We start from the raw sequence: 143841 nt of genomic DNA on the forward strand, positions 1-143841 counted from the left end.
ATGAGCCAAATAGCCGAGGAGACAGTTTTTTAGCTGCCTGTCATTCATACACTTTATACTGAAAGGATTTCAGGGGCAGATGCTCTTTTTCTGCATGGAGGGTGGGGGTTTCCAAAGGGGCACTATTCAGACCTGCATTCATGGCTTATGAGTCGTCGCCATGTGACAACTGCACATCATGCTGATGTGTTGAAGGGCTGATGTTGCACTTCCAGGTAGAAGAGCTCGTTGGCATTATTTTAGGCTCTCTGTCAATTGACTTTGTGACATGATGGGGGGGGGGAGTTCTTATTTTTAGAGTATTTACCTGCAACCTATTATGTGGGAATCTCAAGGTACTTTGCAACTAGGTCTGAAAATAGGCAAACACTGAAATGCAGCAGAATAAACAGGCCTACAGTAAAAAAATATCTTTCAAAGCCCATATTGGCTGGCAGCAGCATCCCCCCAAATCCATGATGGATAAACACTTTCCCCACATGGAGCAGAATTGCACCCATGTTGGCAAAGGCCTCCTTTCTAGAAGGGGGAGCAGAGGCTGCCCCCACCCACTGCTCTCTTCTCCCAGGCATCTGAAGAGACAAACAGCTCCCCTTCTCTACCTGGCTCCATCTCTCACCATGCCCAAGCAGTATGGCCAGGGGTCAGGGATGGGGGCAGTTGTCCAAACCAGCTGGAGAGACTCAAGGAGGCATTACAGCCTCAAAGCCCTTTCCCTACCTCTCAATCTGGACTTACCTGGCCTTGCCCCTGGCCGCCTTTAGCCAGATCAGCTGTGCTCGGAGCTGGGACAGACCCCTCTGGAGACTTAGAGGTAGAGGAAACAGCCTGGGTCCCCGCAAAGGTGATCACACTTTTCCTACTCCCAGACTGCAGGCTAGAGAATGTCGCTGCACGCTGGTGACCCGTTCCCTGGGTGGTGCACTGGGAAGAAGAAACCTCATCCAGTGATGGGAGGGAAGCACTTTGGCCAGTGCCATGGGGCCTTTCTTCGGAAAGCTGCTCGGGGACCTGCAATGGAGCACTGCCCAAGGAGGAGGAAATGTGGGAGGCCTGCTGGGAAGGCTGCTGGGACCCCAACTCTTCCTGGCTAAGGGAAGCAGCTCTTCCAGTGGTATCTCTGGGAACAGAGGGCATCAAAGTGAGCTGGCAATGAGAAGGCTCAGCCAGGTGGGAGCCGGAGGTCTCTGGGGTCGCACCCAGGGATTCGTTGGGCGAACTTTTCTTCTCCATTCTGTGGACACGAAGGCAAGTCTTCTGACCACTGTACCAGCTGGTTTCAAAGGCTATTTTTTATGAAAGCTTGAAAAACAAAGAAAACACAGTGTCAGATAGCAAGCATTTTGAAAACATAAAAATGAAAAGAAACAGAAGACGAAAAGCTTTCTTCTTTGTTGCAAAGTAATGCCCAAGAATAAGCCCAGAGTAGGTAGGCCTTTTTACTCCTGGGGAAATCACCGGCAATTTCATGCCAAATGCAGCAGAGGGAAGGGGCACAGGAGCTGCTATGAAACAGACGATCCTCAAATCACAGCTGTTTGATGCAGGGATGGAATCAATCCTTTTGCTTCAGTAAAAACCTCAAGGGTCGTAGGTTGTGCTTAAATGAAGTGGATGGTGTTACAAAGGATCTCAAAATGAAAGACCGTTTTTCGATTTGAAAACTGTTGAATGATCTTTACCTATCCTGGGAACAGTACATGAAGAACTACATGAAGATGATGTACAGATGGTATACAACACCAGTGCAGTTAGGGAAAATGTTCAAAACTAGTTCAAATATATGTTGGAAGTGTAAGGAAAAGGAGGGAATATTTTATCATATGTGGTGGGAGTGTAAGGTAATTAAAACATTTTGGGAAATGATATACAATGAATTGAAGAAAATACCCCATTTAACATTTGTTTAAAAACCCGAGGCATTTTTGTTGGGGATTGTAGGGAAAGATCTGCCAAAAAAGTTGAAAAACATCTTCATGTATGCGACAACGGCCGCGAGAGTTCTGGTTGCACAAGGATGGAAGACTGAAGAAACCCCAACTAAAGAATCATGACGAGAAAAGTTGATGGACTATGCAGAAGTGGCAAAATTGACATATAAGCTACAGGACAAGGATAACTGTGACTTTAAGGATGAATGGGAACCTTTTACAAAGTCTCTGAAGACGCAACAAAGTGAATTGGACTCCTTGGCAGGTTTTGAATAAACATCCACAATTTTTTTTTACTGATAATAATCAGCTCTACAGTTTGAGGATCTATACAACTTTGTAACATGCAGAAAACAGCAATATTAGAGAAATCAAAGACTGGAACTGAGGGAAGTTGGGAGGTGGAGTGGGGGGGTGGGTTCTGGGGGGGAGGGGGAAGGGGGAGGGAGGAAAAATGGGGGGGGACTAAGGATATGTTTTTGGATAATATGTCTTGTTATAACTTTGAATATATATATATTTTTAATATCCTGGGAACAGTACACCGCAGTGGTGGGCAGTTCCACAGACCCTCCTCCTCTGCTCAAAATGCATACAGACCCATCTTTGCGCGGGGAAGATCCAGACAAAAGGAGTCTGTTTTCAAAGTACCCGCGGAGGGGTTTCCATCCTCTTGCCTCCCCCGCCCCCCGATCACTGTTTCACTCCGGAAGGCGTCTCAGACCTGGGTGGAGCAGCCACAAATGACAGGCAAAGAGACAAGGTCCTGCCCAGATTCAGGCTTCCTCATGATCGTGTGGAATCTGTACACGTTTCTGTTGGCGCTTCCACTAGTGATTTATCTGTACAATATCGGACTTCATTTCAGCCAACCACATCCTTCCTCTTCCCCCGACAGCATACTAGAGTTCATACGGATTTCAAAGCATGCTTTGGGAACTTGTATGCTTAGCTTTAAACTCCACAAAATTAGCCTATGGCTAGGATGCTATTTATCAAAGTCTGTGTCCATTAAGATATGGTCAGATACAAGTATGCTTTCCCCCTTGTTATACAATTATTATTTTTAAAATTGCATTCAACCATTTACTATTTAAACAGCTTATACACCACTTGACTATAATCATCTCTGAAGTGACACACGAGAAATACATTGCAGAAAAAGTTAACACTGAAGACATCAGACTTCCGTTAGAAAGACCTGCTGGCATAAAAAAAGGATTTGGTAGGTGCTGGGTGCTCTGCCTGATGCTCTCAACTGACAAGATGTAGGTGTGGTTGAATCAAATGGGAACAGTGACCACAGTGCTATCAAATTCAACATACACAGTATGGAAGTGGACAATTGCTAAGGAAATCCAGAACAGTCACATTTGACTTCAAAAGAGGAGACTTCCTCAAAATGAGGGATTGGGTAAAAAGGCAGTTGAAGGGGGAAAGTCAAGGATGGTGAGCCCTTCTGTGCTCCAGAGGGCCTGGGTGGCCTCATTCCCCTCTTGTTCTGAGCACTGCAGAGGGAGGCAAACATGTCCTTCCTGGGGGCTGGTCCCTCCCCGCCCTGTTCCTGGAGGGCAGCAGGAGGAGGGGGCTGCTGCAGCTGCCTCCTTTGGGGGCATGGCTCACCTTGCCTGCTCCTGCCCTCCTCCAACACACACAACCTTACCTGCCTCAGCCATCCATGGGGGCTTGAGAGTGTGTGAGCAGACTTTGTCATGGGAGGAGGCAGGCCTTGCAGAGGAGGAATGCTGGGGGCAGGCATTCAAACTCAGCCCTGAAGCTCACTGGGTGACCCTGGGCCAGGCACTCACGCTCAGCCTAACCTACCTCAAAGGGTTGTTGTGAGGATAAAATGGGGGGGGAGAGAACTCTGCACACCAACTGGACCTCCTTGCAGGAAATGGGGGCTATAAATGTAATTGTGTTATTTGTACCCCACCCACCTCACTGGGTTTCCCCAGCCTCTCTGGGCGGCTTCCAACACATATTAAAACAACAAACATTCAAAGCCCCCCTATAAAGGGCTGCCTTCCAGAGGTTTGATAGTTGCTCATCTCCTTGTCACCTGTAGGGAGGGCGTTCCACAGAGAGGCTGCCACCACCGAGAAGGCCCTCCCTCTGCCTGGTTCCCTGCAACCTCGCTTCTCGCGGGGAGGGAACCACCAGAAGACCCTCGGAGGAGGACCTCCGGGCTGAAGGATGGGGGTGGAGATGCTCCTTCAGGTATACTGCGCTGAGCTTCCTGACCTAACATTTGCCTCGCTTAACATAATTAATTAGTAAGTGAAGTTTTCCTCTTCCATTCAAGCAGTACAGGAAGTAAGAACGTGCAAAAAGGAGTACTACTTCTAGAATTCCCAGCTCCTGACATAAAACAGCACAAAGGTTGCCTTTTCTTGACCATCAATCACCTGCGCAAAGTCCCTACACCACCCCCTATTGTGCTTCAATACAGCCCCATCGGTCAGGCCGGACACTGAGGTCCAGCGCTGAGGGCCTTCTGGTGGTTCCCTCATTGCGAGAAGCGAAGTTACAGGGAACCAGGCAGAGGGCTTCTCGGTAGTGGCGCCCGCCCTGTGGAATGCCCTCCCACCAGATGCCAAAGAAATAAACAAGTATACGACATTTAGAAGACACCTGAAGGCTGCCCTGTTTCGGCAAGCTTTTAATGACTGATGTTTTAATGTATTTTTAATCTTTTGCTGGAAGCCACCCAGAGTGGCTAGGGAAACCCAGCCAGATGGGCCGGGTAGAAATAATTAAAAAATATAATTATTAAATTATTATACGCGTTAGAAACAGAATTTGAAGGGGCAGTCTTTTCTGGCATTGCCAAATGAAGCTGCTGACCCATTTCTAAGTCCTAAAATCCACAATTTCTCTGAATGCCTGAAAAACCCAGTGGTGCAGGACCTCCTAGCATGCCATCTGCTGGGGAACATTTCCTAGCACTTGGCTGGGAGCTGCTGCAGCGCTATAGTCAGGAAAGGCTTTCTGTATATCGGTAAGTCCCAACAGTTGAATAGGAACCTTCAAAAACAATGTATGTATTTGTATCTCATATGTTTTAAGCTATTTCACATGTCCACCAAGCACGAGAAAATGTCCCTTCATCTTCTTGACATTTCCAACAAATATTTGGTATGTTTACATGTATTCTAAATAACTTCTCGGGAGTTAGATGCCAACAATACTGAAATATATATATATTTAAAAGTCTATTTTAAGTCATAACTCAATTATTATTTTAACTCTTTAGTCCACATATGTTACCACTATTCCAACGGTACAATATAACCAAAAAAAGAGAAAATCTTGCCCCTTTAATCATGCACTTTTTAATCTGTTCCTCTTCCATTTAGGATTTCAACAAAAGTTTGTACATTTTTGATATCACATGATGTGCACAATTGTATCTCAAAACCCGTCTTCCACTCTTCCATACCCCAAGTCTTCATTTCCAACTAGAATCTCTCAATCAATCAATCAATCATTTATTTGTATGTTGCCTTTCCAAATTTCAAACCATGTGCAAGGCAGCTTACAAAAAAATTAAAATATTACATAACTGCAAACATAACAAAACTAGTCGTAAACAATGAACAAAATATCAAAAAGTACACAACGAAATTGAAAAAAAATCCACTTAAATAATAAGATTCCATGGAAATCATATAATCCAAACTAAAGAGATAAAAAATTATCATCAGCAACAGCAACCCCCCCCCCCCCGGAAAAAGAACCCATAAACAACACCCCAACCCTCTTTTATTAAGTGTAAAAGAGAAACCCCTTGTTTAAATTTTACAATCTCCCCGTTTCCACTTTAAGAACTCTCAGTAGATTAACCATTTCTCTTTATCCGTCACCCTTTTGTCTATAAAAAGGGTCTTCTGGTGAAACAGAGCCTTTGTGTATAAACTAACTTTATATCTATTTTCAGATTCTTAATACGCCACACACGTCTAATACAGTGGTTCTCAAGGTGCGCATTTACTCTGACTTGATCTACCACAAATATCCAAGCCATCTAACCCTGAAATCCTAACCTTCTAATTCCAAGTCTCTTCTTTCTCAATATCCCCATTCCGTTAACCGCACCAAGCAACAAGCTGTAAAATGCAAGTTTAAAACGCAAGCTTTCCTTTGCATCTCGCAGAACTTTAAATGTAATTCGTGGTTTTTTCACCTGTCCTCCAAACTTCGGTCTTTTTGCCATCCTTTAAATGGGAAATCAGTAGTCGAGCCATACTTTTTGGTAAAATGTTCGTCTGGATCCCGGAAGTCCTACCTGAGAAGAACAATAGGAGTGTCCGCTAGCGCCAGCCACTTCTCCTTCTGCAAGCAGCGCCACCCGAATTCCCGCCTGGGATGAGCCGCTAAACTCAGCCGCCGGAGAACGACTGGGGCGGGCGGCAAGTGGGAGGGGGAAGTTGTGTGCTTCTGTCCCGTCAGAAAAGTGCTGGTCCTCCCCGGAGGCAGCCTGCTTGCAGAAAAGGGGGCTGGGCTGCCTCAAAGCCCGTCAAGGCCACAGGCTGCTAGCATGACTCATCCCGGCTTTATCATCTGAGGGGAAAGGGTGCGTGGTCTTAAATGCTGGCCTTGGCAACTTGGCTGAGCCATCTTGGGCCAGCTTAGCCTCCCTCACAGAAGGTTGTTCTGAAGATACACTCAGGAAAACACCCGAGGCATGAAGAAGAAGAACGAGGAGAGTCTGGAAAGGAGGGTGGGGAGCGCTCCCACCCCAGCCGCTCCAGGATGGGAAGTGCGTCCCAGGGGAAGCGGGATTCAGGCGGAGGAGGACGTCGGGTTGGGTGGGGGTTGCCAGGAGCAGCACAATGTCCTTCGAACCCCCGGCTTCCACTCTCCAGGCAGGCACCCAATGTGGCCAGCTGGCACTCCAGCCTTGGCGTGCAGATCCCGGGTTCAGCCCCAGATCTCTGGAGCGGAAAGGCTCTTGGGCGTGAATATGAAAGGCAGCATCTGTCAGAATAGGTCATACTGAGCCAGTACAGATGAACGTGACTATTGGTTCGCTTCCTCTGCTATCTGCCTTTTCGGGCACCTCAGAGGTGGCAGAGAGAGGCAGGGGAGAGACTCCGGCCTCTACAGAAGGCTGCACCCCTTTCCTCCATGTCCCCACCCCAACTCTTAGGACCAGAAGCAAGAGACAGCTTTGCTGAGCACGTGCCCCTTCCCAGGGAGATGCAACTCTGCACTACTGTTCCCTGAATTGCTTGCGAAGCCATACTCCAGGCTCCAGGCTCTTATTGTCACAGCCCTGCAGGATCAGACCAAGGCCCATCTAGTCCAGCTCTCAGCAGCCCAGCAGATGTCCAAGGGAAGCCCCAAGCAGACTCCAAATGCAGCCCCACTCTCCCCACTGGGGACACCCGCAACTGGTAAGCAGAGGTAGAGTGCCTCTGCGGCTGGAGGTGCAACATGGTCTAACCCTCCATGAATTTGACGAATCCTTTCTTAAAGCCATCCCCGTCAGTGCCTCTGGAAGGAGGAAATTTCAGTGTCACTAGGCACTCTGTGTCTGGCCTGAATCTGCCATCATTCCGCTTTCTTAAAGAGATCCAGGTTCTGATATTATGAGGAGGAAACATCGCTCTGCACCTTTCCCACATCATGCATACTTCTATGATGTCCCCACTTTCCCCCCCTCGCAAAGCCCCAAAGCCTCCTACATTGTAAGCCTTCCTTACAGGGGAATCATCAGAACCACCTGTGCTGCAGAGCTTCTGGCTGCAGGCGACTCATGGAGATTTGCATTGACTGCTGCAATGCACCCCTAATGATTCAGATTGTATCATTATAGTGTCATTGTGTTGATTTGTTATTGATATATTAAAGGGGCCTGGGACTTGCCTGTCCATTCCCAACAGCAAGGGCCCCTCGCCAGTTGGCTTGCTTCCTCTGAGGCCGCCTCAGCTCCTGGCAGCCCACACCCCCTGGCCAGCCCCAGAGGCACCATTCTCTGGGGGAGAACAGCTGGGCAAGCCTTGGGGAGGCAGAGATGGCATCCGAGGAGGGAGGGAAGGAAAGAGGGACAGAGGCCAGTGTCTCCCGCGGCACCCCGACCATCATTCAAGGCACCCCAGCTGCCACAGCACACTGCTTGAAAACCACTGCAGAACTGGGATGGGAAAGGTTTCTAGTCCAACTAACTGGTCTGGAGAAGAGGAAAGGCAGCCATGCTTGCTCCTTTGTCTTCTCCGAGGAGACTTCCAGCCTGACTTCTCATCTTGAGGCCCCAGCGAGAAGTGGGAAGAGGAGGAGGAGGAAGCATTCCCAGAAGAAGTGTGCTCCCCACCAGTAGGTGCTTCCACCCCCCACTCCTAAATCTGCTTCCAACAGATACTGGGGGGGGGGGCATCCTGCACCATCTGGTCAATTCCTGGTGTTAGGAGAATTAGAAGGTCTAAGATATAAACACATACATAAATACCGTAAGTAGTTCTCATCACAAAAGAATATGCAGGTAAACCCATGAACAGACAGGTAAACCCATCAACAGGTTTCCTGCCAGACAGGAGTCTGCTGTAGGCCGCCCCTTCTGTGATTTATGTATCGTTTTTCGCTGTATCGAATCGTATCCTTTTTGCTGTATCTTTCTCATTGACTTTAAGAATGGATCTGAATGTATTTTTCCTCAAAATGCTGTACTTTTTCTTGGTCAAATTTGAAGCTTTCCTTGTTGGGTCGAATTGCAGCTATAAAGATGAATGTATTGCCTAGAATGCTGTTTTTGTTTCAAACACTGCAAATTGTGGACAAGATGGATTGTTTCAAGAAGTGGCAGAAAGATATCTCTAGATTTGTCTGGCAGGGCAAGAAGCCCAGAATAAAATTTAAGATATTAACTGATGCAAAGGAAAGAGGTGGATTTGCCCTGCCAGACTTTAAACTTTACTATGAATCAGCAGCATTCTGCTGGTTGAAAGACTGGCTGCTTCTTGAGAACACAGACATTTTGGATTTAGAAGGTTTTAACAATGTTTTCGGGTGGCATGCATATTTGTGGTATGACAAGGTTAAAGCACATAAAGCATTTAAGAACCATATTGTCAGGAAAGCTTTGTTCAATGTTTGGATAAGATATAAGGATCTATTGGAAAACAAAACACCAAGGTGGCTGTCACCAATGGAAGCAAAAGCCCAGAAAAAGCTCAGTATGGAGGCCAAATGGCCGAAATATTGGGAAATTTTGGAACAAGAGGGAGATAGACTAAAACTGCAGAGTTTTGAGAAACTAAAAAACAAAGTGCGAGATTGGCTTCATTACTATCAGATAATGGAGGCATATCATTTGGACAAGAAAACTGGCTTCCAGGTGGAAAAATCAAAATTAGAAACAGAACTGTTAGAATCCAAAACTAAGATTTTGTCAAGGATGTATAACTTGCTGTTGAAATGGAATACTCAGGATGAAACGGTGAAATCTGCTATGATTAAATGGGCACAAGATGTTGGACATAACATTATGTTTGCTGACTGGGAACAGTTGTGGACCACAGGTATGAAATTTACAGCATGTAATGCCTTAAGAGATGTTGCCGGAAATATCCGAGGGCTCCCTTGGACAAAAAGTAAAGACACCAACCAGGATAACTTGGAGCAAAACAGCAGCCTGTAGGCTTGGCCTTTATTGAACTGTTGCAACAGGGTGTTCCCCTCACTTGCAAGAGAGAGGAAAGACCCAGAAAAATAGTGTGCAAGGTCTTATAAAAACTTTTTGAAATTCCCCTCCTCTAGGTCAAGCCCACCCCCAGAAACATCATGCATACATTACAGAAAGGAGGGGTTGAGGGAGGAGTTGGTGGTAACCTGAGTGTCTTGTCACCTGGCTGGTTCCTCCTTTCCCCCCTCCCCATGAGTCACTTCCAGGAGACAAAGGGGAGTTTGCAGTTTCCTGCCCCCTGAGGGAAGATCTGATCATTGTCCATTGTTTCAGTCCATGCTGAATCCACTCCCATATGCAAGTTCTTTGTGATCTTTATTGTCTTCTGTCTGGGATCATCAGGGTTGGCATAGCAACTGGGCAGGGCTCCTGTGGATGTGCTGAGACGGTGAAGGGATTATGGCTGACCAGGACCAAGGCACCCCCCTTTGATAGTTCTTGTCATATGGAGTAAAATAAAATGGAACAGTGCAAATCCGATGTATGGTTGATTTTCTATGAATTTATAACAGAAATGTGGCGAATGTAGTGTGTGAGGGTGTGTGTGTGTGTGAAGTTTGTACAAACAGAATGATTGGGGTGGGGGGGTTCCTGCTACAGAGAGAATATTATGAAAATGATATACAGGTGGTACATGACCCCAGTCAAGCTTGCAAAAATATATCACTTGCCCGATAATAAATGTTGGAAATGTAAAGAAAATGAAGGTACATTCTTTCACCTTTGGTGGACGTGCCCAAGAATCAAGGCTTTCTGGGAGATGATATATAATGAAATGAAAAAGGTATTTAAATATACCTTCCTGAAGAAACCAGAGGCCTTTCTTCTGGGCATTGTCGGCCAATTGGTGCCAAAGAAGGACAGAACTTTTTTTATGTACACTACAAGAGCAGCAAGAATACTTATTGCAAAGTATTGGAAGACACAAGATTTACCCACTTTGGAAGAATGGAAGATGAAGATGATGGACTATATGGGATTGGCAGAAATGACTGGCAGAATCCAGGACCAGGGAGAAGAGGCGGTGGAAGAAGATTGGAAGAAATTTAAAGACTATCTACAGAAATATTGCAAAATTAATGAATGTTAGAATGATGTTGGATAGAAATTAAGTGGTTTCCAGCTGTAATGCTTTAAGAATATGGAAGAAGGGTATGGTGTTGGATTGGAAATAAGTGGTATTAGTAACAAAGTTAATAAGAATATGCAAAAATGAATTGATAATGGATGAAAATACTGAGTTATAAAATGTCAAGATATAGAGATAAGATAAATGAAAGAGGGTAAGGATTTGCTGATTTGATTATTTAAATGGGAATACAAGAAGGGGAGGTGTGAGGAAGTCAAAGAAACAAGCAAATGAGTTTTAAATTATGAAAAAGAATTGTTTTTAATTTTTTGTATCTTTTTTGTGTGTGTTTATTCTTATTTTTTTCTTGTTTTTTTTATTATGTGTTTCTGCATATCTGTTTTTTGTAAAATCTTAATAAATATTTCTTTAAAAAAAATGCTGTACTTTTCTAAATGTATCCAAATGTATCCGCATGGGTTTTTGTATTTCCCCCCAATCTCATCGCCTAGAGAATGTTCCTTAAATGTAACAATCACTTGTTCCAAATGTATTTGATTCAAATGTATTTAAGGCCCCACTTTTCACATGGTGTCCTGTTGTGTGTTCGGAAAGTACTCTTTATTGTTTGATTTGGGTTAATGTCAGAATAAAAGCGAGTTCCTTCAAAATAACACATTCCTTTTTATCTTACCAATTTCTCATATTGTAAGAAGCGGAAGAAGAAACCATAGAGAGCATTCATATTTTCCTTCTGATCAATGAAGTCAAACGTTACAATTATCCATTTTAGAATGAGCACCTATAGGGAGAAGACAGATCTCAGTAAGCCAAAGCAAGGCCAAGACAACAAACCCCTTCTGGAATATGCTCAGCGTGTACAACATCTAGCTGAATCATCACCAGGATAACTAAGTCAGACTGGGGGAAATATCATTCTTCAGAACCAAGACATCATTACCATGCTTTCCAAGTTACCTGAAAGTCACTAGAACACTTGCGAGCACAGAGCCAAGACACAGCTGAAAGAAGAGAATCCTACAAACTTCGGGGTTTGTAGATGGTTGTAAAGGTTGCTGAAAGGTTTCTAGTTCACTAGTTGGAAACAGCTTCCAGGCTAGGCAGGACCAAGGTTGCTTTGTAACTGTTCCTGTCTGCCTGCTTGCCATCGTGCATATTTGTAAACCATTTCTGCCAAAATATATCCATCTGCAATAGTAGTTTCTGGAAGCAGACCCTGCAAGAGTGCACACTCCATGAAGTCCATTTGAAGAGTGTTACGGAATGGAGGGGGGGCATATGAACGAAGTCTTACTCCCGAGTAAGAGACGTAGAGCCCGAGGCGATGACCTCAAGGGAACCCTGCCACACTAGGACTCCCCTCGCCCCGTCACAACGTTGCACCAAGCACCGCACAAAAGTCCAAAACCCTGAGAAGAAAGCGCCATTTCTGACCCCGTATCCCGATGCTATACACGATCGATGTATTTGATGAATGAACAATGTATTTGCATGAGGATGCGCTCTAGCCAATCAGATGGCGTTGAATGTAGCCCTTCAGCCAATCGCAGCAATGCCATGGCTCTGCAGAGGCAGCTCAGCTCCAGCTGTTTTGCACGCTCCACTGAGCGCTGACAAGGTGATGACAGCTCCCGCTGCGAGAACAACGGACTGAGTCAATCGAAACCTCCTTACCCTGTTAATCCAATCAAAACTAGATGTTGTTCAGTCGTTTAGTCGTGTCCGACTCTGCGTGACCCCCTGGACCAGAGAAGAAGAAGAAGAAGAAGAAGAAGAAGAAGAAGAAGAAGAAGAAGAAGAAGAAGAAGAAGAGGAGGAGGAGGAGGAGGAGGAGGAGGAGGAGGAGGAGGAGTTTGGATTTCATATCCCGCCTTTCACTCCCCTTCAGGAGTCTCAAAGCGGCTAACAATCTCCTTTCCCTTCCTCCCCCACAACAAACACTCTGTGAGGTGAGTGGGGCTGAGAGACTACAAAGAAGTGTGACTGGCCCAAGGTCACCCAGCAGCTGCATGTGGAGGAGCGGAGACTCGAACCCGGGTCCCCAGATTACGTGACTACCGCTCTTAACCACTACACCACGCCAGGCCCTCCTGTCTTCCACTGCCTCCCGCACTTTGCTCAAACTCATGCTGGTAGCTTCGAGAACACTGTCCCACCATCTCGTCCTCTGCCGTCCCCTTCTCCTAGTGCCCCCCATCTTTCCCAACATCAGGGTCTTTTCCAGGGAGTCTTCTCTTCTCCTGAGGTGGCCAAAGTCTTGGAGCCTCAGCTTCAGTATCTGTCCTTCCAGTGAGCACTCAGGGCTGATTTCCTTCAGAATGGATAGGTGTGATCTTCTTGCAGTCCATGGGACTCTCAAGAGTCTCCTCCAGCAGCAGAATTCAAAAGCATCAATTCTTCGGCGAATGTGAGCGGTATTGGCTTAGGCATTGATTGGACCTGACTATATCTGACTCCTGCCCATTGTGCAGGAAGTCCCAGTAAGGGTAAGCCACCGGTAGGGAGAGCCCTGTCGATGCGAGCCAACTCAAGCTCCCCCTGGTGCTCCCGTCGGGGTCGTGTCAAGGCCTTAGTCCCCCAGCCGGGCTTCAGACTAGATCAACACCCCCGGATTCCTTTAACGGAATACCCTTAAGCATGGAGGGGCAGGTGATGGCCACACCTCCCCTCCCCCACACAAGGTCAAACAATGCCTAACCGCAACCCTAACTAAGTTGTGACGATTGCTACGAGGTAGGCGAAAACCAAGTGTCCAGTGCCAATTTGCCAAGTGGTAAAATTCCTACCAGGCCCCTCGGACAACCAAGGCGAACAACCAAAGTCCACAGCAAGGCCATTGCCTAACCTGCAAAATAGGGAGGGAGGGCGGGTGATTGAGGAAGCGAGCCAAAGAGGAAGTCCTCTGGGGGCTGGCTGGCCCGGCTCTGACGTGGCCGGGATCCCATAGGCAACGGGGGACAGAGTCCCCCGCCCCTGGTGGGGAGTGGGTGGCCACGTGGTCCACCACAACTCCTCCCCACCGGGAAGTGGAGCAGATTTCCCAAGACATATCCTGTATTTGCATGTTACCCCAACACATTCCCCCTATGTTAACCATGTATAACCCTCCCCTTTTCTGGTGGAGTGCTGATGTTTAGTGAACTGTCTGCTGGGATAAGATAGGAACTTTTAAAAGTCCTTGTCACCCTGTTCTCGGGGTTCAATTCCTCTCTGAACCTGTTGCGCGATAAACTTTGGTCTCCGCTATTTGCTCCGGTTGGTGGCTGGACTCCTTCTTTGTTCCGCAGGGACCCACGGGCTCTGAGCAGCCTCCCATCTGGATTTTTCCGTAACAACAGAAACTCGACTAACCCTCTTGAGAGAAGAAAGGTGGCTTTTGCTCCCGCTGCAATGTTGTAATCTAAATAAGCACATCTTCCTACAAGTGAATAGTAGCCACCTATCTGGGGGGAAATAAAGTGGTATGCTGAGAGACATGGTTACGGTGGAGAGCAAATCTGTGTTCCACAATCCGAACATCCCGAGAGAAACCAGGTGGCAGCTTTTTTTTACTGTGTCCACAGAACTCAATGAAAGCCTGTGGGATGTAAACACAGGAGCAGTCAGTGACAACATTCCTAGAGTGTACATGTTAGAACATGGGGAGGGATGTTTTTCCAGCAAGCAGGTAAACTTCCTGGGGACGGACTTCCTCCGCATGTGACCAGAGGTGGGTGTGGCCTCACCTGTGCAGGTAAATGATAAAAGCACAGGGCAGGCAGCCATCTCTCTCTCTTGCCTCTTGCCTCTCTCATCTTCATCTTTCAAAGAAGCAGGATGCCCTCTTGGCTCTCAGCCAAGAGAGGAGGATAGGATTATCTTCCTGTAAGATAGATTCTAAATGTATTTTACCTTTTTAAGCCTGTCTGCCTTCTGGGATCATATTGTGAACAGAACGTGAGTAAACTCTTTTATACTTTTATAAAGACTGTGTCGTGTCTTGTATTTTAAGAGGGATCAAAAGGGGGAAATTACCAGAGTAATTATTATAGAGGTTCTAGCGAACCTGTGCAGACGTTACCGTTGCGAACTTAAAAGGGGGAATGTTATAAACTCTGCTGATATTTTGGGAACTTGTTAGCACAAGTTGGACTAGGATATAATCTCACAATATATCCTCTCCTGCATCCCTGAACATTCCCACAAAGCCAACCAGTGGTTTTGCAGTTGCTTTCCATGGACATTTTGCAACCAAGCACAGAATTCCTTGAACCTCGGAAACGCTTCTGATTTCTGCTTGAGCATGAACACATGAATGTACCTGGAAAAAGCATCAATCAATACCATGAAGTACTTTGCTCCACCTAGAGAGGTTGCAAGTGGACCAACAAGGTCTGCGTGGACAGTCTGGTAGGCTTTAGATGCCCACCTGCCAGAAACCTTGCCCTATTGAACTGTGTGTCATCATGATGGCCTTGGCCGGTTGTGAGTTGTGAAGGCCGCTTCCTGCAAGGCCCTTTCCACCTGGCCTGGGGGGCAGGGCCCAGACACCAGCTCTACTAAAGAGGCTCCTGGTGAGACCAGAGGGACATCGCTCGGCCTGACAAGAAGCCCAAACTATTGGATTCTTTTGCCCCATCTTTTTGTGCCTGCTAAACAGCCGTGTCATGCTTATGATCATATTTTATTCTCTTGGGAATTCTGCTGTTTTAAATGTGCATTTTATATTTGACTTTACTTAGCAATGTTGTTGTTTTTTGGGGGGGGTGCTTAAGTTTTTTGTTTTGTTTTTGTTAGCTTTGTGTTAAATATGTATTCTGTAGTTGACTTCCTTTGTAATGTTTTATTTTGAAATCTTTAATATTTCAGTTTTTGGTTAACTATGTTGCTTTAACTGTATACTCTATATTTGACATTCTTCAGATTGTTTTATTTATGTTTTAATATGCTGTAAACTGCTTTGAATTTTTTCTTGAAAATATAAAGCGCTATAGAAATGAAATAAATAATAATAATAATAATAATAATAATAATAATAACAATAACGTTCATTGAAATGTTGTGTCCAAAGACTGCAGCCGATGGAGAGATCACCCCTCCCTCAATTTTCTATCAGATTATTTAGATTTGGTAAATAATTCTTAATGCTATTCTTATTGTATTGATTATTATAATTGATTTATGTAGTTCTGACGGTTTAGCTGCCTTGAGCATGAAAATAGAAAGGCAGGATACAAACCTAATCTAATAAAGAGCCCTCCTCCTCCTCCTCCTCCTGAGCCTGGGGCAGGACCGTAGCCTGAGAGAGAGAGGGTTGCACAGTTCCCCAATTATTTTGGAGGAATTCCACACCACACATTTAAAGCTCTTACACCACTTGAAAGAGTCCAGGCTTTCCCTCAAGAATCCTGGGAACTGTAGTTTGCCAAGGGTGCTGAGAGATGTTAGATCTGTAGCAAACAGAGGTTCCCAGGATGTGTTGGGTGAATCTGTGACTCTTAGTGCAATGCTTCTTGAAATGTGCGGTTGTGACCATTGTCCTCATAACAGCACTGGGGTTCGGAGTGCAGTGTGTGTGTGTGTGTGTGTGTGTGTGTGTGTGTGTTGCAGAATGGTTTAATTAGCTCATTCTCCTCCTAGCACATCGTCTTCATTCAACTCTGGCTGTTGACTGAATGCTTTCTTATAATTATTCTTATGTTTAAGTGGGCTTTGGCCTCCTTCCAGACAGCAGCTTGAAAGGGAAGCAGAGGAAAGCTCAAATGATGACAGAAGGCAGGGGCATCCAACAAGCAAGAGTTTTGGTTTGGATGTGACACTTTTAGACTTCCCCAGGCCATCCCGAAGCCCCAATTTCACTCGGCCCCATTTCACTCTGGTCCATCTGAGTATCTCCTTTCCACCTATGCCTCCCCTCCACCCCAAATATTCACAATTAAGAAATCAGAAAACAACCCCCACCTCTCTTTCGACAGAACTAGATGGAATGATCAGGCATAGCAACACCTGCAGAGAGGATAAAACCAAAATGTTTCCAAGGGACACATTTATCAAACAAGCTATCTGCCCATAGCTCAGTCAGTAGAGTGTGAGACTCTTCATCTCAGGGTCGTGGGTTGGAGCCCCACGTTGGGCAAAATATTCCTGCATTGCAGGGGGTGGACTAGATGACTCTTGTGGTCCCTTCCAACTCTACAATTCCATGATATCCTGTGAGGAGTAGTCTGAAGTGAAGGCACAAGACAGGAGTTGATCATCATGTGAGCTGCGCACAGGTGGGCTGAAGCGAGCTGCTGACCAGTCCTGTGGAGCCTCCTTTTATTGAGACAAATATGCAAGCTAGGCAGATACATTTTGGGCTGTGACCTTTACACACCTTTGGTCCCAAGATCGTGGGGTGGTACAAAGTTATTTTGGCACCTGTTTCCACCGCGTCATTTTCCCCTTGCACAGTGTATGACGAAGGAGACAAAAGGTCTCAGGGACAAAGGTTACAGACAGGACACCGCAGACTGCTGGGACCGCAAAAGGTCAGACAGAGGGAACGATGTTCCAGACAGCCATGACTTTGTCTGTGAGGGGGAGTATGCTACGCACCCCAGGGTGACGCATGCAGGCAGACTGTGGCTGCCTGCTGGTGGGGAGTGTGCTCCCTCTGGACCCCACTGCCCACTCCGCGATTATCCCTACAGTAGTCAACTGACTTTTACTCAGAAGAGATGCGTCAAAATCAACACAGCCATGTAATTTGTGCCCATCAATTTAAATAGGTCTGCTGTGGAAAGGACTGATGTTGACTACAACCCTGATGTTTTCTGATTATTTTATAGAGCGTTTCCCTCAATACCAAAAAATGGAGGCAGAGACAATTTACTGAATTTCAAAACCACCGAAGCTTTATTGAATGAACAAATCAATTTATTACAGCCACAAACCAGAATATGGACTTATACAGAGATAGAGAACATGTAGAAGAAGAAGAAGAGTTTGGATTTGATATCCCGCTTTATCACTACCCTAAGGAGTCTCAAAGCGGCTAACATTCTCCTTTCCCTACCCCCCCCCCCAACAAACACTCTGTGAGGTGAGTGGGGCTGAGAGACTTCAGAGAAATGTGACTGCCCCAAGGTCACCCAGCAGCTGCATGTGGAGGAGCGGAGACGCGAACCCGGTTCCCCAGATTACGAGACTACCCCTCTTAACCACTACACCACACTGGCTCTCATATATATGTAGGTTAAAATTAAAATCTATAAGCTAGAACACAGTAAAGAATACAGATGTGAAACTATTAAAATGTGTAGTTTAAGACCTTAACCGCTAATTTTAAATATGCATGTCAATGCTTTATTATAAGTAAGGCAGGTAAAATAATTATTACTCTTAATAGTGTTCATTGCTATGAGGCTTCTTGAAGCAATTCAGAATACAATCAACATTAGCAGAACACTTTCCTTTACAAGGACAATTTAAAAAGCAACAATTTAAAAGCAATAAAAAAGTAATATTGCATAGGAAAGAATTCTAAAACAACAGCAATGATCACAATTAGCAACAACACACAATGAAACAGCAAGCAAAAATTGCCACTCCATCATCGCTGAGCCTTGAAACTTGTGTCTTAGCCCCATAATCGAAACTGACATCAAGTCTTATGTCATCTGGAAGAGAATGAAGGAGAAGAGAGATGAATTTCTGCCACATTTACTGATTCACCAAATTGACCTGGCCCCCATTCCACCCTATTTACAAGGAGGCTTTATGGATCCTGTCTTTGGTGGCAACGACTCCTTCCAAGCCTGCAGTTTGGCCATCTTTGTGCTGTGGCAGGATTTCACAGCCACATGACCCAGGAGGTCTGCATCAAGCAAGGATGCTGCAGCTACTGAGTGGGCTCTCCTTAGTCTGGAAAGTACGACTGAGGGAATTGGCTGGCTCAGGGGGCGTGACCAGCCCTATTTATCGCTGGCGCGGCCGGGGATCTCCCTCTTTTGCCGGACTTGGTTTTTCGCCTACCTGGGGGGGGGGGGGGGTTGCGAGTTGATGTGCATCAGCAGGACTCCCTCTACTGGTGGTTAACCCTTCCCGGACTTCAAGCGGACAGGCTGAAGCCGGATAGTCAGTTAGGACCAATGCCTAAGCCAATACCACTCATCACCTGTAACCAATAAAGTTGTGGCCATATTTAGCCCATTAACCTGAAATAATTGTGTCATGTGTCTTTATTTCCACTTTGGAACTCGCCACGCAATAGGGCTCTTTTTGTTTTTTTATGCACCCACAGACCCCAAACGGCTCTCCACAGGAACACAGTGGTGCATCTCATGTATGGGGGGGGGGGGATTCCAACACTCCCCCCACCCCCAGCAAAGGAAAGATATGAGAAGCATTTCCAGCATTTAAAAGAGCCCTCAGCATAATGCTTTTAGGACAGCAGCCCTGCCTGGAGAGCGAAGGGGGCTGCTAGGAAGGTTGTCAAAGCATCAAGGCATAGATGAGCCAAAGAATGCAATGAAAACTCTCTTAGAGTCAGAGTGACTGACAGGAAGACTGACAGAACCCCTGTCTGTTGCAGTTGATGGCTGAAGAGTTGAGAAACGGAGAAGGGGTAGAGAGAGGGGGGTGTATAGTGGCTAGAATTCTGGACTAGGAGGACCTGGGAGATCCGAGTGCAAATCCCCACTCAGTCATGAAGTGCACTGTTTGATGTTGGGTCCAGTCACTCTCATCCTAGCCTGCCTAACAGGTTTGTTGTGAGGGGGAAAACAGGGGGAAAGGCAAGCCATAAATGCCACCTTGAACTGCTTGGATGAAAAGTGGGCTACGAATGTAATAAAAAGCATCCCAAAATAATGATCATGGAAGGTACCCTGGGGATCATCTAGTCCAACCCCCTGCAATGCAGGAATATGCAGCTGTACCTTATGGGAATCGAACCTGCAACCTTGGTGCTATCTGCAGCTCCCTCTAACCAGCTGAGCTGCAATGAGATTTGAGGGAGAATGGGAAGGCAGGTGGGAAGAGAAGTTAAGCTGTTCAGGAAGGGGTTGAATTCCATGGGGATGCTGGCCGTGTGGGGGACCCCAAACCCTCGCCCCAGAAGATTACAAAAAAGAAGCAGTCGAAATCCTACTTACAGATTCACGATGCTGGCCATCTCTTCAGGTGAAATCCCCTCCTGTTTAAACTCAACTGCTTTAAAATGCTCACACAACACTAACTCTGACCCTTGCCTCTAACCCTATTGCTACTCCTCTCTGTCTAAAACATACAGGAAAATATGTGCACAAAATATACAGATGAAAATGAAATGATAAAGTGAAAGCATTTGTTGAAATACAGTAGAGAACTCACGCCTCCCGAGTTGAGGGAGGCCTTGCTTTGCATGCAGGAGATCCCAGGTTCAGTCCAGGATCTCCACCAGACAGGGCTGGGACTGCCCCCTGTTTGAAAACCCTGCAGCGCTGCTGCCAGTCAGTGTAGGCAGTGCTAAGCTAGATTGACTCTGTCAAGTGCAACTTCCTATGAATGCTCCTCTTATACGATTTCTCGAAACACAAGCAAGCTACCTTATCAACGAGTTGTGAGAGTTCATTCATGGCTTTTAACAAACAGCAGAAACCATTTTATTATTTCTATGTGAGTACAGAAATCCTGAATATGAAAGGAAGGAAACTTCCTGCCTCTGCAATAAAGGCAGCTGCACTGCTAGGTGAGCTGTCCCGATGCCAACTGAAACAGACCCTCCAAAGATTCAAAGGTGAAAAGGGAATTTTGAGCATCTGAGCACAACTGGGCCGTCTTCTGCGTTAACGTGAAGTGCAGGAAGTGATTGCCTTGAGCAGGGGTAGGCAACCGAAGGCCCGGGGGCCGGATGCGGCCCAATCGTCTTCTCAATCCGGCCCACGGACAGTCCGGGAATCAATGTGTTTTTCCATGAGTAGAATGGGTCCTTTCATTTAAAATGCACCTCTGGGTTCTTGGTGGGGCATAGGAATTCGTTCATTTTCTCTCTCCAAATTATAGTCCGGCCCCCCACATGCTGTGAGGGACGGTGGACCAGCCCACGGCTGAAAAAGGTTGCTGACCCCTGGCCTTGAGCCTCCTCAGGACTGGCGCAGGGGCCGTGCATTTCAGGGTGCCAGCCAAGGCCCCTGCCCCAGTACTGATTGCTGATTCTACTGAGTCCATCAGTATATTGTTGTGAAGTGACCTGGCATTTTTAATGAAGTGCAATATAGGCTTGTCTTACATCTTTAACAACAACAACAACACAGTAAATTGCACAGAAGAATTCCATGTTGCCTGTGGGAGCGGCTGGGTAGACCTCTTTGCAGCTGCATGATCCAGGCATTTGATCTATAAGCAACTGGTCAATCTTCATAATTGGCTCTGACTTCGTGTAGGAGATGGAACGCATTCTTCTATTTCTCACCCCCGTATTCCACCCCCACCCCCCTCCTCCTATACTCGGACGGTGCCGACTACTCATCTCTACAGAGTGAAATGTTTATGAGTCCTGCAGATCTAGTCTCAGACGTCAAACCTCTACCCCAAAGACGGGGGAGCCTGTGACCTTCTAGAGCATACATTTCTTTGGACTGCTATATGCTGAAGTGAACAAATGTTTTGTCTGAAACCCTTGAGAGCTTCTGTGGGCCGCCCGAGAGAGCACTGGGCTAGAGGGATCATGGGGATGACTTGTTCCACAACAGCAGATGGCATGCAGAAATTTAAACTGTAGCAAAGGGAGGTAAACTGTCTAGCTAGCTAGCTAGCTATGTCTTGCTGAAAGTGCATGCACTCCTCTTAGCCAAAGCCCCAATAACTGCAAGCGTGGAGCCACACAAACACGCCTGATCTCAACACTGTCTTGGGGGAAACTCCCGATGCTGGAAAATTCATGTGCTCAATTTCTGCACATTGAGACAGGAGCCAAAGAAAGCACACGCAGAGTAGGGGGGCTCATAAAAAAGGTTTCTTTGGGAGGGGGTGGGTTGAGGTTTGCTCCGATGTGAAAGCTAAAGAGCAGGCTTTCACAGAGAAAGGAGCAGAGTGAGGCGGAAACTACCGGGACCCGTGCTTTCCAGGCACGCTGACGGGAGGGATGAGTCCAGCATTGCATTGTTGGGTCGTATTTTCAGTGACAACTATTTATGACAGAGGTTTACAGAAAATTGATCTAAAACCTCTGCTTGTAAGAGGCTATGGGCATTTGAAGAAGCCCATCATAATCTTTACATGAAATGTATCTTTAGAACACCGGTGGCGTCATGTCCCCATTTGTTGCCTTAGTTTCTCCATCAATGCACCACCCACAATTTGCCATCATATTGGCATCAGGTGTTTTCCAGGCCAGTGAATGTCAGCAACCCCTTCTTCTAAAGCTGCTTCCCCAGTTTCATCCAAAATAGAAAGAAATGCCATTTGGTAGCCCATTGAGAAGCTTTGGGAAGTAATGAAATACATTTCTGAAAGTTATTTATGGATGCACAAGGTCACCACATCTTTGCTTAAGGTGAATGGAAAGGAACATTTCCCCAGGCGGCACACCACTGTCCCCGAATCTTGTCTGCTGCTTGGTCATTTCAACAGATTGTGTGTCTTAGTAAGATTTTGTACATTTCAGAAAGCTTTCCCTTGCCTACAAATGAAGTGCATGATTTTTCAAAAACTTATTAATGCCCCGTGCTTTTACTTCTGGTGTGGTAAAAAATTGCAGAATCTGGCTATCATTTAAAGCAGTGTAAGACGCTGGTTTACGTTTCCCCTCACATTTGGTGACTAGGTAGGGATATGCAGTTTTGTGTTTTGTTTTTTGAAGAGTTCCTAAGGAGTCCTGCTGCTTCCGAGTTTTATTTTGGGGGTTGTTGTTGTTTTTGTTTACAAAAAGGTAATCCAGTTGTAACCTTTTTCTAGGTACAATTCTGTACATTCTGGTACTACCTGTTCACTCATGGTCCCTCCAAATCCCTTTGTTTCTTTTAGCAATGTGTCCTTGTGTATCTGCTACCTTTGCTTACAGAATTTCTCCTGAGGGGCGCTTTGAACATGTCCCGTAATACATGTGGATAAAAGGAATCGCCTTTGTTAATTTCAAAAGCCATTTTATTTCTTCCATGATTTTCTTCTGTTGTTAATTTATTTTGCAAACGCAAGTGGGGTTTAGTCACCAGAGAGGTGGAGTCTGTGGTTTTGCTCAATAGGTCATGGTCATTTCAAGAGCCATAGGGCCTGAGATGGTTCCAGCTCTAATTTACGTGTAAGATTAGGAGTCCAAGAATGTGGAATCAGTACTGCAGAAGGTCAGTTCTGACATACTTCCCCCCTAAATAGTGGGTGAAGTCCTTTTGGAAAGGACTCAAAGGTTTCAAAGTGTCAAGTTTTGCTGTACTGAAGGACTGTCCATATCTAATCTATTAGAACATTGAACCCTCCTCCCCACTCCAGGAATTTTGCTATCCAAAGTGGGTTTGAATTTGGATAATAAAAGTTTCCAGTCGAGTAGATTTATATATTTTAGTGAAGGTAAGCAACTTAAAATGACCACAGACCCAGTAAAACTCATTACAAAGAGAAGAGAAACAACATTTAAAAGCAGATACAAATAATGAGGCATTATTCTTTTCTCAAGAAGCCAGCAAAATTTCACTTTTCCTGTTTTATTTTAAGCATGCTTTTTATTCAAGTTTTTAACAAACAACAAGGGGGTAAGCTGCTGACTATAGGCAGACTATCCTTTCTCAAGGGCCATTCCAAATGTGTACAATTGATGGCTCCAAAGTAAGCTGCACTCTGTGAGTCCAGAGGGCAACTGGTGCCATTGTCCCTGTTAGCATTTTGTAAGAAAGGGCACCAAGATTTCATCAAGCTGTCTGCCTTGATGAGACTTGCAGTGAGGATCCCTTTGATAAGCCATCGGCAATGCATAAAGGAGGGCAGGTGGCTTGGTGAGCAGGGAAAGTCTTTCAAAGATTTGGACCAGCGATGTGCCTTTGCTTCGGGCAAAGGGTGATGGTGGATGGATCATAGCTACCTAACTCAGCACTGTCTGTACTGATTGGCAGTGGCTCTACAAGGTTCCAGGCAGGTGATGTTTTCAGTTTCACCTGGAGATGCTGGAGACTGTTCTGGGACCTGCATCACCAGTGAGCTCTGGTCCTCCCTTAAGGAGTTCGGCGGCTCAATGGTCTGACTCTGTGGAAGGCACCATGCTATTCCCCTTTAAATTAGCCATTTCGACAGAAAACATGAGAACTGGAATTTTGCTCTTGAATTGATTTTTGGATCGCCTGCATGCCAAGCACATACTTCTACCACTGGGCCAGCACCCTTCCTCAGTGACTGAGCTCTCATTGCACACAGCCATCCAGCAAGCAAAAAAATGGTATTGTTAGAAGGGCAGAGTGGGGAGCAAGAGATTCAGGGGCCGGTTTTAGACCCACAGTGCTCGGGTTTATTCTGCTGCCTGCTTGACATTGTGCCTCCTTTCCCCCTACCTTTTATTCCTATGAAAGTTTCACAGTGTCGCTGCTTGGGATTCTGGATAATCTATGGTGTTTTTCTTTTCAGTTTTTTTAATTAATTTTCCAAAAAAAATTTTAAGACAAACAAACAAACAAACAAACTGAAATATACTCAGAGTCGCAAAGTGATTTCATGCTCTTTATTCAGCTCATAGTGGTGAGGAGGAATGAATGAATGTCTCCTCAAAGTATCTGCTTTATATACATTATTTACACAATGGGCTGCACATGATTGGCTAATTCCGGAATTCTACTGTAAGCCAATCAGGTTGTGGATTCACTTCTATCTGGAGCATGATTGGGTGGTTCCTGCCAACCAATCATACTGCTGCATTGTTCTAGGACCAATCAGACTGCTGCATTCTGAATCCTATTGTTCTAGGACCAATCAGACTGCTGCCTTTTGGATCCTATTGTTCTAGGACCAATCAGACTGCTGCAGTTTGGATCCTATTGAACTCAGTACATAACACAAACAAACATACATCCTAATTGTAATTAAACCAATCTTGATAACATTGTTAAGTGACTTCCTCAAATCCCCCTGGTTGAATTTCATTGTATTTCATTTTAACAGTTTTCCAAAATCAATCTTCTTTAAAAAAAATATATAACTTGATCACTTCACATCTTTCATTCTTTCTAATCTAGCTTGAAACATCTTAATTCCTATCCTTACATATTTAAACCCTAAGCCTATCTCATATTTGCAAGCTTTTCCAGTTAGGTTATCTTGACATATTTAGCTAAATAATCTTTGAATTTTGTCCATTCTTCCTGGTACTCCTCCTCCTTCTGGTCGCGGACTCTTCCCGTCAGGTGGGCTAGGCCCGGGATTCTGGAGAATCTATGTGACTAGATGCTTGTAACGTATGCCAGGCAATCTGGCACAAGTGGGTAGGGTTGCCATCCGCCGGGATTTGGCCGTTGGAAACAAGTGTCCATGCGGGAAACGCTTGAATGTCCAGGAAAATCCCAAGGTATAGCAATTCTACACGTGGGGAGTAGGGACGCAAGCGCAAATCAGAATAAAGCAAAGGCTGGGAAAGTTCAGACAGAAACACACACACACACACTATTCCTCAAGATTTGTGTTTAAGACACAGGATCATAGAATTGTGGAATTGGAAGGGACACCGAGGACCATCTAGTTCCGTTATTCCCAATCAGGGGTCCGTGGCCCTTGCCTCCCTCCAACTAATTTTCTCTCATATTGGCATGGCAATAGCATACATTTTATGGGTGGTCTTGTTGTTTTTAGTATACCTAAAATCCTTTGCTTATTACCCCACATTTTGTTCAAAAAATTGCTTTGCAGAGGTAACTACCATAGAGTTATCAAATTTTTCAAAAGTAGGGGGTCTGCGGCTTGGCTTTTGAAAAATAAGGGGTCCTCAGTAATTAGCCAATTAGGAACCACTGATCTAGTTCAATCCCCTACAATGCAGGAATAATGCAGTTGGCCTATACAGGGATCAAACTTAGGACCTTGGCATTATCAGCACCCCGCTCTGAACATCTGCGTCACCTTCAGAGTTGTTGTTGTGGGAGCTGTAGTTCACCAAAGTAAATATTGAAAGGATCCTCTTTTCACATCCAGGACAGACCATGCCAAACATCTACCTTATGCACAAAATTGACTCCCCAAGCTCTTCTTGTGTTTTAAGACACTGGGATGTGGGGAGCCGGAAATTCCACTGGGCTGGCAGAAGCCCCTTTTGTGACTCAATCGAGCTCTGTCTTCAACCCCCATTTTAGTTTGGAAAACTCCTCCCTTTTCCTTTAACACACTCCCCTCCCCCCACTTTCCTGCATTCCACTCTTTTTCATATCGAAAGCAATTTCTAATGTCCACTGCCAGGACCAGCTGAGGATGTTCTTGCTTGAGGCAGAAACACCCTGAGCCTTGCCTCTGCTTCTCCTTTAGGAAAGGAGGCTGGAGAGGAGCAGGTTGTGTTGGCGAAACCCTCACAAGGGCCTGACCGTGGTCACAATAGTGGCATGGCTGCAAGCATGGTGCTCTATGGACCTTGATCTGCCCCGCCTTGAGCCAATGGCCTCGCAACGCCTCATGCGCAGGTTGGCCCTGCCAATTCCTAGGGTGCCCAGTTGGATTATTTCAGTGGGGAAGGGGGAAGTTCCCAATCCCGTTCCACTGCTCAGCACCTGCTTCCCCCCCCCTCAAAGTGATCCATCTAGCCTCCACTCCATCCCACTTCAAATGAAAATAAGTAATAAAAGAGCTCCCATCCAGACTCTGCAGTCTCCATAGCTGCTCTCAGAGCTCCAGTCTCCTTTGGTCATTTTTGGGACTCCCTTGAGAAGAACAAGTGGACATCTAGGAGTTGCTGTTGGTGGTGGTGGCGGGAGCAGGGCTCAGCTCCTCCTGCTCTTAAGTGTGCTCTGCTCAGTTCTGCAGCCTTATCCCTTGGCACCAGGTGCACATATGCTCTCATAACCCCCTCAAGCCAAGCCCAGTTCTTTTTCTTCCTCTGCTCTCCCTCCTACCACTGAGCCCTGGAGACAAAGCTTAATGGGGAGAGGGGAGGGCAGACCTCCCCTCAAGAGTCTATTCAATAATTCGCAGCCAGCTGCTGCTGGGCTGAAACTTGCAAGCTGCAAGCAGTATGAGGAAGGAAAGCAATTGAGAAACACCTTGGGGAAGCAATGTAGCCCTCTTTCTGCACCTGCAAGCCTTGTTGTGAAGAGCGAAGTCAGATTCCATGGTATCTGCACAACCTGATGCCCCATGCAGCACCCCCTCTCCACAGCCTCTCCCTCATGTGTGCTGCGAGGGCCCAAGGCGGCTACATTTGGAAAGTCTGGCTGAGCTTCAGAGCAGTGGAGAAACCAGCCAAGGCAAGTGTAGCTCCCCTCCAAACACCAGAACAATCTCTGCACAACGGATCTTTCATTTTGAAACAACCGCTTCCCAATAAATTAAGAGTGTGTGTGCACCAAGTACAGGAACCCAGGACAGAAAAGCAGAAAGACAAAGTTGCAGAACTTGGGGTCGGGTGGGGAGCCCAACCCAACCCAGCTGTATCCACTGCCTCAGCTCCCCTCCTGCTTCCCAGCCTGCGCCCCCTCCTCCTCCCTGGTCCCTTTAGGCAGTGCTTAGTGTCTCATGAAGAATGAACACCCTAGAACTCTACTTGGCAGAATGGGGACAGATAGCTGAACTATAGAGAGCAGGCTAAGGCGTACGTGGGCCACAGTGGCTGCCCTGCCCCTTCTTGATGAGCATCAAGGCTGGGGGGACAGAGAAAGAGGTCCTGCAATCCCAGGACAGGCCAGGAATCCTTATGCCTGGTACCCACCAAGAGTAGCACATGCTCAGCTGCAGCAGAAGGGGAGAGCGTGGACTACTGCGCAGGGACTGAGAGCAGCAGTGGTGGTAGTAGGATGGGCAGGGGAATGACTGTCCTCCAACAGGGTCCCTCCCCAAGCACCCTGAACCTGCTGCCAATGCCCTGGAACCATGTGGAAAGCCAAGTGTGCAACCGTGTCAGGAGTCAAGAGGAAAAGGTGGAAAGGGCAAAGCACAGGGAAGGGAGCTGGCACATGGCAAGATGGCACAAGGGGAAGGGCAGGCACCAGAGAACAGAGGCTGGGCCTTGCCTCTTCCCTCCCCACTTCGTCTCCAGTCACGCTTGGCACCTTTCGCAGTCATCCACCCCCAGCAGGAAGCCCAGGAGGAAGCCGATGGCACTCGGCAGAACGTTGGGCAGAGGCCGTAGCAGGAGGCTGGCGAAGAGGGTGGCTGCAGGGAAGCGAAAACATTTGCATGAGAGGAGGCGGGAGCAGGAGGAAGGCCAGCTCCCAGCCAGGACAGGCAGGCCTTACCTAGCATGTTGCCACTGACATTGTTGCTCTCAGAGTATTTCAGCAGCTCCCACAGGAAAGCCACCACGAAGCGGAACACGTTCTGGTGCGACCGCGGCAACTGGCAGATCACCTGCAAGACAGGGAGGGGCGGTTTGGAGTTTCAGTGCAGAGCTTTGCTAGAGGAGGGGCATGGATCACTAGCACGGTGTACTTGTTATGTTTGCAGGTTTAGACCTGGCATAAAAAAAAAAGAATGTTTAAAATGGTAACCGGACTAGAACTCTGCTGGGAACTTTGGGGAATAATGCAACTGCAGAGTCGGAAGGGACCACAAGGGTTAACTAATCGAACCCCCTGCAATGCCTAAGGTGGGACTCGAACTCAGGACACTGAGATGAAGAGTCTTATGCTCTACCAACTGAGATATCTTGGGGGAAGGGCCATAGCTCTGCAGTAAACCACCTGCTTTTCATGCAGAAAGTCTCAGGCTCCACCCCCAGCATCTCCCAGGAGGGTAGGGAACATCCCTTGTCTGAAATCCTGGAGAGCCACTGCTTGTCAATTTCAACAATACTGAGCTAGATGGCCCAGTATATGGCCGCTTCCTGGGTTGGAAATTCAAGCGAGGTTCACTGAAACAGGTGGGCTATTGTTACAAGTCCTGGTCAGAAAGCAAAAAGGCAACATGTGCGCACCCCACCCCCCTCCACAACGGAGAGGGATGGTTATCAAAGGAGACATCAGCAACCTCTGCAGTTAACAAGGCTTCCCAGACCAGACTAGCCCTCCTGCCAGTGTGCCGGTTTACTGGCTTTCAGGGATGTTTTAGTGGATTTCCTGTTACTCGCGGCAACATTTGGACTAGATGACTTTGGAAATCCCTTCTGATTCTATGCTTCTGTACACACCACAGACCAGCCAGGAAGAGATGGGGCTCTGGGGCCGACCTGGCAACAGAGGTGGCTGTCATGTGAGCACTCAAGGCAGCGCTGATACAGTTCATAGCAAAGGACTGGTTCTGGCACTGCCTCCAGGAAGATGAGCAGAGCTTCGGCCACCGAGTGGTCACTGCCAGCTATTGACAGCCTGGCAAGGGAAGTGTTCTGTCCTGTTACCTGCAGCCTGCCTCCTTCCCAGGCTGGTCCAAAGCAAGAAGCTTGGTCCTTATACATCTGGGCCCACCTTGCAAGTTTCCCCTTTTGGCGCAAGGTGGACCTTGAACCCGCAGCCCTGAGATTAAGAGTGTCACGCTCTACCAACTGAGCCACCCCACTGTAATTATCCCACACCTCCCCTCTTGACGAAGCTGCCTGCAAAGCTGATCTGCCGAGGAAATGTCCTTCTGCAGGCATGGTTTCAATCCAAACAGCAAATACTAGTGGTCAACTCCAAAAGTGCGGTCAACAAACCCTGCTTGCCAAAGAACAATTGAACGCACCCTTGAAGCTCCTTTGCAGCCATGTCTTTACCTTGACACCACGTATGATGCTAGATGTGGGGCCTGCGGGCCTGTCAAGATTCCCCACCTCTGCTCTATCTAGCCAGGCTGATGTTTTCAAATGGGGGTTAAAGCTGTGAAGCTGTTTGGATGCATGACTGGACTTGACTGTGGGCATTTCATTGTGCTGTGTCCCAGAGCCTTAAGGATGGGCTGGCCTAGGAACCTAAGCCACCAGGTATATAAAAGTGAGGTCCACTCCAGCCAAGAGCGAAAGAAAACCACCAAGCAGCCCTGCTCCCCAACAATGTCCCCCAGAGAGGATACGGATCGTCTCGGAAATGCTGGTGTCCAGGCACTCAGTTATCTCCTGCAGCTCGTCCTGCGTCCCCGGGGTCTGGAAGAGGTCCTCCTGAAGCAGAGTATCACCCATGCGTTCGGAAGGGTGAGGTACATCCTGGATAGCATGAAGAACAATCCAGCCCTGGGGTGCATAATGTGAGGTCGAGGAATGCCACAGTGGAGAGAAGCCCATCACCAAGAGAGCTGGCGCAAGGGCTGAGAATTGCATCCCGCCTGCTTTCCACAGTAGCATTCCTACTACCCTTCTCCTGATTTGGGGCAATGGGAGAGTGAAATCATTCCCCGCTTCTTCTAGTGGCCAGTCTCAGAGAGCCGCTTTGCTAGGGAGAGACAGACAATGGTTGGGAACACTTGGGTTCTTCTGAGCCGCTCTAAGGAAGACCGTATGCTGGATGTCCCACCCGCTGCCGCTCCACCAAGGTGCCACTATACTCACAGCAGGAGTTTGTAAGAGCGAGTCGGTAGCTAAGATATAAATCAATTGGGACGTTTGGAACCTGCACACCCCAAAACTGGTACTGGATTCCAGCCCACACCCATCCTTTCAATGGTACCGTCCCCCTCAGCTCACCTGGTGGCAGGCATTCTTGAAGAGGTGGTCCACCAAAAGGCAGATCTCCTTGGCCGCTCAGTGGAGTCATCACCATCCTGGGGTACGATATCCAGAAACTGCTTCTCCTGGAGGTCCAATGACAAGGGGGACTGGCATGAGAGCCTGACAGAATGTGTGCCTGTATGCATTCTTTCCTTGCTCCAGCTGGGTGGACAAGTCTTGCCCTCTGAGGCCACAACTAGGGCTGGGTGATAGCTGGCTTTCAACACAGTGATATATCACTAGCTAAACATTGCAATACACCAATATATCACGATGTCTGAAATAAGATGGAGCTATGTAGAGGCATTCGCTGGCTTCACGGTTTCCCCCGCATTATGATTTCTGCTGCCCCCTGCAGGAGGGCAGGGGAAAGCTGAACCGGCAGAGTCCACAGGGGCTGCAAGAATCTAGAGAAGCATTGTCTGGCTTCACAGTTTCCCCCCACATGGTGTTTTTTGCATAGTACACACACACATCATGATTTGCAATATATTGCCAGGTCAGAAATTATGAAACCAGTCTCACTATCTAGACTTCAAGCTGATTTGAAAATATATCTATATTGACGTATTGCCCGGCCCTAGCCACAGCAAGCATCTCAAGGGGGAAAACAAAAAACAAATTGCTCGCACCCCAAATCCAAGCTCCCCCTCCCCCTATTAATATGCAGCTCGTAATCCTCCCACTCCGGATGTGCAGTTCACCCAAAAGCTTACTGAATATGCAGCTGTGGTCATGAGGTTTGGCTAACATTTTATTTAAATTGCTGGAACCTGCCCTGGGACCTTAGGGTGAAGGGCAGGAAATAAGTAACAAAAACAGCAACAGAACATGGATGGGCCTTCATAGGTTGATGGGCTGCAGCCCCAGCCAGCATGATGAGATGATGGGGTCACATGTTCACCACCCCTTGTCTAGAGCACGTTGCAGAGGCAGTGGTAGAAACTGAGCAACAGCTGGAGCCCCAGCCCACGACTTTGTCTGGGCAATGCAGCACACAGCAGCTGGTGAACCATGCCTCCTGCCTCCTTCCCATCTTCCTCTCCAGAAATGTTCAGGGTGGTTAGTTCTATCTCAAGCTACCACATTCAAGAGAAAGAGAAAGAGAGGAGGGGGGAGCAAGAGAGCTTTAGGAGCACAGCAGTGGCAAGCAGCCCATCACTAAAAGGAGTTGACAAGGATGGAGAATTTGATCCCCTCATCCCCAGGGCAGCTGTTGATTAGGACCCAGTTCATCCCGCCACCAATACTCCCCGCCCCTGGAGAGAGAGAGAGAGAGAGAGAGAGAGAGAGAGAGAGAGAGAGAGAGTATTGATGTGGGGAATGACACATACTGTATCAGAGTCTTAGTGCAAGAGTAGCTGGTGCATGCTAAAATACACAGGAGCCTTGCTGGGTTAGATCAGCATTTTGTTCCCAGAATGGCCAACCACATGCCCTTGGGAGTCCATAGGGACACGGGAACAAGAGCACTCTGTCCATCATGTTCCCCAGAAACTGGTAATCAAAAGCATGTGGTTTGTGATAATAGTGGCAAGAAATAGCCCTGACCGGTAGCCACTGATAAACATATCCTCCATGATTCTCAATGTCTACAGCTGTCCAAATTGACAGTCACCACTGTCTCCTTGTGGCTAGGATAATACACCCAAGTATATCTGATTTCGAGAGGAGTGACATTTCCCTGAGCCACCCCAAAGCAGCCACTACCGCTTCCCAAATGCCAGTGCTCAGGTGGTAAGAGTAAGCCAGAGTGGCATAGCCTGTGCAGCAGTGGCTGAGCACAGAAACAAGGAGAAAACTGGCTCTTGGGGCCAGAGGGGGCTGGCGCCTGCATCATGAGACTGGGCTTTCTGCCTCCCGCGCTGCCAATCGCAAGCGGACCCAGAGTCAAGCAGCGCAAAATCAGTTACAAGCAGTGCTGGCAAATTCTGGTTTCGTCTCCGTTCTCCTCTGCCGAGTTCTACAAGGGCCACATTGAGACTAGGGAAGAGAAAAACGCAGAGAGCTAGAGTCACCACCTGGACTGGATTTGAGTCAGAAGGCAGGCAGGTGAGGTTGGTGGGGTAGTGCCTGGTTTGCCCTAAGGGACCAGCTGCCACTGCATGGAGCAGCTGCTGATCGTTGACAAGGGCAACTCCATTTACGTGCCTTCGAGGCACATGCACACTGCCGCAAAGCTGGAAGGGGCACTTGAAGGGGCAAAAATGTCCCCCCCAAGAGCACAAAAGCGGCAAAGTGGCATGGAAACAGCATCTCGACTCCCTCCCAGGAGCTTTGGCACCGACCTCTCAGGCCTGTGGAGAGTTGGAGCAAGGAGTTTTGCAGGGAGGCTGCTGGTTTTCAAAAGGCCTTTCCAAAGGGCTTCCGGAAGTTTAGAGGGTGTTTGCAGGCTTTTCCAATGCTGTCCCCAATATACGCAATTTCATTTAAACGCACGGTACCTCGGAACGCAACCCCCGTGTAAACGGGGCGTTGCCTGTACCTGATTTGAGCCCGCTACAAGAACATCTAGAGGATAGCAAAACAACTGTTACCTTTTCTAGGAAGCTGTCTTCTCCCTGAGATCAGAGGAGGAAGGCAAGAGCAAAAGACAACCAAGGGTGTTAATGGCACAGGCCCTGAGAAGAGAAAGAAACAGCCCGTTGGCTGAACAGTATCTGGGCAGATGGCAGGGAAATGCACACGGTTCAGTGGCCCTGCGAAAGGGCAGGTGGGAGGACCAGAACCTGGGATGACTCAGTCAAGGCAAACAAAGGGCATGAACAGCACACAGGAAGCGGATGCACAGCTACAGAAGCTGAAGCTGAATGCAGCGGAGGACCCCCAGCCCCCACATTTCTGAGTGGAAGAGCAGCTGTTTTTCAAGCAGGCAAGCAGAGTGGGAAGGGTAGACATCCAGCACAAGGCTTCCAAGGAGGTCCCGAAGCAGCTTGGTAGGTAGCTCCCACTGATGGTGAGGAAATAGTCCTTGCCACGGTCAAGGTGAAGGACAAAGATAGCCTCAATCTTCTCTTCCTTGCTGACGTACACATCCAGGGAAATGTCCACCGTCTCACCTAAAATGGGAGGAGGTCAGGTAGATACACTCTTTGGCACAGCCAGGTTTGCTTGTCTGTAAATTAAAAGTGAAGACAGTGAAGAATTGAACAGAAGGACACAATGCGAGCCTGCTGGATCAGGCCAATGGCCCATCTAGTACAGCATCCTGTTCTCACAGGTGTATGGGGGAAACCTTAACTTCAAGAATTAGGAGAAGAAGCGACTCAGTCCCCCCCCCCCACTTTCCTCTCTAGTCCTCCAAAGCAGCAGCTGCACAGAAGATGGTGACAGGATACTGGAGGGTAAGAGAAAGTGATCCTAACAAAAGAATATAAAAAGGGAAAGGATTTTTGCGCCCCCAATGTAACTTTCTTTTTTAGTTTACATTTCATTGAGTTTTTAAAAGTTTGGCTAGTTGTATATGTTCCCCAAGATATTTTTGTGCCTCCACAACATAAAAATATGCATTGTTTTAAAAAAGTAATTTTTGGACGGACTGCTCTCACTGGTTCCCTGCGATGCCAAAAGGTGTTTGGGGACCCTCCAGCATTGTTTGGCTTCAATTCATTTGTGTGTGTGTGTTTGTTTAAAGCTGGCCACACACACTTTTACACTTTGGGCTCCACTGCTTTGACGTGTGGCCCTTGGAGGCTTGAGCATGGGGCAATGCAGCCCACAAATGTTAAGCCTCCCCTGCTCTACCAAACTCCCAAGGTTTGAGGGAGGAGGGTTGGGAAGAGGAGGAGAAAAGGAAGGCCTTCCCTAGATGACCCTTGGGGTCCCTTTCCAACTCTACAGTTCTCTGATTCCAGAGAGAGACGCGCTGGGCTCCAAGTATCCCTCGCAGGGCTCAGCGCAAAGCCATGGCTTCCAATACTGGCTGTCACTGAGCTTGGGGATAAAGGAGAAGTGGAGGGTGACCTGCCCGTTGTTTGTGATCTGGAACCTCTCCTTCTGCAGCTGCCGGAACTTCACATTCTCAAACGGAAACTGCAGAGCAAAAGGGGGGGGGGGGAGGAAAGAGAGTGCTTGCCTTCAGCAGAGGCAAGGAAACGTGCTCCAGGGGGAAGTTTGTCCTTGGCCCCGGGCTCTCATTTAGGGGACTGCACATGCAACAGGTCCACGTGGGGCTCTCCAGATATTGCTGCACTTGCCACTGGCCATGTTGGCTGGGGATGATGGGAGTTGTAGTCCAGCATCTGGAGGGCACCACGCTGGCTACCCCTGGAGTCTTTGCCTGCGAGGAAGAGGAAGAGGCTGCCGCTCAGTGGAAGGGCATCGGCCTTGCATGCAAAGGTCCCAGGTTCTATCCCCAGCATCTCCAGGTAGGGCTGGGAGAGATCACCCGGAAATCCTGGGGAACCGCTCAAGACTGAGCTAGATGGGCCAAGGGCTTCTTTCCCCCCTGGTCTTTTTGCAGCAAACCCTCTTTAAGGGGTTGGAGAGGATCCTATTCGTCTTTACCTCCCTCCAGGGAGGGAAGGAATTCGTTCTCCATCCTGTCCATCAACTGAACAATATCCTCAAACACTTTCCGGTACCGTCGGTTAGCCACAACCTTCACCTATGGGGGGGGGCAGAGCACATTTGTTGGAGCTATGGACTGAAAGGGGGGGCATGAGTTAAGAGCAGAAAGGCCTGATGCACCCCCCTGTTCCCAGCCCTGAAAGAGGCAAGTACTGTAACTCTGAGAGCTTCCCCAGGATGGCAGCGGCTGTGACTTCCAGAGCCAATGGGCTGAAGCCAAATGCTCCAAGCCAAGTACCACAGAAGCTCCATTGCATGAATGGAGCCAACGGTTAAGGTATACAGTTCATCCCATGTGGTCTGCCATGCCTGCAGGAGCAGCGTGTACTCAGAAGAGTGGAGAATGGAAGCCTAGGGATTTAACAGAGCCAAAACCTGCCCACTCCTTGCACCGGAAGTCATTGGCCAAGGAGGAGCTCTGTGGAAAGGGGCCTGGTTGTTGGTCAGGGCCTGCCCAGATTCGAGGAGGTGCCACATAGCAGGCAACTAAAAACCCTGAATAGACGATAGCCCTGGCCAGGGCAGGTCTTACCCCTGTGAGGAAGAGGGAGCTGACGGGCTTGTGGTCGCTCCTTTTCAATTCCATGTGGCTTCGGTAGCTGAGCTGATTCACGCTGCCTCCTCTCCAGAGGATTGGCTCACACCATGCTGGCACACGGCACTTCCCACTGCAAGGAGACAGTTGGACTGGCTGAGGCAACACACAAGGCTCACACAGTCCAACTTTGGCTCCACACACGGCCTGTGATCTTGACCACGGTTAAGAGCTGGAGATGATGGGGCTTGGGAGTCCAACTTCTGAAGGGGCGGACCTTGCAGGTGTGCAGGCATTTTGCCTCATGGAGAGAGTTGTCAGGAAATCAAAAGCTGCCATCTACCAGGTCAGAATGAATTTCTGACCTCCCCCAGTTTGGATTCCTACATTGCAGGGGGTTGGACTAGATGACCCTCGTGAAACCCTTCCAACCCCACAATTCATTAATTAAGTCTCCTCTGGCTGGCAGCAGCTCTCTGTGGCCCAATCCTTTTTCAGGTGGAGGTGCCTTTCAACTTGAGACTCTGCATACAAAGCATATGGCACACCACCAAATGATGATCCTTCCCCAAAGCAAGGGGCCCCGTTATTCTTGTTCAGACACTATTTTTTCAGTGATCCAAAAGACCTTTTCTGGCACCTGAAATGCTGCCCAAAGGAGCCTGCCCTTTTCCGGCTTCGTCACTACATGTTCCGCCTGTCCTTTTGATTTCCCCATTACCACAGCAAGAGCAATGAAACTAGCAGGCCTAGGTGGCTTCTGACAGTTGTCAAGAACCACAAGAATATGCCAAATCATGGATGGTGAGGCTCAATGGCTACTAGCCATAATGGCCACAGAACATACTCCACCAAGAGAAGCAGTATGGCTTGGAGGAGGGGAGCGTGCTGTTGCACCCAGGTCCTGTTTGTGGGCTCCCCAAGAGGCATCTCATTGGCCAATGTGAGAACAGGATGCTGGGCCAGATGGACCAATGGCCTGATCCAGCAGGGCTGCTCTCATGCTCTTATGAGAGAGCACCAAGTCTAATTCCCAGACTTCCTTGACACAAAGAGGATTCTCATTCAGCCTGCTGCACCTTTCAAGGAACTGCAACACTGCTTATACACACCACGAAACAGAGGATGCTGATTATCAGGACAAATGTGGGGAAAAGGAGCCAAAACATTTCCAGAGCAGGGATGGCTTGAGGAAGACAACATATCACAGCCTTGCATTTCACAACTCGCCTAGCAGCCTTTGGCAACCCGGAATTCCATGCAAGCAAAGTGAGCAGGTGAAGGAGAGCTGGATCTCTCTCTTCCTCTGTGGCTTGGTGTCCATTCTGGCTGCAGAGGAAAGGAAGTCCGTCCAGCCCTCAACTCTAGCCCTCCTCCAACAGCTTGCTTAGCAGAAAGCCATGTTTAAAATATATGTTTTACTAGCCTGCTCAGGAGGATGGAAAGGCAGGACACTACTAGCATCTCAGCAGACTAGGAAAAACAAACAAGCCTTGCAGAAGAATGTTTGAGAGGACTTACTTACAAAGGCTCAACTATCAAGCAGGATCTGTTTTAGAGTCAAATTTGTACGTCGGGATGAACTTGATCTCTCCCTCTGTGAAATCAGCAAAAGCTGTCTTTTGGGTACGCTGAATGTTTAGCTAAAGCCAAAAAGAAATTGCTTATCAGCAGAGAAGCAAAAGACCCCCTGTTGCCTGACAATGGAATCTATTAACAGCCACTGTTGTGCTGGAAGACCAAGGTGAAGTACTAGTAGGTTAAAGGTAAAGGGACCCCAGGTTGGACAGTGTTCTCGAAGCTACAAACATGAGTCTGACCAAACTGCGGGAGGCAGTGGAAGACAGGAGTGCCTGGCATGCTCTGGTCCATGGGGTCACGAAGAGGCGGACACGACTAAACGACTAAACAACAACAACAACAACAAAGGGACCCCTGACCATTAGGTTCAGTTGTGACCGACTCTAGGGTTGCGGCGCTCATCTCGCTTTATTGGCCAAGGGAGCCGGCATACAGCTTCCGGGTCATGTGGCCAGCATGACTAAGCCGCTTCTGGTGAACCAGAGCAGCACACAGAAACGGTGTTTACCTTCCCGCCAGAGCGGTACCTATTTATCTACTTGCACTTAGACGTGCTTTCGAACTGCTAGGTTGGCAGGAACAGGGACCGAGCAAGGGAAGCTCACCCCGTCGCGGGGATTCGAACTGCCGACCTTCTGATCGTCAAGCCCTAGGCTCTGTGGTTTAACCCACAGCGCCACCCGCGTCCCTACTAGTAGGTTAGCCAAGTGCAAAAAAAGGGGTATACCTGCTGAAATCCTATCTTATACACAATTATTAAAGGTACAGGATGCTTGTGCATTTTTGCCCCATGTCATCTTAAATTACTTTGCTGCATCACACGACAGGAAAATCCTCTAACTCAGGAGCAGCAGACACGTGGCCCTCACAATGCTGCAGAACTACAATTCCCATCATCCCTGATTACTGGCCATGATGGCTGGAGCCAACAGGAACTGCAGCTCAGTAACATCTGGCAGACCACAGGTTAGCCATACCTACAATATGCAATGTTATATGTACCAATAATCCATACAAACTGTTAACAACCACCAGAATACACCCCGACACTATGAGCAACTGCAAAACCATCCTTTCGCATCCTACGTTGGCTCCCAGGACGTTTCTGAGCACAATTCTGAGTGTTGGTGCCAACCTTTAAAGCCCTAAATGGCCTCAGCCCTGAAAGAGTGTCTCCATCCCCATTGTTCAGCCCAGGCATCAGGGTCCAGCACCGAGGGCCTTCTGGCGGTTTCCTCACTGTGAGAAGCAAAGTTACAGGGAAGCAGGCAGAGGGCCTTCTGAGTAGTGGCACCTGCCCTGTGGGACACCCTCCCGTCAGATGTCAAGGAGATAAGTAACTATACAGCCTTTAGGGAAGTTTTTAATGTTTTATGATGGTTTTGCGTATGTTGGAAGTCTGAGGCTGCCCCCCCTTGCCTTCCTTGCAGCATCCTTCTCAAAGGGCTAAGGCATGACTACGCTCACAGAGTTTAAATCCACCATAAGGTGCAGCAATCAGGCCTCTGTTTCAACACAAAATACCAATGATCCTTATGCCAAGTGGGAGAAAGGTCGTCAACATGATGAACACACAAACCTTGGAGAGAAAAATGTAAAACAAAAAGCACCAGCAATTTAATTGGACTTAATGGAAGTATCTGCTGATAAGAACATGTGAGCAACGCAGATTTTCCAGACAGATGCAAAACCTAGAGCAGGAAACCTTAGACCTTTAGATATTGCTGGACAGCAGCTATGCTGGGGCTGATGGGAGTCCAACAACATCTGGAGCGTGTGCTGAGCTAGGAAAGCCCTCTAACTGGGAAACTGCAGAGCAGTCCTACTTATTCCAAGGCAACCCTCCAACTTAATTGGGACTTGCTTCTAATTCAGGTTGCACAAACCTGCAACCTTAAAAAGCATTTGTAGAAGTCGCAGTCATCCTATGTTCTTTGCTCCTAACTGCCTGAAAGTGGCTTCTCTAGCCTAGGCTGGGGTATCCCAGACAAAGGAAATAAACAGGGCAATATCCTAAACCACCACATATAACACAAAGATGTCTCTCACCTGGTCGTAGGTCAGAAGTCTCTGAAGCTCATTTTTAGTGATCAGATGACAATGCTGGAAAAAAGCAAAGCAACCACAGCTACAGGCTAGCTCACGGGGTCGGGGGGCGGGGGGCAGCCTGCTGCCACTTCCTGCAATATGTAGTAAGACTGATAACTAGGATTGGGCAATATGATCATATTAGGCTAGTGCTCTGTGAACTAGACTGGCTCTTGAACTGCTTCCAGGCCCAATTCAGAGCATCCCATTTGGCCTTTCAAGTGTTTCAAGGTTTGGGAAAAGGGTACCAGAAGAAGGCCCACTTATGTTTGCACTGCCTCTCCACTGACTAGAATCCCTTTCCCAGGGAACTCCTGCTCTTTCAAGCATGGCAGGGCCTTTTCAGTCATGGCACCCGACCTTTCAGAATAATCTCCCAAAGAGGTTCACCTGGCCCCTGCTTTGATGTCCTTTCAGCAAAGACTTTTCGAATTTCCCCTGGTACGTTAATTCATGGGCAGGGCGCTTGTGGCCCTCCAAACCCTGCTGTAGTACACAGGAACATAGGAAGCTACCTTATATTGAGGCAGACCATTGACCCATCAAGCTCAGGACTGACTACATGGACTGGCAGCAGCTTTCAGGCAGAGATCATGCCCAGCCCGATCTGCACACACTGGTGACTGAGCCTGGAACCTTCTCCATGCAAAATGGCCGCTCTGCTTTCGCCTTACTGCCCTTAACAAACTGCAACTCCCACCCCGATCACTGGAGAAGTTGCCCACATTTGCTATAATCTAATCTAATACATCTCTGCCACTCGCTTTATGTTGCTCTCTACTGGCTGCTCTAGTAGAAACCTTAGTGGTGCAGCTGCAGCAGCAGGGATCGCCGACACTGCACCCTCCTGGTGTTGCTGAAGTGGAACTCTCATGAGCCCCAGTCAGCAAGGCCAATTCTTAGCAATTATGGGAATTTTTGTCTATCAACATTTGGAGAGCACTATGCTGCCTGCCATAAAGAAGGCTGATCACCGAAGAATGGATGCTTTTGAATTCTGGTGCCGGAGGAGACTCTTGAGAGTCCCATGGACTGCAAGATGATCCAACCTCTCCATTCTGAAGGAAATCAGCCCTGAGTGCTCACTGGAAGGACAGATCGTGAAGCTGAGGCTCCAAGACTTTGGCCACCTCATGAGAAGAGAAGACTCCCTGGAAAAGACCTTGATGTTGGGAAAGATGGAGGGCACAAGGAGAAGGGGACGACAGAGGACAAGATGGTTGGACCGTGTTCTCGAAGCTACTAGCATGAGTTTGACCAAACTGCGGGAGGCAGTGGAAGATAGGAGGGCCTGGCGTTCTCTGGTCCAGGGGGTCACGAAGAGGTGGACACGACTAAACAACTAAACAACAACAAATGCTGCCTACCCTGAGCTACACACAGGCAGGAAAGTTACAGAAACATGACTCAGTTTGCTTCTCCAGATAGCGGAGACCAACAAGTTACATCAGCCAAGGCTCTCTCCCTCCAAGCCCTCAAAACGCACTCGTTTTCATGATTGTCAGCTGCGGCAGACCCTGGTCAGGGGGCAGGAAGCTCATCTGGGCACAGATATCCTTGTAATCCTGGTTTCGGCGCTCAAAGTCTTCCACGTGGGCAGCAAGGTGGGAATTGACCATGCAGAAGCTGGTATTGTTGCAGACAAACCTCGCGTCCACACACCCCTTGTTACCCTGCAGGGGCGGAGCAAAGATGGCTGTTAGTGAGCAAGCAGGAAAGAGGGGGGAACTGGTTGGCAGAGATTAGAAAAACAGATAGACAGACAGAAAGATAGACGTGGGGAATTCCGCTGTCAGGGTCTACTCCCCATCTTCCCCATGATGCCTGTGCCCACTGTCTCCCTCATCATTTCCTTGATGCGGCTGAGCTGGTCCTTCCTGACAAAGATGAGCACCAGCTGCACCTAGAAGATGCAAGGTACTGGGATGTCTATCAGCTCTGTTCATTGATTGCTGTCCTGGGCCGGCTGGATGCAGATAGGAGTGGCAGGTGGCACCAACTGGGGATCCCCCAAGGGAAGAAGGCTCAGAGCCAGGGAACTGGTGGGGGGTCGTCAGAGGGAGAAGAGGGAGCAGACTGTGAGCAAGAGGAGGTGTTGGAAACTGAAGAGGCAGGAGGGCAGGAAGATTCTACGGCAAACAGCAGTCCAGAATCCGAGGCAGAAGTGGAGGCTTGAGGCGGGGGTCAAGAGGCAGAGATCAGGCAGGCTGCTGAAGAAGCCAGGGGGTCTCCCCATCCTGCTGCGATCAGCTCCCCTCCCTGCTGGTCTCCCAGAACACAGAGAAATTAAGAGGATGGAGCAAAGACAGGCAAGGTGTCAGAGTCTCAGGTTGCTTGGGAAGGACCAGGGGGAGGAGGAGACTTCAGAGAGTGGTGGGAGGGTAGCAACCTTCAGCCTTCACAACTACCTCACTGGGGCAAGACCTGTTGGGAAAGGTTTCTGTGATCACTAGGCCTGCACGGTTTGGGTTTCTTTGAATAAAGAATGTTGGCTTCTTTTGAATAAAACACCACTGACACCAGGAGTTTTTTCTTGCTGACCTCCTCCTCCTCCTCACTCCAGCTCCTGACAGCTGTCTGGCTGCTGAAGAAATGGGTGGGGTTCGACTTACTTTCTTGTACTTGGATTTGGAACGCAAAGCCTTTTCCACAGCTGTCAGCCACTCTTGCTCCTTTGTCGAGTCCAAGTAGAAGAAAGCCTCTGTGCTCAGGTCCAGCTCCTGGAACCGAATGCCCAAGTGCCAAAGAGAAGGATGTGGAACTGCAGGAATAGGACTCCCATCGGAACAGACGTGCTGGTTAAATATGCAAAGACAACAGGAGTGTGCAAGGGCAGGCAAGATCAGGACCAAGAACAAACAAGTAATACCAGCCACTTCCTCCTCAGCTTAGCTATTCGGGGCCCCAAAGGAGCTTTGCTAATGAAAGAAAAAAAGCCTTTTCCTTGTATTTTTTAAGATGTGTCAGCCAGCCTGATATCTAAGCACTATCCCAGTAGCCACAGGCAACCAGAAATTCTTTGAAGGCAAGTGAGTTGGTTGATCTTTCCATTCTTCCTTCACCTGGCAACCTGGTTTCCAGGCTGGCTTTCCGGGAGCAGAAACCCACCTCTCAGATCTGCTGTGCCAAGCTTGTTTGCTAGAAGATTACCCCGTAACACCCTTGTCCTCTTTGCAAACCTCCTAAATGGCTAGCCTTCTGTGTTTCCATTTATTTTTTTTAAAGATATTTATTGGAGTTTTACAAAGATATAAATTTAAAAGATCATATAAAAAGAAAAAAATACAATAAAAGAAACATAGAAAAATACATAAAGTAAGAAAAGGAAAATAAAAACAAATCCATTTTTGTAACCCTAACTCGTTATCTTATTTCCTTGGCCTCCTCACACCTCCCCTTTTTGTATTCCCATTTAAATAATCAAGTCAGCAAATCCTTACCCTCTTTCGTTTATCCTAACTCTATATCTTAACATATTATAACTCTATATTTCCATCCATTTATCAATTCATTTTTGCATATTCTTATTAACTTTGTTGCTGATGCCACTTATTTTCAGTCCAACATCATTTTAAGATTCATTAATTTTACAATGTTTCTGAAGATAGTCTTTAAATTTCTTCCAGTCTTCTTCCACCAACTCTTCTCCCAGGTCACGGATTCTGCCAGTCATTTCCGCCAATTCCATATAATCCATCACCTTCATCTGCCACTCTTCCAGGGTGGGTAGCTCTTGTGTCTTCCAATGCTTTGCAATAAGTATTCTTGCTGCTGTTGTTGCATACATAAAGAAAGTTCTATCCTTAGAAGATCTACCCACCGTGGAAGAATGGCAGATGAAGGTTATAGACTATATGGGACTGGCAGAAATGACCGGCAGAATCCGAGACCAGGGAAAAGAGACGGCGGAAGAAGATTGGAAGAAATTTAAGGACTATCTTAGGAAACATTGTAAAATTATTGAAGGTTAGAACGATGTTGATTCAGAAATTAAGTGGTTATAAGCTGTAATGATTATGTGATTAAGAAAAGAAAGGTTAAAAATTATACAGAAATTAGGGGAAGGATTTGCTGAATTGAATTAATTAGAGATTGGAATACAGAAAGGGGAGGTATGAGGAGGTCGGGAAAGTAAGTTTTATGAATATAAGGGATTGAAATTATACTTGTTGTTGTATGTGTTTTGTATGTTTTGTATGTATTTTTACTGTTTTTGTTTTTTGTTTTGTTTTTTCTATTTTATATAAACTTTTAAAACCTTAATAAATATTTTATAAAAAAAAAAAGAAAGTTCTATCCTTCTTTGGCACCAATTGGCCGACTATGCCCAGGAGAAAGGCCTCTGGTTTCTTCAGGAAGGTATATTTAAATACCTTTTTCATTTCATTATATATCATCTCCCAGAAAGCCTTAATCTTTGGGCACGTCCACCAAAGGTGAAAGAATGTACCTTCATTTTCTTTACATTTCCAACATTTATTATCGGGCAAATGATAAATTTTCGCAAGCTTGACTGGGGTCATGTACCACCTGTAAATCATTTTCATAATATTCTCTCTTAAGGCATTACATGCCGTAAATTTCATACCGGTGGTCCACAACTGTTCCCAGTCATAGAATCATAGAATCATAGAATCATAGAGTTGGAAGAGACCACAAGGGCCATCGAGTCCAACCCCCTGCCAAGCAGGAAACACCATCAGAGCACTCCTGACATATGGTTGTCAAGCCTCTGCTTAAAGACCTCCAAAGAAGGAGACTCCACCACACTCCTTGGCAGCAAATTCCACTGTCAAACAGCTCTTACTGTCAGGAAGTTCTTCCTAATGTTTAGGTGGAATCTTCTTTCTTGTAGTTTGGATCCATTGCTCCGTGTCCGCTTCTCTGGAGCAGCAGAAAACAACCTTTCTCCCTCCTCTATGTGACATCCTTTTATATATTTGAACATGGCTATCATATCACCCCTTAATCTCCTCTTCTCCAGGCTAAACATGCCCAGCTCCCTTAGCCGTTCCTCATAAGGCATCGTTTCCAGGCCTTTGACCATTTTGGTTGCCCTCCTCTGGACACGTTCCAGTTTGTCAATGTCCTTCTTGAACTGTGGTGCCCAGAACTGGACACAGTACTCCAGGTGAGGTCTGACCAGAGCAGAATACAGTGACACTATTACTTCCCTTGATCTAGATGCTATACTCCTATTGATGCAGCCCAGAATTGCATTGGCTTTTTTAGCTGCCGCGTCACACTGTTGGCTCATGTCAAGTTTGTGGTCAACCAAGACTCCTAGATCCTTTTCACATGTAGTGCTCTCAAGCCAGGTGTCACCCATCTTGTATTTGTGCCTCTCATTTTTTTTGCCCAAGTGCAATACTTTACATTTCTCCCTGTTAAAATTCATCTTGTTTGTTTTGGCCCAGTTCTCTAATCTGTCAAGGTCGTTTTGAAGTATGATCCTGTCCTCTGGGGTGTTAGCCACCCCTCCCAGTTTGGTGTCATCTGCAAATTTGATCAGGATGCCCTTGAGTCCATCATCCAAGTCGTTGATAAAGATGTTGAATAAGACCGGGCCCAAGACAGAACCCTGTGGCACTCCACTAGTCACTCTTCTCCAGGATGAAGAGGAACCATTGATGAGCACCCTTTGGGTTCGGTCAGTCAGCCAGTTACAAATCCACTGAGTGGTAGCATAGTCAAGACCGCATTTTACCAGCTTCTTTACAAGAATATCATGGGGCACCTTGTCAAATGCCTTGCTGAAATCAAGGTAGGCTACATCCACTGTGTTCCCTTCATCTACCAGGCTTGTAATTCTGTCAAAAAACGAGATCAGGTTAGTCTGACATGACTTATTTTTCAGAAATCCATGCTGACTATTGGTGATCACAGCATTCCTTTCTAGGTGCTCACAGACTGTTTGCTTAATGATCTGCTCCAGAATCTTCCCTGGTATTGATGTCAGACTGACTGGGCGGTAATTATTTGGGTCCTCTCTTTTCCCCTTTTTGAAAATAGGGACAACATTTGCCCTCCTCCAGTCTGCCGGGACTTCGCCTGTTCTCCAGGAATTCTCAAAGATGACTGCCAGTGGTTCTGAGATCACATCTGCCAGTTCTTTTAATACTCTTGGATGCAGTTCATCTGGCCCTGGAGACTTGAATACATCTAGACTAGCCAAGTATTCTTGTACTATCTCCTTAGTTATTCTGGGCTGTGTTTCCTCTGCTGAATCATTTGCTCCAAATTCTTCAGGTCGGGCATTGTTTTCTTTATCGGAGAAGACTGAGGCAAAGAAGGCATTGAGGAGTTCAGCCCTTTCTGTGTCCCCTGTTTGCATTTCACCATCTTCTCCTCTGAGTGACCCCACTGTTTCTTTGTTCTTCCTTTTGCTACGAACATACCCATAAAAGCCTTTTTTGTTGCTTTTAACCTCTCTAGCAAGCCTGAGTTCATTCTGTGCTTTAGCTTTTCTGACTTTGTGTCTACACGTGCTGGCTATTTGTTTGAATTCCTCTTTGGTGGTTTCCCCCCTTTTCCATTTTTTGTACACATCCTTTTTTAATCTTAACTCAGTTAAAAGTTCTTTAGATAGCCACCCTGGCTTCTTTAGGCACCTTCCATGTTTCCGTCTCATTGGTATTGCCTGAAGTTGTGCTTTTACTATCTCCCTCTTAACAAACTCCCAGCCATCATGAACTCCCTTTCCTTTTAGTATTACTGTCCATGGGATCTCACCAAGCACTTCCCTAAGTTTTATGAAGTCGGCTTTCTTAAAGTCGAGAAATTGAGTCCTAGTATGCTTGGCTGCTCCTTTCCGCTGTATAGTAAACTTCAGAAGAGCATGATCACTCGCGCCTAATGATCCTTCCACTTCTACCCCACTAACCAGGTCATCAACATTGGTTAGGACCAGATCTAAAATGGCTGTTCCTCTTGTTGCTTCTCCCACTTTCTGGACAATGAAGTTGTCTGCAAGGCCAGCGAGGAATCTGTTTGACCTTATGCTCTTGGCTGAGTTTGACATCCAACAAATATCCGGGTAATTGAAGTCCCCCATTACTACTATCTCCCTTCCTTTTGCATGCTTGGCCATCTGTTCCAGGAAGGCATCATCTATGTCCTCCGTTTGGCTTGGGGATCTATAGTAAACTCCCACAATGAGGTCACTGTTATTCTTCTCTCCCTTAATTTTGACCCAAATGCTCTCACTTTGGCTTTGAGGTTCTAAACCTTGGATCTCTTCACAGGTATACACCTAAGGTGTGAAACCTAAGACGCTGGCAAGTTAGCAATGTCATGTGACTTTAAGTAGTCAAGCTCGTTAAGTTGTTAAGTTGCTCAGTATATAAAGAGTGTTTGTTTTCTCTGCCTGTGGGGCGTGAAGCAAAAATGTCTGAAAGCTCCGGAGGTGTTTCTGTTATCTTTCTGCAATAAACCTGTCTTTGGAAAGACAGGCTTCCCTGTGTCGTTATTTCTTTGCTGCTGAGACTTTGAAGCTTGTACTGCAACAAGAATCTCTGCACTGGACTTAGTTAATGCTCTGCAAAGAGAACTGTTGCTGGTGGCGCAGCGGAAGCGTTTACTGGACCAGTACACAGACTCTCTTAGGTTATGGCTCCTTCTACGTTTCTACAGCTGTATTGTGTGCAGAGAAAGTGAAAGCAGCTTTCGGATGAGAGAAGACCAGCTTGGTCGTAAATCCAGCTCTTAAAGGAACTGAGAGGCTGCAGAAAGTTGAGAGAGCTGCGTAAGTGAAGATTTACAGCTTCATTAGCTGCAAAAGGCTAGCTTGACCTCCCGTTGTGTTTTTGTTTTGTTAATAAAAACAGAGAACGGTGGTAGGTTGCTAGTGAAGAGACGGAGGGAAAAAAGTTTAAAAGGCGTCAGAGGAGGCTGGAGGTGTCTGAAAAGTGAGTAAAACAAATCCCAAGGGGAAAGAGAAGCAAGGGCACACAGAGGGAGTAGCAGCAAACCCCAAGAATGGCAGTGGAAAATTTCCAGGTTCCCTTTACAAAGTTGAACTCTGCTAATTACGTGCAGTGGTCTAAGAGGGCTCAAGTCTGGTTGGAAGCCAAAGAAGTGTGGGCTGACTATGTCCAGAGGCGAAAGCCGTTTATGGCTGTTGCAGCAGATGCCACAGCAGAGCAACAGGCTGCTGCACATGCTCAGAACAGGGAACATGATAAAATGGACACTAAAGCTAGGTGCATGTTGATGGTATCGATAGACGATTCCCAATTACCTCATGTGGAAAATTTAAGGTCTGCATTTGAAATTTGGGAAGCTCTTAGGCGAATTCACCATAGAGCCACGCCCGGAGAGAAGGTGAACATTATACATGCTTTGTATGAGTTGAAACTGAAGCCAGGGGATAGTGTGGTTGAACACACGTCACAGATGACTGAGTATTTCAACCGACTGTCATCTCTAGGTGTGAATTTTCCTGAAAATATTAAAGTTTATACTCTGCTTAGCAGCCTGCATGCGGGGTTTGAAAACTTAGTACTAACTTTACAAGTTTTGCCAGAGGACCAGCTGAATATGAATTATGTGACTGGTAGATTGTGTGAGCAAGAATATCAACATCATCGAAAACGTATTGATAATTCAAATACCCCAAGGGTTGGATGTTCAGATAATTCCCAGTGTGGGGGAACTAGCAGGCAGAGCTGTAAGGAAGCCTCACAAGTGTCTGCTATGGCCAGCAAGTCATGTTTTCGATGTGGCAGCAGGTTTCATTTGATAGCAAAGTGTCCAGAAAAGCAACAGGAATTTCAACAGTCCAAGGCCAGTTTCCGGAGCTACAGGGGAAGACGACGTGAGAACTACAAGAATCAACGATCCAGAGGGGGAGCAGGTGCTGATAAGGGACTATCTGCAATGGCAGCACAACAGAGTCCTAAAAGGAGCCAACAAACCTTGAAGTGGATAATTGACAGTGGAGCAAGTCACAGTTTAGTTCCAGCGACATCTAGTGGCAGCTTGATGAACTGCAAGACATTGCCAGTTGCAAAAACTGTGACTATAGCAGACAATAGTAAACGAGAAATGAACCTTAAAGGCACAATTTATGTTAATTGTTTGCAAACTAACCTTCCTGTTTTTGTTCTTCCAGGAATGAAGAATGGACTTTTGAGTGTGTCATGCCTGGTAAAAAGTGGTTTTAAGGTCGAGTTTGAAAATGATGTGTGCACCATTTCGAAACAGGGGAAGGAGCTAGTTAAAATTCCCTGTGAGGATGGGCTTTTTGTTTTGGATGAAGAGCAGTTAGCAGCAGGTAGATGTTCAACAGGTGAAGCGCAAGCTAAGTGTGTAAATAAGGCTCCTCATACAGGTTGTGCACATCTACTACACAGAAGGTTAGCTCATATATGCTTTAAGTATGTAAGCAAGATGCCAGATTTAGCTGAGGAGTGTAACATTAAACCCTGTCCAAATTTTCTGGATTGTTGTGCTTGTAAACATGCTAAGGTTAAGACATGTAACTATCCTAGATCTGATAGAGTAAGCAAAAAACCCTTTGAACTTGTGCACACAGACGTGTGTGGCCCTATGCCAGTCAAATCGCTTGGAGGTGCGAGATTTATGCAAATTTTGGTGGATGATTTTTCAAGGGCTAGTTGGGTTTTCTTTCTGAAAGAAAAATCACAAGCAGCTTCCATCCTGATGGATTGGATTGAAGAAGTCGAATGTAAATTTGACACCAGGGTACGTAAAATACAATCAGATCATGGTGGGGAATATGTGAACCACACGCTGGAGACGTGGTTAAAAAGGAAAGGTATAGTTCATAGACTTACCAATCCCTATTCACCACAGGAGAATGCAGTTGCCGAAAGAAAATTTCGTACATTACAGGAAGCCATTGCTGCTTTGCTGTTTGATTCTGGACTTCCACAGCGTTTTTGGGCTGAGGCTGCACTGTATGCGAATTATACTTTTAACAGAGTATACAATAGCACAGTAGGCAACACTCCTTACTTCATGCTATTTGGGAAAAAACCAAAAATTGATCATCTAAGAGTTTTTGGATGTCGTGCTTATGTGCTGGTGCCTAGGGCACAACGTAGGAAAGGCGATCCTAGATCTAAAGAAATGTTTTTCTGTGGTTATCAAGCAAACACAAAAGGTTGGAGATTTGTCAATGTAGAAGGCAATCAAACGAAAATCACAATCAGCAGAAGTGCAGAATTTTGTGAACAGGATGGTTGGAATAAAATTCATGGAAATCCTGACATACTATTTGATGTGGTGAACAGTAACAATGAAACTCAGGCCCCTGGGCAGGTATTAGTTCCAGAACAGGCTGAGGAATTTGAGTCTAAGGACGAGGGTGAGAAATCGTCTAGTTCACCCAAGTCTGTAAAGTCAGAATCTTCTAGCTCTAAAAGTTCACCTGCACAGCAAGAGAGACGTGTAAAGTCAGAATCAGAAAGTTCTTCAACTACTAGTGACAAACAGGTGACGACTAGTGATTCTGGGTCAGAGGGAGAAACTGAAGGAACATCGCAGGAACTGTTAAGGCGTTCCAAGCGTACCAACAAAGGTAAACCTCCTGAAAGGTACCAAGCTATTAGTGTTTGGGCTGGTTTGGCAAATTGCGAACCTGAAAGTTTTGAGGAGGTTGAGCAATTACCCCAGGAGGAGGCCAGTAGGTGGCGTGAGGCCATGCAAAAAGAGTTGAATTCTATGAAAGAACTAGGTGTGTTTTCCATCACCAAACTGCCAGAAGGTACCAAGGCAGTAAGTTGTAGGTGGGTGTACAGGATAAAGACAACAGCGATGGGGAAACCAGAGTACAAAGCAAGGCTTGTAGCTCGAGGTTTTACGCAAAGAAAGGGGTTACATTATTCCGAAGTCTATGCACCCACTTCAAGGAGTGAAACCCTACGGGCACTATTAGCAGTTGCTGCTCAGAAAGGGTTCAAAGTGAATCAATTTGATGTCTCTACAGCTTATCTTCATTCAGACTTGGCTGAAGAACTCTATATGGAGCTACCGCCAGGATTGAAAGTTGGTAAATCAAATCAGGTATGGAAACTACATAAATCTATTTATGGACTCAAGCAATCTGCTCATAATTGGAATGAGTGTTTGAATGACGTTTTGGTAGGCATTGGTTTTAGCAGGAGCAAGGCTGACAATTGCTTATATTTCAGAGGTTCAGGAGATGCTCAAGAATCTTTGCTGGTTTATGTAGATGACCTGATTTATACTTCAAAGACACAAGAACAAGTAAAAAAACTAGCCAAAGAGTTAAATAAACACTTCAAAGTTAAGAATCTTGGTGATGTGAAGGTCTATCTTGGTGTTCAGATAGATAGGACCAAAAATGGCAGTTTTCTACTGAATCAAAAAGGCAAGATATTGCAAATGTTGAAAAAATTTGGCATGACGGAGTGTGCAGGTGTTAGAACACCAATGGAAATGGGTTTTGTAAAAGACAATGAGTTCAAGGATAGTGCTGAATTCAAGCGTGCTGAAATCTTTCAGTCAGCACTGGGAAGCTTACTTCATCTTTCGCAATGGAGTAGACCAGATATTGCTTACGCTGTTAACTTACTCAGCAGAGAAGCTTCAAAACCTAGTGTAAATGCATGGAAAGGAATTCAAAGAGTGTTAAGATATTTACAATACACCAAAGATTTTTGCCTTGAATTATCTTCTGAAGGACAAGCACAGATTACTTGTTGGGCAGATAGTGATTGGGCAAATTTAAAAGATAGAAAATCAGTGTCTGGCTGTGTAATAAAATTTGGTAACTCTCTGATTGGGTGGAGATCCAAGAAACAGAACCTGATTGCTTTGTCGTCAACAGAAGCTGAGTTCTGTGCCTTATCTGAGTTATGTAGAGATCTAGAATTTTACAAATGCTTGGCACAAGAGATGTATGAAAAGGCCATCACTCCAATCACTGTATGGGGTGATAATCAACCGTGTCTTAAGTTAGCACAAAATGGGCAGTTTAAAGGTCGTACAAAACATTTGGATATCCGCTTTCAAAATGTTTGTCAAACGGTAAAAGCAGGAATTGTTAAATTAAATTACTGTCCCAGTCATGAAAATCAAGCTGATGGTTTTACGAAACCGCTTGGGTTTCAGCGGCATGAAAACTTTTGTGAAGAAATGGGTCTGAAGTAATTTTGTTTTTGCATTGCCAGCGAGAGGGGGTGTTAAGGTGTGAAACCTAAGACGCTGGCAAGTTAGCAATGTCATGTGACTTTAAGTAGTCAAGCTCGTTAAGTTGTTAAGTTGCTCAGTATATAAAGAGTGTTTGTTTTCTCTGCCTGTGGGGCGTGAAGCAAAAATGTCTGAAAGCTCCAGAGGTGTTTCTGTTATCTTTCTGCAATAAACCTGTCTTTGGAAAGACAGGCTTCCCTGTGTCGTTATTTCTTTGCTGCTGAGACTTTGAAGCTTGTACTGCAACAAGAATCTCTGCACTGGACTTAGTTAATGCTCTGCAAAGAGAACTGTTGCTGGTGGCGCAGCGGAAGCGTTTACTGGACCAGTACACAGACTCTCTTATCCCTGACATATAACGCCACTCCTCCTCCTTTCTTGTCTGGTCTGTTTCTCTGAAATAGATTGTATCCCTCCATTATTACATTCCAATCGTGGGACTTATCCCACCAGGTTTCAGTGATTCCTATTATGTCATATTTAGTTTGCTGTACCAAGAGCTCAAGCTCATCTTGTTTATTTCCCATGCTTTGCGCATTAGTGTACAGACATTGAAGTCCATTAATCATTCCCCCGTGTCTCTTATTTAAGGATTTTTTCCTCCCACCACTAGGTCTGCGTGCTGTTTGCTCCATTCGGTCTATGACATTTGGATGATCATCTTCATCAATTGATAGACTCCTACCTTCAGGAGCACTGTCTCCCTCCCCCACATTAGTCAGTTTAAAGCCCTCCTGATGAGGTTTCTGAGATTTTTTGCAAAAACATTCTTCCCAACCGTTGTGAGGTGCAGCCCATCGCTTGCCAGAAGTCCATCTTCAAGAAACTGCATTCCGTGATCTAAGAATCCAAACCGTTCCTGTTTACACCATTTGCGAAGCCAGTTGTTCACTTCCACTATTTTTCCCTCTCTCCCTGGGCCACGTCGTTCAACTGGGAGGACAGATGAGATGACAATTTGTGCATTTAATTGCTTCAATTTCCTGCCCAGAGCCTCGTAATCTCTTTTGATCTTCTGGAGGCTATTGCTTGCAGTGTCATTGGTTCCCACATGAACCAAGAGGAAGGGGTATTTGTCAGTGGGTTTTATGATTCCTTGCAGTCGTTCAGTTACATCTTGGATCTTAGCCCCGGGGAGACAGCACACTTCCCGAGACATCTTGTCAGGCCCACAGATCACTGCTTCTGTTCCCCTCAGTAGGGAATCCCCTATCACCACTACACGCCTCCTCTTAGGTCTGGTCGGGGTTCTTCCGTGAGCTGTCCGTTCCAAGGTCGCCTGCACATTCCCTGAGGACTGCCTTTGCTGCTCGTCTTCATATACCTGATCAACTGTAATGAGGGAGAGATCCTCAAATGGAGTCTGCTCTTCGTCTTCCATGCTAGGGGAAAGGACCTCAAAGCGATTGCGTATTTCTAAACAATCAGAGCGAACCCTGGGCCTCCTACTTCTTTGAGTCACGTTTCTCCATATATCTGGCTCCTGTGTTGGTGAACTAGCCTCCTTCTCAGGGGAGTCCCCTGTCTCCTCCTTGGTGGAGACGGTGTGCTCTGTTGCTTCCAAGAAGAGCTCCAGCTCTCTAATTCTTTGGAGCGTAGCTACACGTTCCTCCAGTTGCTGGACTTTGTCTTTTAAGAGGGCAATCAACATGCAATTGCTGCAGGTAAAGCTGCCTGCAACCTTTGGCAAGATGGCAAACATTGCGCAGGAACCACAGGCGACTGCAGCTGTTCCCTCACCCTCCATCTTGAGAAGGTGTCGTTGGGGGTGACTACAGCGGTCCTCCACCATAAAAAGCGTGAAGACAGGACAAATAAATCCCCCCAAATAAACCTATATCTCCCCCAACAAACGTTTGAGACTAGCTCCCCTAAATCTAAAAGATGGATCAAACTGCGCGCGCCACTAGGCGCGCGCCGCTGCCCTACAAGCTCTGACAAGCTCCTCCAACAGCTTATCACCTACCTCAACAGAAGCCCTGCCCCCTCTGACCTTTGCACAGAGAAAGCAGCTAATCAGCCACAAGAAACTCACACAAGAAAACCCTTTTTGTTCCTTCTTCAGCTGCTGCCCTACAAGCTCTGACAAGCTCCTCCCACAGCTAATCACCTACCTCAACAGAAGCCCTGCCCCCTCTGACCTTTGCACAGAGAAAGCAGCTAATCAGCCACAAGAAACTCACACAAGAAAACCCTTTTTGTTCCTTCTTCAGCTGCTGCCCTACAAGCTCTGACAAGCTCCTCCCACAGCTTATCACCTACCTCAACAGAAGCCCTGCCCCCTCTGACCTTTGCACAGAGAAAGCAGCTAATCAGCCACAAGAAACTCACACAAGAGAACCCTTTTTGTTCCTTCTTCAGCTGCTGCCCTACAAGCTATCAAACATAATGTTGTGACCAATATCTTGTGCCCATTCAATCATAGCAGATTTAACCATTTCATCCTGCGTATTCCATTTCAACAGCAAGTTATACATTCTTGAAAGTATCTTAGTTTTGGGGTCTAACAATTCTGTTTCCAATTTTGATTTTTCCACCTGGAAGCCAATTTTTTTGTCCAAATTATAGGCCTCTCTTATTTGATAATAATGAAGCCAGTCTCGCACTTTATCTTTTAATTTCTCAAAACTCTGCAATTTCAATTTATCTCCTTCTTGTTCCAAAATTTCCCATTATTTCGGCCATTTGGCCTCCATATTGAGCTTTTTCTGAGCCTTCGCTTCCATTGGTGACAACCACCTTGGGGTTTTATTTTCCAATAAGTCTTTATATCTTATCCAGACATTGAACAATGCTTTCCTGACAATATGGTTTTTAAATGCTTTATGTGCTTTAACCTTGTCATACCACAAATATGCATGCCACCCAAAAACATTATTAAAACCTTCTAAGTCCAAAATGTCTGTGTTCTCAAGAAGCAGCCAATCTTTTAACCAGCAGAATGCTGCTGATTCATAGTACAATTTAAAGTCCGGCAGGGCAAATCCACCTCTTTCCTTTGCGTCAGTTAGTATTTTAAATTTTATTCTGGGCTTCTTGCCCTGCCAGACAAATCTAGAAATATCTTTCTGCCACTTCTTGAAACAGTCCATCTTGTCCAAAATTTGCAATGACTGAAACAGAAATAACATTTTTGGCAATACATTCATCTTTATAGCTGCAATTCGACCCAACAAGGAAAGCTTCAAATTTGACCATATTTCTAAATCTTTTTTCACTTCTGTCCAGCATTTCTCATAGTTATCTTTAAATAAGTTTAAGTTCTTAGCAGTCATATTAACCCCCAAGTATTTTACTTTCTTAGCTAATGTCAAACCAGTCTCCTTCTGAAACCTCTCTTTCTCAATCGGTGTTAAGTTTTTCTCAAGAACTTTAGTTTTTGACTTGTTCAGTTTAAATCCTGCCACATGACCAAATTCTTGAATCAGTTCTAATACTCTTTTCGTACTAGATTCGGGCTCCTGTAACGTCAAAACTAAGTCATCTGCAAAAGCCTTCAGTTTGTATTGTTTGGCTCCAACCTGAATACCTTTAATCAGACGGTCCCTTCTAATCATATTTAACAAAACCTCCAGGACCGAAATAAAAAGCAATGGGGAAATTGGGCAGCCTTGTCGTGTCCCTTTCTCTATCTTAAATTCCTCTGTCATCACATTATTGACTATTAGCTTAGCTTTTTGCTCTGAATAAATTGCACTTATACCATTTTCAAACCCTTGGCCCACCCCCATTCCCTGAAGATTTTTCTTCATAAAATTCCAAGAAATATTGTCAAAAGCTTTTTCCGCATCTATAAAAATTAAAACTGCTTTGGTATTGATATTCACTTGCAGCTTCTCCAAAATATTAATTATGTTCCTCGTATTGTCAGACAAATGTCTACCTGGAAGAAAGCCGGCTTGATCTTTATGTATCTCTTCAGTTAATACCTTTTTTAATCTGTTAGCCAAAATATCAGCAAAAATTTTGTAATGCACATTAAGCAGGGATATGGGACAGTAGTTCTTAAGTTGTGTCTTTTCAGACTCAGTTTTCGGTATGAGTGTAATGTCAGCTTCCTTCCACGACTCTGGCGCCTTTTTCCCCTCCAGAATTTCATTACAAACCTCCTTTAGTGGCTGAATTAACCAATCTTTCAGAGATCTATAGTATTTGGAGGTAAGACCATCCGGCCCTGGAGATTTGCCCAACTGCATATTCTGAATGGCACCTTCAACCTCCTGTTCTGTAATTTTGTGATTCAACATTATCTTATTTTCTTTTTTTCCAATAAATATTTATTAGATTTTCCAATTTTATATAAACACAAAAAGAAAAAGAAAAAGAAAAATATTAAAAACAAGTCAATTTCCATAACAATTTTTCAATAACATGTTTCTTTGACTTCCTCGTACCTCCCCTTCTTGTTTTCTAGTTCAACTTGTTAATCCAGCAAATCCTAATCTCTTAACATTCCTTTTAAAATAACACCTTATTTTCCACTCAACTTTTTTAAATTTAGTGACTTAAACAATTTTAATCCCTATTATCTTTATCATAACAGCTAGAGACCACAAAAATTCAATCCAACATCTTTTCAGAGTTCATTAATTTTGTAGTATTTCTGTAAATAGTCCTTAAATTTCTTCCGATCTTCTTCTGCTGACTCTTCTCCCTGGTCGCGGATTCTGCCGGTCATTTCTGCCAGTCCCATACAGTCAATCAACTTCATCTGCCATTCTTCCAGAGTGGGTAGATCTTGAGTCTTCCAGTACTTTGCTATAAGTATTCTTGCTGTCGTTGTAGCATACATAAAAAAAGTTCTGTCCTTCTTTGGCACCAAATGGCCGACTATGCCCAAGAGAAAAGCCTCTGTTTTTTTCAGGAAGGTATACTTAAATACCTTTTTCATTTCATTATAAATCATTTCCCAGAAAGCCTTAATCTTTGGGCACGTCCACCAAAGGTGAAAGAATGTACCTTCAACCTTCTTACATTTCCAGCATTTATTATCGGGAAAATGATATATTTTTGCAAGCTTGACTGGGGTCATGTACCACCTGTATATCATTTTCATAATATTCTCTCTCAAGGCATTACATGCCGTAAATTTCATACCTGTGGTCCATAACTGTTCCCAGTCAGCAAACATGATGTTGTGTCCAAGATCTTGTGCCCATTTAATCATAGCTGACTTAACCGTTTCATCCTGTGTGTTCCATTTCAGCAGCAAGTTATACATTTTTGACATAATTTTATTTTTAGGTTCTAGCACTTCTGTTTCTAATTTAGATTTTTCCACCTGGAAGCCAATTTTCCTGTCCAAATTGTAAGCCTCCATTATCTGAAAATAATGAAGCCAGTCTCGGACTTTATTTTTTAGTTTCTCAAAGCTCTGCAGTTTCAGTTTATCTCCTTCTTGTTCCAAAATTTCCCAATATTTTGGCCAATTGGCCTCCATATTGAGCTTTTTCTGAGCTTTCGCTTCCATTGGTGACAACCACCTTGGGGTCTTATTTTCCAATAAATCCTTGTATCTGATCCAAACATTAAACAGAGATCTCCTAACAATATGATTTTTAAATGCTTTGTGAGCTTTAACCTTATCATACCACAAATATGCATGCCATCCAAAAACATTGTTAAAACCTTCTAAATCCAAAATGTCCGTGTTTTCAAGAAGCAGCCAGTCTTTCAACCAGCAGAATGCTGCTGATTCATAGTACAGTCTGAAGTCTGGCAGGGCAAAGCCACCCCTTTCTTTTGCGTCAGTTAAAATCTTATATTTTATCCTGGGCTTCTTGCCCTGCCAGACAAATTTAGAGATATCTTTCTGCCACTTCTTAAAACAGTCCATCTTGTCCACAATTTGTAATGTTTGAAACAAAAATAACATTTTAGGCAATACATTCATCTTTATAGCTGCTATTCGACCCATCAAGGAAAGCTTCAAATTTGACCATGTTTCGAGATCTTTTTTCACTTCTGACCAGCATTTCTCATAATTATTTTTAAATAAGTTCCCATTTTTAGAAGTCATGTTGATCCCCAGATATTTCACCTTCTTCACCACAGACAGACCTGTTTCATTCTGAAATTTCTCTTTTTCAAACAATGTCATATTTTTCTCTAAAACCTTAGTTTTGGTCTTGTTCAATTTAAATCCTGCCACCTGACCAAATTCTTGAATTAATTCTAAAACTCTTTTGGTACTAGATTCAGGCTCCTGTAACGTCAAGACTAGATCATCTGCAAATGCTCTCAATTTATACTGTTTAGCTCCGACCTGTATGCCTTTAACCAACCGGTCCCTTCTAATCATATTCAGCAAAACCTCCAGGACCGATATAAAAAGTAAAGGGGAGATTGGGCACCCTTGTCGTGTCCCTTTTTCAATCTTAAATTGTTCCGTAACCACATTATTTACAATTAATTTAGCCTTTTGTTCAGAGTATATTGCACTTATACCATTTTCAAAACCTTGGCCTACCCCCATACCCTGTAAGTTCTTTTTCATAAAACTCCAAGAAATGTTGTCAAAGGCTTTCTCCGCGTCCACAAATATCAAAACAGCTTTAGTATTTATGTTCACATCTAACTTTTCCAAGATGTCAATTACATTCCTCAAGTTATCAGATATGTGTCTTCCCGGCAGAAAGCCCGCTTGGTCCTTACATTATCTTATTTTCTTGAGAGATTTTTTGTAATCCATTTGTTCTTAAAAATTGGTCTATATCAGTCTCTTTCTGTGGCCCTTGTGTATATAGTTGTTTAAAATATCTCTGGAAACACTTTCTAATCTCCAATGGATTCTGTATATTCTTTCCTTCCACATCCAGATTTGTAATAGTATTTAATTTTTGTCTTTTTTTCATCTGCCAAGCTAGCAGTTTCCCACATTTATTAGCTGATTCAAATGTCTTTTGTCTCATCTGCTTAATTTTCCATTCAACTTCCTGATTTATCATTTTCATGTATTGTACTTGATATAATTTTATTTCTCTCAGAATCTCTTGCGACTTTGGTTTCGCTCTTAATTTCTTCTCTCCTTCTTTTATTTTTTCCAAGATTTTATCTTTTTTCTCATTTTGTATTCTCTTCTTTAATGCATTCTGTTGAATCAGAAACCCTCTCATAACCGCTTTGCTTGCGTCCCAGATTACTCTTTTTTCAACCGTAGTCTTCAAATTTATCTCAAAATAGTCTCTCAGGATTTTTTGGGCCTTCTTAGTGACCTCTTGATCTCTAAATAAGGTGTCATTCATCCTCCATCTGAAGGAACCGATTGGTGTTAATTTCATCTCCATCTTCACTGCATTGTGGTCGGAGCAGGTTTTTGGGCAAATTTCCGCTTTTCGAATCTTAGGTGCCAGTCCTCTAGTTATCCATATTTGGTCAATTCTTGTCCATGTCATGTTGGCTTCAGAGAAGAATGTTCCCTCTCTTCCAAGGGGGTTCTTGGATCTCCAAATGTCAATCAAGTCCATATTGTCAGTCAGTTCAAAAAAGGTTTTTGGTAGTCTGCCATCTTTAGTTACAACTTGTCTCTGCGACTTATCCATATTTGTAGATACCACTCCATTCATATCTCCCATCAGGATAATATTATAGTCCATGTAGTCAAGCAATGTCTCTTGCAATTTCCTAAAAAATTCAGATTTCCCCTCATTTGGTGCACAATCAAAAATTTTTCTCCTTGTGATTGAATTTCAATTGCCCCCCATCTTCCTTGTTCATCTTTAAAAACAAATTTCGGTGATAGGCTCTCTTTAGCATAAATAACAACTCCTCTCTTTTTAACCTTGTCCGATGAAATAAACTCTTGACCCAATCTTTTATTAATCAGTACTTTCCTGTGAAGCCTTATCACATGAGTTTCCTGTAAACAAATTAAGTCCAATTGTTCCTGTCAGAGCTACCCTAGGTCCCAGCTCACAAAGGACCAACGCTGCTTCGTTGTTAAGTACAAAAGTCTTTATTGAAGTTCAGTTTCACTTCCAGAGCCGCAGCGCGCAGCTCTACGTCTCAACTGTCAGACCGCTGATGCTCCGTCTGAGTCTCCTCCCCCTTGACACCAATTTAAGATTCTAGCCTTGCTCCACCTTTTTCGCTGCTCTTTCCTCCTCTGGGTCCGCCTGCCCGCCGGGGTCTCGCCCCTTCTAGCCTCCTCTGAGGCTGATTCCCCAGAGCCGTCTCCCTCCCTCCGGCGGGCTTTAGGAGCTGGTTCCCCATCCGGGTCTCCTGCTGTCCCGCGCGCCTGCACATTTGAACTTGGCGCGCGCGCCCAGCCAGCAGCTTTCCTCCTGACCGTTTCACTGCTGCTGTCACTGCTTCCCCCTTCGGGGGGGCTAGCTGCAACTGACCTCCCTTCCGTTCCTCCACTCTCCCATGGAGGCGTGGTCAGCCCTGACTCCCTCTCTGGAGGAGACGCTGGCCCTGACACATGTGACTCTTCCCCCCCACTACGCTCTGGTGGGGAAACTGGTCCCGATCCTCCACTGCTGTTTTGGGGTTCCCCTCTGGCTCCTTGTTTCTGGTGAGTCCCCCCTGGGACCCCCCTTGCCCTGACCATCGGCGCCCCCTTCTGGGAATCTTCTGATTCGCTGGAGAAGCTCATGGAATCTCTCGGGCCACTGTCATACTCCCCTACGTTGCCCTCGGATTCTTCCCCTTCGCTCTCCCATTCCTCTCTCCCCATTGCTCCTGCTCCTGATTCCCTGACATCCATCCCCCCCTCGAAGCCCCCCCTTCCCCCCTCCCCCTCTTCGGGTGTGGGTTCCGGGTGCTCCAGTGCTGTGGGTGTGAGTGCGGGATACCATTCTTCCCCCCTGGTGTGTAGCCGGTCCACTGGATCCGGCCCAACCGCAACGGGCTCGTCGACGTCGATTTCCTCTGCTTCCATCTCTCTGCTGATGTGCTCGAATCCAGGATCCTCCCGCAACACGTCCATGTCCTCCCCTCCCCCGGGTACCTCTGGTGAGACTGCTTGCAAAGGTCCCCGCAGCAGCTCCCTGCGCCACCCCACCTCCGGTTGAGTGTCCCACCAATAGGAGCGGTCTGTGGCAAACCCCGAGAGTGACCCCTCCGGGGAGCTAGTTTCCGGCGGCGTCTCTTCAGCTGATGAAAAACCCTGGAACGTACTGGCTGACAGTGTGGGTGTGAAGAGCCAGTCGTCGAAATACTCTGCCGGCATAGGTCTGTGTGGGAAGAGTGCATGGAACTCATCTTTAAGATAGTGCTCCTCCACGGCATAGCACGGTACCCACCTGTTGGCGCTGGCTGGGGTACCTTCCCTGGCGAGGAGGTATTCCACCCCCTCTTCCCCCCACCTCGAGTCCAAAATCTCCGTGACCTCGTTGAGTGGCATCGCCCTCCGTGACCCCTCCCTCTTCGGAGATTCGTTAAGCGGGTCTGGCGCGTTCCCTGGCGCCTGAAACCTGTGGGGTGCCCTGTAGGGTGTGAGCACTGACCTATGAAAGACTGGGTGCATTCTGGAGCCCTCCGGGAGCGTCAACCGGAAGGCCACTGGATTGATTTGCGCCACGACCTGGTAAGGCCCCAGCTGCTTGTGTTTGAGCTTCCTCTTGGCTAGCGTTCTGGCCGGCACTGCCTGGGCAGCTAACCAGACCCAGTCCCCCACCTGGATGTCCTCCCCGACCCTCCTGTGCTTGTCTGCCTGCACTTTGTAGGCGTGTTTCGCCAGTTCCAATTGCCTTCGGAGTTGCTTGTGAACCTCCTGTAACTCTGCTGCTAAGTGCTCTGCTCCCCTTGGCTCCCCCTCCCCCTTCATCTCTAACCCCGGGAAAGTTCTGGGATGCCGCCCATTATTGGCGAAGAACGGTGTCACTCCTGTAGACCCGTGCTTCGTGTTGTTGTAGGCAAACTCGGCCAGCGGTAGGTAGTCCACCCAGGTCGAGGGTTGTTGATTGGCATAGCATCGCAGGTACTGCTGCATGATGGCGTTGACCCTCTCCGCTTGCCCGTTGGTCTGCGGGTGTCGTGCCGACGCTAAGTTGATCTTGACGTTCAGGATGCCCAGCAGCTTCTGCCAGAAGCTCGAGACGAATTGGCGACCCCGGTCGGACAGGATGGACCGCGGCAAGCCGTGAGCTTTGAACACGTGGTCTATGAACAGCTTGGCGGTCTGTTCCGCTGTGGCCACCTTCGCACACGGAATAAAGTGCGCCATCTTGGTGAACATGTCTACGACCACGAGTACCGCTGTTTTGCCTCGCGAACTGGGCAGATCTGTGACAAAGTCCAGGGCCACTCTCTCCCACGGTTCGAGCGGCGTCTGTAGGGGTTCTAGTAGACCCGCCGGCTTCCTGTGTACCGGCTTGGCCCTTTGGCAGGTGTCACACCTGGAGACGTAATCCGCGACTTCTCCCCTCACCTTGGGCCACCAAAAGTCTCTGGTTACTAATTCCGCCGTCTTGTCCTTGCCGAAGTGCCCAGCGCTGGGCGCGTCGTGTAACTGCTGCAAGACTTTCGCGCGGAGGTCGTCTCCGGGTACGTAGAGAGACCCTTTGCGGATGAGCAGTCCGTGTCGTATTTGGAACTCGTGGTCCTTCACTGCGCCTTTTCGCACCTCCTCCATCTTGGATTGCGCGAACAAATCCGTCTGCAGCGCTCGACGCACCGCGTCCAGGTCCACGGCAGCTGAAGCGCACGCCCATGCTTTCGGTGCGAAAATGTGCTTGGCCGCCACCGGCGACGCTTCCTCGAGATACTGCGGCTTCCTGGATAGTGCATCCGCCATGACGTTGTTGTCTCCCGGGATGTATTCTATCCGGAAATCGAAATCCGCAAAGAACTCCGCCCAGCGAATGTGTCTCTGGTTCAGGAACCGCGCCGTGCGCCAGTACTCCAGGTTCTTATGGTCCGTGCGGACTTGCACTGTGTGCCTGGCTCCAATGAGGAAGTGCCGCCACGCCTTGAAAGCTGCATGAATGGCCAGCAACTCCCTGTCCCAGATGGTGTACTTCTGTTCCGCCTTGCTGAGTTTCCTGGAGTAGAATGCGCACGGCCTCCATTCCCCTTGCGGATCTTGCTGCAACAGGACGGCCCCCACCGCTCTGTCCGAGGCGTCCGTCTCAACCCTCATTGGTCTGCTGGGGTTTACATGTAGCAGCTGTTCTTCGGACGCGAAGAGACGCTTGAGTCTCCAAAAGGACTGCTCCGCCTGGTCCGTCCAGGTGAACTTCTTCTTCTTGGAGCTGAGGGTGTCCGTGATGGCCGCCGTCTCCTTCGCGAACCCCTTGATGAACTTGCGATAAAAGTTGGCGAAGCCGACGAACTTCTGGACCTCCTTCCGATTGCGCGGGCTCTTCCAGTCCAACACCGCGCGGACCTTGGTGCTGTCCATGGCGAGTCCCTTGTCGGACAGCTTGTAGCCCAGGAAATCCACCTCCGTCATGTCGAACTGGCACTTCTCTAATTTGGCGTAAAGTCTGTGCTCCCGTAGCCTCTGCAGGACCTCCTTGACGTCCCTCTCGTGAGCCTCCTGCGATACCGAGAAGACCAGGATGTCGTCCAGGAAGCAGACGCACTTCTTGTAGAGGAGTCCCGCTAACACGTGATGCATGAAAGCTTGGAAGGTATGGGAGCCATTTTGCAGACCAAAAGGCATTACGCCATATTCATAGGTGCCTAAAGGTGTAAACATGGCTGTTTTCCACTCATCGCCCTCCCGCATGCGTATAAGGTTGTACGCCCCTCGTAGATCCAACTTGGTGAAGATCCGTCCCTTCCTCACCGTCGCGAGCAGGTCGTCGATCTTGGGCATGGGGAATGCTGCGGGCTTTGTTTTGGAATTTATGATCCTATAATCAACTATGAGCCTGCGTTGGGGCGTGTCCTTCTTCTTCACGAAAAACACGGGACTGCCCCCCACTGCTTTAGATTCTTGGATGAACCCCCGCTTCAAGTTGTGATCTATGAACTCCCTGAGTTCTTGCAGTTCGTCTTCAGACATGGAATACAGTTTCCCAGTCGGCAGCGTCGCTCCCGGCAGGAGGTCAATCTTGCAGTCGTAAGGCCTGTGGGGAGGCAGGTTATCCGCTTCCCTCTCGCAGAAGACCTCCAAAAACTCCTTGTACTTGTTGGGTACCGCTTGCACCATGCCTAGGTGTAACTGCGGTTCATCCTCTTGCCCCTCCTCCTCCTGGCGGGTCTGGATGCAGTGTTCTGCGCAGTAGGAGGAGCAGAAGGTCAATTGCCGCTGGTACCATGCTAATGCCGGGCTGTGCTTATCCAGCCAACTCATACCCAACACTATGGGCGTGTCTGACAGGTGGGTGACGTTGAAGCTGATGACTTCGCGGTGGTTTCCAATTTGCATCACCATCGGTGGTGTTTGCTGTACCACCTCTCCTCCCAGTAGCTTCCTGCCATCGACCGTGACGACATTTAGGGGCATGGTGCTGGCAGGAGTGCTATGCGATGTTGCTTGATAAAGTCCACTCCTACAAAGTCTGCGTTGCTCCCAGAGTCAATGGTTATTTGTACTTGCAGGGTGTGCCCATTGGGCAACTGGAGCGATGCGGTGAGTTGCACCATTGGTTTGGGTGGGAGGGGGTCTGTGGGCTGTAAAATCTCTGGGGACTGCTTCACTGACTCGCCTGGTTGGGCCCCAGTCCTTCCCCTTCCAACCAGGCTTCTTCTTCCCCCTGCAGCTGTTTCGGCTGCTGACCTGTTCCCTTTACTGTTGCTGAGGCTGCAGTGTGCTTCTGGAGCCTCTGGGGACACTCTTTGGCCATGTGCTGTGCACTGTCACAGATGTAGCACTTCCTGGTCCCTCTAGGAGCCTTCGCCTTGACTGCTCCCGGTGTTTGGGCTCTGCTGGCAGTCTGAGCCCTGGCACCACCTATCTCCATCGGCTCTTCTCCCCTTCCCAATGGAGGCATGGATAGCGCCCGCCCTGTCTCTCTGGATAGGAAGGGGGTTGTCCTGGCTGGGGTGCTTGCCTTACCTCCTTCCTCCCTGCTCCAAGGGCGTCCATCCAGGCGCACACCAATTGCCAACGCTCTTTGGGTAACTTCTTGGGTACTCCGGGGTCTTTCCCCCCTTGCCAGCTCATCTTTCACGGCTCCACTTAGCCCCTCCCAGAACAGGTCTCTGACGGCAATAGAGTCCTTCTCCCAGCCCAGCACGTTCACTAACGCAAAAAAGCGTGAGTGATATTGCCTCACCGTCGCTTTCCCTTGCTGTAGTCCATGCATTTCCCTCCGAGCAACATCTACATCTACCGTTGATTTAAAGCAAGTGTCCATAGCTTTGATAAATGCATCGGAATCTTGGAGGGCGGGGTCATTTTCGCGCCACAAATTCCGCAGCCACGCTTTAGCTTCCCCATGCAAATGAGTAATTATGAAACCCACTTTCTCTTCCTCATCTCTAAAGTCTTTCCGAAGCAAATTGAGCGCATAAACCACGTCAGCTCTGAAGTTAGGGTATTGCTGCAGGTCCCCGTTGAAGTGGGCTACTAGGCTGCCCCCCTCTTCCCGAGGCCAACTCCCTCCGGTTTGGGTCCTGGCAGCCCCTCTTTCCCCCAACGGTCCCACCTGGCCTGCAGATCCCGGCAGAGCGCTACTGCTTCTTCTTCTCTCTTCCTGGATGCTGCTACTTCTGCGTAAAGCGTCGTGACTGCTTCTTGCAGTTCTTTCACCTGGCTCTCTGTAGTCATCTTTGCCTATCTTCGTGAGCTCGCAAAACACCAAGTCTTGCCCCTCGCGGCACCAACTCACGCTTCGAGGTTTTTAATGGAGACGGAGCATACTGTCAGAGCTACCCTAGGTCCCAGCTCACAAAGGACCAACGCTGCTTCGTTGTTAAGTACAAAAGTCTTTATTGAAGTTCAGATTCACTTCCAGAGCCGCTGCGCGCAGCTCTACGTCTCAACTGTCAGACCGCTGATGCTCCGTCTGAGTCTCCTCCCCCTTGACACCAATTTAAGATTCTAGCCTTGCTCCACCTTTTTCGCTGCTCTTTCCTCCTCTGGGTCCGCCTGCCCGCCGGGGTCTCGCCCCTTCTAGCCTCCTCTGAGACTGATTCCCCTGAGCCGTCTCCCTCCCTCCGGCGGGCTTTAGGAGCTGGTTCCCCATCCGGGTCTCCTGTTGTCCCGCGCGCCTGCACATTTGAACTTGGCGCGCGCGCCCAGCCAGCAGCTTTCCTCCTGACCGTTTCACTGCTGCTGTCACTGCTTCCCCCTTCGGGGGGGCTAGCTGCAACTGACCTCCCTTCCGTTCCTCCACTCTCCGATGGAGGCGTGGTCAGCCCTGACTCCCTCTCTGGAGGAGACGCTGGCCCTGACACATGTGACTCTTCCCCCCCACTACGCTCTGGTGGGGAAACTGGTCCCGATCCTCCACTGCTGTTTTGGGGTTCCCCTCTGGCTCCTTGTTTCTGGTGCGTCCCCCCTGGGACCCCCCTTGCCCTGACCATCGGCGCCCCCTTCTGGGAATCTTCTGATTCGCTGGAGAAGCTCATGGAATCTCTCGGGCCACTGTCATACTCCCCTACGCTGCCCTCGGATTCTTCCCCTTCGCTCTCCCATTCCTCTCTCCCCATTGCTCCTGCTCCTGATTCCCTGACAGTTCCTTTTTCAGTAAATGCAAGATTTTCTTCCTCTTCTCCGGGGAGTTAAATCCATGAATATTCCAACTTAATAATTGCAGAGACATGATGTAGTTATTCTATTTTCCTCCAACTGCTCCCAAAAGTTCTTCTTGTTCTGACGGTGGTATCACTTCTTTTTGTTTTTCCAGTCCCAAAGGTGGTGGTGCTATGTCTAGTACTCCTGCTCTTAAAGCTCTTAATTCTTCTATCACTTCTTTTTGCAGGTCTTCTTCGTGGTCTTTCAAAAAATTTTCCTTATCTTCCAACGATCTTATTTTGAACTTTTTCCCTTTCAAGTTAAAGGATAATCCCTGGGGGAATTCCCACCTGAAAACAATTCTGTTTCTTCTCAGTAGGGTCACCAGATCACCGTAGTTAGATCTAAGGTCCAATAGATGTTTCGGTATATCCTTAAAAATCTCCACTCTCGAGTCGTTTATCTCCAAAGTCTTCTGGAAGTGCGCACTCAGTATTTTATCTCTCTCTTCTTTCGTTCGAAGGGTAACCAGACAGTCTCTCACCCAGTTTTTCCTTCCTCCTCTTCCAAGTCTAAACGCACTTACTATCTTAAAGTCTTTCTCCAACTCCAAATTCCAAAATTTTCCAAATTCCTGCGTAAGATAGTCACTTAAATTATCCTTTTCAAGTTCTGGTACTGCCCTGATCCTTAAATTAATCTGTTTCTCCCTCAGTTCAATCATAGACAGAAGTGACTGATGATCCCCAATCTGTTTACGCATAGGTTTTATTTCTTCCTCTACAGCCACTGCTTTTTCTCTTGCTTCCTCAGCTATTTTTCTATTAGACGCAGATTCTTCCAACAGTTTTCAATAGATTCTGTATTAGAATTCACCTTCTGTCCCAAATTGTCTATTTTAGTTGATTGTTCCGTAACTTGTTTGCTTAGGCCTTCCAATTTTTCAAAAATTTTATTTAGCACAGAGGTAAAATCCCCTTCTGATGCCATTCCTTTTGGCTCAACTTGTGCAAAGTCTTCCCCCTGTGTCACAGGAGGGCCAGGAACAGATGGTCTGCGTTGCTGGGAAACTGTGCTGGGCTGCTGCACTCTGGCCTTTCCCGAACGTGTTGTTCCATCCGTCATCCCACCTCTGTCTATGCGTCAAGGTTGTTCCCACAGACAGATCTTGCTGTGGAAAATCCCCAAAGTCCAGAGTGGAAAAATCCCCTAGCTGGATGTACAACTTCAGTATTCCTCTAGGGGGATACTGTAGCAGTCCTTCAATTTACAGTAGTAAAAAAGTCTTTTCCAACTTTCTTAAACCCCCTCAAGAAAAAAGAGAAAAAGCAAGCAAGAGTTTCAAGTCCAGAGGAGACCTTCAACAAGTATCTCCTTTGCAGAGTTAACCATTAAAAAGTTACAATGTCCATAGAAAGTGCAACTCTCAATGCAACAGTTCTAATGCACCTGGCAGTCCGTCCCAGGAGTTAGGCAATTGTCTCTATTTTCCCCAGAAGAAACAAAGTCACTTTCCCCTCTTCCCCCCCCCTCTCCACTATCCTGGGGGGGGGGGGAGTTCTTTCGCTTTAATGTCCGGATTTAGAAGTTTAAAAGCTCCGCTCTCCAGGTCTGAGCTTAGAAACGTCTTTGCTTTGATCTGTGTACAAAAACGGAAGGTGGACTTCCTGTTTACACCTTCCCGCTTCAGTGTCAAATTGATCCCTTTTTTTTCCTTTAGTCCCAATTTCTTAAGCTTCACCTACTCACGGGTAGTTGTTTAGCAGCCGAATTGTCACAGGAAAAAGGTCAGCGCTCTCCGGCAACAGCTGTGCGGCTTCGCCCCACGGAAGTAGCAATCGACTCTCAGCACCGCGCCTCCCGTTACGCTCCGGGACCCCTTACGGGGTTCCTTTGGCAATTCGGGGGGCGCTAAAGGTGCCCGCCGAGTCCCACGCTCACAGGCTTCTCCTGCCTGTGATTTTTGGAAGGGTCTCCGCTTCGCCGTAGCGGACAGACCCACTTTCCGCAGAGCTTCTCCCTCCCGGTTAGAAGGAGACCGCCATTGCCGTTGGTGCCGCCTCCGGAAGCAGCCTTCTGTGTTTCCATGCTGGCCGTGAAGGAATGGGCATTCCCGACTCTGAAAACAGCACAGAAATACAGCCTGTCTAGTAAAGGGGTAAAAAGAGCAAGCGAAACAGCCTCTGTAAAACAGTAGCATCTGAAGCTGCTAACCACATACTGATAAACATATCATAAAAGGAGACATGAAAAACAAATGGCCACTGGGTACTACTAACAGTGGGACATGGGTGGCGCTGTGGGTTAAACCACAGAGCCTAGGACTTGCAGATCAGAAGGTCGGCGGTTTGAATCCCCACGACGGGGTGAGCTCCCGTTGCTCGGTCCCTGCTCCTGCCAACCTAGCAGTTCGAAAGCACGTCCAAGTGCAAGTAGATCAATAGGTACCACTCTGGTGGGAAGGTAAACGGTGTTTCCGTGTGCTGCTCTGGTTCGTCAGAAGCGGCTTAGTCCTGCTGGCCACATGACCCAGAAGCTGCACGGCAGCTCCCTCGGCCAGTAAAGCGAGATGAGCGCCGCGACCCCAGAGTCGGCCCTCTAGATGTTGTTGGATTCCATCACCCCTGACCGTCGGCCATGCTGGCTGAGGCAGAAGGCCATTGGATCTGGCAATATCTGGGAGCCCACAAGATTCCCAGCCTCCGCCCTACACAAACAACCAGGCACTCAGCTGTGAGGCACGCTTCTTACCGGAGGGAGGGTCACTCCAGAGGCAGCTGTGGCATGAGGGTGCTGGATCATGCCTTTGTGGGCACATCTGAGGATTAAAGAGGACCCCCTAGGAAGCGTGCTTGGAGATCTTCCTTACCACGTGGCTCTCTGGCAAAAACACAACAGTACTAACGGCCATATGGAACCACACCTCAAAGCTGGATCAGACTTCCCAGATCCTGTAGCCTACATCAGGAGGAAGACTGGGGCAGAGGGGCCTAGAGTGGGAGTCAGAGCTGCTCTTAGGGCTGCATGTCTGAAGCATGGGCAGAAATCTTTGGGTGTGAGGTTGCATGGGGCTGTCTCTTTGTGTTTTGGTGATGCCAAGCCGCCAGCCAGCCAGAGGCAGACAACCAACTGGCTTCAGGGGCAAGCTCCTTTGCAAAGCCAGTCTGACTTCACCAAATGCAATGGCAGAGTGACCATTCGGCCCATGTTCTGCTTCGCTGTGAAATTGCGTGTGTTCCTCAACCCAGAGAACCTCTTTTTCAACGTCAAGCTGGTCTAAGGAAGAAAAGCATAAGAGTTAGTCTTGAATCCCCCCACACATGTGCTGGGAGATGCCTGCACACCGCACACGTAAAGCACATCTCCTCCCACCCACACCCCAAAAGTCCTGGGAACAATGGTTTGTTAAGGGTGCTGGGAATCGTAGCACTGTGAAAGGAAAACTAAGGTTCTTAGGATTCTTTGGAGGGGGTGGAATGTTGAATACACAGCGGCCACATGGACACACACACACACACACCCCAGCATAGCTTCAACTTTTAGCACAAAAAGTCTTCAGCCAGATGTCATGCAACCCTTTGGCAGGGGCAACTTATCATTTTATTGATTTTCCATAACAATTAAAAAGGTGGCCAATCTTGCAAAGGAGTGTTGCCATTTAAACTGCTGGTGTGACGTAGGAACCCGAACAAAGAGAAGGAACCAACTACCCAGAGTCTGCTTCCGATTGCCCTTGTTCTCCACCTCCCTCTATCCTAATCAGCCGCAAACAAGAGTTCAGATTTGAAAGCCTTGTTATCACCTCATTCCCTTCAATTAGCCAGCTGCTCTGGCAGATGACATCAGTTCCTTCCCGCTCCCAATATTCCTGCTCCTAACCTGGTTAGCCATAGCCCGGAAGCTGAATCTCAGGAGAACGCCTTTGGGCTGGGAAGGGCTCATCTTTTCTGGGCCTCTTCTCCCCCTCGGGAAGGAGTGCTTGGCTCCTGGCCTGTGAAATGTGCTCAAAATGTAAAGATGCCTTCTTTCCAGGGAGCCAAGGAAGAAGGGTGGAATTTGAAATACCTCCAAACCTTCCCATGTCAGAGATGCAGGAGTTGCGTCACCTCCAACTTCCTCAGGGATGAAGCAGCTACGAAAAACGAAACATCCCACCTGGGCACGGTTTCTGAGAGAGCAACAGCAGAAGACCCAGACTCTGGCAAGATGAGCATTTGCCCAGTGGATTCTGGCCGGTCCATGAGGGCAGACAGGGGATGGCTGCGGTGGCTGCCAGCCCCTTCCCACTCCATCTCAGATACAGAACGCATTTGCTCTGCCACTCCTTGGCTCGGGCGCCACCTACTGTTGGCTTCCTTGCCTTCCACCCTCCCAGTCCCAATGAGCACCATCCACCCCTGGTCCAGAGGCGCAGAGCAGTAGTTAGGTGATCTTGCGCCCCGGCAGAACCGTCCAGATTGCGCCCCCTAGCCACGGACAAGTTAGCTCTTCTTTCCTCCGCTCCTCCAACCCGCCCCCCTCCATACATTCAATTCACCCTGGAAGTACAAGTATCGAAAAGTAAAATGTTAGAGGTTCCCCCCCACCCCATAGCAATATAATTGGATTCAGCTAGCTGGTCAGTCTACTTTCGGTTTCACTCCTGGCTCCTTGTTAAATTAATACTGCATCAGAAACCTCCCAAGCAGATATCCAAAGTTCTTTGGCATTTCGCCAGTTGTTAATGAGATGTCTCTTCTAGTCCAGGGGAGTCTTTTGATCTTCTTCCAGAAAACCAAGAGTCGAAAGCCTTGATTTTCCCTTTTTTTCTTTTTTCCAGTCATTTCCACACAGTTAGTCATTATTAGAGTTATTAAAACCTTATTATATCAACAAATGCAAAATTTTTAGTCTCCCTTGCTTTCCTGCTGACCTTCAGCTTAAAGACAAACTGCTCTGGAGTGAGAAAAACCCATCACACTCGAAAAGCCCAGCTGGAGGGACCTGGAAGTGTGTGGGGAAGAGCAATTTTGTAGTTTGTTGCACAGGAGCACCAAGTTCACTAACTGGCTGATTCAGATTGAATCCCATTCAAAAAGAGTGCAATGGTGTGTGTTTCAGCCAGCCATCCAGCTGCTGCAACTATTCCCTGGGTGCCACCACACTGTCCTGTCTGTGTGTTTGGCAGGGAATGGGAGCTATGCTCCCCCCGGAGACACTCCACTCCTTCTTGCTTAGCTGTGCGGCTCAACATTTGAGGCAACCTTCACAGTTCTGGGATGCCGAGGAAGCGAACCAATAGTCACGTTCATCTGTACTGGCTCAGTATGACCTATTCTGACAGATGCTGCCTTTCATAGTCACGCCCAAGAGCCTTTCCGCTCCAGAGATCTGGGGCTGAACCCGGGATCTGCACGCAAAGGCTGGAGTAAGAAAGAGCCCTTGCCAGCTGGCCACGTTGGGCGCCTGCCTGGAGAGTGGAAGCCGGGGGTTGGAGGGACATCGTGCTGCTCCTGGCAACCCCCACCCAACCCGACGTCCTCCTCCGCCTGAATCCCGCTTCCCTCGGGACGCACTTCCCATCCTGGAGCGGCTGGGGTGGGGGCTAAGCTGGCCCAAGGACTGGCCCAAGGTAGCTCAGCCAAGTTGCCAAGGCCAGCATTTAAGACCGCGCATCCTTTCCCCTCAGATGAGAAAGCCGGGATGAGTCATGCTAGCAGCCTGTGGCCTTGATGGGCTTTGTGGCAGCCCAGCCCAGCTGCTATAGTCCGCCTCTGAACCGAGGAAGCGCAACTGGAGAGACAGAGCCCAGCACTTTTCTCACGGGACAGAAGCGCACGACTTCCCCCTCCCACTTGCCGCCCGCCCCAGTCTTTCTCCGGCGGCTCAGTTTAGTGCGCCAAGCGGCTCATCCCAGGTGGGAATTCGGGTGGCGCTGCTTGCAGAAGGAGAAGCGGCTGGCGCTAGCGGACACTCCCATTGTTCTTCTCAGGTAGGACTTCCGGGATCCAGACGAACGTTTTACCAAAAAGTATGGCTCGACTACTGATTTCCCATTTAAAGGAAGGCAAAACGACCTAAGTTTGGAGGACAGGTGAAAAAACCCACGAATTACATTTAAAGTTCTGCGAGATGCAAAGGAAAGCTTGTGTTTTAAACTTGTATTTGACAGCTTGTTGCTTGGTGCGGTTAACGGAATGGGGATATTGAGAAAGAAGAGACTTGGAATTAGAAGGTTAGGATTTAAGGTAAGGTTACCAGATTTTTTTTCAAAGAATCCGGGGACGCCCAGCCAGCAGCTTTCCTCCTGACCGTTTCACTGCTGCTGTCACTGCTTCCCCCTTCGGGGGGGCTAGCTGCAACTGACCTCCCTTCCGTTCCTCCACTCTCCGATGGAGGCGTGGTCAGCCCTGACTCCCTCTCTGGAGGAGACGCTGGCCCTGACACATGTGACTCTTCCCCCCCACTACGCTCTGGTGGGGAAACTGGTCCCGATCCTCCACTGCTGTTTTGGGGTTCCCCTCTGGCTCCTTGTTTCTGGTGCGTCCCCCCTGGGACCCCCCTTGCCCTGACCATCGGCGCCCCCTTCTGGGAATCTTCTGATTCGCTGGAGAAGCTCATGGAATCTCTCGGGCCACTGTCATACTCCCCTACGCTGCCCTCGGATTCTTCCCCTTCGCTCTCCCATTCCTCTCTCCCCATTGCTCCTGCTCCTGATTCCCTGACAGTTCCTTTTTCAGTAAATGCAAGATTTTCTTCCTCTTCTCCGGGGAGTTAAATCCATGAATATTCCAACTTAATAATTGCAGAGACATGATGTAGTTATTCTATTTTCCTCCAACTGCTCCCAAAAGTTCTTCTTGTTCTGACGGTGGTATCACTTCTTTTTGTTTTTCCAGTCCCAAAGGTGGTGGTGCTATGTCTAGTACTCCTGCTCTTAAAGCTCTTAATTCTTCTATCACTTCTTTTTGCAGGTCTTCTTCGTGGTCTTTCAAAAAATTTTCCTTATCTTCCAACGATCTTATTTTGAACTTTTTCCCTTTCAAGTTAAAGGATAATCCCTGGGGGAATTCCCACCTGAAAACAATTCTGTTTCTTCTCAGTAGGGTCACCAGATCACCGTAGTTAGATCTAAGGTCCAATAGATGTTTCGGTATATCCTTAAAAATCTCCACTCTCGAGTCGTTTATCTCCAAAGTCTTCTGGAAGTGCGCACTCAGTATTTTATCTCTCTCTTCTTTCGTTCGAAGGGTAACCAGACAGTCTCTCACCCAGTTTTTCCTTCCTCCTCTTCCAAGTCTAAACGCACTTACTATCTTAAAGTCTTTCTCCAACTCCAAATTCCAAAATTTTCCAAATTCCTGCGTAAGATAGTCACTTAAATTATCCTTTTCAAGTTCTGGTACTGCCCTGATCCTTAAATTAATCTGTTTCTCCCTCAGTTCAATCATAGACAGAAGTGACTGATGATCCCCAATCTGTTTACGCATAGGTTTTATTTCTTCCTCTACAGCCACTGCTTTTTCTCTTGCTTCCTCAGCTATTTTTCTATTAGACGCAGATTCTTCCAACAGTTTTCAATAGATTCTGTATTAGAATTCACCTTCTGTCCCAAATTGTCTATTTTAGTTGATTGTTCCGTAACTTGTTTGCTTAGGCCTTCCAATTTTTCAAAAATTTTATTTAGCACAGAGGTAAAATCCCCTTCTGATGCCATTCCTTTTGGCTCAACTTGTGCAAAGTCTTCCCCCTGTGTCACAGGAGGGCCAGGAACAGATGGTCTGCGTTGCTGGGAAACTGTGCTGGGCTGCTGCACTCTGGCCTTTCCCGAACGTGTTGTTCCATCCGTCATCCCACCTCTGTCTATGCGTCAAGGTTGTTCCCACAGACAGATCTTGCTGTGGAAAATCCCCAAAGTCCAGAGTGGAAAAATCCCCTAGCTGGATGTACAACTTCAGTATTCCTCTAGGGGGATACTGTAGCAGTCCTTCAATTTACAGTAGTAAAAAAGTCTTTTCCAACTTTCTTAAACCCCCTCAAGAAAAAAGAGAAAAAGCAAGCAAGAGTTTCAAGTCCAGAGGAGACCTTCAACAAGTATCTCCTTTGCAGAGTTAACCATTAAAAAGTTACAATGTCCATAGAAAGTGCAACTCTCAATGCAACAGTTCTAATGCACCTGGCAGTCCGTCCCAGGAGTTAGGCAATTGTCTCTATTTTCCCCAGAAGAAACAAAGTCACTTTCCCCTCTTCCCCCCCCCTCTCCACTATCCTGGGGGGGGGGGGAGTTCTTTCGCTTTAATGTCCGGATTTAGAAGTTTAAAAGCTCCGCTCTCCAGGTCTGAGCTTAGAAACGTCTTTGCTTTGATCTGTGTACAAAAACGGAAGGTGGACTTCCTGTTTACACCTTCCCGCTTCAGTGTCAAATTGATCCCTTTTTTTTCCTTTAGTCCCAATTTCTTAAGCTTCACCTACTCACGGGTAGTTGTTTAGCAGCCGAATTGTCACAGGAAAAAGGTCAGCGCTCTCCGGCAACAGCTGTGCGGCTTCGCCCCACGGAAGTAGCAATCGACTCTCAGCACCGCGCCTCCCGTTACGCTCCGGGACCCCTTACGGGGTTCCTTTGGCAATTCGGGGGGCGCTAAAGGTGCCCGCCGAGTCCCACGCTCACAGGCTTCTCCTGCCTGTGATTTTTGGAAGGGTCTCCGCTTCGCCGTAGCGGACAGACCCACTTTCCGCAGAGCTTCTCCCTCCCGGTTAGAAGGAGACCGCCATTGCCGTTGGTGCCGCCTCCGGAAGCAGCCTTCTGTGTTTCCATGCTGGCCGTGAAGGAATGGGCATTCCCGACTCTGAAAACAGCACAGAAATACAGCCTGTCTAGTAAAGGGGTAAAAAGAGCAAGCGAAACAGCCTCTGTAAAACAGTAGCATCTGAAGCTGCTAACCACATACTGATAAACATATCATAAAAGGAGACATGAAAAACAAATGGCCACTGGGTACTACTAACAGTGGGACATGGGTGGCGCTGTGGGTTAAACCACAGAGCCTAGGACTTGCAGATCAGAAGGTCGGCGGTTTGAATCCCCACGACGGGGTGAGCTCCCGTTGCTCGGTCCCTGCTCCTGCCAACCTAGCAGTTCGAAAGCACGTCCAAGTGCAAGTAGATCAATAGGTACCACTCTGGTGGGAAGGTAAACGGTGTTTCCGTGTGCTGCTCTGGTTCGTCAGAAGCGGCTTAGTCCTGCTGGCCACATGACCCAGAAGCTGCACGGCAGCTCCCTCGGCCAGTAAAGCGAGATGAGCGCCGCGACCCCAGAGTCGGCCCTCTAGATGTTGTTGGATTCCATCACCCCTGACCGTCGGCCATGCTGGCTGAGGCAGAAGGCCATTGGATCTGGCAATATCTGGGAGCCCACAAGATTCCCAACCTCCGCCCTACACAAACAACCAGGCACTCAGCTGTGAGGCACGCTTCTTACCGGAGGGAGGGTCACTCCAGAGGCAGCTGTGGCATGAGGGTGCTGGATCATGCCTTTGTGGGCACATCTGAGGATTAAAGAGGACCCCCTAGGAAGCGTGCTTGGAGATCTTCCTTACCACGTGGCTCTCTGGCAAAAACACAACAGTACTAACGGCCATATGGAACCACACCTCAAAGCTGGATCAGACTTCCCAGATCCTGTAGCCTACATCAGGAGGAAGACTGGGGCAGAGGGGCCTAGAGTGGGAGTCAGAGCTGCTCTTAGGGCTGCATGTCTGAAGCATGGGCAGAAATCTTTGGGTGTGAGGTTGCATGGGGCTGTCTCTTTGTGTTTTGGTGATGCCAAGCCGCCAGCCAGCCAGAGGCAGACAACCAACTGGCTTCAGGGGCAAGCTCCTTTGCAAAGCCAGTCTGACTTCACCAAATGCAATGGCAGAGTGACCATTCGGCCCATGTTCTGCTTCGCTGTGAAATTGCGTGTGTTCCTCAACCCAGAGAACCTCTTTTTCAACGTCAAGCTGGTCTAAGGAAGAAAAGCATAAGAGTTAGTCTTGAATCCCCCCACACATGTGCTGGGAGATGCCTGCACACCGCACACGTAAAGCACATCTCCTCCCACCCACACCCCAAAAGTCCTGGGAACAATGGTTTGTTAAGGGTGCTGGGAATCGTAGCACTGTGAAAGGAAAACTAAGGTTCTTAGGATTCTTTGGAGGGGGTGGAATGTTGAATACACAGCGGCCACATGGACACACACACACACACACCCCAGCATAGCTTCAACTTTTAGCACAAAAAGTCTTCAGCCAGATGTCATGCAACCCTTTGGCAGGGGCAACTTATCATTTTATTGATTTTCCATAACAATTAAAAAGGTGGCCAATCTTGCAAAGGAGTGTTGCCATTTAAACTGCTGGTGTGACGTAGGAACCCGAACAAAGAGAAGGAACCAACTACCCAGAGTCTGCTTCCGATTGCCCTTGTTCTCCACCTCCCTCTATCCTAATCAGCCGCAAACAAGAGTTCAGATTTGAAAGCCTTGTTATCACCTCATTCCCTTCAATTAGCCAGCTGCTCTGGCAGATGACATCAGTTCCTTCCCGCTCCCAATATTCCTGCTCCTAACCTGGTTAGCCATAGCCCGGAAGCTGAATCTCAGGAGAACGCCTTTGGGCTGGGAAGGGCTCATCTTTTCTGGGCCTCTTCTCCCCCTCGGGAAGGAGTGCTTGGCTCCTGGCCTGTGAAATGTGCTCAAAATGTAAAGATGCCTTCTTTCCAGGGAGCCAAGGAAGAAGGGTGGAATTTGAAATACCTCCAAACCTTCCCATGTCAGAGATGCAGGAGTTGCGTCACCTCCAACTTCCTCAGGGATGAAGCAGCTACGAAAAACGAAACATCCCACCTGGGCACGGTTTCTGAGAGAGCAACAGCAGAAGACCCAGACTCTGGCAAGATGAGCATTTGCCCAGTGGATTCTGGCCGGTCCATGAGGGCAGACAGGGGATGGCTGCGGTGGCTGCCAGCCCCTTCCCACTCCATCTCAGATACAGAACGCATTTGCTCTGCCACTCCTTGGCTCGGGCGCCACCTACTGTTGGCTTCCTTGCCTTCCACCCTCCCAGTCCCAATGAGCACCATCCACCCCTGGTCCAGAGGCGCAGAGCAGTAGTTAGGTGATCTTGCGCCCCGGCAGAACCGTCCAGATTGCGCCCCCTAGCCACGGACAAGTTAGCTCTTCTTTCCTCCGCTCCTCCAACCCGCCCCCCTCCATACATTCAATTCACCCTGGAAGTACAAGTATCGAAAAGTAAAATGTTAGAGGTTCCCCCCCACCCCATAGCAATATAATTGGATTCAGCTAGCTGGTCAGTCTACTTTCGGTTTCACTCCTGGCTCCTTGTTAAATTAATACTGCATCAGAAACCTCCCAAGCAGATATCCAAAGTTCTTTGGCATTTCGCCAGTTGTTAATGAGATGTCTCTTCTAGTCCAGGGGAGTCTTTTGATCTTCTTCCAGAAAACCAAGAGTCGAAAGCCTTGATTTTCCCTTTTTTTCTTTTTTCCAGTCATTTCCACACAGTTAGTCATTATTAGAGTTATTAAAACCTTATTATATCAACAAATGCAAAATTTTTAGTCTCCCTTGCTTTCCTGCTGACCTTCAGCTTAAAGACAAACTGCTCTGGAGTGAGAAAAACCCATCACACTCGAAAAGCCCAGCTGGAGGGACCTGGAAGTGTGTGGGGAAGAGCAATTTTGTAGTTTGTTGCACAGGAGCACCAAGTTCACTAACTGGCTGATTCAGATTGAATCCCATTCAAAAAGAGTGCAATGGTGTGTGTTTCAGCCAGCCATCCAGCTGCTGCAACTATTCCCTGGGTGCCACCACACTGTCCTGTCTGTGTGTTTGGCAGGGAATGGGAGCTATGCTCCCCCCGGAGACACTCCACTCCTTCTTGCTTAGCTGTGCGGCTCAACATTTGAGGCAACCTTCACAGTTCTGGGATGCCGAGGAAGCGAACCAATAGTCACGTTCATCTGTACTGGCTCAGTATGACCTATTCTGACAGATGCTGCCTTTCATAGTCACGCCCAAGAGCCTTTCCGCTCCAGAGATCTGGGGCTGAACCCGGGATCTGCACGCAAAGGCTGGAGTAAGAAAGAGCCCTTGCCAGCTGGCCACGTTGGGCGCCTGCCTGGAGAGTGGAAGCCGGGGGTTGGAGGGACATCGTGCTGCTCCTGGCAACCCCCACCCAACCCGACGTCCTCCTCCGCCTGAATCCCGCTTCCCTCGGGACGCACTTCCCATCCTGGAGCGGCTGGGGTGGGGGCTAAGCTGGCCCAAGGACTGGCCCAAGGTAGCTCAGCCAAGTTGCCAAGGCCAGCATTTAAGACCGCGCATCCTTTCCCCTCAGATGAGAAAGCCGGGATGAGTCATGCTAGCAGCCTGTGGCCTTGATGGGCTTTGTGGCAGCCCAGCCCAGCTGCTATAGTCCGCCTCTGAACCGAGGAAGCGCAACTGGAGAGACAGAGCCCAGCACTTTTCTCACGGGACAGAAGCGCACGACTTCCCCCTCCCACTTGCCGCCCGCCCCAGTCTTTCTCCGGCGGCTCAGTTTAGTGCGCCAAGCGGCTCATCCCAGGTGGGAATTCGGGTGGCGCTGCTTGCAGAAGGAGAAGCGGCTGGCGCTAGCGGACACTCCCATTGTTCTTCTCAGGTAGGACTTCCGGGATCCAGACGAACGTTTTACCAAAAAGTATGGCTCGACTACTGATTTCCCATTTAAAGGAAGGCAAAACGACCTAAGTTTGGAGGACAGGTGAAAAAACCCACGAATTACATTTAAAGTTCTGCGAGATGCAAAGGAAAGCTTGTGTTTTAAACTTGTATTTGACAGCTTGTTGCTTGGTGCGGTTAACGGAATGGGGATATTGAGAAAGAAGAGACTTGGAATTAGAAGGTTAGGATTTAAGGTAAGGTTACCAGATTTTTTTTCAAAGAATCCGGGGACGCCCAGCCAGCAGCTTTCCTCCTGACCGTTTCACTGCTGCTGTCACTGCTTCCCCCTTCGGGGGGGCTAGCTGCAACTGACCTCCCTTCCGTTCCTCCACTCTCCGATGGAGGCGTGGTCAGCCCTGACTCCCTCTCTGGAGGAGACGCTGGCCCTGACACATGTGACTCTTCCCCCCCACTACGCTCTGGTGGGGAAACTGGTCCCGATCCTCCACTGCTGTTTTGGGGTTCCCCTCTGGCTCCTTGTTTCTGGTGCGTCCCCCCTGGGACCCCCCTTGCCCTGACCATCGGCGCCCCCTTCTGGGAATCTTCTGATTCGCTGGAGAAGCTCATGGAATCTCTCGGGCCACTGTCATACTCCCCTACGCTGCCCTCGGATTCTTCCCCTTCGCTCTCCCATTCCTCTCTCCCCATTGCTCCTGCTCCTGATTCCCTGACAGTTCCTTTTTCAGTAAATGCAAGATTTTCTTCCTCTTCTCCGGGGAGTTAAATCCATGAATATTCCAACTTAATAATTGCAGAGACATGATGTAGTTATTCTATTTTCCTCCAACTGCTCCCAAAAGTTCTTCTTGTTCTGACGGTGGTATCACTTCTTTTTGTTTTTCCAGTCCCAAAGGTGGTGGTGCTATGTCTAGTACTCCTGCTCTTAAAGCTCTTAATTCTTCTATCACTTCTTTTTGCAGGTCTTCTTCGTGGTCTTTCAAAAAATTTTCCTTATCTTCCAACGATCTTATTTTGAACTTTTTCCCTTTCAAGTTAAAGGATAATCCCTGGGGGAATTCCCACCTGAAAACAATTCTGTTTCTTCTCAGTAGGGTCACCAGATCACCGTAGTTAGATCTAAGGTCCAATAGATGTTTCGGTATATCCTTAAAAATCTCCACTCTCGAGTCGTTTATCTCCAAAGTCTTCTGGAAGTGCGCACTCAGTATTTTATCTCTCTCTTCTTTCGTTCGAAGGGTAACCAGACAGTCTCTCACCCAGTTTTTCCTTCCTCCTCTTCCAAGTCTAAACGCACTTACTATCTTAAAGTCTTTCTCCAACTCCAAATTCCAAAATTTTCCAAATTCCTGCGTAAGATAGTCACTTAAATTATCCTTTTCAAGTTCTGGTACTGCCCTGATCCTTAAATTAATCTGTTTCTCCCTCAGTTCAATCATAGACAGAAGTGACTGATGATCCCCAATCTGTTTACGCATAGGTTTTATTTCTTCCTCTACAGCCACTGCTTTTTCTCTTGCTTCTTCAGCTATTTTTCTATTAGACGCAGATTCTTCCAACAGTTTTCAATAGATTCTGTATTAGAATTCACCTTCTGTCCCAAATTGTCTATTTTAGTTGATTGTTCCGTAACTTGTTTGCTTAGGCCTTCCAATTTTTCAAAAATTTTATTTAGCACAGAGGTAAAATCCCCTTCTGATGCCATTCCTTTTGGCTCAACTTGTGCAAAGTCTTCCCCCTGTGTCACAGGAGGGCCAGGAACAGATGGTCTGCGTTGCTGGGAAACTGTGCTGGGCTGCTGCACTCTGGCCTTTCCCGAACGTGTTGTTCCATCCGTCATCCCACCTCTGTCTATGCGTCAAGGTTGTTCCCACAGACAGATCTTGCTGTGGAAAATCCCCAAAGTCCAGAGTGGAAAAATCCCCTAGCTGGATGTACAACTTCAGTATTCCTCTAGGGGGATACTGTAGCAGTCCTTCAATTTACAGTAGTAAAAAAGTCTTTTCCAACTTTCTTAAACCCCCTCAAGAAAAAAGAGAAAAAGCAAGCAAGAGTTTCAAGTCCAGAGGAGACCTTCAACAAGTATCTCCTTTGCAGAGTTAACCATTAAAAAGTTACAATGTCCATAGAAAGTGCAACTCTCAATGCAACAGTTCTAATGCACCTGGCAGTCCGTCCCAGGAGTTAGGCAATTGTCTCTATTTTCCCCAGAAGAAACAAAGTCACTTTCCCCTCTTCCCCCCCCCTCTCCACTATCCTGGGGGGGGGGGGAGTTCTTTCGCTTTAATGTCCGGATTTAGAAGTTTAAAAGCTCCGCTCTCCAGGTCTGAGCTTAGAAACGTCTTTGCTTTGATCTGTGTACAAAAACGGAAGGTGGACTTCCTGTTTACACCTTCCCGCTTCAGTGTCAAATTGATCCCTTTTTTTTCCTTTAGTCCCAATTTCTTAAGCTTCACCTACTCACGGGTAGTTGTTTAGCAGCCGAATTGTCACAGGAAAAAGGTCAGCGCTCTCCGGCAACAGCTGTGCGGCTTCGCCCCACGGAAGTAGCAATCGACTCTCAGCACCGCGCCTCCCGTTACGCTCCGGGACCCCTTACGGGGTTCCTTTGGCAATTCGGGGGGCGCTAAAGGTGCCCGCCGAGTCCCACGCTCACAGGCTTCTCCTGCCTGTGATTTTTGGAAGGGTCTCCGCTTCGCCGTAGCGGACAGACCCACTTTCCGCAGAGCTTCTCCCTCCCGGTTAGAAGGAGACCGCCATTGCCGTTGGTGCCGCCTCCGGAAGCAGCCTTCTGTGTTTCCATGCTGGCCGTGAAGGAATGGGCATTCCCGACTCTGAAAACAGCACAGAAATACAGCCTGTCTAGTAAAGGGGTAAAAAGAGCAAGCGAAACAGCCTCTGTAAAACAGTAGCATCTGAAGCTGCTAACCACATACTGATAAACATATCATAAAAGGAGACATGAAAAACAAATGGCCACTGGGTACTACTAACAGTGGGACATGGGTGGCGCTGTGGGTTAAACCACAGAGCCTAGGACTTGCAGATCAGAAGGTCGGCGGTTTGAATCCCCACGACGGGGTGAGCTCCCGTTGCTCGGTCCCTGCTCCTGCCAACCTAGCAGTTCGAAAGCACGTCCAAGTGCAAGTAGATCAATAGGTACCACTCTGGTGGGAAGGTAAACGGTGTTTCCGTGTGCTGCTCTGGTTCGTCAGAAGCGGCTTAGTCCTGCTGGCCACATGACCCAGAAGCTGCACGGCAGCTCCCTCGGCCAGTAAAGCGAGATGAGCGCCGCGACCCCAGAGTCGGCCCTCTAGATGTTGTTGGATTCCATCACCCCTGACCGTCGGCCATGCTGGCTGAGGCAGAAGGCCATTGGATCTGGCAATATCTGGGAGCCCACAAGATTCCCAGCCTCCGCCCTACACAAACAACCAGGCACTCAGCTGTGAGGCACGCTTCTTACCGGAGGGAGGGTCACTCCAGAGGCAGCTGTGGCATGAGGGTGCTGGATCATGCCTTTGTGGGCACATCTGAGGATTAAAGAGGACCCCCTAGGAAGCGTGCTTGGAGATCTTCCTTACCACGTGGCTCTCTGGCAAAAACACAACAGTACTAACGGCCATATGGAACCACACCTCAAAGCTGGATCAGACTTCCCAGATCCTGTAGCCTACATCAGGAGGAAGACTGGGGCAGAGGGGCCTAGAGTGGGAGTCAGAGCTGCTCTTAGGGCTGCATGTCTGAAGCATGGGCAGAAATCTTTGGGTGTGAGGTTGCATGGGGCTGTCTCTTTGTGTTTTGGTGATGCCAAGCCGCCAGCCAGCCAGAGGCAGACAACCAACTGGCTTCAGGGGCAAGCTCCTTTGCAAAGCCAGTCTGACTTCACCAAATGCAATGGCAGAGTGACCATTCGGCCCATGTTCTGCTTCGCTGTGAAATTGCGTGTGTTCCTCAACCCAGAGAACCTCTTTTTCAACGTCAAGCTGGTCTAAGGAAGAAAAGCATAAGAGTTAGTCTTGAATCCCCCCACACATGTGCTGGGAGATGCCTGCACACCGCACACGTAAAGCACATCTCCTCCCACCCACACCCCAAAAGTCCTGGGAACAATGGTTTGTTAAGGGTGCTGGGAATCGTAGCACTGTGAAAGGAAAACTAAGGTTCTTAGGATTCTTTGGAGGGGGTGGAATGTTGAATACACAGCGGCCACATGGACACACACACACACACACCCCAGCATAGCTTCAACTTTTAGCACAAAAAGTCTTCAGCCAGATGTCATGCAACCCTTTGGCAGGGGCAACTTATCATTTTATTGATTTTCCATAACAATTAAAAAGGTGGCCAATCTTGCAAAGGAGTGTTGCCATTTAAACTGCTGGTGTGACGTAGGAACCCGAACAAAGAGAAGGAACCAACTACCCAGAGTCTGCTTCCGATTGCCCTTGTTCTCCACCTCCCTCTATCCTAATCAGCCGCAAACAAGAGTTCAGATTTGAAAGCCTTGTTATCACCTCATTCCCTTCAATTAGCCAGCTGCTCTGGCAGATGACATCAGTTCCTTCCCGCTCCCAATATTCCTGCTCCTAACCTGGTTAGCCATAGCCCGGAAGCTGAATCTCAGGAGAACGCCTTTGGGCTGGGAAGGGCTCATCTTTTCTGGGCCTCTTCTCCCCCTCGGGAAGGAGTGCTTGGCTCCTGGCCTGTGAAATGTGCTCAAAATGTAAAGATGCCTTCTTTCCAGGGAGCCAAGGAAGAAGGGTGGAATTTGAAATACCTCCAAACCTTCCCATGTCAGAGATGCAGGAGTTGCGTCACCTCCAACTTCCTCAGGGATGAAGCAGCTACGAAAAACGAAACATCCCACCTGGGCACGGTTTCTGAGAGAGCAACAGCAGAAGACCCAGACTCTGGCAAGATGAGCATTTGCCCAGTGGATTCTGGCCGGTCCATGAGGGCAGACAGGGGATGGCTGCGGTGGCTGCCAGCCCCTTCCCACTCCATCTCAGATACAGAACGCATTTGCTCTGCCACTCCTTGGCTCGGGCGCCACCTACTGTTGGCTTCCTTGCCTTCCACCCTCCCAGTCCCAATGAGCACCATCCACCCCTGGTCCAGAGGCGCAGAGCAGTAGTTAGGTGATCTTGCGCCCCGGCAGAACCGTCCAGATTGCGCCCCCTAGCCACGGACAAGTTAGCTCTTCTTTCCTCCGCTCCTCCAACCCGCCCCCCTCCATACATTCAATTCACCCTGGAAGTACAAGTATCGAAAAGTAAAATGTTAGAGGTTCCCCCCCACCCCATAGCAATATAATTGGATTCAGCTAGCTGGTCAGTCTACTTTCGGTTTCACTCCTGGCTCCTTGTTAAATTAATACTGCATCAGAAACCTCCCAAGCAGATATCCAAAGTTCTTTGGCATTTCGCCAGTTGTTAATGAGATGTCTCTTCTAGTCCAGGGGAGTCTTTTGATCTTCTTCCAGAAAACCAAGAGTCGAAAGCCTTGATTTTCCCTTTTTTTCTTTTTTCCAGTCATTTCCACACAGTTAGTCATTATTAGAGTTATTAAAACCTTATTATATCAACAAATGCAAAATTTTTAGTCTCCCTTGCTTTCCTGCTGACCTTCAGCTTAAAGACAAACTGCTCTGGAGTGAGAAAAACCCATCACACTCGAAAAGCCCAGCTGGAGGGACCTGGAAGTGTGTGGGGAAGAGCAATTTTGTAGTTTGTTGCACAGGAGCACCAAGTTCACTAACTGGCTGATTCAGATTGAATCCCATTCAAAAAGAGTGCAATGGTGTGTGTTTCAGCCAGCCATCCAGCTGCTGCAACTATTCCCTGGGTGCCACCACACTGTCCTGTCTGTGTGTTTGGCAGGGAATGGGAGCTATGCTCCCCCCGGAGACACTCCACTCCTTCTTGCTTAGCTGTGCGGCTCAACATTTGAGGCAACCTTCACAGTTCTGGGATGCCGAGGAAGCGAACCAATAGTCACGTTCATCTGTACTGGCTCAGTATGACCTATTCTGACAGATGCTGCCTTTCATAGTCACGCCCAAGAGCCTTTCCGCTCCAGAGATCTGGGGCTGAACCCGGGATCTGCACGCAAAGGCTGGAGTAAGAAAGAGCCCTTGCCAGCTGGCCACGTTGGGCGCCTGCCTGGAGAGTGGAAGCCGGGGGTTGGAGGGACATCGTGCTGCTCCTGGCAACCCCCACCCAACCCGACGTCCTCCTCCGCCTGAATCCCGCTTCCCTCGGGACGCACTTCCCATCCTGGAGCGGCTGGGGTGGGAGGCTAAGCTGGCCCAAGGACTGGCCCAAGGTAGCTCAGCCAAGTTGCCAAGGCCAGCATTTAAGACCGCGCATCCTTTCCCCTCAGATGAGAAAGCCGGGATGAGTCATGCTAGCAGCCTGTGGCCTTGATGGGCTTTGTGGCAGCCCAGCCCAGCTGCTATAGTCCATCTCTGAACCGAGGAAGCGCAACTGGAGAGACAGAGCCCAGCACTTTTCTCACGGGACAGAAGCGCACGACTTCCCCCTCCCACTTGCCGCCCGCCCCAGTCTTTCTCCGGCGGCTCAGTTTAGTGCGCCAAGCGGCTCATCCCAGGTGGGAATTCGGGTGGCGCTGCTTGCAGAAGGAGAAGCGGCTGGCGCTAGCGGACACTCCCATTGTTCTTCTCAGGTAGGACTTCCGGGATCCAGACGAACGTTTTACCAAAAAGTATGGCTCGACTACTGATTTCCCATTTAAAGGAAGGCAAAACGACCTAAGTTTGGAGGACAGGTGAAAAAACCCACGAATTACATTTAAAGTTCTGCGAGATGCAAAGGAAAGCTTGTGTTTTAAACTTGTATTTGACAGCTTGTTGCTTGGTGCGGTTAACGGAATGGGGATATTGAGAAAGAAGAGACTTGGAATTAGAAGGTTAGGATTTAAGGTAAGGTTACCAGATTTTTTTTCAAAGAATCCGGGGACATTTTTTTTTTTTTCCAAAAGAGAAACAAATGTTATTTTTTAAAAATCATTTTTTAAAAAAATAACAAGTAATATCTTCTCTTCTGGGTCTCCTCTGTCGCGTGGCCTTCCTCTGGGCCCCAGCCTGATCTCTTGGAGTGCTATCTGCCCTGGAGTAGGCTCGGGTCGGGCCTTGGCTCGGCCCCGTGTCCTTGCCCTCCTGGTGCTCTCCTACCTTTCTTCCTCAGCGGCCGCAAGGTCGGGGCTCCCCTCTTTTTTCTCCTTCCTCTTTCTCTCTCTTCCTTCTCCTTCTCCCTGGGTTGGCTCCGGGGTTTTTACTGGCCCTGGAGCGACGCTGGGCAGTCGGCCACATGGCCGGGCGCTCTCGCTCCCGCCTCAATTTGGGTCCGGGGGGTGTGTGTCAGCGGTTCCCCCAGTTGACGCGCTGGGCATCCCTGGTTCCCCCTCGGCAGTGGCAGCGGCAGCGGTAGTCTCAGCAGCCCGGAGCCAGCCTGGTAGTGCACTTGGCTCTGGCTGGCTTCAGGAGCTGCTCATTGCCGTGGCACCCGCCATTTTGCCTAGTCATAAGTCCCCATATGATGTGTCTTGTGCCGTTGAACCAATCACGCAACATTCCTTCCCTACTAATAAATCTACAAATCTACAATCTGTTGGGGACAGATTTGTAAATCCAGGGACTGTCCCCGGGAGACGGGGACATCTGGCAATCATTCCGTAATAGGTCTTCTCCTGCCTTTGCCAGTATGTCAGCTTTCTCCGCCTCCTTAAAGAGGGCGTTCAGAAGCACTTGTATGTCTGGCCATATGGGATTGTGAGTGGAGAAGGTGGAGCAGTCTGGATGAGTCCCTCTGTCTTGCTCTTTGGTCACTGTGACCGAGCACCATTTGGGGCCGATCAGGATCTATGGGGAAGGGGGTCCACCCAGAAGTTGTGGAGGGAATGGGAAGAGAAGCTTGGTCAAGAGACTGGCTCATGTCAGAAGGAGGCCTGACTGCATCCTTGGCGAAGCCCAGGGCAGGGCAGGAAGGCAGCATTGCCCAGCGGGAAGGCATTCGGAGGCAAATCATCAGCAAGGAGCAGAAAATCCCCTCCCCTTCCCTCAAGAAGACTGAAGAATCTCTAGTCGGCCTTCAGGTGAGTTCAGCATCCCAGGTCTCTGGGGTGTTCCTGTCCATTACAAAGCTGACTCGAGGCTCCGTCAACTGAGCCCCTACACTCCTTGCGTACATGAAAGGGGCACAGAAAGGATGGGAGGCAGCCTTTTCCTGGAGCCGTCTTACCTGCAGCAGTTCACTCGCTGGCTGCTGACCCTTTTCCTCCATCACCTGGATGATCCTCTCTCTCTCTCTTTTTTTAAAATAATTTTTATTAACTGGCCAATCACATTAAATTAAATCACATCACATAATTACAAAGCCAAATTTTTAAATTTTGTTGGGGGAACCCATACTTCAAGATCCAAAGGGGGATTCAAATCATCTTCTTATTACTGCGTTAATGTCCAAATCAGTCCCATTCCACATCATATCTTGTTCATATAATTTCTATTTTTCCTTTACGATCTCTTCTGTTAGTCTCCTTAAGCCGATAAGCAAAATAATAATCCTGTGTGGATTTCCCGTTCCTCCACTAAGTCCAGATGGTTTCCATATATCTCCTTCGTAGATAGCATCGCTCTTTCCATCATGAATTTGGCATTTGTCGCTCTTAAGTCCCACCGAGGAGTTGATCCATGATATGTAAACAACTCTATTTCTCTCTTTCTCCTCCCAGACCCAAGAGCTCCAACAATGCCTCCCAAAATGGCGACGGCATTTTTAACTGCGTCATTCCAAAACTCTTAGCTTTCCAGCTTCATCTTGAAACATTGCTTTGGTTCGAAAGTTTATCTCCACACAGCCTTAAATCCACAGCTTAAGTCCTTAGTTTCTGACTCATTAGGGGAGGGGATTCTTGTTAAATCACATAAGAAAAAGGAAGGCAGGTTTTTTCCCCCCTCCCCCCTCAGTCATTTGTCATACCGTATCTTGACGTATCTTCTCATATTTTATTCTTGTCTTGTTATCAGAGATCTCTTCTGTCAGCAGTCTTTACTCCCCTTTTTTCTTGAAGCATGTGCAATTTATCTCGTCCAAATTGTTTCTTTTGAAGATGCTTGCAACTAGCGGCGCGAATCAGGGACGGCATCCAGGAGTGCCGGAATCCCACAGGAGGGCTTTGTGCCTAGTGCCCCCACCCCCACAAATTCGGGGGTGGTATAGGGCACAGCAGGCAAGGGCCGTCCCCCCCACAATCCTGGGGGGGTTAAGGAGGCTAATTACCCCCATCATAGCCTCCAAATTACCTCGTATGGGTCGGAGAGATGTTATTGTCAGCCATCTTCCGATGCGCCACCTAGTGGCCCCCACCTGGATGATCCTCTCAAGAGAGGAGAGTTTCCTGCAGAGTCTGGCCAGCTGCTCATCCCTTCTCCCTGCAATCTCCTTCTCCACCTCTTCCACATGATTCAGCAGACGCTTTTCTTCTTCTTCTTCTTCTTCTTCTTCTTCTTCTTCTTCTTCTTCTTCTTCTTCCTCTTCCTCTTCCTCTTCCTCTTCCTCTTCCTCTTCCTCCTCCTCCTCCTCCTCCTCCTCCTCCTCCTGGAACTGGCGCAGGTGTCTCAACTTCTCCACAGTCTCCTCTCCGGTTCATAGCAGGTCTGAGTGAGGAAGATGGTCAGCCTTCAAAACATCGGCAAGAGAATTAGGATTTGAATTGAACTGCTTCCACCCTCTCAGCTCACAAGTCCTCAGGGTTCTCCTTGACTGCTTTTCTGCCCGGGAGGACTCCCCTGAGTGAGTGCCTGAGGGCCCTGCTCTTGCCACTTACCACCTGGCCTGGGGCGGGGCCTGAAGCCTCATAAGGACTGCGTGCTGCTTGCTGCCTGCTGCCTGCTGCCCAGGAGGACTCCCCTGAGTGAGTGCCTGAGGGCCCTGCTCTTGCCGCTTACCACCTACCTGGCCCAGGGTGGGGCCTGAAGCCTCACAAGGACTGCTTGCTGCCGCTGCCCAGGAGGACTCCCCTGAGTGAGTGCCTGAGGGCCGTGCTCTTGCCACTTACCACCTGGCCCAGGGCGGGGCCTGACAGGCCTCACTAGGACAGTTGTTACTGCCGGAGGGGCACAGAGTGTTTTTAAATGTTTTTTTTAAAAAATTCTTTTGGATTTTTTGTATGTGGGGGGTGGGGGTGGGATGGATGTTTGGTTGGGCTTGGGGAATTATTTTTTATTTTGATGTTTTTGTAATTTTTACATTTTTTTGTTTGTATTGTTTTATTGGTTTTATTTGTTTGTTTAAGGTGTTATTTTGTTGTTAGGGGGAGGGGTCAGGGCTGCCGGGGAGTGGGCCCCAGCCCACAAAATGGCTGGGGCATGTCCCGCAGGGGGGGATGCCCTGGGGCAACCGATCTCAGTGATCACGGGTAGGAGGAGGAGTTACGCTAAGACTAGACCATGTCATTACAGAGGGGGCAGGTTTAGTCGTTGTCTGAGGACTATTCCTGCCTCCGGGTCTGGTCCTGACCGGATGGATACTAGAATCAGCAAGGGATACCCACATGACCTGAAGGTGCTGCTGTGCAATGCCAGGTCAATGATTCAGAAGACCACTGCCATCCATGACTTGATCATGGATGGAGGATTTGACCTGGCATGTGTGACAGAGACTTGGTTGGATGAAGCAGATGGGCCTGTCCTTGCCACTGCTTGTCCACCAGGTTTCTCTTACGCACAGCAACCCAGGCCATGTGGGCGGGGAGGGGGGGTTGCAGTGATTTTTAGGAAGTCATTAGTTTGCACCAGGCGTCCTATTGGGAAGACCCAGTTTTCCGAGTGCATGTTCTGGAAGTTGGGCAATAGGGGCAGTACAGGATTCCTTTTGGTGTACCGACCTCCCCGCTGCACCAAGGATTCCCTGCCCGAGCTGCTTCAGGTCGTGGCGGATGTTCTCCTGGAGACACCTAGCTTGGTCGTCCTAGGGGATTTTAACATCCATGCCGACACGACCTTACAAGGGGCCGCTCAGGACTTCGTGGAAAGCATGGCCTCCATGGGGCTGTCCCTGAATAAGTCTGGCCCAACCCATAGCCGCGGACATGCCTTGGACCTGGTGTTTACCTCTATGGATGTTGGTGATCTGACACTAAGTAAAAGCGAAACGAAAGAAGTGCCATGGTCAGATCACTTCCTGGTGCAACTGGACTTCTCTGCGACCCATCCCCTCTGCAGGGAGGTGGGACCAATTCGGATGGTCCGCCCCCGCCACTTAATGGATCCAAATGGTTTCCAGAGAGTGGTAGGGGATGCTTTATCCCATGTTGATGGCCTTTCAGCTGATTCCCTGGTGGCCCGCTGGAATGTGGAGTTAACCAGGGCTATTGACTGTTTGGCTCCGAAGCGCCCTCTCCGATTGCATGGAGCCCGGACAGCCCCGTGGTTTTCCACGGATCTGAGAGCAATGAAACAATCGTTGAGACGCTAGAGCGCCAGTGGCGGATAACTCATTCCGAATCTGACCGGACACAGGTTAGAGCTCAACGTCGAGCCTACCAAGTGGCGATAGCGACGGCGAAGAAGAATTTCTTCGCCGCCTCTATTGCATCTGCAGAAAACAGCAGCAGGAGACTTTTTCAGGTGGTTCACAATTTAGCGGAACCACCTGCAACATCGGGGCCCAGTACGGGCCACATGTTCTCCTGCAATGATTTTGCAAAGTTTTTTGCAGATAAAATCGCTCAGATTCGGGAAGAAGTAGACTCCACCGTGGGAGCAGGGCCGGGGCGGGAGAGTGCTAGAGTTCTGTCTAGTCAAGTTGAGTGGGATCAATTCCAATCTGTTACCTCCGAGGATGTGGACAGGCTGCTTGGACGAGTGAAACCAACCACCTGTCTCCTGGATCCTTGCCCATCCTGGCTTATAAAAGCTAGCCGGGAAGGACTGGGCGATGGGCTTCGTGGGGTGGTGAATGCTGCCCTCCGTGAGGGAGCCTTCCCAGACCCGCTGAAAGAGGCGGTTATTAAACCGCTTCTTAAAAAACCATCTTTAGATGCGGCCACGATGGCCAACTATCGCCCAGTCTCAAATCTTCCATTCTTGGGCAAGGTGATTGAGCGAGCGGTTGCCGAACAACTCCAGGCACGCCTGGAAGAAGCGGACCATTTGGATCCCTTCCAGTCGGGATTCAGGCCTCATCATGGGACTGAAACTGCCTTGGTCGCACTGGTTGATGATCTCCGGCGGGCTAGGGACAAAGGTGAGAGCTGTTTCCTAGTTCTGCTGGATCTCTCAGCGGCGTTTGATACCATCGACCATAACATCCTTCTGGACCGTCTTCAGGGTCTGGGAGCTGGAGGCACTGTCATACAGTGGTTCCGCTCCTTCCTCCTGGGCCGTGTTCAGAAAGTGGTGGTGGGGGATGAGTGTTCAGACCCCTGGGCTCTCACTTGTGGGGTGCCTCAGGGTTCTGTCCTCTCCCCCATGCTTTTCAACATTTACATGCAGCCGCTGGGAGAGATCATCAGGAGGTTTGGGCTGGGTGTTCATCAGTATGCGGATGATACCCAGCTCTACCTCTCTTTTAAATCAGAACCAGTGAGGGCGGTGAAGGTCCTGTGTGAGTGTCTGGAAGCGGTTGGAGGATGGATGGCGGCTAACAGATTGAGGTTGAATCCTGACAAGACAGAAGTACTGTTTTTGGGGGGACAGGAGGCGGGCAGGTGTGGAGGATTCCCTGGTCCTGAATGGGGCAACTGTGCCCCTGAAGGACCAGGTGCGCAGCCTGGGAGTCATTTTGGACTCACAGCTGTCCATGGAGACACAGGTCAAATCTGTGTCCAGGGCAGCTGTTTACCAGCTCCATCTGGTACGTAGGCTGAGACCCTATCTGCCTGCGGACTGTCTCGCCAGAGTGGTGCATGCTCTGGTTATCTCCCGCTTGGACTACTGCAATGCACTCTACGTGGGGCTACCTTTGAAGGTGACTCGGAAACTACAACTAATCCAGAATGTGGCAGCTAGACTGGTGACTGGGGGCGGCCGCCGAGACCATATAACACCGGTCTTGAAAGACCTACATTGGCTCCCAGTACGTTTCCGAGCACAATTCAAAGTGTTGGTGCTGACCTTTAAAGCCCTAAACGGCCTCGGTCCAGTATACCTGAAGGAGCGTCTCCACCCCCATCATTCTGCCCGGACGCTGAGGTCCAGCGCCGAGGGCCTTCTGGCGGTTCCCTCATTGCGAGAAGCAAAGCTACAGGGAACCAGGCAGAGGGCCTTCTCGGTAGTGGCGCCCGCCCTGTGGAACGCCCTTCCAGCAGATGTCAAAGCGATAAACAACTACCTGACATTCAGAAGACATCTTAAGGCAGCCCTGTTCAGGGAAGTTTTTAACGTGTGATATTTTGCTGTATTTTTGGTTTCTATGGAAGCCGCCCAGAGTGGCTGGGGAGGCCCAGCCAGATGGGCGGGGTATAAAGAATATATTATTATTATTATTATTATTATTATTATTATTATTATTATTATTATTATTATTTTCACATAATGAACAACAATGGGAAATAAACTCCATTTAGCTGCATTCAAAGGAGAACTTACCTAATTCGCATTTCTTGGAAAAATATGGAGACCAAAACAGCAATCTTTTGAAATTCACACCTCTGAATTTCTCAAGGTTGACCCAGCCAGGTAATGTTCACAAAAAATGAATTTATGAGGGTAAAGCACGTATCAAAATCTTTATACGAGAAGGTAGCCACCCTAGCATTTGATTCATTTTCAGAATAATAAATAAATAACAAACTGATATGGAGAAAGATGAAATGGGGAGAAGTTGAAATGGGCAGATTTCCCCCTCCCTCCTCAGTCCGGACTTGCTTCTTGAAGTGCTTGTTCCCTCACTAGTAACAAGAGGGACACTTCCAAGGAGGTCTTTGCTTTCCTTGTCCAGGTCTGCTTGATAGGCCAGAATTTCCCCTCTCGCTTTCCTCCGAATCTCCAGGCGGCGACAAAGAGAGGAGATGAATATTCTACTGGCTTCTTGGGTCCAGTGGCCTTGCTATAATAGGAAAGTAATTGACTGGAGGAAAGAAAAGTACAGAGGTTTTCAACCTTTTGGGGTCCACGGCTCCCTGGACCAACTCCCTTCTTTCTGCGGCACCCCTGTGGGGCTCAGGAGACCAGTTAGGTCCCCCCTTGCTTGCCTCCCCTCCCCCTTTCTTGAACAGCCTCCCTTGCGGAGTGCTCTCTCAGCCTCCTCTCCCCTCTCCTTAGGAGTCCTCCTCTTGGTCTCTGAGCTGCCCCCGCTGCCCCCCAGGGGCCTGGGACTTGCCTGTCCATTCCCAACAGCAAGGGCCCCTCGCCAGTTGGCTTGCTTCCTCTGAGGCCGCCTCAGCTCCTGGCAGCCCACACCCCCTGGCCAGCCCCAGAGGCACCATTCTCTGGGGGAGAACAGCTGGGCAAGCCTTGGGGAGGCAGAGATGGCATCCGAGGAGGGAGGGAAGGAAAGAGGGACAGAGGCCAGTGTCTCCCGCGGCACCCCGACCATCATTCAAGGCACCCCAGCTGCCACAGCACACTGCTTGAAAACCACTGCAGAACTGGGATGGGAAAGGTTTCTAGTCCAACTAACTGGTCTGGAGAAGAGGAAAGGCAGCCATGCTTGCTCCTTTGTCTTCTCCGAGGAGACTTCCAGCCTGACTTCTCATCTTGAGGCCCCAGCGAGAAGTGGGAAGAGGAGGAGGAGGAGGAGGAAGCATCCCAAGAAGAAGTGTGCTCCCCACCAGTAGGTGCTTCCACCCCCCACTCCTAAATCTGCTTCCAACAGATACTGGGGGGGGGGCATCCTGCACCATCTGGTCAATTCCTGGTGTTAGGAGAATTAGAAGGTCTAAGATATAAACACATACATAAATACCGTAAGTAGTTCTCATCACAAAAGAATATGCAGGTAAACCCATGAACAGACAGGTAAACCCATCAACAGGTTTCCTGCCAGACAGGAGTCTGCTGTAGGCCGCCCCTTCTGTGATGTATGTATGATGTATGGAGGGGTGGTCTTGGGCTCCAGGGTGGGCAATTTCAAATGTCTATAGAAGGACTTGGTTTGGGGTCTCTTCCTCCCTCCTGCGTGGGGGGGGGGGTGAGACCCTGTTGCAACAGGTAATAAAGATCTGGCTTACTAGCTGCTTTGCTTCTCAGTATTCTCTGGTTGGCCTCTGTTATTTTCTCCTACCGACAGAGAAGCTACCAAAGGACTCTATGTGGGCTCTGAGGTACCCCAGAAGGGAAAAGGAGCCGTTTTTTCCTTATAACACTGGCCACCAGTCCCCACCCCCTTGCAGCTGACCCCTTGCTGCTATCTGCTTTGCAGGGTATTGAGGAGGCATCCTGCTAGTCAAAGGAGACATGGACTTAGTTGTTGTAATGGTTATAGGGGTTGCTCGTGTGTAAGTTGCCGCCACTCCTGGCTAGGTTACCTGGTTGAACCCTTTCTGTCTGGACAGCCCTTCACTTCGTGGCTGTTTCAGTCGCTGGCAGAATCCGTCAGTGGGCGTTTCTTGAACTTCTTCCAGCAAAGAAGTTCTTTGACGCCAAGTCTCCTCCTACTCTCCCTGCGCGGAAGTCTTCTGCGCAGGGAGGGTGTGGGCAGCGGAGCACCCGTGCTCTCCCCGCTGGTCTCCGGTGAAGAGTCCTGGAGCCTCCTCTCCGATTCCCCCATCTGCCCCCTTTCTCCACTGGTGTTACGCAGATTTCCTTCCCCAGCAGATGGGCTGCCTCTCTGCCTGCTGGGACCCTCTCCGGCATCCCTCTGGAGCCTTCCCTCCGCCTCTGGCTCCGATGGCAGTTCCCTGACATCCACCTCCCCCCCAGGACCCCCTCCACCCCCGGCCCGACTCCTCTGAGGATTCAAAACCCGCTTCCCACCCGCTCCGATCTCTTCCCGCGGGGTGGGCCTCCCAGTCTGATTCTTCTCCCTCTGACACCTCCCCTCCTTCCTCTTCGGAGGCAGGAAAACCAACAAAGTCCTCTTCGTCGTCTGTGGTTCCAAATTCTTCCTCCCAGAATCTTGCTAGTGGTTTTGGTTTATCTGGGAACAGGCTGTGGAACTCTTAACCAGATACCCGTCATTGATTGCCTCAGCGGGAACCCACGTGTTTTCTGACCTGGGTTCTCCCTCCCAAGCTACCAAGTACTCCACCTGGCGCCCTCGCCACCTTGAATCGAGTATTTCTGTGGCTTGGTTGTGGTGTTCCCTCTCCTCTACCCGCGGGTGGGTGGTGACTCCTCCCTTCCGCCCTGGAAATTCCCGCGCCTCCCTGTACGGTGAGAGTAGGGACCTATGGAACACCGGATGTATCTTCATGCTGTCAGGCAACTTGAGCTTGAATGCCACGGGGTTCACCTGCTGTGTTACCTCAAAAGGTCCCAGCCGCCTCGGCTGCAACTTCTTGCACCCTCCCTTAAGGGGTAACCCTTGGGTTGACAACCACACTCGGTCTCCCACCCGTATGGCCTCCCCCTCCCGACGGTGCTTGTCTGCCTGCCTCTTGTAAACTTCCTTGGCCCGCTCCAAGTTCATCTTGAGTTGCTGGTGCAAGGCTTCCATTTCTTCCACAAACTGCTCTGCCGCAGGTAATAATAATAATAATAATTTATTATTTATACCCCGCCCATCTGGCTGGGCCTCCCCAGCCACTCTGGGCGGCTTCCATAAAAACCAAAACTACAATAAAATATCACACGTTAAAAACTTCCCTGAACAGGGCTGCCTTAAGATGTCTTCTGAATGTCAGGTAGTTGTTTATCGCTTTGACATCTGCTGGAAGGGCGTTCCACAGGGCGGGCGCCACTACCGAGAAGGCCCTCTGCCTGGTTCCCTGTAGCTTTGCTTCTCGCAATGAGGGAACCGCCAGAAGGCCCTCGGCGCTGGACCTCAGCGTCCGGGCAGAATGATGGGGGTGGAGACGCTCCTTCAGGTATACTGGACCGAGGCCGTTTAGGGCTTTAAAGGTCAGCACCAACACTTTGAATTGTGCTCGGAAACGTACTGGGAGCCAATGTAGGTCTTTCAAGACCGGTGTTATATGGTCTCGGCGGCCGCCCCCAGTCACCAGTCTAGCAGCCGCATTCTGGATTAGTTGTAGTTTCCGAGTCACCTTCAAAGGTAGCCCCACGTAGAGTGCATTGCAGTAGTCCAAGCGGGAGATAACCAGAGCATGGACCACTCTGGCGAGACAGTCCGCAGGCAGATAGGGTCTCAGCCTACGTACCAGATGGAGCTGGTAAACAGCTGCCCTGGACACAGATTTGACCTGTGCCTCCATGGACAGCTGTGAGTCCAAAATGACTCCCAGGCTGCGCACCTGGTCCTTCAGGGGCACAGTTACCCCATTCAGGACCAGGGAATCCTCCACACCTGCCCGCCTCCTGTCCCCCCAAAACAGTACTTCTGTCTTGTCAGGATTCAACCTCAATCTGTTAGCCGCCATCCATCCTCCAACCGCTTCCAGACACTCACACAGGACCTTCACCGCCCTCACTGGTTCTGATTTAAAATAGAGGTAGAGCTGGGTATCATCCGCATACACCCAGCCCAAACCTCCTGATGATCTCTCCCAGCGGCTGCATGTAAATGTTGAAAAGCATGGGGGAGAGGACAGAACCCTGAGGCACCCCACAAGTGAGAGCCCAGGGGTCTGAACACTCATCCCCCACCACCACTTTCTGAACACGGCCCAGGAGGAAGGAGCGGAACCACTCCTTCCTTCCTCCCCCCTCCACGGGAAGGCCCTGGGGTGACACCCATAATTGGCCATGAACGGGCTCATTCCCGTGGACACATGTTCAGCGTTATTGTATGCAAATTCAGCCAACGCTAGTTTCTCTACCCAATCGTTCTATCTCTCGCTGACATAGCAGCGTAGGTATTGCTGGAGTATACTGTTCGCTCTTTCTGCTTGCCCGTTGGTTTCCGGGTGTCTCGCCGTCGAGAAGCCCACCTCGACCTGCAGCAAGCTCATGAGCTTCCTCCAGAACCGGGAAGTAAATTGTTTCCTGCTGTCAGGGACTCAGGAGCAGGAGCACTGGGGAGAGAGGAAATGGAGAGCGAAGGGGAAGAATCCGAGGGCAGCGTAGGGGAGTATGACAGTGGCCCAAGAGATTCCATGAGCTTCTCCAGCGAATCAGAAGATTCCCAGAAGGGGGCGCCAACGGTCAGGGCAAGGGGGGTCCCAGGGGGGACGCACCAGAAACAAGGAGACAGAGGGGAACCCCAAAGCAGCAGTGGGGGATAGGGACCAGTTTCCCCACCAGAGCGTAGTGGGGGGGAAGAGTCACATGTGTCAGGGCCAGCGTCTCCTCCAGCAGGGAGAGAGAGTGAGTCAGGGCTGACCACGCCTCCAACGGAGGGGAGGTCAGTTGCAGCTAGCCCCCCCCCAGAGGGGGAAGCAGTGACAGCAGCAGCAGTGAAACGGTCAGGAGAAAAGTTACCGGCTGGGCGCGCGCGCCGAGTTCAAATGTACAGGCGCGGGGAACAGCAGGAGACCCGGATGGGGAACCAGCTCCTAAAGCCCGCTGGAGGGAGGGGGAAGGCTCAGGGGACTCAGCGTCAGAAGAGTCTAGAAAGGGCGAGACCCCAACGGCCAGGCGGAATCAGAGGCGGAAGGAACTGAGGAAGAGGTGGAGTAAGGCTAGAATCTTAAATTGGTGTCAGGGGGGAGGAGACTCAGACGGAGCATCGGCGGTCTAACAGTTGAGACGTAGAGCTGCGCGCTGCGGCTCTGGAAGTGAAACTGAACTTCAATAAAGTCTTTGTACCTAACAACGAAGCAGCGTTGGTCCTTTGTGAGCTGGGACCTTGGGCAGCTCTGACACCCGCGATCTGAGATGACCCTTGAGGGAGCTCCATACAGCCTGAAGATGTGATCCACAAACAACCTGGCTGTTTCCTCTGCCGTCACCGCATGTGAGCAAGCTATGAAATGGCACATTTTCGTCAGTAGATCGACTACTACCATGACTGCTGTCTTCCCCCTTGACTTGGGCAATTTGGAGAAATTTACTGGCAGCTTCGCTTGCCCACGGAGCCCACACGCTTCCGCCTGCGTGTCTCTGCTCCGGACCCCCAGTTGCAGTTAGCAGAGCTTAGCACAGCGACAGAAGCAAGAGCCGATGATGCCTTGTGTGCTCAATAAATCAAGTCGACGCTCAGTTTCTTCCTTATCTTACAAATAGCTTTATTCTCTTACAAAAACAACAAATCGTTACTTCCCCGGAGACACGGCTCCCATCTTGATCCTCTCCCGGATCTGGCTAGACTCACTCTGCGTGTCAGCGTAGTCAGACACTCCCAGTGTTCTATGCCCGCCTCTGAATGTGAGACGTCACTCAGAACTTCTTAACCCTGTAAGTTCTGACTCTCTCCATACCCCCTCTCGTATCACATTCTGAGAGGACTTGTGAACACACCTTTACAGACTTCTGTGTGTCCCACACCTTCCCACCTGCCTGTTGAGTCTCCTCACAAATCTCTGGTTCGCACTGTGCGAGACCGACCCACACATTTGTGACTCGAAACCTCTCAGGTGGAATTCCCTTTGTTGCCCGTGAAGACCGCCTGGGCACAAACTGGGGTTCTTCTTCTGACCCACTGGGGCCAGCAAGTGCGTCTTCTTCATCAGACGACTCCCCCTCTGACTTGACCCGTCTGTGAGCTTTCTCCATCACTCTAACAGGAGATGAGGGCTCACTCTTGGACACTCCTTTCACAACCTGTGGAGACGCCTCCCCCTGGTGCTGATCCTGATCATCGAACAGATCACCATTACCTGGCTCTCCCTCCTCCTCAGATTCGGACAGACAATCTGAGACAATGTCATGGCTGACTTTGCGCCTTGACCTACTTCCCTGCTGCTCATTGAACTCAGCATGCTTACTGACCAGAAGCTTGGTCTGATCACCTTCTGGGTATGCAAATCTCCACCCCTTTGTCGCGGGCTCATACCCACAGAAGATCATTTCCTGGTACCTTGGACCACCCTCTTGCTGCAGACACTTTGGTACAGGCACCAAGGCTCTGCAACCAAACGAACGGAAGAAATGCACCTGCGGCTTCTGTCCGTTGAGCAAGAAATACGGGGTGTCACCTACCACTGCATTGTAGCACCTGTTCATCGTGAAATTGGCCGTTTTTACTGCCTCCCCCCAGAAACTGTGAGGCAACCCAGAGTCACACAATAGGATCTCTGTCGCTTGGACCAGAGCTTTACTCCTCAGCTCTGCCACGCCACTCTCCTGAGGCGAAGTCACCTTGTGACGTATCCCCCTCTGGCGAAAGAAACTCTTTAGAGCAGACCCAGTGACCTCTGAACCACGGTCACACTTGAATCCCTGCACCTTGGTGGAGAACCTCTGTTCCACCTCCACAACCCAATCCCTGATTAGTTGCGTTGCTTCCTCCTGCGTTTTCAGCGAAAAAGCCCAGGAGTTCTGAGTAAAATCATCTGCCAAAATCAGCAGAAACCTGGCTTTGCCCAGACTTGGCTGAGGCATAGGCCCAAACAGGTCTGCGTGCACAAGCTCAAAAGGCTTTGTGGTTACTCTCTCCACCCTGGGATAACTGTATCCCTTGTTCTTGGCTTTCCTGCAAGCCCTGCAATTTAGGGTTTTACCACATTCTCTTACCTTGCACCCTTTGGTGCATTCTGATAACATCTGCAAGTCATCACAAGACCCATGTGCAATCCTCTTGTGCCACACGCATGCACATGAAACATGAGTGTGAATGTTAGCTTTCCCAGCTTTCCCAGCATTCCCCACTCCCACTTCCTCCAGTGGAGTTTCTAGAACAAAGAGGTTGTTCTGATTTCTCTCAACACGTACCAGTTGCTTCCCCCCTCTGGAAATTGTACAGACATTGTTCTCAAAACAAACCATATACCCCTCCTGTAAAAGACACGGTACAGATAAAAGACAATGTTTCAGTCCCGGCGCCACGTAGACATCCAGCTGCGCCTGCAAGAAAGAAACAAAAACATTCCCGGCTTTTGTTACAAGCCTCTGTGACCCATCAGCAAAACACACTGATTTCCCAGCTGAAACAGCTCTGCAGTTCATTATCTGGACACCAGGTGTCTCAGGCACGAGATGTCTGTTAGCAGCAGAGTCAATGACCCAACGTAGCACATTGTCCTTCGTTGCCTTAGCAACAGAGTTCCTTCTGCCCCCCTCCTTGGGGCCTTTACAGGTGTCTTTCAAAACAGCCATGGAAGCAGACAGCTGATAAGCACCTCCTTCCCCTTCCGGCCGTCCCTGCGACTTCCCACGCTGGCCTCTTCTCCCGGGCTGGTTCCCATGGGAAATGTCCTTGGGACTTTCCTGCCCTTTCTCTCTCTGTGGACAGCAGCGGCGCAGGTGTTCAGGGGAACCGCAAACATAACAGCGACGAGTGGAAAAAGCCTGAACTGAGCACTCTGCTGGTCTGGCCCCTCTGGATCCTGAAGAGCCGCCCGTACCAGCTTTGCCCTCTCTGATGCGTCGTTCTTCTTCATCCCCCAAACGTCCTGCGATGTACTCCATCGTCAGCTGTTGTGGGTCCATCGACTCCAGAGTTAGACACAGATTGTCGTAACTCTTGTCCAGAGAGCTGAGCAAAATATACACTTTCAGCTCCTCTGAAAAATCCACTTGCAGCAATCTCAGCTGGTTGAACACAGAAATCATCTCGGTTACATGCTTTCTGATGCTTACCCCAGGACGCAGCTTCATCTCAAACAAGCGTCTGGTGGTGTGTATCTTTTGGGACCTTTGCTGGCAGCTTCCTTGCCCCATGGAGTCCACACGCTTCCGTGGCGTGACTCTGCTGAAGTCTCCGGGCAACAGCTCCAGCTAGCAGAGATTAACACAGCGTCAGAAGCAAGCCTCTGTGTGCAGCAATAACTCAGGCAGACGCTCGGTTTCTTCCTTATCTTACATGTAGCTTTAATCTCGTACAAAAACAACAAATCGTTACTCTCCCGGTGACAGCGCACACATCTTGACCCTCTTCCGGATCTGGCTAGACTCACACTGCGTGTGTCTTTTCCTCTCTCTCAGAGATACCGACCACTCCCACTTCCGTGTTCTAAACACACCTCTAGGAATGTGAAGCGTCACTCAGAACTTCTTAACCCCGTAAGTTCAGACTCTCTCAACACCCCCTCTCGCATCACATTCTGAGAGGACTGGTGAACACACCTTTACAGACCTCTGTGTGTCCCTCACCTTCCCACCTGCCTGTTGAGTCTCCTCACAAATCTCTGGTTCGCACTGTGCGAGACCAACCCACGCATTTGTGACTCGAAACCTCTCAGGTGGAATTCCCTTTGCTGCCTGTGAAGACCGCCTGGGCACAAACTGGGGTTCTTCTTCTGACCCACTGGGGCCAGCAAGAGCGTCTTCTTCATCAGACTCCTCCCCCTCTGACTTGACCCGTCTGTGAGCTTTCTCCATCACTCTAACAGGAGATGAGGGCTCACTCTTGGACACTCCTTTCACAACCTGTGGAGACGCCTCCCCCTGGTGCTGATCCTGATCATCGACCAGATCACCATTACCTGGCTCTCCCTCCTGCTCAGATTCGGATTCAGACAAACAATCTGAGACGATGTCATGGCTGACTTTGCGCCTTGGACTATTTCCCTGCTGCTCTTTGAACTCAGCATGCTTACTGACCAGAAGCTTGGTCTGATCACCTTCTGGGTACGCAAATCTCCACCCCTTTGTCGCGGGCTCATACCCACAGAAGATCATTTCCTGGTACCTTGGACCACCCTCTTGCTGCAACCACTTTGGTACAGGCACCATGGCCCTGCAACCAAACGAACGGAAGAAATGCACCTGTGGCTTCTGTCCGTTGAGCAAGAAATATGGGGTGTCACCTACCACTGCATTGTAGCACCTGTTCATCGTGAAATTGGCCGTTTTTACTGCCTCCCCCCAGAAACTGTGAGGCAACCCAGAGTCACCCAATAGGACTTCTGAAACTTGAACCAGAACCCTACTCCTCAGCTCTGCCACGCCACTTTCCTGAGGCGAAGTCACCTTGTGACGTATCCCCCTCTGGCGAAAGAAACTCTTTAGAGCAGACCCAGTGACCTCTGAACCACGGTCACACTGGAAACCTTGCACCTTGGTGGAGAACCTCTGTTCCACCGCCGCAACCCAATCTTTGATCAGTTGCGTTGCTTCCTCCTGCGATTTCAGGGTAAAAGCCCAGGAGTTCCTAGTATAATCATCGATCAAAATCAGCAGATGCCTGGCTTTGCCCAGACTTGGCTGAGGCATAGGCCCAAACAGGTCTGCGTGCACAAGCTCAAAAGGCTTTGTGGTTACCCTCTCCACCCTGGGATAACTGCATCCCTTGCTCTTGGCTTTCCTGCAAGCCCTGCAATTTAGGGTTGCACCACATTCTCTTACCTTGCACCCTTTGGTGCATTCTGATAACATCTGCAAGTCATCACAAGACCCATGTGCAATCCTCTTGTGCCACACGCATGCACATGAAACATGAGTGTTCCCCACTCCCTTTTCCTCCAGTGGAGTTTCCAGAACAAAGAGGTTGTTCTGATTTTTCTCAACACGTACCAGTTGCTTCCCCCCTCTGGAAATTGTACAGACATTGTTCTCAAAACAAACCATGTACCCCTCCTGTAAAAGACACGGTACAGACAAAAGACAACAATTCAGTCCCGGCGCCACGTAGACTTCCAGCTGCGCCTGTAGGAAAACAAGGTAAACATTCCCAGACTTTTTTACAAGCCTTTGTGATCCATCAGCAAAACACACTGTTTTCTCAGCTGAAACAGCTCTGCAGTTTTTTATCTGGACATCAGGTGCCTCAGGCACGAGATGTCTATTTGCAGCAGAGTCAATGACCCAACGTAACACATTGTCCTTCGTTGCCTTTGCAACAGAGTTCCTTCTGCCCCCCTCCTTAGGGCCTTTACCGGCGTCTTTCAAAACAGCCATCGACGCAAACATCTGATAAGCGCCTCCTTCCCCTTCCGGCCGACCCTGGGACTTTCCACGCTGGCCTCTTCTCCCGGGCTGGTTCCCATGGGAAATGTCCTTGGGACTTTCCTGCCCTTTCTCTCTTTGTGGGCAGCTTCGGCGCAGGTGCTCCGGAGAACCGCAAACAAAACAGCGACGAATGGAAAACTTTACAAACTTGCCTTTGGACGTCAGTGCCCCCCCACTCTTGCCAGCAGCACTCCTAGAGGCTTCTCTGCATTGAGGCTTGGGGACGTGGCTTTTGGCTTCCAGCTCTGTGGTTTCTCTGCAAACCTTCTCCAGCTCCTGCCAAACAGCCTTGGCACTCTCAAGACCCTTGGACTGGCCTTTCTGGCCTGCACCCCCAAACTTAGGTGCACAGCCTCCAGAGGAACAGCTAGCCACTGCTTTCCTCTTCCCAGCTTTCAGCAGCTTTCCAGCACACGGCTGCCTGTCACTTTGGCGTGTCAAAGCATCGCAGCAGCTTCCTGACACGGCTCCATCCCACTTTGGGCTTCCAGGGCGTCCCACAGCCCCTCCTTGACTCTCTGGGCGTTCCCCAGCTTCTGTGCAGCATCTGGCCCCCTCTGGGCGTCCCTCAGGCTGGCGTCTAGCCCCCTCTGGTCTGGCTCCCACTTTCTTCAGTGCCTGCCACTCGACCCAGGGCTCCTTCCCGTCTGCCTCCTCAAAAAGGACTGCACGCGACTCATGGCTCTCTGCCATCTTCTCCCCCGGGGCCCAGCTTACTTACGACCAGTAGCAGCTTCTCCCGGCACCCGGTATCAGCACAGCTCCTCCCAGCGAGCTCCTTGCCTCATGATCAAAGGCACAGCTCCCCAGCTGGCTGGCTTTCCTCTCAGCGTCTCGGCTTTTCGGCTTTTTCTCCACTGCCCTCTTCCTTGGCAGGAGATCACACAGCACACATCGGCACGAACCTGGCTTGCTTCACAGCGTCAGCTGATCTTCCATAACCTTTTGGGACCTTTGCTGGCAGCTTCCTTGCCCCATGGAGTCCACACGCTTCCGTGGCGTGACTCTGCTGAAGTCTCCGGGCAACAGCTCCAGCTAGCAGAGATTAACACAGCGTCAGAAGCAAGCCTCTGTGTGCAGCAATAACTCAGGCAGACGCTCGGTTTCTTCCTTATCTTACATGTAGCTTTAATCTCGTACAAAAACAACAAATCGTTACTCTCCCGGTGACAGCGCACACATCTTGACCCTCTTCCGGATCTGGCTAGACTCACACTGCGTGTGTCTTTTCCTCTCTCTCAGAGATACCGACCACTCCCACTTCCGTGTTCTAAACACACCTCTAGGAATGTGAAGCGTCACTCAGAACTTCTTAACCCTGTAAGTTCTGACTCTCTCAACACGTTCTTCTTCATCCCCCAAACGTCCTGCGATGTACTCCATCGCCAGCTGTTGTGGGTCCATCGACTCCAGAGTTAGACACAGATTGTCGTAACTCTTGTCCAGAGAGCTGAGCAAAATATACACTTTCAGCTCCTCTGAAAAATCCACTTGCAGCAATCTCAGCTGGTTGAACACAGAAATCATCTCGGTTACATGCTTTCTGATGCTTACCCCAGGACGCAGCTTCATCTCAAACAAGCGTCTGGTGGTGTGTATCTTTGCCCCAGCTGTTGTTCTATGATGCACTCTCTCCAGTGCACGGTAGGCCTCCTGCGCAGTCTCAAGCCCCTCAACCAATGGCAGTTGCGACCCCTCCAAACTGAGCACTATAGCTCCCAGGGCCTTTTGATTCTTTCTCTGCGACGCATGTGCGCTCGCAATATCTGCTGCCGAAGCTCCGGCTGCTGGTTGGGGTAACGGAGGCTGTTGGACGGCTTCCCACAGACCCTTGGCGACCAGCCAGGCCTTGAGCTTCCTACTCCACTCCTCCCAGTTCTTGCCGTCCAGCTTTTCAAAAGGGACGGAGTACGATTCATGGCTGTCTGCCATCTTCTTCCCCGGGGCCCAGCTTACTTACAAACAGTAGTAGCTTCTCCAGCACCCGGTACAGCACAGCTCCTCCAGCGAGCTCCTTGCCTCACGATCTAGGCACAGCTCCCAGCTACAGCTGGCTTCAGCGTCTCGGCTTTCAGCTTTCCTCCCTGGCAGGAGATTGCAGCACGCACACACCGGCACGGACTTGGCTTGCTTCACAGCGTCAGCTGACCCCCATAACCTTTGGAGAAATTTACTGGCAGCTTCGCTTGCCCACGGAGCCCACACGCTTCCGCCTGCGTGTCTCTGCTCCGGACCCCCAGCTGCAGTTAGCAGAGCTTAGCACAGCGACAGAAGCAAGAGCCGATGATGCCTTGTGTGCTCAATAAATCAAGTCGACGCTCAGTTTCTTCCTTATCTTACAAATAGCTTTATTCTCTTACAAAAACAACAAATCGTTACTTCCCCGGAGACACGGCTCCCATCTTGATCCTCTCCCGGATCTGGCTAGACTCACTCTGCGTGTCAGCGTAGTCAGACACTCCCAGTGTTCTATGCCCGCCTCTGAATGTGAGACGTCACTCAGAACTTCTTAACCCTGTAAGTTCTGACTCTCTCCATAGGCAAATCTGTCATAAAATCGATGGACACCACCTCCCAGGGTCTTCCCGGCGTGGGTAAGGGTTCCAGTAACCCTGCGGGGGCCGCCCTCTCCCCCTTTGCCCTCTGACAGCGGTCGCACCCCCGTACATATTCCCATACATCTTCCCTCACCCTTGGCCACCAGAACTGCCTGGTGACAAGCAGCATGGTTTTGTGCTGTCCAAAGTGCCCCGCTGTTGGGTTGTTGTGGAGTTGTTTGAGTACCTTCCCCCTCAAGGTCTCCCCCGGTACGTACAGCGCCCCCTTATAGTACAGTAGCACTTCGTTTTCCTCAAACCCTCCATGGTTTTCCCTTCCGTCCCGGAGTTCCCTGATTTTAGTTTGAGCGAACCCGTCGTTTCTAGTAAGCCCGACCAGTTCTCGTTTCCCAACCAACGCTCCCCCACACACCCATCGGTTCTCGGGGAACACGTGTCGGATCTCCGGCGGTCCCTCTCCTTCCATGTACTCCGGCTTCCGGGAGAGAGCATCTGCTCTTACGTTTTCCTCTCCCGGCACGTATCGGATCTCGAAGGAAAACTTGGAGAACTCCTGTGCTCATCGAATCTGTCTCTGGTTGAGTACTCGCTCAGTCCTCCAGTATTCCAAGTTCTTGTGATCCGTACAAACCTGGATCTTGTGCTGCGCCCCTATTAACAGATGTCTCAATCGGCGAAACGCTGCATAGATCGCAAGCAGTTCACGGTCATACACCGTGTAGTTTTGCTCCGACTTGCTCAGCTTCCTCGAGAAAAAGGCACACGGCCTCCAGCCCTGCTGGGCCCCTGGCTGCAATAGTACCGCTCCGATGGCTCGGTCTGACGCGTCGGTCCCCAGCCTCATGGGCTTCTGCAGATCAACGTGCAGGAGCTGCTCTTCCGAAGCGAACACCTTCTTCAGTCTTTCAAAGGATTGCTGAGCACTTTCTGTCCAGGTGAACTTCTTTTTGCTACTGAGACAATCTGTGATGGGCGCTGTCAAGTGGGCGAAGTTCTTGATGAACTTCCTGTAGAAGTTGCTGAACCCTAGGAACCTCTGCACGTCCTTCCGGGTTTTGGGGGCCTTCCATTCCAGCACCGCCTGTACTTTGCTTGGGTCCATAGCTAGGCCCTTGTCTGACAACTTGTACCCCAGAAACTCGACCTCTCTGGCATGAAATTGGCATTTTTCCAGCTTGACCCACAACTGGTGCTTCTGCAGTCTCTTTAGCACTTCCCTGACGTCTCTGACATGTTGCTTCTCATTGTCCGAATAGATTAAGACGTCGTCCAAAAAGGCTACGCAGTTCTTGTACAGCAGGGACCCCAACACGTGGTGCATGAAAGCTTGAAAGCAGGCGGAGCCCGACTGTAATCCAAATGGCATAACTAAGTACTCAAAGGCCCCCAGGGGGGTGAACATGGTGGTTTTCCATTCGTCCCCCTCCCTCATCCTAATCAAATTGTACGCTCCCCTGAGGTCCAGCTTGGTAAAAATTTTCCCCTGCCTCACCCGTGTTAAAATGTCGTCAATCCTGGGCATTGGGAAAGTCACGGGTTCTGACACCAGGTTGATGCCCCGGTAGTCCACAACGAGCCTGGGCTGATTAGTATCCTTTTTGTCCACAAAGAACACCGGACTGCCCCCCACCGCCTTTGATTCTTTTATGAACCCTCTCTTCAGGTTCTTGTCAATAAATTGCCGCAACTCCTGCATCTCCTGGTCAGACATGGCATACAGCTTACCCACCGGCAGCTGAGCCCCTGGGAGTAAGTTGATTTGGCAGTCAAAGGGCCTATGGGGGGGTAGTCTATCCGCCTCCTTCTCGCTGAAGACTTCCTTCAGGTCAGCATATTGTGGTGGCACCTCCCCTTTTGGCTCCACAGCCAGCCCAGCCACCCTGGCCACTGTCATCCTTGGGTTCTCCCCCCCCCCCCAGACAGTGTTCCAAGCAGTAAGCTGACCCAAAGGTGACTGACCGCTGATGTCATGACACTACTGGATCATGCAGTGCCAGCCAGCTCATCCCCAGTATTATTGGGGGTCCTGCCAGTGTGGCTACATGAAAGGCAATGGTCTCCATGTGCCTGGAAACCCTCATTCGCATTGGTGGGGTCTGGTGTGTCACTTCCCCTCCCAGAAGTTCCCTGCCATTGATGGTGGTCACTTGCAAGGGAAAATCCAGGGGCAGCAGGTGGAGTTGGTGCTCTAGAGCGAAGTCCCTGCTGAAGAAATTGCAGGAGCTGCCTGAATCCAGCGGCCCCTCCACCTTGACTGGGTGCCCATTCGGGAGTTCTAGCACCACTTCTATGGCTATAGCTGCCCTGGGAGGGTCAGGCTGGGGCACTTCTATTGGTTGCTGGCCTGGCTGCTGGCCCCGCTGGTTGGCAGCTAGGCGTTGCCGTTTCCCTGCGCCTGCCCTTCTCCCCCCTTCTCCTCACAGCCAGCAGCTCCCACTATCCCTTGCCAGGCCTTTCTTTGAGGGCAGACCCTGGCAAAATGTCCTGGCCGTTGGCAGAGGAAACACTTCTTGGTGGTTTTCCAATCCTTTCCCTCCCTCTTGCGACCTTCACTGGAGTTTGAAACCTCGCGCGCGCGCCATCTATTTCCATTGGCTCAGCCGCCTGGGAAAGCTGTCTCGGTATTTCAGGAATGCGGTAGTCATGGCAACGTTCCCCTCTCACTTCGCGTTTCTCCTGAGCCCGCGCTTCCTGCCGCACTCCAATCGCAAGCACAGCCTTGGTCAGCTGATCCATCGACTGCGGGCGGGGCGCGCGGGACAGCTCGTCCTTCACAGTTGGGGACAACCCCTCCTCAAACAACATTTGAATGGGTTCAGAGTCCAGATCCCACCCGAGCCGGTGGATCAACATCGCAAAGCGCGACCAGTAGTCTCTAACTGATTGGCTCCCCTGCTTGCACCCCATCAATTCCCGTCGAGTCACACTTTGCTCCACTTCACTGGAATACATCACATCCATCACTTGGAAAAATTACCTAAGGTCCTTCAAGGCAGCAGTTTGCGTCGCCATTAGGGGCCTGATCCATTCCCGTGCCCCATCCTCTAGATGCCCCACAATATAGGCCACCCTTTCCCCATCATCAGAAAAGTCATTATGCTGCAGTTCCAAAGCGTACTCTATTTCCGTTCGGAACGCGTTGTAGTCCTGGGGCTTCCGCCCAAACTTGTGTACCACCCCCGTTACCTTCCTTGCGATGGGGGTGGGTCTGACCTGTGCATCCGGAGTCCGTCTTTTGTCCAGCCGCGCTGTCAGGAGAGCCACATGCTGTTCCAAATCTCGGTTCCTCTCTACCAGATTTTGCACTCCAGCTGCTTGCTCCGTCCCTCCGGCTTCTCTGGTTTGGCTCATTATGCTGCCTCCCTGTAGCTGCGCACAAGCAACGTCGGGGACTGACGGATTGCTGTAATGGTTATAGGGGTTGCTTGTGCGTAAGTTGCCGCCACTCCTGGCTAGGTTACCTGGTTGAACCCTTTCTGTCTGGACAGCCCTTCACTTTGTGGCTGTTTCAGTCGCTGGCAGAATTCGTCAGTGGGCGTTTCTTGAACTTCTTCCAGCAAAGAAGTTCTTTGACGCCAAGTCTCCTCCTACTCTCCCTGCGTGGAAGTCTTCTGTGCAGGGAGGGTGTGGGCAGCGGAGCACCCGTGCTCTCTCCGCTGGTCTCCAGTGAAGAGTCCTGGAGCCTCCTCTCCGATTCCCCCATCTGCCCCCCTTCTCCACTGGTGTTACGCTGATTTCCTTCCCCAGCAGATGGGCTGCCTCTCTGCCTGCTGGGACCCTCTCCGGCATCCCTCTGGAGCCTTCCCTCCGCCTCTGGCTCCGATGGCAGTCCCCTGACAGTTGTGTATGTGCAATTCACATTTGTAGTGTTCTAAATATGTACAAAGCAACCTTGCTGGGGGATGTGGATGAGGTTAACCCTTTCTCTCCCTGCCATGGTCCCATGAAGCTGCTGTATTTCAAAGGGAAGATCCCTTGGCCCCCCTGGCAGAGAGAAAGACTTTGACTCCCTCCTCCCAGCCATCCCAGCAGCCCTCAGGCTTCCCCTTGGCTGCTTCTAAGGTAATAAACAACCACCTATTAATACCATGCCTACTCTGGATCTGAGAATTAAGAAGATAACCTGCCAAGAAGAATACACAGCTATTTCTCCCCCTCAAGGTACCTTGTATTCCTCGACAGCCTCTTCCAGAGGAATCACCTCGTGGTGTTGGTGCTTCTTGGATCTGCCCCAAACCACACAGATGGGGGCTTCATCCTCCTTGCAAAAGAGTTTCAGGGGCTCCTGGTGCTTCTCACAGACTCCTCCTTTCCCTCTGGAAGACTGAGAGTCTTGGCTACTTCGACAAAGGTAGCCAATTGCCGATTGCGGATGAGGCTCCTTCTCTGGACTCCAACTCGGCCTTGAGGACAGGAAGCCAGCCTCCTTTTTGCCCCGCTGCACTGGATCAGGCCGGACCGGCAAAAGTTGTGCCCACACTCTGGGATGGTCCCTGTGTCGTAAGAGAGTCAGGGTCAGAGAGGGGAATGAAGGAGAAGGACCCTACCAATATCAAATAGATCATATTCTGCCTTCACACCCTACAAGAAGGTCAATGGTGCCTTGGGGAATGGATCCTTTTTCGCTGTATCGTATTGTATCCTTTTTGCTGTATCTTTCTCATTGACTTTAAGAATGGATCTGAATGTATTTTTCCTCAAAATGCTGTACTTTTCTAAATGTATCCAAATGTATCCGAATGGGTTTTTGTATTTCCCCCCAAACTCATCGCCTAGAGAATGTTCCTTAAATGTAACAATCACTTGTTCCAAATGTATTTGATACAAATGTATTCGAGTGTATACTTTTATGGGGAAACGTAGCTAGGAAAATGTGGCGAGATATATATATCTTGCTTATAGTGCCTTTGAACGGTCAACGTTCCACCCTCTATCCTTTCACGAGCTGCCAAAAACACTCTCCACACCACACTGCCATCTACTGGGTCTACAAATAATACCATGAATACACACAAATACAAGCTCTAGAATAACTTAGTTTTATTTTCCCATAAGTATGCAAACATAAGACTATCACACCCGAATTGATAGCTATGCAGAACAGGATTTCCCTCCCTCCCTCCATCGGATAGCTGCCTGCGCGGCTGTCTTTGAGGGGGGTGGAGGGAGGAACGGGCGGGATCGACATCGGATAGCTGCCTGCCTGCCTGCCTGCCTGCCTGAACATGCCGTGCACCCGGGGGGCGCTGCGACCGGCGCCCATTGGGAAGGAACAAGACAGGAAAAGGAAGGAAATGGGAGAGGTATTTTTAAGGCCCCACTTTTCACATGGTGTCCTGTTGTGTGGTCAGAAAGTACTCTTTATTGTTTGATTTGGGTTAATGTCGGAATAAAAGCGAGTTCCTTCAAAATAACACATTCCTTTTTATCTTACCAATTTCTCATATTGTAAGAAGCGGAAGAAGAAACCATAGAGAGCATTCATATTTTCCTTCTGATCAATGAAGTCAAACGTTACAATTATCCATTTTAGAATGAGCACCTATAGGGAGAAGACAGATCTCAGTAAGCCAAAGCAAGGCCAAGACAACAAACCCCTTCTGGAATATGCTCAGCGTGTACAACATCTAGCTGAATCATCACCAGGATAACTAAGTCAGACTGGGGGAAATATCATTCTTCAGAACCAAGACATCATTACCATGCTTTCCAAGTTACCTGAAAGTCACTAGAACACTTGCGAGCACAGAGCCAAGACACAGCTGAAAGAAGAGAATCCTCTGTTATTACGGAAATGGGAATCAGAGTCTTCAGTAGCCTAGTGCTTATCACTGTGCCTGCAAGACATTGAAAGACACTGCTTAACATTCTGAACATCTTCACTCTTGATAATTTCTCACAAGCTCGAAGCAGCCCCGGTTCTTGTTAAGGGAGAAGGCAGGGCAATGCAGCTCCGTTGACATACTTTGTTGCCAAGGGGAAAGAGAAGCCCAAACATGTTTTCTTTACCAAGCTTGGCACTGAGTGCGATGTTCAGCAAGTTATGAATTTCTTCTGGTGCCAAGCCTCTCTCTTGCGCAATCTTTTCCACAGTCTCCAAAGGACTCTGCAAAGCTCCCTGCTTCCGTGAGGCACTATCTTGAATTAGAAAAAAGGCAAAGTGTGATTCAAATCCATTCAAAAAACTGTCCTCATGCATGATGGCCTGTCCAATGGCTTGCTTTACCATCAATTGGCAAGGGAGCCCCATTGAGATGCCATGGCATTTGGAAAACTCTGGAATGCTGAACTTGCCTTTTGCTTTCTTGCTCCTTCGTTCAGTGGGTAGGTAGGTGTAGGTAGGGGTAAGTCGAAAGCTTCCTTGAAATTCCTCAGCCCCGAAGACTTCCGGTCAGCGCCAGCGATTAATGGCGGATTTTCCCCCGAGCTCCGGGGGAAGTCTGCTCAGCGGGTTCGGGTCCTGCCGCTACGGCAAAGCGGGGACCCCTAAAAATCACAGGCGCGGAAGCCTGTGAACGAGGAGACCCGGCGGGCACCTTTTGCGCCCCCCAAAACCGCAAAGGAGCCTTTTTAAAGGCTTCGGAGCGGCAGCGGGTGAGCGGCGCGGTGCTGAGGGTCGTCTACCCAGCCTGTTGAGTGAAGCCGCATCGCCATGATCGGAGAGCGCTGATTTCTTCCCAAGAATTTGGACTTAAAAGCAACTACTCGTGAGTAGGATTAACGGACTTAAATTGAAATTAAATTAACAAGAATTTTGGCACTAGCACGGGAAAGGTACAAAAAGGAAGTCTGCCTTCCCGTTGTGTAGACAATCTAAAGCAAAGTGACTGTAAGCTGTAACTTAAGAGTGAATATTTTCTTGAAATTAGTAATCTATCGTTTGGAAGAGCATTTCTCCCCACCGTTTGGCAGGAGCGAAGGGGGGTGGAAATTGAACTTTTTATGCCTGTAAGAAAGGAACGAATTTAAAAAGAACATCCGCTGCCTTGATCTCTGGAGTCGGACTGCCTTGACAGGGAAACTGAATGGTGGACTGTCAGCACATTGGGATTGTTTGTAGCAGTAACTCTGTGTAAAGATACAGTGTCTTTGGATGGACTTTTACATAAAATAGCATTGAAGATAAATTGGAAACTGTGGCTAATTGGAGAAAAGGGGTTTTTTAAAGAGACATTGGTTATAAAATTTCAAAGTGAAGTTGGAACTTTTCCCCCTAGTGGAGACTTTGTTGCAACAATAACAACTAAGCCACTAGAAGTGAGAGCCAGTGGAAATTTCCTTTCTAAAACAAAAGTACAAGTTTAGGACGTGACCTTGGCTCTGAATGAGAGTGTTATGGATAAAGAAAAGGGGAAATTTGAAGAAAGAAGCTTAAGATCTGGTAGACAATACAAGACTGATATTTCCCACCAGCGGAGAGCTTCAACATCCGGAGGCACGGGTGCAGCTGCTGCCTCTCAAACAAAAGTAAGAGCTATGTCAACAGAAGATGCTCTGGCACAGGCACTTGGCAAAATTAATGTATCTTTGGAATACTTAACGAAGCAGGGAACAGAGACAAGTAAACAAGTTGCGGAAACTAATAAACAAGTGGCTGAGGTCTCAGCAAAAATTGACCTGAACACGAAAAGTATCGATGAATTGGGAAGGAAGGTAAATTCTAATACAGAGACTATTGTAAGACTTTTGGAGGACTCGGCTACAACTCGAAAGATTGCTGAGGAAGCAAAGGAAATTGCCGCTGCTACCCAGGAGAGGATACCACCGGTCATTAAGAAATTGGAGGATCATGATCTGACTTTGTCTATGATCGAATTGCAAAGAAAAGAGAGAAACTTAAGGATCAGATCAGTTCCGGAAAGTGAGAGAGATAACTTGGCGGACTTCCTGACAAAAGAATTTCTGGACTTTTGGCAACAGGGCCTAGAGAAGGATGAATTCAAGATAGTGAGTGCATTTAGGCTTGGTACAAGACAAAGGAAGAATAAGGCAAGAGACTGCTTGATAACATTAAGATCAAAAGAAGAGTTACAGATAGGTAGCCGTGTTGGCCAATCACCCATTCCCACCACCCTTCTGAGTAATACCCCTCCCCACCTTCTCACTATATAGAAGGATCTGGCAACTTCTGTTTCAGTGTATCTGAAGAAGTGTGCATACACACGAAAGCTCATACCAAGAACTAACTTAGTTGGTCTTTAAGGTGCTACTGGAAGGAAAAAAAATTTTTTTGTTTTGACTATGGCAGACCAACACGGCTACCTATCTGTAACTGGAACTATGGAAGGCACCACATTTTGAGCCGCATGAAATGGAAGTCCATCAACCTCACCAAGAAACTTGCACAGGTACAGACTGATATCTTCTTTCTTACTAAATGCAAGAACCTGGACATTATACCCAAGGGTCTTAGAATTAAGAACCCTCTACAATCCACGTATCCCACTGAATATGCAAGAAAACTATGCAACACTTTCTCTAAGAAGCTGCTCAAACATCTGATCAGCGTTCTCTACTCTAAACAGAAGCTAATAAAGGAGGAACTCCTTGTATTGGACAACTCTATCAGGAACCACCAAGCTTGGCAAGAGTTCCAAAAGGAAAAACAAAACATTTACCACTCTCAACTGGAGCTACTGAAAAAACAGAAAAACAAGAAACTCTCTAACCTTTCCAACCTACAGGCTACTAAGCAAAACAAGATCAACAATATTGTCAATCTCTCACAGCAAGCACTCAGCCCAGCTGAGGAATCAGTCCTTTCACATGGACTGTCATTCTGCCCTGCCAAATCCCCCACACATGATTCAGTTCTACGGGGACTTGGAAGCATTTTTCCGCCGTTTACGCCTGATGGAGTATTTTCAACACACACAACAACAAGACAAAGCAGAACAAGCAACAACTCCACAACACAACACCTCTCAACCCACTGGAGAACAACAACCACCCTCCCAACAGAACACTGACCACCAACTACCACCGAAAAAGTGTTACACAAAAAGGGACTCCACATGGACCCCTTCTGATGGACGCAATACCACACTGGACTTGTACATTGACTGCTTCCGCCACAGAATCCAAACAGATGTGACCAGAAAACACCATCGCTTACAACAAAATCTAAACCATGCTGAAAGGAGAGCCATAGATTATCTCAGAAACAACCCAGACATTATAATTAAAGAAGCAGACAAAGGTGGAGCTGTCGTCATCATGAACAAAACTGACTACATTCAGGAGGCTCACAGACAACTTTCCAATACCGCCTTTTACATAAAATTGGACTCAGACCCCACACAAGAATACAAAAAAGAACTGAACAAGATTGTTAAGGAGCTACCCCCACACATCCAAGAACAGATCCTCACCAACACACCAACAGAACCTCGACCAGGAACTTTCTATCTTCTACCTAAAATACACAAACCAGGAAATCCAGGACGCCCCATCATTTCAGGTATTGGCACTATTACAGTGGGTGTCTCCGGTTATATGGACTCTGTTCTGAAACCATATGCCATCAGTGCTCCCAGCTATGTACGTGACACCACAGATTTTCTGAGGAAAATACAATCTTTAAATAATCTTCCCAACAACACTATACTAGCTACTATGGATGTGGAATCTCTGTATACCAACATCCCACACAACGATGGTTTACAAGCTATAAGGAACACAATTTCAGATAAAACCACAGCGGACTTTGCCACCAAACTCTGCCAATTTGTCGTTACCCACAACAACTTCAAATTCGGTGATGACCTGTTCCTTCAGATCAGCGGCACAGCAATGGGCACCCGCATGGCCCCACAGAATGCCAACATCTTCATGGCAGATTTAGAACAACGTTTCCTAAACTCCTACCCACTCAAACCTCTCTTGTACCTGCGATACATTGACGATATTTTTATCATCTGGACACATGGTCAACAGACCCTGGACACCTTCCACCAGAAATTCAATGATTTTCACCTCACAATTAACCTAACAATGAATCAATCTATGCAAGAAACACATTTTTTGGACCCTACTATAAAAATACAGGATGGACGCATAGACACCACCTTATACCGTAAACCAACTGACCGACAAACATATCTACATGCCTCTAGCTACCATCCCAAACATACCAAACAGTCCATTGTATATAGCCAGGCACTACGTTACAGCCGTATCTGTTCCAATTCTACAGACAGAGACTCTCACCTAAGAGATCCACAGCAAACCTTTTTAGAACTAAAATACCCAGCAGATGAAGTTAGACAACAGATCAACAGAGCCAGACAGATACCCAGAGAGAACTTGCTGCAAGACAGACCCAAAAAAGAAAATAACAGAACACCTCTAGTCATCACATACAGCTCCCAAGTTAAAACAGTACAACGCATCATCAGAGATCTACAACCTCTCCTGGACAATGACAGTTCTCTTTCTCAAGCTCTGGGAGGAAGACCTTTCATTGCCTACAGACAGCCACCCAATCTTAAACAACTCCTAACCCACAATAATACTACAACCAGACGTAACACGGACACTGGCACCAGAGCCTGCAATAAACCCAGATGCCAACTTTGCTGCCACATACACCCGGACAACACCATTACTGGCACCAACAACATCACACATACCATCTCAGGACTATTTAATTGCTCATCGTCTAACATTGTATATGCCATCAAATGCCAACAGTGTCCTTCAGCTCTCTATATTGGACAAACGGGCCAAACCTTACGCCAAAGAATAAACGGACATAAATCGGACATCAAGAATCACAAGACAGAGAAACCAGTAGGAGAACACTTCAATCTCCCAGTACATTCTATACAAGATCTCAAAGTAGCTGTATTACTACAAAGGAATTTCAGAAATAGACTGGAAAGAGAAGCTGCTGAATTGCAACTCATTACCAAACTTAAAACCATGGAGAGACCTGGTCTGAACAAAGACATTGGATCTTATCTCATTATACATGACAAAGCCATTTTTCACCTTCTCACCCCTTGCTTTTTCCTGTAAGACCTATTGCAGTCGTTAAGAGTCGTCAACAGGCTCATCACAGCTATCTGCCTATCACCCATTCCCACCACCCTTCTGAGTAATACCCCTCCCCACCTTCTCACTATATAGAAGGATCTGGCAACTTCTGTTTCAGTGTATCTGAAGAAGTGTGCATGCACACGAAAGCTCATACCAAGAACTAACTTAGTTGGTCTTTAAGGTGCTACTGGAAGGAAAAAATTTTTTTTTTGTTTTAAGGGAACCCTGCCACACTAGGACTCCCCTCGCCCCGTCACAACGTTGTACCAAGCACCGCACAAAAGTCCAAAACCCCGAGAAGAAAGCGCCATTTCTGACCCCGTATCCCGATGCTATACACGATCGATGTATTTGATGAATGAACAATGTATTTGCATGAGGATGCGTTCTAGCCAATCAGATGGCATTGAATGTAGCCCTTCAGCCAATCGCAGCAATGCCATGACTCTGCAGAGGCAGCTCAGCTCCAGCTGTTTTGCACGCTCCACTGAGCGCTGACAAGGTGATGACAGCTCCCGCTGCGAAAACAACGGACTGAGTCAATCGAAACCTCGTTACCCTGTTAATCCAATCAAAACTAGATGTTGTTTAGTCGTTTAGTCGTGTCCGACTCTGCGTGACCCCATGGACCAGAGCACGCCAGGCCCTCCTGTCTTCCACTGCCTCCCGCACTTTGCTCAAACTCATGCTGGTAGCTTCGAGAACACGATCCAACCATCTCGTCCTCTGTTGTCCCCTTCTCCTTGCGCCCTCCATCTTTCCCAGCATCAGGGTCTTTTCCAGGGAGTCTTCTCTTCTCATGAGGTGGCCAAAGTCTTGGAGCCTCAGCTTCAGGAACTGTCCTTCCAGTGAGCACTCAGGGCTGATTTCCTTAAGAATGGAGAGGTTTGACTTTTTGCAGTCCATGGGACTCTCAAGAGTCTCCTCCAGCAGCAGAATTCAAAAGCATCAATTCTTCGGCGATCAGCCTTCTTTATGGTCCAGCTAGATACAATGTAGCAATGTCAGGCCAGGCCACTTCCGAAAAGAACCGTCTGTATTAAAAAAGCCTAAAAACACTTGGAAATTCATAGAAAACCACTGGTTTCACCAATTCTCTTCATTCCACCGCCAGTCTGCGTCGTTGGCCAAGGACTTGGGAACCCCTCAGTCCCTGCCAGAATTCCCCAAGCGGGAGGTCACCTACTCACAGGAAGATACTTTACCCGTAGGTGACAATCGCTGGGCAAAAGCTCTCCTCCGGACTTACCCAGGCGGCAGACTATGCAAACCAAAGTTCTATTGTCCTCTTGCAGTAGGTCCTTAGAATGTACTTGGGTGTCGAGACCCCGCAGCCCCCTCCCCTCGTTGGAAATGACTCACACAAGGACACAGATATTAGGTTTATGTTACTGGGCAAATTTTGGCCACAACTTTATTGAAATTAAAGAATGTGAGTGGTATTGGCTTAGGCATTGATTGGACCTGACTATATCTGACTCCTGCAGGAAGTCCCAGTAAGGGTAAGCCACCGGTAGGGAGAGCCCTGTCGATGCGAACCAACTCAAGCTCCCCCTGGTGTTCCCGTCGGGGTCGTGTCAAGGCCTTAGCCCCCCAGCTGGGCTTCAGACTAGATCAACACCCCCGGATTCCTTTAACAGAATACTCTTAAGCATGGAGGGGCAGGTGATGGCCACATCTCCCCTCCCCCACACAAGGTCAAACAATGCCTAACCGCAACCCTAACAAAGTTGTGACGATTGCTACGAGGTAGGCGAAAACCAAGTGTCCAGTGCCAATTTGCCAAGTGGTAAAATTCCTACCAGGCCACTCGGACAACCAAGGCGACCAACCAAAGTCCACAGCAAGGCCATTGCCTAACCTGCAAAATAGGGAGGGAGGGCGGGTGATTGAGGAAGCGAGCCAAAGAGGAAGTCCTCTGGGGGTTGGCTGGCCCGGCTCTGATGTGGCCGGGATCCCATAGGCAACGGGGGACAGAGTCCCCCACCCCTGGTGGGGAGTGGGTGGCCACGTGGTCCACCACAACTCCTCCCCACAGGGAAGTGGAGCGGATTTCCCAAGACATATCCTGTATTTGCATGTTACCCCAACACATTCCTCCTATGTTAACCATGTATAACCCTCCCCTTTTCTGATGGAGTGGTGATGTTTAGCGAACTGTCTGCTGGGATAAGATAGGAACTTTTAAAAGTCCTTGTCACCCCGTTCTCGGGGTTCAATTCCTCTCTGAACCCGTTGCGCAATTGTCAGAGCCGCCCGAGGTCCCAGCTCACAAAGGACCAACGCTGCTTCGTTGTTAAGTACAAAAGTCTTTATTGAAGTTCAGTTTCACTTCCAGAGCCGCAGCGTGCAGCTCTACGTCTCAACTATCAGACCGCTGATGCTCCGTCTGAGTCTCCTCCCCCCAGACACCAGTTTAAGATTCTAGCCTTACTCCACCTCTTCCTCTGTTCCTTCCGCCTCTGGTTCCGCCTGTCCGTTGGGGTCTCGCCCTTTCTAGACTCTTCTGACGCTGAATCCCCTGAGCCTTCCCCCTCCCTCCGGCGGGCTTTAGGAGCTGGTTCCCCATCCGGGTCTCCTGCTGTCCCCCGGGCCTGTACATTTGAACTTGGCGCGCGCGCCCAGCCAGCAACTTTCCTCCTGACCGTTTCACTGCTGCTGTCACTGCTTCCCCCTCAGGGGGGGCTAGCTGCAACTGACCTCCCCTCCGTTGGAGGTGTGGTCAGCCCTGACTCACTCTCTCTCCCCGCTGGAGGAGACGCTGGCCCTGACACATGTGACTCTTCCCCCCCACTACGCTCTGGTGGGGAAACTGGTCCTGATCCCCCGCTGCTGCTTTGGGGTTCCCCGCTGGCTCCTTGTTTCTGGTGCGTCCCCCCTGGGACCCCCCTTGCCCTGACCGTCGGCGCCCCCTTCTGGGAATCTTCTGATTCGCTGGAGAAGCTCATGGAATCTCTCGGGCCACTGTCATACTCCCCTACGCTGCCCTCGGATTCTTCCCCTTCGCTCTCCATTTCCTCTCTCCCCTGTGCTCCTGCTCCTGAGCCCCTGACATCCATCCCCCCCCTCGAAGCCCCCCTTCCCCGCTCCCCCTCTTTGGGTGTGGGTTCCGGGTGCTCCGGTGCTGTGGGTGTGAGTGCGGGATACCAGTCTTCCCCCCCCCGGTGTGCAGCCGGCCCGCGGGATCCGGCCAGACCGCAATGGGCTCGTCGACGTCGATTTCTTCTGCTTCCATCTCTCTGCTGTTGTGCTCGAATCCAGGATCCTCCCCCAAAACGTCCATGTCCTTCCCTCCCCCGGGTACCTCGGGTGAGACTGCATGTAAGGGTCCCCGCAGCAGTTCCCTGCGCCACCCCACCTCCGGTTGAGTGTCCCACCAATAGGAGCGGTCTGTGGCAAACCCCGAGAGTGACCCCTCCGGGGAGCTTGTTTCCGGCGTCGTCTCTTCAGCTGATGAAAAACCCTGGAACGTACTGGCTGAAAGTGTGGGTGTGAAAAGCCAGTCGTTGAAATACTCTGCCGGCATAGGTCTGTGTGGGAAGAGTGCATGGAACTCGTCTTTGAGGTAGTGCTCCTCCACGGCATAGCACGGTACCCATCTGTTGGCGCTGGCTGGGGTACCTTCCCTGGCGAGGAGATATTCCACCCCCTCTTCCCCCCACCTCGAGTCCAAAATCTCCGTGACCTCGTTGAGTGGCGTCGCCCTCCGTGACCCCTCCCTCTTTGGAGATTCGTTAAGTGGGTCTGGCGCGTTCCCTGGCGCCTGAAACCTGTGGGGTGCCCTGTAGGGTGTGAGCACTGACCTATGAAAGACTGGATGCATTCTGGAGCCCTCCGGGAGTGTCAACCGGAAGGCCACTGGATTGATTTGTGCCGCGACCTGGTAAGGCCCCAGCTGCTTGTGTTTGAGCTTCCTCTTAGCTAACGTCCTGGCCGGCACTGCCTGGGCTGCTAACCAGACCCAGTCCCCCACCTGGATGTCTTCCCTAACTCTCCTGTGCTTGTCTGCCTGCATTTTGTACGCATGTTTCGCCAGTTCCAAGTGCCTTCGGAGTTGCTCGTGGACCTCCTGTAACTCTGCTGCTAAGTGCTCTGCTCCCCGTGGCTCCCCCTCCCCCTTCGTCTCTAACCCCGGGAAGGTTCTAGGATGACGCCCATTGTTGGCGAAGAACGGTGTCACCCCTGTAGACGCGTGCTTCGTGTTGTTGTAGGCAAACTCGGCCAGCGGTAGGTAGTCCACCCAGGTCGAGGGTTGTTGATTCGCGTAGCATCGCAGGTACTGCTGCATGATGGCGTTGACCCTCTCCGCCTGTCCGTTGGTCTGCGGATGTCGTGCCGACGCTAAGTTGATCTTGTACGAGTACGGCTGTTTTGCCTCGCGAACTGGGCAGATCTGTGACAAAGTCCAGGGCCACTCTCTCCCACGGTTCGAACGGCGTCTGTAGGGGTTCTAGCAGACTCGCCGGCTTCCTGTGTACTGGCTTGGCCCTTTGGCAGGTATCACACCTGGAGACGTAATCCGCGACTTCTCCTCTCATCTTGGGCCACCAAAAGTCTCTGGTTACCAATTCCGCCGTCTTGTCCTTGCCGAAGTGCCCAGCGCGGGGCGCGTCGTGTAGCTGCTGCAAGACTTTCGCGCGGAGGTCGTCTCCGGGCACGTAGAGAGCCCCTTTGCGGATGAGCAGTCCGTCTCGTAACTGGAACTCGTCGTCCTTCGCTGTGCCTCTTCGCACCTTGGATTGTGCGAACGAATCCGTCTGCAGCACTCGACGCACCGCGTCCAGTTCCACTGCGGCTGAGGTGCACGCCCACGCTTTCGGTGCGAAAATGTGTTTGGCCGCCACCGGTGCTGCTTCCTTGAGATACTGCGGCTTCCTGGATAGTGCATCCGCCATGACGTTGGTGTCTCCCGGGACGTATTCTATCCGGAAATCGAAATCCGCAAAGAACTCCGCCCAGCGGATGTGTCTCTGGTTCAGGAACCGCGCCGTGCGCCAGTACTCCAGGTTCTTATGGTCCGTGCGGACCTGCACTGTGTGTCTGGCTCCGACGAGGAAGTACCGCCACGCCTTGAAGGCTGCATGAATGGCCAGCAACTCCCTGTCCCAGATGGTGTAGTTCTGTTCCGACTTGCTGAGTTTCCTGGAGTAGAATGCGCACGGCCTCCAGTTCCCTTGCGGATCTTACTGCAACAGGACCGCCCCCACCGCTCTGTCCGAGGCGTCCGTCTCAACCCTCATTGGCTTGCTGGGGTTTACGTGTAGCAGCTGTTCTTCGGACGCGAAGAGACGCTTGAGTCTCCTAAAGGACTGCTCCGCCTGGTCCGTCCAGGTGAACTTCTTCTTCTTGGAGCTGAGGGTGTCCGTGATGGCCGCCGTCTCCTTCGCGAACCCTTTGATGAACTTGCGATAAAAGTTGGCGAAGCCGACGAACTTCTGGACCTCCTTTTGATTGCGCGGGCTCTTCCAGTCCAACACCGCGCGGACCTTGGTGCTGTCCATGGCGAGTCCCTTGTCGGACAGCTTGTAGCCCAGGAAATCCACCTCCGTCATGTCGAACTGGCACTTCTCTAGTTTGGCGTAAAGTCTGTTCTCCCGTAGCCTCTGCAGGACCTCCTTGACGTCCCCCTCGTGAGCCTCCTGCGATTCCGAGAAGACCAGGATGTCGTCCAGGAAGCAGACGCACTTCTTGTAGAGGAGTCCCGCTAACACGTGATGCATGAAAGCTTGGAATGTATGGGAGCCATTTTGTAGACCAAACGGCATTACGCGATATTCATAGGTGCCTAAAGGTGTAAACATGGCCGTCTTCCACTCATCGCCCTCCCGCATGCGTATAAGGTTGTACGCCCCTCATAGATCCAACTTGATGAAGAGTCGTCCCTTCCTCACCGTCGCGAGCAGGTCGTCGATCTTGGGCATGGGGAATGTTGTGGGCTTTGTCCTGGAATTGATGATCCTATAATCAACTACGAGCCTGCGTTGGGGCGTGTCTTTCTTCTTCACGAAAAACACGGGACTGCCCCCCACTGCTTTGGATTCTTGGATGAATCCCCGCTTCAAGTTGTGATCTATGAACTCCCTGAGTTCTTGCTGTTCGTCCTCAGACATGGAATACAGTTTTCCAGTCGGCAGCGTCGCCCCCGGCAGGAGGTCAATCTTGCAGTCGTAGGGCCTGTGGGGAGGCAGCTTATCCGCTTCCCTCTCGCAGAAGACCTCCAAAAACTCCTTGTACTTGTTGGGTACAGCTTGCACCATGCCTAGGTGTAACTGCGGTTCATCATCTTGCCCCTCGTCCTCCTGGCTGGTCCGGATGCAGTGTTCTGCGCAGTAGGAGGAGCAGAAGGTCAATTGCCGCTGGTACCATGCTAATGCCGGGCTGTGCCTATCCAGCCAACTCATACCCAACACTATGGGCGTGTCCGACAGGTGGGTGACGTTGAAGCTGATGACTTCGCGGTGGTTTCCAATTTGCATTACCATAGGCGGTGTTTGCTGTACCACCTCTCCTCCCAGTATCTATGCGTGCAATAAAACCCCTGCGTCCAGTCACGCTTCCTTTGCGCAGCTCTGTTGGAAGCTGACCTGGCAGGAGAGCAGAGTCGCAGCGGTCCTGTCCGTGTGAGATGAGGGATAAATCAAGTCCAGAGACAGTTCGGTTCTTATTTCTAGAAGCGTTTATTTACAAGCCATAAATCAGTCTCCTCCATCGGAACTTGGAGGCATTCTCAGCCGTGCTTCCAAAAGCACACACTCGCAGCTTCTGTGCCAAGCTGCTGCTCAGTGAGAAGTGAAAGGAAGTCTGGAAGCAGAGAGACGCTGTGCGTCACTGCTCTGCGACGAGCTCCTCCTTCTACTCCTCCCAGATACAGGACACTTCGGAGTTCTGACCCTGTCAGTTCCAAACTCCACACCCCCTCTTGTCCTGGATCTGGGGACAATAGCCAACAATGCTTTCCCCATACACAGACCCTCACAGAACTCCTCGTGCTTCTGGAAGGTTAATGGCTTTGTGAAACCATCAGCGAGGTTCTTTGTTGAGGGACAGTATTTTAGAGCAACTAGCCCCTCATGAACGCTCTGACACACATTTCGGAAGCGTATGTCCAAATGTTTGGTCCTCGCCTTGAATTGCCCTGTCTCAGCTAATTTAAGGCATGGTTGATTGTCTTCATGCACCACCACGGGCTGACAATTCTCTCCACAGATTTCCTCGACCAAACACACATAGAACTCCAGTTCTCTGCAAACCTCTGATAGCGCACTGAACTCAGCTTCAGTAGATGAAAGCGCTATGAGACTTTGCTTTCGGGACCTCCACCCAGTCACTGAGTCCCCAAACTTCACCACTAGGCCTGACACTGATTTGCGGTCCTCAAGGTTAGCCCAATCCGAATCCACCCAGGCAGTCAGCTTGACATCACCCTCAGCTGACATCTTGAGGCAAAAGTCTTTGGTATCTTGCAGGTAGCGTAGCACCCGCTTAACACCATTCCAGGCCTGCACACTAGGACTTGAAGCTTCTCTACTGAGCAGATTGACAGCAAACGCTATGTCTGGTCTGCTCCACTGTGACAGATACAACAGACTACCCAGAGCTGACTGAAAGAGTTCAGTGTTTTCGAACACCACGCGTTCTACTTGCTGACACTCCTTCACGTACCCAGTCTCCATGGGTGATCTGGCACCTGCACATTCAGACATCCTGAACTTCTCAAGCAACTGCTCAATCTTACCTTTCTGGCGAAGCAAAAAGCTTCCATCACTTGCTCTTGTGATCTCTACGCCTAGATAGGACTTGACATCCCCAAGTTGCTTCAGCTTGAACCGTTTACCAAGCTCCTTAGCAAACTTCTCCACCTGTTCATTTGTTCTTGTCATCAGCAAGATGTCATCAACAAACACCTGTGCCACTTGCTGTTGCAAGCCTGAGTCTCTAATGTAAAGACAACTGTCTGCAAGAGACCTCTTAAAACCTAGCTTTTCTAAGGCTTCATGTAGGCACATATTCCAATTCCTGGCAGATTGGCGTAATCCATAGATGGATTTGTGCAACCGCCACACGACGCCTGGCTCACTGACTTCAAACCCTGGAGGAGGACGCATGTACAACTCCTCCTGGAGATCTGAGTTCAGGTAGGCGACATCTACGTCAAAATGGTTCACCTTCCAACCTCTTTGTGCTGCTATTGCCAAAAGCATTCTCAAAGTCTCCGCCCTTGAAGTCGGCGAATAGACCTCTGTGAAGTGGACTCCGCGTCTCTGTGTAAATCCACGCGCCACTAACCTCGCTTTGTACTGTGGTTCTCCTGCTTCTGTGGGTTTAAGACGGTAGACCCATCTGCAGCCTACAGCTTGCTGGTTAGCCGGCAGCCGTGTGAGTGAGAACACTCCAAGAGACTCCATTGAGTTCATCTCCTTCTGCATCGCCTCATGCCATTTGCTGGCTTCTTCCCGAGGCAACTTCTGAACATCCTCAAAGGATTCAGGTTCACATCTAGCCACACCAACCCAGACACTTGTGGCTTCATACCTTTCAGGTGGCTTCCCTTTGGTTGATCTTGCTGACCTCCTCAGCGTGAATTCTGGAACTGCGCCTGATTCACCTGGATCAACCCCCCTATCTTCCATGTCAGCATCATCCCCCTCTGACCTGCTGCGCCGTTTAGGGCGAACAGCTGGTTCTGCTGGCGGGGATGGTTCACTCCTTGGCTCAGACTTGACAGAGACCTGCGGAGGGGTCCTGGGACTCCCTTTTGGAGAGATACGGAGCCTCTCCCTTGGAGATCCCGGCTCTGGGCTCTGTGGCTGTGGACTGTGCTCACCAGCAACAGGTTCAGCCTCACCCTCTTCCTCTTCCTCATCTGATTCTACCAGAATATCCGGATTTCCGTGAAGCCGCTTCCACCCACTCTGCTCGCAAAACTCAGCACTGCCACTAATAAGCAGCTTGGACTGGTTGCCAGCAGGGTATGCAAAGCGCCACGCTTTTGAACCCGGCTCATAGCCTACAAAGATCATTTTCCTGGATCTTGGCTCACCTTTTCTGCGCATAGCCTTTGGAATCAGAACCCAAGCTGTTGACCCAAAAGTGCGCAGAAAATGTACCTTGGGCTTTTTCCCATGAAGCAGAAAAAATGGTGTGTCTCCTACACTGGAATTGAACACTCTATTCTGCAGGAAACATGCTGTTTTATAACTCTCAGCCCAAAAGCGCTGTGGCAGACCTGAGTCTGCTAGCATAGCATTCGCTGACTCCTGTAGCGTGCGAAACTTCCTCTCTGCAACCCCATTTTGTTGCGGAGAGTGGGGGGCCGTCAGTCGATGACTGATACCCTTCTGCCTGAAGAACGATTGCAGCGCAGAACCGGTAAACTCCCCCCCCCCGATCAGATTGAAAGGAAATTACTTTGGTAGAGAACCGTAGCTCTACTGCTGTGATCCAATCCCTGATCAATGCAGCTGCCTCTGACTTCTGTTGCAGCGCAAAAATCCATGAATGTTTAGAAAAATCATCAAGCAGAAGCAAAACCCACTTAGAACCAGCTAACGAAGGTGTCGGCATGGGTCCCGACAAATCTGCATGCACAAGTTCAAAGGGTTTACTGGTTTTCCTCTCAGACCTGGGGTATGAGCATGTTGTGACCTTTGATTGCTTACAGGCTTGACAATCTAGGTATTTGTCACATGCTTTGAACCTGCACCCAATGGTGTTGTCTGTGGCCTTCCTCACATATGACCACCCTACGTGCCCAAACCTCCGATGCCATAAGTGTACACAATCATGGTGTGGTGGGACATTTGCACACTGCCCTTGGGCTTCTACAATGGACTCTCCACTAGCCCCATCTTCCAACAGCCCCATTTTCCCACCAGCCCCATCTTCAATGGGCATCTCGACCAGAAAGAGCGTGCCTCTTCTCTGGACACTGTGGATCTTCTTCCCATTCCTGTAGAAGGAACACACATTGTTAGAAAACAAAACATCAAACCCAGCAGCCATAAGGGCTGGCACACTTAAAAGAGAGTGAGCAAGCTCTGGTACCACAAAAGCTTGCAACCAATGATCCAAAAAGGAACAATAAAGAAGCCCAGTTTCAGTCAGTGGTCTTTGAGACCCATCTGCTAAAGTAACATAGCGTCCAGTTTTAACTGTCTTGCAGTTCCTCAGGAGCCCTCTGGAGGTCACCAGACAATGCGAAGCTCCGGAATCGACGACGAGAGATAAAGAGTGTCTCTGGCTGTTTTCCAAAGATGCCATGCCGTTGCTCACGTTCCCATCAGTTGCCATGGCCACAGCCTTCCCCCGACTGAGGCTCTTGCTTTTTCTCAGAGATGCCATCGCAGCTGTGAGATGATAAGACGCCTTGTCTTTGTTTTTCTCCTGGCCTGCTGCTTTCCCACGTCTTTGCTGGGAACCGGCCCTGGGAACCTGCTTTGTTGACATTCCACGCCGGCCAGTGTCCTTGGCAGCCTGGGCCTCTAGCGGATGCTTCCCAGCGCTGTTGGACGTCGTCTCAAAGCACAAACAACTTTCGAAGACTTTCACTTTCTCAGAGCTCTTGGAATGGCCTGCCTGGCCTGCCCCCCCACTGCCTCTTGGGGTGCAGCCTTTGCCCTGTTCCACAGCTCTCAGCTGCTCTCCAGCACCATCACACAGACGTGTCGAAGCATAGAAACAGCTTCCCGGAACAGCCCCCTCTGGTCTGGCTCCCTCTGGGCATCCTCTAGCCCCCTCTGATCTGGCTCCCACTTCGGCCTGGGGCTTGCTCCCTTGGCCCTCGGCTTTCTCCCGGCCCTTGGCTCCTGCTGAGCTTTCGCACAAACTCCTCAGCACCTGCCACGCGGCCTCAGCCGATTTAACGCCCTCCAGGTGGGGCAACAGCAAAGCGTCCACACTTGCTTTCAAGAAGCAAAGCTCTCTCTGCCCTCTCTCACTCAGCAGAGCAGCATGCATGGGTGGGGCCGGCTCCTTCTGGACTGGACTCCAGAGCCCTGTGGCCACAAACCACCCCCTTGCTCTTCTTGACCAGGCCTCCCAGTTGGCCCCATTCAGCCTCTCACCGGGGTAGCTCTCTTGGCTCTGCTGTGCCTGTGCAGCAGCCATTCTTCCTCCCCCCGGGGCTTCAGCGTACTCACAAGTTTGCCAGCAAGCCGGACCTTTGAAGCAGCCGTTTCTCCTGGCTCTTGGCTTCGCTCTCCGGCATTCTCCTGGCAGGAGATCACAGCAACACGTCGCTGGCAGCCTTCTCCCTTCTCACACTTGTCAGGAAACGCGATACTCCCATAACCTATGCGTGCAATAAAACCCCTGCGTCCAGTCACGCTTCCTTTGCGCAGCTCTGTTGGAAGCTGACCTGGCAGGAGAGCAGAGTCGCAGCGGTCCTGTCCGTGTGAGATGAGGGATAAATCAAGTCCAGAGACAGTTCGGTTCTTATCTCTAGAAGCGTTTATTTACAAGCCATAAATCAGTCTCCTCCATCGGAACTTGGAGGCATTCTCAGCCGTGCTTCCAAAAGCACACACTCGCAGCTTCTGTGCCAAGCTGCTGCTCAGTGAGAAGTGAAAGGAAGTCTGGAAGCAGAGAGACGCTGTGCGTCACTGCTCTGCGACGAGCTCCTCCTTCTACTCCTCCCAGATACAGGACACTTCGGAGTTCTGACCCTGTCAGTTCCAAACTCCACAGTATCTTCCTGCCATCGACCGTGACGACGTTTAGGGGCATCGTGGCTGGTAGGAGTGCTATGCGATGTTGCTTGATGAAGTCCACTCCTACAAAGTCTGCGTTGCTCCCAGAGTCAATGGTGATTGGGACTTCCAGGGTGAGCCCATTGGGCAGCTGGAGCGATGCGGTGAGTTGCACCACTGGTTTGGGTGGGAGGGGGTCTGTGGGCTGTAAAATCTCTGGGGACTGCTTCACTGACTCGCCTGGCTGGGCCCCAGTGCTTCCGTTTCCAACCAGGCTTCTTCTTTTCCCTGCAGCTGTTCTTGCTGCTGAACTGCTCCCTTTACTGTTGCTGAGGCTGCAGTGTGCTTCTGGATCCTCTGGGGACCCTCTTTGGCCATGTGCTGTGCACTGTCGCAGATGTAACACTTCCTGCTCCCTCTATGAGTCTTCGCCTTGACTGCTCCTAGTGTTTGGGCTCTGCTTGCTGTCTGAGCCCTGGCACCACCTATCTCCATCGGCTCTTCTCCCCTCCCCAGTGGAGGCGTGGATAGCGCGCGCCCTGTCTCTTTGGGTAGGAAGGGAGTTGTTCTGGCTGGAGTGCTTGCCCTACGTCCCTCCTCTCTGCTCCAAGGGCGGTCTTCCAGGCGCACCCCTATCGCCAGTGCTCTTTGGACGACCTCTGTGGTGCCTTTAGGTCTTTCTCCCCTTGCCAGCTCATCTTTCACGGCCCCATTCAGTCCCTCCCAGAACAGATCTCTGACGGCAACGGAGTCTTTCTCCCAGCCCAGCACGTTCACTAACGCAAAAAAGCGTGAGTGATATTGTCTCACCGTGGCTTTCCCCTGCTGCAGCCCATGCATTTCCCTCCTGGCCACATCCACATCTACCGTTGATTTAAAACAAGCGTCCATAGCTTTGATAAATGCGTCGGCATCTTGGAGGGCGGGATCATTTTCGCGCCACAAATTCCGCAGCCACGATTTAGCTTCCCCATGCAGATGAGTAATTATTAATCCCACTTTCTCTTCCTCATCTCTAAAGTCTTTCCGAAGCAAATTGAGCGCGTAAACTATGTCGGCTCTGAAGTTAGGGTACTGCTGCAGGTTCCCGTCGAAGTGGGCTACTATGCTGCCCCCCCTCTTCCCGAGGCCAACTCCCTCTGGCTTGGGTCCTGGCAGCCCCTCTTTGCCCCAACGTTCCCACCTGGTTTGTAGATCCCGGCAGAGCGCTACTGCTTCTTCTTCTCTTTTCCTGGATGCTTCTACTTCTGCATACAGCCTCGTGACTGCGTTTTGCAGTTCTTTCACCTTGTCCTCTGTAGTCATCTTTGCCTATCTTCGTGAGCTCGCAAAACGCCAAGTCTTGCCCCTCGCTGCACCAACTCACGCTGCGAGGGTTAATTCAAAGCAGACGGAGCATACTGTCAGAGCCGCCCGAGGTCCCAGCTCACAAAGGACCAACGCTGCTTCGTTGTTAAGTACAAAAGTCTTTATTGAAGTTCAGTTTCACTTCCAGAGCCGCAGCGTGCAGCTCTACGTCTCAACTATCAGACCGCTGATGCTCCGTCTGAGTCTCCCCCCCCCAGACACCAGTTTAAGACTCTAGCCTTACTCCACCTCGTCCTCTGTTCCTTCCGCCTCTGGTTCCGCCTGTCCGTTGGGGTCTCGCCCTTTCTAGACTCTTCTGACGCTGAATCCCCTGAGCCTTCCCCCTCCCTCCGGCGGGCTTTAGGAGCTGGTTCCCCATCCGGGTCTCCTGCTGTCCCCCGCGCCTGTACATTTGAACTTGGCGCGCACGCCCAGCCAGCAACTTTCCTTCTGACCGTTTCACTGCTGCTGTCACTGCTTCCCCCTCTGGGGGGGCTAGCTGCAACTGACCTCCCCTCCGTTGGAGGCGTGGTCAGCCCTGACTCACTTTCTCTCCCCGCTGGAGGAGACGCTGGCCCTGACACATGTGACTCTTCCCCCCCCCCCTACGCTCTGGTGGGGAAACTGGTCCTGATCCCCCGCTGCTGCTTTGGGGTTCCCCGCTGGCTCCTTGTTTCTGGTGCGTCCCCCCTGGGACCCCCCTTGCCCTGACCATAGGCGCCCCCTTCTGGGAATCTTCTGATTCGCTGGAGAAGCTCATGGAATCTCTCGGGCCACTGTCATACTCCCCTACGCTGCCCTGCTCCTGAGCCCCTGACAGCGATAAACTTTGGTCTCCGCTATTTGCTCCGGTTGGTGGCTGGACTCCTTCTTTGTTCCGCAGGGACCCACGGGCTCTGAGCAGCCTCCCACCTGGATTTTTCCGTAACAACAGAAACTCGACTAACCCTCTTGAGAGAAGAAAGGTGGCTTTTGCTCCCACTGCAATGTTGTAATCTAAATAAGCACATCTTCCTACAAGTGAATAGTAGCCACCTATCTGGGGGGAAATAAAGTGGTATGCTGAGAGACATGGTTACGGTGGAGAGCAAATCTGTGTTCCACAATCCGAACATCCCGAGAGAAACCAGATGGCAGCTTTTTTTTACTGTGTCCACAGAACTCAATGAAAGCCAACCAGTGGTTTGGGTCAGGTTAAGTAGAAGCATGTTGAAATCTGCAGATGGCACAAAGTTCAGCAGCAGTAAATCAGAAAGAGGGGCAGTCCTTAAACAGCTGAAGAGAAGGGGATAAACCTCAACTGAGCATCCAAGTATTAACATCCTGACGGTAAGGGCCTTACCCAACCCTAGTCACATGTAAACACCATTTTAAAGTATGGCTTGATGAGCTAAAAGATGAAGAGGAGTACCCATTCAGAAGCACATCATATTGGAAACAATGCAGTTCAGTACTAACACTCCAATATGCACCAGCTTTATTCCCAGTTTGTGATCCAGCAAGAGACAAACGTACTGGAGCTGATTTATATGTCTTGTTCTTCTCTGCTGGATTGGGGCATAAGCACTGAGCCCTATCTTTCTTTTTACCTTTATTCAAACGGGTCAAGGCTTCTTCAATGGAAAGTCGGTCATCTTCTGTCTCTTCTGGTTTGTTTACTACCAGTAGCCAGCAAAGCTTGTTCTGGCACCTTAGAATTCTCGTGTCTCTTCATTTTTTTCTTATTCCAGAAAAGACACAAGACACAAGACAAGGTCAGCTTTTTTCCCCTTTTCTTTTGCTAGTATTTACCTGTCCTCCGATAATCAAGTTTGGTGCAGAAAAGGAATGGAGAGCTTTGTTGTTGTTGTTTAGTCGTGTCCGACTCTTCGTGACCCCCTGGACCAGAGCACGCCAGGCCCTCCTGTCTTCCACTGCCTCCCGCAGTTTGGTCAAACTCATGTTGGTAGCTTCGAGAACACTGTCCTACCATCTCGTCCTCTGTCATCCCCTTCTCCTAGTGCCCTCCATCTTTCCCAGCATCAGGGTCTTTTATAATTCCTCATAGTAATCCCATCTGATCGCTACATCTCTGGATATTTGCACTCCTACATAGGCTGAGCCTGTGACCTGGCTCAGGAACTAAGTCTTTGTCATTACAAAAGACTGGCCAGGCTCCCCAGGGAACCCAATCAAGTGAGCACTAGCAGGTAACCTGCCAGACAGGAGGTAAACAACGCACTCAGATGTCTGTTGTAGATCGCCCTTTCTGTGATGTAGGTACGATTTATCTGGGGGGTGGTCTTGAGCTACAGCCCTTTCTGTGATGTAGGTATGATGTTTCTGGGGGTGGTCTTGGACTCCAAGGCGGGCAATTTAAAATGTCTCTATAAGGGCAGGCACATCTTTGTTGTGGGTCCTCCTCCTCCTCTTGCCTGTGGGGGGAGCACCCTGTTGCAACAGTTCAATAAAGATCACGCTTACTAGCTGCTTTGCTTCTCAATCTTCTCTGCTTGGCCTCTGTTATTTTCTCCGAACGATGGAGAACCTACAAAGGACTCTAGAAGGGCTCTTGTGTTCCCCATAAGGGAATAAGGGCAGATTTTTGTTTATTACAATATGCAGGAGTAGGCTGCAGAAGACGGAGTTTGGCCTCATTAGGTCCCCCTACCATCAACTCCTTGGGTGGGCCACCCTGCGCCCGCCTCGGCATCGCGCCTCGCTATTCTGCAACTCGAGATAACACTGAACTGCTCTGCAGGGTTGTTTTTTTATATATATAATTGTCAGAGCTGCCCAAGGTCCCAGCTCACAAAGGACCAACGCTGCTTCGTTGTTAGGTACAAAGTCTTTATTGAAGTTCAGTTTCACTTCCAGAGCCGCAGCGTGCAGCTCTACGTCTCAACTGTTAGACCGCCGATGCTCCGTCTGAGTCTCCTCCCCCCTGACACCAATTTAAGATTCTAGCCTTACTCCACCTCTTCCTCAGTTCCTTCCGCCTCTGATTCCGCCTGGCCGTTGGGATCTCGCCCTTTCTAGCCTCTTCTGACGCTGAGTCCCCTGAGCCTTCCCCCTCCCTCCGGCGGGCTTTAGGAGCTGGTTCCCCATCCGGGTCTCCTGCTGTTCCCCGTGCCTGTACATTTGAACTCGGCGCGCGCGCCCAGCCGGTAACCTTTCTCCTGACCGTTTCACTGCTGCTGCTGTCACTGCTTCCCCCTCTGGGGGGGGGGCTAGCTGCAACTGACCTCCCCTCCGTTGGAGGCGTGGTCAGCCCTGACTCACTCTCTCTCCCCGCTGGAGGAGACGCTGGCCCTGACACATGTGACTCTTCCCCCCCACTACGCTCTGGTGGGGAAACTGGTCCCAATCCCCCACTGCTGCTTTGGGGTTCCCCTCTGTCTCCTTGTTTCTGGTGCGTCCCCCCTGGGACCCCCCTTGCCCTGACCATAGGCGCCCCCTTCTGGGAATCTTCTGATTCGCTGGAGAAGCTCATGGAATCTCTCGGGCCACTGTCATACTCCCCTACGCTGCCCTCGGATTCTTCCCCTTCGCTCTCCATTTCCTCTCTCCCCAGTGCTCCTGCTCCTGAGTCCCTGACAATAATATTTTTATTCATTTTCAAATACAAGTTTCTATAACCCATATCAGAATTTATCACATAACCTTCTTTTTTTTTACTTCCCCCAGCTTCTCTGCCAATCTTCCATTTTGTTTATTTATTCACACATTTTCTAATTTTAATATTGCCTTTGAAATATAACCTCCCCAATCTTATTCCCTTTTTGACAATATTCCTCATATTTTCACAGAACATCTTGAAAACCTACAAGCGTTGTCTGTTCATCACATATACTTTTCAGATAATCTGTAAATTTTCCCCAGTCCTCGGTGAACTTCTGGTCTCGCAAATATCGAATCTTCCCCGTTAGTTTATCCAGTTCTGCAAAGTCCGTCAATTTCAATCTCCATTCTTCGACCGTCGGTAATTCTTCCTGTTTCCATTTTTGGGCCATGAGTATTCTCGCCACTGTTACTGCGTATTGGAAAAGTTTACAATCTTTTTTACATATTTCATTTCCTACAATTCCTAAAAGTATGGCCTCCGGTTTCTTAACAAATGTATATTTCAACATCTTTTTCAATTCATTATAAATCATTTCCCAGTAGCCTTTCACCTTTTTACATTCCCACCACATATGGTAAAATGTCCCTTCTTTTTCTTTACACTTCCAACACTTATTACACGTTTTGTACATTTTTGCAAGTTTTACTGGTGTGATATACCATCTATATACCATTTTCATAACGTTTTCCTTTAACGCAGTACATGCTGTAAATCTTAATCTTTCATTCCATAATTTTGTCCAGTCATCAAATTGTATATTATATCCAAAATCTCTGGCCCAATGTACCATCACCGATTTAACTTCTTCGTCTTTTGTATACCATTCCAGCAGCATTTTATACATTTTTGATAAGATTTTATAATCATTACTTAGTATTTCTGCTTGGAATTTTGAATCTTTTTCCACATACCCACACTCTTTAATATCCTTTTTAAACATTTCATTAACCTGATAATAATGCAACCAATCATATACATACTCTTTTACCTCTTCATATGGTTTTATTTTCCATTTCCCTGCTTCTTTAATTATCAACTCTCCATATGTTATCCATCTCCCCCTCATATTGATCTTTTTAACACTCATCACCTCTAATGGAGATAGCCAGTGAGGAAGTTTTGGTTCTAATAGGTTTTTATACCTATCCCATATTTCTATAAGAGATCTACGGAAAATGTGGTTTTCAAAACCTTTATGTATTTTCTTCTTTTCACACCATAAGTATGCGTGCCAACCAAATCTGTTGTCAAAACCTTCCAAATCTAACAACTCTCCATTTTCTAATTTTATCCACTCTTTTAACCCAACAGAGGCATGATGCTTCATAATATAGTTTCAAATCTGGCAGAGCGAAGCCCCCTCTTTCTTTCGCATCCGTTAATAACTTAAATTGAATTCTTGGCTTCTTACCCTGCCAGATATACCTTGAGATTACTCTTTGCCATTCTTTAAGTATTGATGCCCCCTTGATTATAGGAATTGTCTGAAACAAAAATAACATCTTTGGCAGCACACTCATCTTTATCGTTGAAATTCTCCCCCACAATGATATCTTCATCCTTCCCCACACCTCCAGATCTCTTTTTATTCCATTCCACACTGGTATATAATTATTCTGAAACAGATCAATACTCTTGGGGGTTAACCATATTCCCAAATATTTGATTTTCTTTACCACTTCTATCTCTATTTGTTGTTGCATTGTTTCTATCATCTCTTGATTCATATTTTTGGCGATTATTTTAGTCTTTTTCTTATTCAGTATAAACCCTGCCACTTGACTGAACTGCTCTATCTCTTCCAATATTTTTTTTTTTTACACTTTTCAATGGTTCTTCCACTGTTAGTACCAGATCATCGGCAAAAGCTTTAACCTTATATTCATTTTGACCTACTGTCACCCCTTTTATTTCTCCATTTTTCCTTATTGATTTCAGAAAGACCTCCAGTACCAAGATGAATAACAATGGGGAAAGAGGACATCCCTGCCTTGTACCCTTGGTTATTCTTATGTCTTCTGTAGTAATATTATTTACTATCAGCTTTGCTCTCTGTTCTGTATATATAGCCTTTATTCCATTAAAAAATTCTTTTCCCACATCCATCAATTCCAAATTTTTTAACATAAATTGCCATGATATATTATTGAAGGCCTTTTCTGCGTCCACAAATATTAACATAGCTTGTTTCTCATTCCTGGCAGTCAAATATTCTAAAATATCAATTATATTTCTTATATTGTCTTTCATCTGCCTGCCCGGAAGAAAACCCGCTTGATCTTTGTGTATAATTTCTTGTAATACCTTTTTCATCCTCATTGCCAATATACTTGCAAAGATTTTATAGTCTGTATTCAACAATGAAATAGGCCTATAATTTTTAACTTGTGTTAAATCGGAATCTTGTTTTGGAATAAATGTGATAAAGGCTTCTTTCCAGGTTTCCGGGATTTCTCTTTCTTTCATAATGTTATTCATAACTTCTTTCATTGGTACAAGTAGGATGTGTTTCATTTCTTTATAGTAACTTGCCGTAAATCCATCTGGTCCTGGAGCTTTCCCTTTTTTCAGTTCTTTTATTGCCTCTTTTATCTCTTCAGCTTCTATTGGGGCGTTCAGTCTGTCTTTTTTTTCTGTCGAGATCTTCTGCACCTCTTTTTCTTTTAAAAATCTTTCTATTTTCCTCATATTATTCTTTTCTCTACTTTTGTATAGATGTCTGTAAAAGTCCAAGAATCCCTTTCTAATCCCTTTCGGATCATCTATTTCTGTACCTTCAATGATGATTTTATTAACAGTATTCTGTTCCTTCCTTTTCTTAATCTGCCACGCCAGCCATTTTCCTGATTTATTAGCGAATTCAAAGTTCCTTTGTCTCATTTTTTTAATATTCCATTCCACTTCTTTATTTATTATCATTGCAAATTGTTTTTGCAAAACCTTTATACCCTGTCTTATTTTCAAATTGTTAGGTTTTTTTATTAATTTTTGTTCATTGTCCATTACAGTGGTGCCTCACAAGACGAAATTAATCCGTTCCACGAGTCTCTTCGTCTTGCGGTTTTTTCGTCTTGCGAAGCACAGCTATTAGCGGCTTAGCGGCTTAGTGGCTATTAGCGGCTTAGCGCCTTAGTGGCTATTAACGGCTTAGCGGCTTAGCGGCTTTAAGAAAAAGGAAACAAACTCGCAAGAACTCGCAAGACGTTTCGTCTTGCGAAGCAAGCCCATAGGGAAAATCGTCTAGCGAAGCGACGCAAAAACCGAAAAACCCTTTCGTCTTGCGCGTTTTTCGTTTTGCGAGGCATTTGTCTTGTGGGGCACCACTGTATTTGCTTTAAAATTTCCTTTTTTCCTTTCTCTCTGCTTTTATTTTTCAATGAATTCTGCTGGATAAAAAATCCTCTCATCACAGCTTTGCTGGCATCCCATACTGTCTTCATTTTCGTGCCCTTGTTACAATTATTTACAAAATAATCTGTCAAATACTTTTGTGCCCTATTAATGATTTTTTGATCATCTAGAAGGTAATCATTAATTCTCCATCTGAAGGTTCTTTCCTCATATCCTTTTATTTCAAATTTTATTGCACTGTGATCCGAAATTACTCTTGGTTGAATTTCATTATCCAGTATTCTCGGAGTTAATTCATTGGATACCCATACTTGATCTATTCTTGACATTGATTGATTTGGCTCAGGATGAAATGTGAACTCCTTTCCCAACGGGTGTCTAAGTCTCCAAATGTCTATTAAATTACAATTCTTTGTCATCGAAAAAAAAAGTCTTAGGTAATTTTCCATCCTTACTCATCCCTGTTGCTCTCAGTCTGTCCATTTCCATTGACAACACTCCATTCATATCTCTCATTATTACTATGTTTTGGTCCATATATTCAAACAATTTTTCTTCTAAATTTTTGTAAAAATCAGTCTTATTATGTGTTCCCCATAAAGGAATAAGGGCAGATTTTTGTTTATTACAATATGCAGGAGTGGGCTGCAAAAGACGGAGTTTGGCCTCATTAGGTCCCCCTACCATGAACTCCTTGGGTGGGCCACCCTGCGTCCGCCTCGGCATCGCGCCTCGCTATTCTGCTACTCGAGATAACACTGAACTGCTCTGCAGGGTTGTTGTAAGGATTGCAAGTCAAGGCATCCAAAGTGCCTTTGAACATTGAAAAGCCCCTAGTCAATGCTTTGAACTACTGTCGCTTTAAAAAGGAAACTCTGATTAGTGAAAGTTTGGGGAATTAAAAATTGTTTTGTTCTGGGGGCGCTGAAGCTGTGTTCTGGCTTGAAAACCCAGTGAGACCACTGGGCCATCTACTTCTGTATGGTCTGCCACAGCCAGCAGCTGCTCTCCAGGATTTCAGAGCTCTCTTTCCCATGAATGGGTTGAAACTGCCGCTTTTTGCATCATGTGCCTCTCCCAGTGGGCCACCCAGAGCCATTTCCTGTATAGCGTTCTACATCCCATGTAGTCCTGCTTCTTCCAGCTCAGTTCAGTTCATTCTGCAACTGTGCAAGTTAGGCCGCATCTGCTTTATGCATTCAAAGCACCATCATGCCCCTTGACATGCTAACAGTTGCATCTTTGTATTCAGTCCCTTCAGCACCTTGGACAGCAGTCTCTCAAGGCTCAGCCACAGGTACCTGGTGCCCCATGCTTCCTAGGCCCAGGTCCGTGCTTTAAAGGCACTGTGTCCGAGTGTTTTGTTGTCCCAGGGCTGTCTAATTCTTTTTTTTATTTTAATTTATTTATTCAAAGTTATAACAAAACATATTTTCCAAAAACATATCCTTATTTCCCCACCCCCTGTTTTTCCTCCCTCCCCCCTCCCCCCCACAAAACCCATCCTCCCACCCCACCCCCCGACTTCCCTCAGTTCCAGTCTTTGGTTTCTCCAATAACGCTATTTTCTGCATGTTACAGAATTGTGTAGATCTTCAAACTGTTTAGCGAATTATTATCAGTAAAAAAAAATGTGAATGTTTATTCAAAACCTGCCAAGGAGTCCAGTTCGCTTTGTTGCGTCTTCAAATACTTTGTAAAAGGTTCCCATTCATCCTTAAAGTCACAGTTCTCCTTGTCCCGTAACCTATATGTCAGTTTTGCCAGTTCTGCATAATCCATCAACTTTTCTTGCCGTGATTCTTTAGTTGGGGTTTCTTCAGTCTTCCATCCTTGTGCTACCAGAACTCTTGCGGCCGTTGTCGCATACATGAAAATGTTTTTCAACTTTTTTGGCAGATCTTTCCCTACAATCCCCAACAAAAAAGCCTCAGGTTTTTTAACAAATGGTAAATGGAACATTTTCTTCAATTCATTGTATATCATTTCCCAAAATTTTTAATTACTTTACAATCCCACCACATATGATAAAATGTTCCCTCCTTTTCCTTACACTTCCAACATATATTTGAACTAGTTTTGTACATTTCCCCTAACTGCACTGGTGTTGTGTACCATCTGTACATCATCTTCATGTAATTCTCCTTCAGTAGGGAACAATCTGTAAATTTTAAGTCAGTTTTCCATAATTTAACCCAATCTTCCATCATAATGTTGTGACCTACATCTTGTGCCCATTTAATCATAACTGATTTTACCTCTTCATCTTTCGTCTCCCATTCTAATAATATGCTATATGCGGCCTTCAATAGTTTCACTTTCCCTTCAATCACTTCCGTTTGAAACCTAGATCTAGTATAACTAAATCCTTTCTTACTGTCTTCTTTATATGTTTCATGTAGTTGTCGATAATGCAACCAACTCTGAAAGTGGTCTTTGATCTCATCATAATCTCTTAATTTCCATTTCCCCTCATGTTCCTTTAATAAATCAACATATGTGAGCCATTTTCCTTTCTTTCCAAGTGGTTTGAGCAGTAATGCTTCATGTGGTGAAAGCCACCACGGAGTCTTTTGTTCCAATAAGTCTTTATATCTCTCCCATACTCTCATTAATGATTTCCTGATTATATGGTTGTAAAAGCTTCTATGAATCTTCCCTTTCCCGTACCATAAGTATGCGTGCCAGCCAAATCTGTTGTCATGTCCTTCTAGTTCTAATGCCTCTTGCTTGTCCAATCTCATCCAGTCCCTGATCCATACCAAACAAGCAGATTCGTAATACAATTTAAGGTCTGGGAGGGCAAACCCGCCTCTATCTTTTACATCTGTAAGTATTTTATGTTTTATCCTTGGCCTTTTGCCCCCCCCCCCCCCAGATAAATCTTAAAATCTCTTTCTGCCATTTTTTAAAGCATTCTTCTTTCAGGATGACTGGTATAGATTGAAAAAGAAATAACATTTTTGGCAACACATTCATTTTAATCGCTGATATTTTTCCTAACATTGAGAGATTCATTCTGCTCCATATTTCTAAATTTCTTTTTACCTCAAGCCAGATTTTTTCATAGTTATTTTTAAATAGGTTTATATTTCTTGATGTTAACCAAATCCCTAAATATTTAACCTTTTTATGGACTTCAATCTCAATGTTTTGTTCTAATTCGGTTCTTTCTTCTTCCTTCATGTTTTTAACTAATAATTTAGTTTTATTCCTATTTAGCTTAAATCCTGCCACTTCCCCAAAATTCTGAATTTTGTCTATTACTTTAGGGAGTGAAGTTTTAGGTTCTTCCACTGTTATCACTAGGTCATCTGCATACGCTTTTAACTTGAATTCACTTTTCCCAGTTTTTACACCTGTAATCTCTTTATTTGCTCTTATGTTTTTGGCAAGTACTTCCAAGACCAGAATAAACAATAATGGTGATAATGGGCATCCTTCTCTTGTTCCTTTTTGGATCTTACAGTCATCCGTAATCACCTGATTTATAATTAGTTTAGCTTTTTGTTCTGAGTAGATTGCTGCTATTGCTTTTAAAAACTTAGGACCACTTCCGATTTGTTCTAACAGCTTTGTCATGAACTTCCAAGATACATTAGCAAAGGCTTTTTCAGCATCTATAAACATCATTGCCACTTTCTTTTCATTTTTAGCCTCCAAATATTCTATTATATTCAGAATATTCCTTATATTCTCCTTCATTTGTCTTCCTGGTAGGAACCCGACTTGATCTTGATGTATATATTCATTTAATATTTTTTTAAGTCTGTTAGCTAAGATATTTGCAAACAATTTGTAGTTATTATTTAACAAGGAAATAGGCCTATAGTTTTTAATTCGCAGCACATCTGCATCTTGTTTTGGAATTACTGTTATATAGGCCTGTTTCCATGTTTCTGGGATTTCGCCTGTGTTCAGTATTTCATTCATGACATCTTTCAATGGGTTCACTAATTGTTCATTTAATATCTTGTAATATTTTGCTGTAAAGCCATCTGGGCCTGGGGAATTGCCATTTTTAGAGCTTTTTATTGCGTCAAGTATTTCTTGCATTGTTATCTGGGAATTAAGGGTGTTCCTTTGTTCTTCTTTTAAATATGGCATATTGCTATTTCTGATGTACTCTTCTATCTTAAATGTTTTTTTTTCTTTCCCTTGTCTATACAACTCAGAAAAATATTTAACAAACCCTTCTCGTATTTCCTTCAGCTTGTCTGTAATTCTGCCATTTATGTTAATTTTATTTATGGAGTTCCTTTGTTCACTTTTATTCAACTGCCAGGCTAACAACTCCCCCGGCTTATTTGCATGCTCAAAATATTTTTGTTTTATTCTTTTTATTTTCCAGCTGATTTCCTCGTTTATAATCATTGAGTATTGGGTTTGTAATGTTTTGATTGCCTGTTTTACTGCCTCTTTATTTGCTTTGTTTGGCAACTGTTTCTCCTTTTTCCTAATTTCCTCTAATATTTCTATTTTCTTTTTCTCTCTCAATTTCCTTTTAAATGAATTTTGTTGTATAAAGAGTCCTCTCATTACAGCCTTGCTTGCATCCCAGACCATCTGTAACTTTGTTAGCCCATGACTGTTTATTTCAAAATAATCCATCAAGGTCTTTTTTGCTTTTTCCACAAATTTGTGATCGTCTAATAAATCATCATTTAGTCTCCATCTAAAAGAGATTTGGTTTTCTTTTTGTAATTCCATAGTCAGGGAGTTATGGTCTGAAAAGGTTCTGGGATTGATTTCAATTCTTTTGACTCTTGTTTCCAATTCTTTGGAGATCCATATGGAGTCTATTCTCGAACTGTTGTCATGTACATAGCTGTAAAAAGTATACTCTCTATCAAACATATGTCTCACTCTCCAGATATCTATCAGCTTTAGATTTTGAGTCATGTCAGCTGCTCTTCAGGATTTCAGAGCTCTGTTTCCCATGAATGGGTTGAAACTGCCGCTTTTTGCATCATGTGCTTCTCCCAGTGGGCCACCCCGAGCCATTTCCTGTATAGCGTTTTACATCCCATGTAGTCCTGCTTCTTCTAGCTCAATTCAGTTCATTCTGCAACTGTGCAAGTTAGGCCGCAACTGCTTTATGCATTCAAAGCACCATCATGCCCCTTGACATGCTAACAGTTGCATCTTTGTATTCAGTCCCTTCAGCACCTTGGACAGCAGTCTCTCAAGGCTCAGCCACAGTTACCTTGTGCCCCATGCTTCCTAGGCACAGGTCCGTGCTTTAAAGGCACTGTGTCCGAGTGTTTTGTTGTCCCAGGGCTGTCTAATTGTGACTCATGTTCAGCATCCCTTTCCAGGGCAGCTTTATTTATTTCATGTCTTTAAGGAGTCCTCTGTGCGGGGCAAAGGCTTGTTGCTGGGACAATAGGAGGCTGCCTTATACTGAGTCCCACTATGGCTCTATCTAGCTCAGTCTTGTCCACAATGGATGGCAAAAACTCTCCAGGGTTTCAGAAAGAGGACATTCTAGCTGGAGATACAACACATTGAACCGGAGAGCTTCTGCATGTAAGCAGCTGCTTTACCACTAAGCTATGGCCCTTCTCCCATTGCTTCTGCCCTGAATGAACTGCAAGCCTGTCCTCCAGTCCTCCCAAAACTCTCTTTTGTGGCTACACGCTGCAGGAGGTCATTGGTTGCAGAAGTTGAGCTGTCTGCACAAGTGACTGAATCCATGAGAAGGCTGATCTGTAATGAAATGCTGACTTTCAGGCATCTCTTGAAGACCTTTTTTATGCCAACAGCTCTGTGCTATCATTTAAACATTTCTTGAGCACCCAGACATTTGAATTCTTTGGACTGATTTTAATGTCCACCCTCCACCCGCTTTTGTACATTGCTGTCTTTTATGACATGCCCTAGCTTCTGAGAAGCCTTTCGCTCAAACCAGTTAGACATGACATGAATTAGTCGTTTTATCCACCCGGCATGTATGGAACAGACCCTGACGAATCAAATGACAAGGCATAATTAATCCCTCAGCTGAACTGAACAGGGAGCAGCAGCTGGGGTAGAACATGCAAACAAGAAATTATTAGTTCAAGGTACAGAAGCCCCAGAACACCCCAGCCACATGGAGTTAAGAATAGCAATTCCAGATTAAAGGGCTTGCATCTGAGACATTTGTTCCTTCCTTTTTTCCAAGACAGGTGATGTTCCTACGAATACATGGGAAATTTTGAAAGGACCGTGGGCATTTCCCCTCCGCAGCTGAAGATCCAGAGCTATCTGAAGAGGGGGAAATACCAGGTCTTGCTCAGCTGGAGATGTCTTATTTCCTTTGAAGATATAAGCTGATTAGAATTTTAGGCTGCCGGGGCTGGGGCAAAATCTGAGGATGGGAAAAATGATATCACTGGCAGTCACATGGGAGGCTGCTGAAAATGCACATGGAGAAACAATGGGTCCTTGAACTGAGGGGACTGTTTGACCTGCAGGAGGAAGCCAGTTGTTGAAATGGAACATGGATCTGAGAAGGAGCTTAGAGGGAGATTTCAACATCCAGCTGGAGCCATCAATGGCAGTTCATCACTAGTTTGGAGTTGGGGACTCTTTTTCAGTCTTAAGGGCCATATTCTCCTCTGGGAAGCCTTCCAGGGGCCATGTACCTGTGGTGGGAGGGGCCACAGGTGAAAGTGGGTGGAGTGATGAATGTAAACTTCCTAAGGGAGGCTGGTTTCTACACACATTCAACTCTCCACTCTCTGTCCTTCATGACTCAAGGTTGCGAGGGGAGGGGTAGTACCTCTGGTGGGGGGCACGTTGTGCTCCCTCTGGGGTAGTTTGTCCACCTTTGGTCACTACAGCTCTCACCTGTGGCTCTTAGAAACTGTCAGCCTGAAGCAGCAGCCACACCCCAGGAATGGCTTCAACTGGCGGGCTAACCAGGTGAGGGGAGTTGATGGGTCTCAAACCCTCAGTGAGTTAGGGGCTTCCCCTGCATGCAAAGCTAGTGTCGGGTACTGGCTAGAGGAGGAGGAATGGTGGGCGGCTACAGCCAGGGAACCCCCCAGGGAAGCATCAAAGTGGGAAGGCCCCAAGCCAGGAGACTGCTGGTGGGATGCAGGAGACAGGTCAGAAGAAGAAGAAGAAGGGGGAGCAGATGGCTTGGAGGCTAAACAAGCAACAGGTTTAAGGGAGACTGAGGCAGCTGAGGAGGAGCAGGAGAAGGAGGTGGAGGCTGAGGCTGCAACAGATCCCCAGGCACCTGCCATGTCCACTGTTCCCTTCTCCCCTCCTCCTCTGTCCCCAGGAACAAGGGAGGCATTACATGGAGCAGAACAAAAGGCACAGAGAGCCCCTCCACGACTGTTGGGAAGTCAGCCGACTGAGGAGGAGCCTTAGGATAGGGATGCCATATTTCTAAAAGTAGAAACCAAGACACCCCGAAAGCTGTGGAGCTATTTTTAGGAAGACCCCCAAATTGTTGAGCTTCTTAAAGGAAGACCCAGAAGCTGTTGATGTCTGATAGCCCTACCTTAGGAGGAGGCTAAGATCCTCCGTTCTG

General features: G+C 48.5%; 1 protein-coding gene across 1 annotated transcript; it reads right to left on the reverse strand.

The window, feature by feature from the left end:
• Positions 1 to 27857: 27857 nt before the first annotated feature.
• LOC310753750 (inositol polyphosphate 5-phosphatase OCRL-like) lies at positions 27858 to 104253 on the reverse strand (the record flags this gene model as incomplete). Its single annotated transcript, XM_083595095.1, is given in 17 exon segments — positions 27858 to 27973; positions 28057 to 28168; positions 28986 to 29113; positions 29804 to 29888; positions 30411 to 30460; positions 30463 to 30596; positions 33331 to 33493; positions 34301 to 34466; positions 34930 to 35040; positions 35536 to 35671; positions 37078 to 37181; positions 39169 to 39207; positions 40692 to 40903; positions 41011 to 41110; positions 41820 to 41968; positions 100182 to 100368; positions 104059 to 104253. Coding segments are annotated over 17 exon segments (2187 nt in total).
• Between the last annotated feature and the right edge of the window lie 39588 nt (positions 104254 to 143841).

This window comes from Podarcis filfolensis (assembly GCF_964270895.1).
Source record: "Podarcis filfolensis genome assembly, chromosome: W".
In the NCBI taxonomy this organism is placed as follows: Eukaryota; Metazoa; Chordata; class Lepidosauria; order Squamata; family Lacertidae; genus Podarcis; species Podarcis filfolensis.